The sequence below is a fragment of the Melospiza melodia genome, chromosome 9, assembly GCF_035770615.1.
Source record: "Melospiza melodia melodia isolate bMelMel2 chromosome 9, bMelMel2.pri, whole genome shotgun sequence".
In the NCBI taxonomy this organism is placed as follows: Eukaryota; Metazoa; Chordata; class Aves; order Passeriformes; family Passerellidae; genus Melospiza; species Melospiza melodia.
Window position 1 is genome coordinate 36,326,748 of NC_086202.1, and position 139,854 is coordinate 36,466,601.

The window sequence follows — 139,854 nt, forward strand, 5'->3', positions numbered from 1 at the left end:
GGAAGAAGCTGACACTGCCCAGACAGAATCCTGTGTTTGAATGGAATTTATGCATCGTGTATGAGGTGTACGGATATACCGTTGTTTTTAAGAGTTAATCCTCTGTTAAATAGGTCCCTTTTTGGGTGTATTTTGCCCAGAAAGAGGTACCTGGCCTGTCTGTAACTCTTTGTTTTTATTGTCTCATATCGTCCTAATCCAAATTATCCAAATTTTTATTACTCTATATTGCTATTTTTATAACCATTTTATTACTATTAAACTTTTAAAATCAAGTGATTGGTGTTTTTCACACTCACTCACCCTCCGCCACCCCTGCAAATTTGCCAGAAAACCCAACCTGTTGAACAAAGAAATTTGGGCAGAAAGTCAGGAAACAAACTGGATGGAATACAAGGAGCTTCTTCCCTTGAGCACAGAGCTCCAGGACTAATCCATCAGCACCCCAGGGCAAACCAGGCAGTTGGGGTGGATTGCCTTCCCCTGGCACAATCACATCCTGTTGCAGGACCTGGGTGACCTTGGCAAGGCCACAGCCTCTGTGATCTCAGCCCTGTCTGCTGCAGACCATGGGGCAAACTCCTGGGAAGCAGAAAAGATCTGTGACATGGGTACATCACCTGCCAGAGCCCTTGTATGTGGCTTCAAGAGCAAACACAGAGTGCAAACAGAATTATTCTGTCCCAACCCTGACTTTCCTATTCTCAAATTTTTGGAGGATGCAGCCTCCTTTTTACCCCAATTTTCCAGCTGCATTTCCCTTCTCTCTTTCCCCCTTGGCTGAGGCACTTGAGAGGTTCAGACTCCCAAAATGCCTGATACCAAAGATTCCCCTCTAATGTACAACCCTCCCTTTTAATTTCAATTCTTATGGAATTTAGGGAGTTTTCTTCCCCATTGTTTCTTTCATCTTTCAATGTCTATTTTCATTGATCAGCAAACCTAAAGTTTATTTGTAAAAGCAAATCTCTTTTTTCATTCATCAATCAGTGGAACCCTTCCCATTGTTTCTTTTATCTCTCAGTGCTGGTTTTATCTACCAGCAGACCCACAGCTTGTTTGTAAAGGCAAATCTGCCATTCCTCTCAGGATCCATGGCAAAGCACTCCTGGATACCTTGGACTCAGGTCTGCATCATCATCCTCCTCTGGGAAACTTGAGAAGCAATCATGAAAATGGTGAATCATTTATTTGTCACTTGTCTCTCTGAATTCAGTCAGTATGAGGAAAATCAAAACAAAATGAGCTCAGTTCTGAATTATTGTTGTTCTGATCTAAAAGCAGGATCACATTCCATGGTTACATGTGAGTTACATGGATTTAAGAGCTCCCCAGATACCAGACAATTCATGAGACATCCCATTAAAATGAGTATCCCAGCTAGCAAAGGGAATGGGGACTGAGGATGGTTAAGCAGTTTATCCAAAGCCACTTGTAAACTGCAGCAAAACTCAGATTTGTCACAGAATCACAGAATCTCTGGGTTGGGTTGGCAGAGACCTCCAAGATCAGCCCCAACACCTCAGCCAAACCCAGGCACCCAGTGCCAGGTCCAGGCTTTGTTAAACACATCCCTGGGCAGGCCATTCCAGAACTCCATCACCCTTTCTGTAAAAATCTTTTCCTAACACCCAATCAAGAGCTCCCTTCAGTGAAACACTGCTCACTCCTGTATGCCCTGATATTCCTGAAAGCAGGAATTTCAGAAAGCACCTCCCCTCCCACTTTGGGATTTGTGTTCAACATATTAGAAGTGGTGATGCCATTTTACTGCTGGTTTTTTCACCTTATTTTCCATGCAGGTACTCTGCCTGAGACAAAAGACCTTAGCCTGACACACAGTGTGAGCAGAGCAAAGCCCCAGTTTCTGCCAGCCTCCAATTTATTTTGGTCATTGCTCTGAGAGCCCCACTGGTTTTGATAAAACACTGCTACAAGAGGGAATCTCGCACACAATTAATTAATGATTCATTTCTGTTTATTGGGTCCTTTTGTCAACTTAAACCTGTCACACCGGCCATAAATCCCCTCCAGTGCTAAGCAAGCTCTTTAATTAAATCTATTTTGCCATGAGAGCAATGCTTCAGATTGCAGATGATGAAAGAGTTTGGCTCACCCTGGTTTAAAACACCCTTTGGGTCTCAGATTCTCTGGGCACCCTGTGCCAGGGCCTCCCCATGCCCACAGGAAAGAATTTATTCCCAATATCCCATCTAAAAGCAAATTTTGAGATGGGAAACAGAACATTGCTCCCAAGCAAAGCAGCTTTCAGGTCAGGCATGTTTTGTTAAAAAGTTATTGACAAAATAAGAAGTTCAGTAGTGATATGAGACCTCCCTCCAAATATGCAGAGTCCTGTACATGTGTGGGGTTAGCTGCCACCAAAAGCAGCACAGCTGTAAAAGAGACAAAAAGGAGAGGGGCAAAAGAGCAAAAATCTGTTCCCAGTACACAGGTTTGCCCCTTGCACAGGGTGCAAACTGCTCTGAGCAAACACCTTGCCCAACACCCCTCAGTTAATCATTAAACACAAACCTAAAGGGTCCCATTTCAGATGGGGCAATTAAAGCTGTGCAGAAGGGGAACGCAAACAAATCTACAGAGGGAAAAATTTTTAAAAATTAAAAAAAAAGAAGAATAGAAGTACTTGCTTCCCTCTAATGTGCCTGCTGGAAAAACAAATCATCTCTGCAGAACCCACAGTTCCTTGCAGTAGAAAACAAAATGTGCACAAGAGTATATACAAGGGATGTATATCATGTTGCACTAAAAAAAAAAATAAATAAATAAATGTGGAATTAGTTGCTTCAGAGGTGAAGAAAGCCATGAGGGAATAGCAGGGGGCTGAATTGCTGTCTGCCACGTACACCAGCACAATAAAAACTGGTCAGGACTGGAAAACTGCCCATCATGTGAGTGGGCTGAACAGACGATGAGCTGCAGGACATGGGCACAAATCCATCTGGCCTGGAGAGGGAAAATGCCAGGGAGCAGCACTCAGCATCCATGAACACACAATTCCCTTGGCAAGGGCAGAAAATGCCTTAAAAGTGCTGGGAAATGTTGTGTGGGGCATTGCTCCTTCTTCTGCTCCATTTGCAGGGCTCTCAGCCAATATAACCTGGCCTAACCTGGACAGGCAGCCAGGGAGTAGCTATATAATTAGAGTAATAAAATTTGGACAAATGAGATTAGGACAATACCAGACAATAAAAACAAAGAGTTACAGACAGTCCAGGTGCCTTTTCTGGGCAAAATAAGCCCGAAAAAGGAGCCACGTTAACAGAGGATTAACCCTTAAAAGCAACAGCCTGTTGCATATTCCTACACCTCATCCATGATGCATAAATTCCATTCAAACACAAGATTCTGTCTGGGCAGTGTCAGCTTCTTCCTCTAAATCCTGACCGAGTCTCCACAGCTGAGCGAGGTGGGAAGAAGTTCGTTTCTTCTTATAATGGAGCAATAAATTCTCTTTCTCTGAAAGATTTGGGTGTCCTGCGGCTGCTGTCTGGTGCAAGTACCTCATTCCTTTCTTGAAAAAAACATGCCCCATACATAGCTGCTATTTCAACATTGTGTAATATGCTAAAGCTACATTAGAGAATGAATACAGCGTAACTTTCAAACAAAACACACATAATACGCATATACATATACACATATATGCATATACATATATATACACATATATGTATACACATATATGTATACACATACATATACATATATGTGTATATATATAATATATGTATATGCATATATATAATATGTGTATATATATGTATTAATATATGTGTGGGTGTATATATAATATGTATTTTATATATACGTATATATATATATATGTGTGTGGGTGTATATATATATGTATATATAGATGTGTATATATATATAAAATATGTATCATTCATTTGAATGTGTGCGAAAAGCCCATCACAAAGTACCCATTTTTCACATTAAGGGAGCGGCCCGCAGAGAGGGAGGGCTGCTCGTCTCGGGGCCCAAACCCGTGGCGGCTTTGGCGTGCGGGGCTCCCCGAGCCCGTGTCCGGCCGTGCCCGGTGACCGGGGCCGGGAAGGCTCGGCCGGCCGGGGGCGGGCCCGGTGGCCTCGCCACGCCTCCGCCGCCCGCAGGAGCCGCACGGGGTCCGGCCCGGCGGGAGCGTCCATCGCCGGGCGGGCACGGAGCAGCATCGCCATCACCATCGCCACCAGCACATCACCCAGGACCATGGTGAGTGGCGGCGGGGCCGCTCCGGAGGCAGCCGCAGGGTGCGAGGGGCGGCAGGAGGAAGGGGAAGGAGCGGGCGCTGTGGTTAATCAGTAACGCGCAGCTCCGCCGGCTCCTGCCGCTGCTTTTCCAGAGGCAGCGCTCGCTCTCCAGGCTCCCCGAGGGGGAGGGAAAGGATCCGCCAGGAATAGCCCCCTCCCCGCATTCTGTAGGGCAAGGGCGACCCCCGCGTGTGCTCCATCTGCGCGGCCCCGTTGGAAATCGGATTTTCCACCGCAGCCAAAGACCCTCGTGGAATAGAGCATTCCAGGGCTGCCCCCCGTGCCTTTGCCTAGGTGGAAATTCTGCTTTTCATTAGGGAAAAATGGTTCTCTGGGAGGGTGGGCAGGCCATGGCACAGGGTGCCCAGAGTAGCTGTGGCTGCTCCTGGAAGCCTGGAAGTGCCCAAGGCCAGGTTGGACAGGGCTTGGTGCCACCTGGGATAGGGGAAGGTGTCCCTGCCCATGAACCGGATGATCTTTAAGGTCCCTTCCCACCCAAACCATTCCATGGTCCTTTAAAAGGGAAGATTTTAGAGCAAAGAGGGTTCAGATTCTCCCAATTGCCCTTGCTGGTTCCTTTCCCTCTGTTGCACAATGCATCTACTTGGTTTCCTGCTGGCAAAAAAACCACAAAAATTAAAATCCCAACTTTTTGGCGGTTGAGAGCCAGCAGAAGAAAACAAAGCTATTTCATTCCCCTAATGAGAAGAGTGTGTTTTTAGGGAGTGAGGGCACATGAAAGCATTAACACGCCATCCTGACAAAACCAGCAGGCTGGCCCATGTCCTGGAGTGGAGAAGGATGGATTGGAGCAGGAGGGCACGGGGTGCTCCAGGCAGAGGGTTTGCCCTCGGACACAGCCAGAAGAGTTGGCTCCGTGTGCCAAACCTCAGCCTGGCCATGCCTCCCGCTGGTGCTGGGAGGAGCTGGGCTGGAAAAAGCCCCGGGGCCACCCTCCCACAGAGCCACGACAGAGAAAAAGAACAATTACACCGCGTCCTTTTGCTGCTGTGCCCGGGGAAGGCTGGTTTGGAACCGTGCATCCCTCTGCTCCAAGCTACAACTCCGGCTTTACCTTTCCTCCTTTTAGCACCGATACGGAGCAGGTTTCAGCCCCTGGTCCTAAATGCTGGTGCAGGAATCTCCTGCCCTGCTCCCTTCAGAGCCATCCTCTGTCTGTCCCCACCTCACCCAGTTGCTAAGCTACCTGTGCCCGGCTTATCTCCCCATCAGCAGGGAAGGGCAACGGTTCCGCGTTTATTGAGCTCGGTCCTGTTTGCTCACTGCCTGCCCTGCCAGCACAGCGTTGACATTTGGGGGTGGGGACGGGGGTGACAGAGCCAGGGCCGCCAGGGGGTCATCCAAAATGTGCAGAGGCAAGGAACACCCTCCCCAAAAATCCTGCAGAGCTGCAATGCCAGGGGATGGGAAGCATCCCACCGCCAGTGACACTGGCACTCTCCATTCCATGCAGGCATACACAGACAGGCACCATAGGAATGGGGTGTCGTCATTCCAGTCTTCCCCAAAACATGCAAGAGCCACCCACAAAAACATCAGTTTCACAGCTGGTCCTTTGGGTTTGTGCAGCGTGTGAACAGGGAAAGCACAGGAGAGGATGATTTGCCTCAGTTGCCATTTCTGAGCATTGATGCCCAGGCAAAGCATCTCAAGGGGCTGCTGATCAAATACCCACCAAAAAACTGAGTCAGGTTCGTCAAAATTCATATCCAACTTGCCACACTTGGCTCTACAGCACACAAAGGAAAATAAATTACGAGGATCTCTTTATCATCACCAGCTGGAAAGATCAACTCACCCAAACCAGGGCTCAAGGAGTGTTTGGACAATGCTTTCAGGCACGTGGTGAGATTCTTGGGGCTGTGCTGTGCAGGGCCAGGAGCTGGAGTTTGATGATCCTTGTGGGTCCCTTCCAACTCAGAACAATCTTTGATTCTGTGAAAGAATTTCAATTGCCAGAACGTTCAGAGAGCAGTGCCCCTTTGCACTCACTCCTGCCTTCCCCTCTGAGCCAGAGCAGAGCTGGCTCAGGCAGCCCCCATCCCCAAGAGCTTCATTTCAGCTTCATCTCTGCCCATAAACGCTCTCAAAGCCAACAACTGCTGCCTCCTCACTACCACCCGAGGCACAGCTCAACCACAATCCCTCCCTCTGCCCTTTGTTCCTCACAGGCTGAAACAGCCTCTTAAAATCCATTGTAACATAAAGGAAAGCGGGGAAAAGGAGCTGAACTGCAGCTTAGTGTGACTCATCTCTGATCCACAGCACTTCTTTCTCCTCAAAAGCAGGTTCCCAATGAAAGAGAGAGCGAGGGAGAGAGAGAGAAAGGGAGAGAGAAAGGGAGGGAGAGAGAAAGGGAGAGAGAAAGGGAGACCCTCCTACTTCAGGAACCCTAAAGCAACTCTCAGATCTAGAAATGATCACAAGATCATCTGCTTTTTAAGTTGTTTGTTGTTTTTCTTTTTTCCCTAGGGGATTATATGTATTTTGGGGTTTAACTTCACACAGGTATCATTTTTTAGCACCTCAGGCACCGTGGGAGGTGTTGCAGGTGAGAAGACAGAGGGGACCAGCTGGACTCTGTTGGTACATAGAGGATGTACTCCAGGCAGGGAGCAGAGGACATGGACGTTCCAACCCTCCCACCCACTCCACAGCTGCAACCCCACAACCCATGGGATGCCTCACTGCTCTCAACATGTGCTTCATCCCACTGCTGCCACGCTGACCTGCTCCTCTTCCCTCTCCAGGCAGGCAAAGCCCACAGGCTGAGCACGGAGGAGAGGGAGCAGCTGCTGCCCAACCTGAGAGCCGTGGGGTGGAACGAGGTGGAAGGCAGAGATGCCATCTTCAAAGAGTTCCACTTCAAGGACTTCAACCGGGTACGAGCACCAGGGACACGGAGCTCTGCACACTGAGAGGCCCCTCTGCAAAGCTCAGCCAAAGAAAGCTCTCTAGGTCTCTCCTGAAATTGAATGGCTTGAGCAAAATACCCTTCCCAGGACACCAAAGGGACCAACCCCGCACAGAGTTTGTCTGGGAAACACTCCTCAGGAAGAGGAAAACACATAGAAAACCCCCAGAGTAGCCCAGGCCTTGCATTTGGTTGGGTTATGTAGACACAGGCAGTGTAAAATTATTAGTAATGGGGTGAAAACCAATATGTTGCAGGGTAAATGGTTGAGAGTTAACTTTCCTTCTTACCCTGCAGGCCTTTGGCTTCATGACCAGAGTGGCTCTACAGGCAGAAAAACTGGATCACCATCCCGAGTGGTTCAATGTGTACAACAAGGTGAGGAACACGATGGTGGGGACAGAGCAGAGCCCTTCAGGGAGCAGCTCCCTTTTCTGAGGGACAAAACAGGAGCAGCAAGTGCTGTGCTCATCTCTCTTCCCTTGGATGCTCTTCCCACATCACAGCCAGCCTTCAGCTACCACAGATCCTTTCCTGCTCCTTTTATCCCGTCCAGCTGAGCAGTAGCTGCCAAAGGCTGGCACCAGCACTGCTTATTAAAATCTGTATCAAGTAGCAGCCACAGGAAAAGCTTCTGGGGAAAAGAGTGAGTTGGAAATGGGCACAGGTGGCTGCTGTGACCAAGGCAGGGGTGGCAGTGACAGCTTGTGGCCAGCATGAGCTGTAGGAAGGAGGAAAACCAGGCAAAGTGCCAGAGCGCCTCTGCCAGCCCAGGGACTTTGCTAACAAGTGTGGAGCTCCTGCCTCATCAGATGCAGCACTGGGGAGAGCAGCTCTGCTGTTGCTGCCAACAACTCTGGGCCTGTCTGTCTGTCTGCCCTAGGTTCACATCACCCTGAGCACCCACGACTGCGGGGGTTTGTCGGAGCGGGACATCAACCTGGCCAGCTTCATCGAGCAGGTGGCAGCTTCCCTCTCCTGACCAGGGATCCCACTGACCAGCCAAAACCCCACTGTGCCACTGTGCCCTGCACCCAGAGCCTTTTCCCACTTCCAAGCCAGATCCTGGATCCAGAGAGCCTGACACCCTGCCAGCCCGCCCAGTGCAGCTCGGATGGATGGAGGCACTGCTCAGGGTGCATGTATCCATCTCTGATCTTGCAGGTTCCATCCTCAAACCCTTCCTTAGCCATGTGATCCCACAGCCCCAGCTGCTGAGCCTCTTACCAGCAGTCAGTCACATCACAGAGTCACGGGATGGTTTGGGTGGGAAGGGACCTTAAAGATCACCCAGTCCCACTCCCTGCCATGGGCAGGGACACCTTCCACCATGCCAGGCTGCCCCAAGCTCCATCCAGCCTGGCCTTGGACACTGCCAGGGATCCAGGGGCAGCCACAGCTTCTCTGGGCACCTGCCCACTCTCACAGGGAAGAATTTCTTCCAAATATCCCATCTAAACCTATTCTGTGTGAATCCATTTCCCCTTGTCCTGTTACTGCCTGCTCTTGTAGAAAATCCTTCTCTGTGTTTCTTGTCAGTTCCTTCAGGCACTGGAAGGCTGCAGTGAGGTCACCCCAAAGCTTCTCTTGTCTGGGCTGAACAATCCCAGTTCTCTCAGCCTTTCCTCACAGCAGAGGTGCTCCATCCCCTCTGATCATCCTGGACTCGCTCCAACAGGTCCATGTCCTTCCAGAGTCAAGTTACACCAGTAAATCTGTCCAGAGCCTGCCCCTGTTGTTGCTCCTTACCTCCTAGAATGTGCTTAAACCCATTTTGTGACCCCTTTGGCTTCTCTGTAGCCGAGCAGCAAGGTGCTGTGCAGTTTGTCATTGCTGTAACCCCTCTCCAGCAGTATTACACCAGGCACGTGGTCTCACCCCGACTGGAGCCAGCCTTTCCTGGGATACCAACTCAAAGTGTTTACAATAAACATCTCGTTTAACCTGGTGGCTCTTTGCAAAGAGGCTTCACTGACCAAATGACACCAACAGGTTTCCCTGGCTGCTCTCAAGGCGGTGATGCTGCCACAAAAAACCTTCACACAGAAAGGCCTTCACCTCAGAGTGACTGGGCTCTGAAAGACAGAGAGGATCAAAGCCAGGGCAGGTAAAAACAGCTTGTGTAAAATCACAGCCAAGGCACAAACACAGGGAAAGGACAGCCAAAAGGCACAAGAGCAGCATGGCACCAGGGCAAGGGCTGCTTAGGGTGGAATACTACCCAAAAATGGGGTTGTGGTGCAGGATCTTCACTGATACAATGATCTCATGTGAAACCAACAGCATTTGATTTCAGCACCACAGTCTGGGGAAAAGCACTACAAACACCCAGTTCAAGTCTCTTTTTTCTTCTCTTTTTTAAACCCTTTTAAATTCTACAAAGTATTAATAGAAAATCCATAGCTCTTAACTTCCAGCATCCTTGAACATCACACACAAGATGCAGACAAGGACAGCACCTTCCTTTTGACAGAAGGACAGAGCAGCCCTCAGGCAGTTAGTGAGATTCATAAATCATCCTCCCTGCCACAGACCAGGCTGTGCATGAGCAAATTCCAGGAACAACAGGTCCACATTCATTCAAACAAGCACTGAAGCAGAAAAATAAGACCTCAGTGAGCCTAGATAGCTAAATGCACCATTTTAATACAAACCAGGCCCATTTTCACCATCTCTCCAGCCATTTCAGCCTCCAGTTCGACCAGGGGCAAATCAGAGCAAAGCAGAAAACGGCCATCAGATCAACTCATCCCATTTGTCCATTAAAAAGTCCTTGTGGATTTATTGGGCAAGGTGTTATTGTGTTGTACGCAACCCTTCCGCTCCCCTCTCCCCCAAGTCATCAGAAAAGTGCAGATGAAATCCATGGCATGAAGACACACATCTCTTCTTGGTCCATCCCATTGGATATTCTTCATTCTAGTACCTAAGAACAGGTGAATCCCTTGGGAGTGCTTTGTACAAGCCACAAATTGAGTGTCCTGCTTGGAAAACCAGGAAATCCCGCAGGAATTAACACTGGCAAGGATCCCTCCAGGTCTAAAAGTACCGTCCAGTTTCAGATCATAATCCAGTTCATCAAATTCTTCTCCTTTTTTGTCTTTAAAACAATCACACAGCCTGTAAATCTGTTTTTCCAGGACCATTTGGCATGATAAAGTAGATGCAGATTACATGTTAGGTGACAAGGATGAATAAAAACTACACACCAGGGAATTACAGTGGCCTATTCCCGACCACAGGATTACACTTACAGTACAGGACAAATACACATGGAACAATTAAACCCACAAATATTATTAATAAGCAAAGCCCAGAATAGAGTACATTGACTTACAAATAACATCTTCAAATACATCCAAAAGTGTGAAATGGAGCACTGATCTGTTAGATCCACCTACTTCCTGGGAGGAAAATGCAACCAGGGAAGGAAGAGAAGGGAGTTTTGCTCTCCTTCAGCCCACCCCAATCCACCCCTTCTTTCTTTTAAAGCAGAAACAAAAAGAGTACCTCCCTTTTTTGTTTTGTTTTGTTTTGTTTCATTAAATCTCGGTTCCAAAGAGAACCATCACAGCAGCCAGACACTGAAGACTGTCTCCAAACTCAGAGATACAGTAATGGTCACATTGGCAAGACCTCGAGAGAATAAATAGGTCCAGTACAAACTACCAGAGCTGATATCACCATCAAGAGACTCTCAGGCAATTCAATGATTTCAAAAGGGCTCAGAGACTTGCATGAAGTCATCAAGCTCAGGGCAGATGGCCAACATGCTTGTGTCTCCTAGCACAGGGAATAAAGCTGTTGGAAAGCCAGGATCCTTCCCACAGTGGCTGGGCTGGTTTGTGCAGGAGCTGGTCAGTGACCTTCTCATTCCTTACAATTCCTGTGCTTCAGGCTAACAGGCTGGAGTAGAGAGATGCCTTCAGGTGCCCTGCACAGGACTGTACAGACACGGCATGAAGTCTTCACCCACGTGTGGGATTCTGCCTGGGAAACTCTGCTCCATGCAAAAAGCTGAGAGGAAACATGGGAAAGCCCTGCAGGAGTAACTCCAAGGCTACTTGAGAGATTCTGGCTTGTCCTTGAGGCCACAAGGCTGCGCTAGGAAAACTCTCTCACGCTAAAAACAGCGGGGAAAAATAGGAAGGCTGAGCCATGCCCAAGGCTGGAACAGCTCTGACTTGCTGCATCCTTTCCCCTGCTTCTCCCAGCATCTCTGTAATACTGTGAAGGGACTGGCTCATTACAACTACTACCTAGCAGGCAAGGGTGCTTCTTCCTCTGAGGCCAGCCTGCCTTTGAGGTTTGTTTTCAGAATTAGTACCATAAAGAAACGACCAGAACGAAGGTCATGGTCAAACAGCTGAACCCTACAACCCTCCCTGGCCTGCCACAAAAAAAAAGCCAGAGAAGCATCAAGGCACAATGGTGAATGCCCTTTTGAGAATGTGCCTTAAAAGAATCAGTGCAAAGAGCTGAGATTACTGCTATTATAAAAGTCACCTTTTTGATACTAAAAGACCGTGGTTAAAAAACCATCTGCACACGACGTCCCTGGCTGTGACAGGGGCCAGGGCCCTGCCACAGCATCCTGAGGGGACAGTGTAAAACCTTCAGGTTCTGAACAGTGAAATGAGCTTCGCACCTCCCTCCAGATTTGTGCAAGGGAAAACAGCACTCCTGGGTGGTCAATGCATGTCTTCTACGAGAGGCAGGGGAGCAGAACAGCCACGATGTACCCGGGGGTTTCAGTACCTTCCAGTTCCTCTCCCTGCACCACCTGCTTGGTTTCTACTTCTGCTGTTGTTCAAGAGATTCCAGGAAAGGAGTTTGTGTTGTTTTTTTCTCCCCCTCGGCAGATATTGATTGCAGTCTCACTCAGATTTCAAAGGGAGGCCATGACTACCTTCCCTCTGCCAATTTATCAGCTCTGCATTACACAGGTATAAGGCTCCCAGCATGGTCTGTTAAATGCAGAAGCTTACAGCAATACTCAAGAGAAAACAAAATTTCCAATTTACTGTCTGCCATTAGCTTCCAGGAAGACTGGAGCCGTGGAACACAACGTGAGAACTCAAATTTAACACTTGGCTGGACACTGGCTGAATACTAGGTCTGAGGAGGAGAAATAACACGGAATGAAGTGACACGCAGAATACCTAAGGAATTCGGAGCTGTGGAATGGACATTCAATTCACCATCAACAGCCATGATGAAAACAGGCAGGGGGGAGGGAGGAAAAGCCCTAAAACTGAAATTGGGCATGAAAACAATGCAGATTTCAGAAGAGACTAAGACAGGGAAGGAATTCTTCCAGATCAAGCTACCCTCAGACCTGTAATTGTAGGAACAAAGGAACTGCAATCTCTTTCCCTAGGAAACCTTTGGAACTACCCCAGTGCTGGCTGGCAAGGCACAGATTGTTGCACTACAGTCAGTGGTGGCTGGGAGAGCCGTTCATGTGCTTCTCAGTGCTCAAAACATCCGTGCTGTAGAGGCCATCCAGGTAGGCCTGGGAAATCTCTGCCACCAGGCTCCTGTCTGGGACGGACTGCGCCATTCCATAGATGGCTCCCTGAGCAGAGAAGAGAGGCTGTTACACAGGAGAAACACCAAACACCCCCTCCTCACCGTGTGCTGGCTCCTCACCATGCCCGTGGTCTTGGCGTTGAGGTCCTTCATGATGTCCTGGATGCTGTCCCTGACATCCTTCAGGAACTGCTCGGCCACGCCGGGCTTGGTGTGCAGCTGCGTGATGCAGAGATGGATGCTGGCAGGCAGGCAGAGGGCAGACATTAACCACCTCCAGCACACACCAGCTCCGTGCTTCCCGAGCCCTTCTGTGGCCACTGAGAGCTGTGCATCTCCTTGAAACAGCACTCCCACTAAGGGCAATCCCTGCAAAATGCTTGCTAGAACCAGCTCCTTCTGCCTTCCTTCCTTCCTGACTTCACAATTAGGTTAAAGTTTCTCACCTCATTCCAGGTATCTCTGCTGAGAAAAACACAGCTGCCTGCAAGCATGGGGACCCCGCCATCACCTTCCCTCTCCCTCCTCTGCAGCTTCTAAGCCATCACCAGAAGGAAGCACCCACCTCTGAGCTACCACCTCAGGCTCCCTGGACTTCACTTCCCATGGCCACTCACAATTCTTTTCAGTGCAGTGCAGTTGCATCTGGGAGCACTGGCCCCTTCTACCCACAAAAGTCCAATTTCCTACTTAAGGAAAGTCTCTGACAAAGATTAATTTTACATTGAAAGTGATCAGCCATTCACTGTTGTTTTGATTTCCTTCATCTTCAGCAGGCAGAAGGAAGACAGTAAAAATCAATAAATCAATCTACAAGCCCTCAGTTAACTAAACATGAGATAGAGTCTTGGTTATTTACATTTTTCTGCTTGTATTAGATAGAGCTAAGAGAAAGTCCTCTGCCAGGCTCATTAAATTTACTATTATTTTATCTTCAATGCTGTATAATGGCAATTATGAAAGTGATTCCTGCTCTGTGGAGGAAAATTCTACATACAATTTATCAGCTATGGACAACAGTATTCAGCAAATCACGAGAGCTACGTGGCCTGAAGTTGAGCATCTTGCTAAATACATCACTCCCTGGTCTCCACACTCACCTTGGTGGGAACTGTAGGACATTCAAGTTCCATCCTTTTGCAGCTAAAAAATTAGATAATCGATAGATGTCGAAAGTGTCCGAGCCAATGGACAGGACAGACACCTCTGGCTTCCCAAAAATGAAGATGCTGTCAATTTTTCTCAACCTTGAAAAGAAGGAGGAGAAATGACTGACCAATGTTACAGGGTTCAGACATTCCAGAGCCTTAAAGGAAAAGCTACAAGAGGGAGCAGATGGCAGCACATTCCCACCCAAAAATCATGCACCCAGCCTGGGCCATTGGGGCTTGCCAAAGCACCTGGGTTATTACATACCCCCTAAGGTCAAGTAAACCTAGGAAGAAATGGAAAAGAGGGAAGACAGAAAAGCAAGGGAAGAGAGAAAATCATCTTCTCTCACATAGCCACCCAAGCACCCCAACAAGGAAGAGTATAACCCTTCTTTTGTCCTCCCTACAGATTCCCCCTCAGCCATGGCTCAGGCAGAAGGGATTCTCAAAGCCAAGCTGAATGAAGGTGCCTGCACCCCTCAGCTATCTGGGCACAAACAGATGTTCTAGAACTGCCCAGCAGGTACCAGGGAAAAACAAACCAAAAGCAGTTTGTGAGGAGGGGTCCAGCAGCACCCAAACCCTTACTCTGACTCCAGGAAACGAGCTGTTTTAATGATCCTCTTGGTAGCCTCAACGTAGCCCGACTCTCCGATGTGCAGCAGGGTTGCCCAGCATGCAGCTATGATCCCACCAGGCCTGGAGCCTGCCACCGAGGGGGAGGCATAAATTCCTCCCTGCCAGTCAGGGGCTATGAAGAACTGGTACTTCCTGTACTCCTTGTCACTGTAGAGCACCACCGAGGAGCCCTTGGGAGCGTAGCCATACTGCAAGGGGCACAGAAAGGGTTAGAAAGCAGCAAGAGGGCACAGGAGTGCACCCAGGTCCTCACCAAGATCCCTTTTGTTGATGTGCTGGTGAGCAGAAGGCTCTGCAGAGGGCTTGGGACAGGCTGGATCCAAGGGCTGAGGTTCAGCAAGGCAAAGTGCAAGGTCCTGCCCTTGGGTCACAGCAAGCCCCTGCAGCTCCAGGCTGGAAAGCTGGAAAGGGCCTTGGGGTGCTGGTGACAGTGGCTGGACATGAGCCACCACGTGCCCATGTGGCAATGGCACCTGGCCTGGATCAGGAATAGCCTAACCAGCAGGATCAGGACAGTGACTGTCCCTCTGCTGGGGACCCTTGAGGGCTGTGTCCCGTTCTGATCCTCCAGCCAGAGAGCCCTGGAGGGGCTGGAGTATGTCCGGGTAAGGGAATGGAGCTGGAGCCCCAGGAGGGGCTGAGGGAGCTAGGCAGGGGCTCAGCCTGCAGAAAAGGAGGCTCAGGGGGGACCTTGGGGCTCTGCACAGCTCCTGACAGGAGGGGACAGCCAGGGGGGTCAGGCTCTGCTGAGAGAAAACAAGGGGCAGGACAAGAGGAAATAGCTTCAAGTTGCGCTAGGGGAGGTTAAGGTTGGAAATCAGGAGAAGTTTCTTTGTGGAAGGGGAAAAATGGGCTGTCAGGGTTGAAGGGGCTGCCCAGGAAGGTGGTGGAGTCTCCATGCCTGGAGGTGTTCATGGAATGGCTGGATGTGGCACTCAGTGCTCTGCTCTGGTTGATGAGGTGGGGACTTTGCCACACTGCACAAAGCACATGAACAGAGCAGCCCCCACCCCTGCACCTCAGTGCTCCTCCACACAGCAGGGAGGAAATGCCTGAAGGCCAGGATGGAAACATGATTCACAGCCCAAACATGAAGCCCCTTCTCCTCACCTTGTGGGTGTCAGCAGAAATGCTGGTCACACCTTCCACACGGAAGTCAAAGGGACGCTTGAGGGGGAACCCTGCCTTGTCCATGAAAGCAATAAGGAATCCACCCAGGCAGGCATCCACATGGAAGGGAATTTTGTACTTCACTGCAAGCTGTGGGTGAACAAGAGATCAAAATGATGTGGCTGGAGCACCCAAACTCCAGCCACCAAAACGCATTTGGCATTTCACAGTCAAATGGTCACTGAACCCTTTGAGAACATCACACCACTCTCAAGCAGTGGAGGACAGGAGATGTGGAAGGGCTGGCTGGCTGTGGGAAGCCTTTTCCTGCCTTCCACACACAGGAAAAACAATGTGGCATTTTGGTAGTTTGCTGTGTTTGCCAAAGGACTGTGACAACATTGTCTGAAAGGAGTATCTACAGTAAAATAAAAGGGTGTGAGCCAAATGAACAGAAGGTCAGAGGCCCCGGCTGGTCACATACAAAATAAATAACTGGAGTACAGAGAGGAAAGCAATAAATCAAGAGGTGTGTTCAGAAAATAAGATCCCAGGCCTTTGACTCTTTCTCCCTCCACACCAATTTTGCTACAACCAGCAAAGCCTTTTCACCAAGTGAGCCATTTAGGTGTTCTTTCCTTTCAGGTAGCAAAGCATGAGCACTTCTGGTTGGTCTCACAGTCACACATTGCCCCTCAGTCCCAAACTGAATCCCACATACCCTGCTGCTGCTCAACAGCTCAATTTGAGGACAGTAATGCAATGCCCTTCCAGGCAGTGGGATCCCCCCAAATTCACTGCTCAGCATCCTGCAACCCCTCCACTCCTCCTGTGCTGGTTTTACTGCTGCAACACACAGGTTCCTGCAGGCAGGGGTATCCTACCTCTGCCACCTCTTCAATGGGGTCCATAATTCCATGTGGGAACTGGGGAGCAGAGCAGACCAGCATGGCTGTGTTCCTCGAGATGGCTCTCCTCATTGCCTGAAGATTTAAAGAGAGAAGATGCTCACATTCCATTTACCAAGTGCCATCCTGCCAAAAAAGATAAAGAGTGAGAACATGCAGAGTTCAAGGCACACAAGAGTACAGAGAGGAAAGCAACAAGCTACAACCACTCATCCGCTGGGAAACACCATAATATTTTTGTTCACCCTCCTCTGAAATCTGGGGCTATTTAAGAAATACATAAATTATGTGAGTCTAAATGAATCCCACAGGAAAAAGGGTTATCCAGTTATTTCAAATACAACTTCACCTGCAATGACACTTCCTCATGCTGTTTTTCATTGTTTCCACAAACATTCCTCCTTCTTTATCCACTGACTCACTACCTGGACAGGCAGATTTCTTGCCTAGTTGCTGTGCAATGTTAATTTCCTCACAGAGAGAGACTGAAGTGATACCTGAACATCCACTTCCATAGCCTTGGTCAGTGGTATTTGGATCAGCTTCATCCCAAAGTAGTGTGCTGCCTTATCAAAGGCGGCGTGGGCACTCACAGGCACCAGCCTGGAAAAGGAACAGATCAAATGAATGCAACATTTGCTGTCTTCCATCTCCAGTGGCAGTGGCTGAACAGCCTCAGTTAACCCTGTTTTCTGAGGCCTCACATCATTATCAGAGCCTTAAGTGCTAGAGAGGGAAGAAGAGAACCCAGCAGTGTTTTATTTTCTTTAGCATTTTCCCCTTAAAGCAATTAACCAGAGAAATATTTCCCATGCACCATCTAGAAAAGCGACAGCACATTAGAGACAGCAAATCCTCTATTAGCAGTGTAATGATTAGCACAATTCCTCATTTGAGCTCCAACTCCAGCCTCAGAGTTTTCAGGCTAAGCCTTCTTTGATGTGAATAAATCAAACCCCTTGAATACTTCAAAGGGCCTGACAATCTGTGCTCAAGAGCAGAGCTGATCCAAGCAGCTGTCTGGAGAAGCAGACAGGTATTGCCAAAATACAAAATACAGCTGCCCCTGCAACATCTGTGCCCCCCAGGCTGCTTGATTTAGAACTTCCTATGCTTTTGAACTCTTCCTTCCTTCCACACAGAGATGGACAAGGAAGAGGTGGCAATGAGCTATGAAATGAAGGATTACTGAGGTCCAGCAGCATCTCAGCTCAAGGGGACAGTAAATCCCACCAGCTCCCCCAAAGGAAAAAGCTGTGGTGGCACAACTCACATTTCTGGCTGCTTGATGCCTCTCTCATAAGCCAGGTCTCTGTACGCCTTGCAAGCCATCAGGATGCTCTCAGTGCCCCCAGATGTCATCTGTAACCAGAAAAGAAGCAAACAGGAAAAATAACAATGGGTGTTGCATGAGGGAAAAGCAAAACGGGGATGCAGGAATTCTTGACTCTGCTTCAAAGTGCACAGGACAACTCAGGGTTTAAAGGGCAGCAGAAGGCACTGAACAGCACGAGGCAGCTTTCTGACACTCAGCTTGAAAATGCACATTTAAATGCTGAATCCTCTATTTAAATGGGATGGGGGAACGGGAAAACAAACAAAAAGTATAGAATTCCAGAGCCCAGCAGGAGGGGACACTGTACAGTCACCTCACCAAACTGCTGGTACTTAAGCTCTTGATTACCTGGGGATGTTTATCTGCATTACAGATTAATTGTGCCACGTACACAGAAACAAGGTTGACTCTGTGTTAAGTCAGCTGCAGTCCAGCAGGGTTTATTAGGTCTGGAGCAGTGCCACGCTGAGGCACAGCCAGCTCAGGGCTGGCACAACTCCTCAGCTACAAAACCTTCCCAGAACCTGGAACGCTGCAGCACTTGGAACTCTCCCACCTCTCATCTCTGCTGAGACCAGCCCAGGTCTGCTCAACACCAGAGCTCCTAAGGCCTCAGGGACACAGGAACTTTACACCAGGAGGAATTTGTGCATTCCCCTCCCCAGCCAGCCCAGTCAGTACCCACACCACCCACTGAGGCTGCTGTCCCAGCCCTCTCCACCCTGACCACATCAGGTGGAGGAGAGGAAGGCACACACAGGTTTACTGTTGCATACTTGAACTCAAGAGCTGCTGCAAATACACAAATTGAACCCTTCACAGGAAGGAATTCCTCAAGTGGAAGGTCTCTTGTAGGTCTGGCATGCAGGGGACACTGGGTACAACCTTCCCCAGTAAAATTTTAACCTGGGAAAATGTGAGGTTGGCTTTTTAGGCAGCCTGAAGGCTGACTTACTGGGTGAGCCAAAAACTGAGGATATTGAGTACCTGGGACAGTTATACAGAGCTTCACATAAATGAGGAATCAAAACCTACTTATACTGCTTATGGGGGACTAATTTTGCTCCTCAGACCTGCTGAGCCAACTGCAACTTCCCCTTTTAAACCTCTTCCCCCTCAAAAACAAACACAAAAAGGAGCCAGTCACATTTGTGTGCCTTATGACATTTGGGTTTTCCCTGCTGACATGGCTGCAAACCCTGAAAACGCCAAGTGACTGTGTGACAATGACTAAAGACGAAGTATAGAGATAAGGAACAAAGTTCACAGCCTGCCAAGATTTGTTCCTAACACAGTCCAAGCCAGCAGCAGCTGCTGCCACAGGCAGTGTAGAAGCAACTGTCACACCACAGACAATTCCTGCATTTTGGGGGAAGTTTAAAAGCAACAGCTGTCAGAGATAAAACCTTACAGAGCTTCTCACTGGGTAAAGACATCTCTGCATTAATTGTGGAGCAAATGGATGGCAGGAGGAACAATGTTTTAAAGGTTTTATGGGCTGTGCCACTCACTTCTCAATGCCCTTTATGAATAAAGATCTGTCAGGTTGTGATTACCTTTGGGGAAAAAAAAACCCAGCTGGTGATAGACTGCCTTCCTACTGGGTGGGAGAAGAGGAATGGGATTATTGCATACTTGCACCTATCCTTGCAACACTGCTTAGGATAATGATTGTGAAAACTTTGCTAGGAAGGACGTGGGGATCTTGGGATTCATGTTACTGAACACCAGCTCCTTGTTGGGCAGCATTCCCTGTGCTCACCTAGATAATCTGCTCTTTAAAAAGCAGCCTCTGTACAGTCTTATTCCCATTTCAATCCCAACACCAGAACACCAACGTCTTGCCTTCGTATGTAACAAGCCTTTCCCCAAAGTCTGGCTCTATCGTGGGAATGCTGACCCACACACAGTTTTTGGCAGGTCAGAGCCAGCACTTGTCAGCAGCCAGTCACATGCAGGGTAAGGAAAAGCATTCAGGATGGATCTTCTCCCAGGCACCCAGACTGGCAGATGACCACACAGAAAGCGTGTTCAGACAGCTGAAAATCCACCCAAAAAAGCTGAATTTCAGCCAGCTCAGCTTCCTAAATTGGCCCAAGTCAGCACACTGCGAGTCTGCAGCACAGAGAAGTGCCCAAGTCTGGAACAGCACCTTCAGCCCAGCACAGCTCCAACACCAAAATCCACATGGATGATACCTGTGCATGGAGGCTGCTCCTTTACAGGAGGCTTTGTCAGCTCAGCCACTGACAGCAAACTCGTTGTGCTGCAGCCAGAGCCTGAATCAGTGTCACAGGATCAGTTCCCCAGTGCCTGCGGTGATTCAGCACCCGCCCAGGGCTCACACACACACACACACACATTCGTCTCTCCCCTCAATGGAACACACAGGCTTTTCCCTGCCGTGGGAAAAGGGGCTGGAAACAAGCATTGTTTAGGCAGCTCTGCAGCCCTGCACTATCTTCAAAGGCCAGGCAAAGTGTGGGGGAAAAAGGAAGGTAAACAGACATCTTGTGTTCTTGATTTATTTGTTGTTTTGTGAATGGGAGGGGAGAGGAGAGAGCGCAAGGAATAAATATCCCTCCTGCTCTCCAAACTCAGGGTATCATTTCCATTGCTCCCTCCCTCCAAATCCCAGTGCTCTGGAACCTCAACATTACAACAGCAATAGGAGATATGGCCCCTAGTGCAATATTCCTTTGGCCATGTGACTGTCAAACTGTCAGACATTAAAGAACCATTTTGGTTCATGGTCTCTGAAGTTTTGCTGCCATTTTCACCTAAAAACATGTCCATTCAGACCCTGGAGACAAAGCTAACCAGAAGTTTCACCAAGCTGAACCACCCCATGAATAAAAAAAAAAAAAAAAAAAAGCAAGCAACAATTTATTTCTGGGGTAACAGAGTAAAAAAATCACACCACAATCCACTGCATGATCATAATGTTGTGGCAGCCTCCCATAAAACCCCTGGAAACCTGCAGGTTGTAAATTCCACAACTTGTGTCTCTCAAGGTGACCTGCTCATCACTACAGATAAAATCTGACAGATCTGCACAGTTTAAGCCCCCCTCAAGACATGTTACTCACATCTCCCTACTTCAAATGTGCAGCCAAAGTTTGTAAGCCACAGAATTTGGGGAGAAGAGACAAAATGGGTTTCTACAGGAAACTTATGCTTGCATCTGGTGATTTTGCCTTCTCTCTCCTGTCCTCAGCTGTAGAATAAGTGGAAGAAGAATTCCCAGAGAAATCCACATCAAATACTCACGTCTCACACGCACACAGAATTTTTCCCTACACTTCAAAGCTGCCCTTTCTTTTTAAAGTTCAAAAAGCCACTTTAAAACAAAAATACTGCAGCTAGCATAAAAGTGCTAATTTCTCCCCAAATTACAGGGGAAATCCACACAGCTAACACTGCAAAACAAAGCACCTTGTGAACATGAACACATCAGACAAGAACAAACTCCCCTGTTCCTCTTCTGTGTGCTGAGCCTAATTAGTCCTTCCAAATCACTGCAGGAATGTGATTAGAATCTTCCAGGCACCCCAACTCACTGATCCCTGTCTCTTTGCTCTTGCATAACACAATTAAAGTAAGAACAATAGTAGTAATTAGTGAGAAATAGGAAACATCCGTCCACTGCTGAAAATGATTACTTTTAAAACTGCTTACACACTTGAAGCATCCCCCAGAGCAATTTAAGGCAAAGGCATGTCTGAACCTTTAGCATTAAAACCTCTCTGCTTTACAGTCTCACCAGTTCTAGAAGTATAACTGCAGCACTGAGCCACCAGCTACAGCAGGGCCTTTCCAAGACAGAAAGCAAGACATCAGTTTGAAAAAAAATCCTCTTTTTAATTGAGTTTGCAACTGTCCAAGCCTCCAGAAATTTTTCTGAAATGTTAATTCAGTTCTGGGGAGAAGAGAAGAGGGTAAGAGAAGTCTTTGAGCCCAACTACTTAAAGAGCATGTGACCCACAGGTGATTGTTTCACTGGTTTCTGCTGTGAGTTGTTTTCACTCTTTGGCCAATCAGGGCCAAGCTGTGCTGGGACCCTGGAGAGAGTCACGAGTTTTCATTATTACCTTTTAGCATTCTGTCTGTATCCTTTCTGTATTCTTTAGTGTAGTTTAGTATAGTACTCTTTAATATAACAGAGTATCTTAAAATAATGAATTAGCCTTCTGAAACATGGAGTCAGATTCATCATTCCTTCCTGCCATGGGGCACCCTGCAAATACAAAATTCTGGATCCTTCACAGTCAGGAAGAGCAGTGGGAGGAAGACAAGAAGTCCACTGGAAACACTCACTCAGACATGGTAATTACAGGAGTGCAATTCATCTTCTGCTTCTGGCTGTTAAGCTTTCCAGCCCTCCCCTTCTCCCTGCCACTGGGACTGTGTTTCAGCAGCCAGGACAGAACCCCACAGCAGGCTGTGCCCTTCCTTTGCTGTGTGGCACCATCCTCAGGAGGGAGAGGAGGACAGAAGGAAAAGCAGGATCACACAGAGTACATTCACGCAGGTCTCACTTGGGCTATGCAGTTTTTCACCTGTTCTGACCCTCTCTTAGGCAATCCCACTTTTCCATTGCAGCGGGAGAGCACCCAAGGCCAAGGCTGACACCTTCACATTGTGTTTTACATAACAACACCCCAAGGTTCCCCATGCAGGCTTCAGCAAGCTGAGCTCCCCAAGCACCCACCAGGGGCACAGAGCTCTCTGCCTGCTGTGCCAGCTGATGTCCCCACTGCTCACAGAAACCAGCCCCAACAGCTTCATCCCAGCCCCTGCCCCACTCAAGGATAATCTCAGCTCTGCAAGCCAGGAGGCAGCTGAGGTGAGGTGAAATGGTTTTTGTAAGCAAAGAGGCACGCTCCTTCTCTAAAGCTTGTGAAAAATAGTATTTTATGATTGGCTTTTTGCAAATAGTCAAATGAATATTATATGTATTGTGTTAGAAAGTTATGCTGTATTAATTTTCTTAACTAGTGTGTTAAATATAGTTTTAGGTTATAACATACTGTTAAAGTAGAAACTATGTACGTGGGATATTTTTTTAAGAAAGGAATGAGGTAGCAGCCACAGGACACCTGAATCTCTCAGAGAAAGAGAATTTATTGCTCCATCATTGAGTTCTTCCTGCCTCACTCAGCCCAGGACACTCAGTCAGGATTCAGAGGAAGAAGCTGGCACTGCCCAGACAGAATCCTGTGTTTGAATGGAATTTATGCATCACAGATGAGGTGTAGGAATATGCAACAGGCTAAGGGTTTTTTAAAAACCCTTGTTTTTAAGGGTTAATCCTCTGTTAACGCTGAGTCCTTTTTTGGGCTTATTTTGCCCTGGACTGTCTGTAATGCTTTGTTCTTATTTTCTTGTATTGTCCAAAATCCTAATCGTCCAAATTTTGATTACTCTAATAATATTACTATTTTTATAACCGTTTTATTACTATTCATCTTCCAAAATTTTTAAAACAAGTGACTGGCATTTTTCCCAAGCTGAAGGTGGTATGAGGAGCACAGTCCTGAGAGGACAAGTCAGGTCAGAGGGTGTCACCTCCTCCTCCTCCTCCTCTCAAACGCAATCACATCTTGCACTCCCACACAGCTGAGCTCACCTTCAGTCCCCCTGGGAGTCTGATCCCAGCTACACCTTCTACAAAGCCACTCCAGGACTCAGCTGCTCACCAAAAGCAGGTCCCCAGCTGCCAGGGAGAGCCCACTCAAGGCCAGCTCAGCTCCTAAGCTCTTGTGTCAACACTGCCCTCCACCAGCTTAAGAACACACATTGGGACTCTTGCTGGGAATTTTATCAAGACTGTACAACTGGTTAGCACAGGAAGGCCACATGGAAATGCAGCTTTCCAGCTGGCCAGCTGACAATCCATGCCATGCCTGCCTGTTGGTGGGCAGCCAGGCAGCCAGCTGGCCTTGCCCTCGAGCTCAGCAATCTGGCAGGCTCACACATCTCAGTTCAGAGAGTGAAACTGAGGGGAGCTCTCAGAGTGACACCTGTCTGCTCACAGCTCCCCGCTGACACCCAGCCAGGCTTCTCCTTTCCAACTGCCACCAAGCCCGTGGCACTTCAGAGTGGGGGAAAAAATGCTAAAGTAAATGGTCATGTTCAGAAAACTGTTCCTCTGAGTGAAACTGTCTCTCTCAAGAAGAGGAATTAAGCAACCTCCACACAGCTGGCATGGAATACACCAGAATGAGCTCACCCGGAGAGCACAAGGTGCATTTGCACTTAAAGTCAAAAATACCCAAAATGTTCAGGAGGCAAAGACATTTCACTTACAGCACCACACGATTTGGGGCCCCCGTGGAAGAGTGTGCAGGCAATCCTCACTACTTCTGCTTCCATCTTCCTCAGACCAGGGAATATATCTGGATGGAGAGGATTACTCCAGGCAAACTCTTCATACACCTTCAGAAAACAGAGAGAGAAAGTCAGACTTGCAGATGAGGCTTTAATAACTCCCCATGTGCACTCTAGAAGGAAATGAGCTGCATTTTACCCCAAGAATATTACAAGACTTAACTGCTCGTGCAAGTAAATGCCAAAAGCTGGGAAGCTGAGGAGTAAAATAAAGAAAAAAATAAATGTTTTTCTAAGGCATTCAGACCTCTGCAGTGGATTCTACAGTACAGCAATATCTATTCTTGTAAGCAATATCTAGATATTGTAAGATCTAATAATTTTGCTGTTTTTAAATAACACAAGATACATCCTGCAATTGCTTTACACGAATCAGGAAAAAAAAAGGTGACTTAGCAGAACTTGTTCTCAAATTTGCTGTTAAGAGGGGGTTCTGAAGCAGGCAGTAAAGCACAAATGCCCACCCACAGCACAAGGAAAGTGGCTGTGGAAACCAGTATTTCTGCTCATTCCACAACTGTGGACTCAGAGGGTACAAGGCTGGAACAGGCCAGCCCCAACCTCCTGCAGTCCAGATCAAAAAGCAACTGCAGGGATGTTAAATGAAATACAGCAAAACAAACCATGAATAATCAGCACAAACAAAGGGAATGTTTCCACAAAGTGATCCAAGCCGAGACCCCTCCAGAAAGGCTGCTCTGAGCTTTGTTCCTCCAAAAGTGGCACAGAAAATGTCAACATGAGGAAGAAAACAGCAACAGGAGCCACCCAACAGAGCCTGCAACAAAAACTGTTCCCAGGAACAAGACGGCCAGACTTCCCTTTCTAGCAAAAAAACTCTGGAAGGAGATGAACTTGAAAAAACAAACCTTTAGGCTGTTCAGGTTATTTTGCAGCCTTCTCAAAGAGGGGAGTTCCTGAGCAGGCAAACAGACCTCACAGAAACACCACTGAAGCATGCCAGGGCTCCATTGTCCAAGTGCTCCACTGCACTTGGACGCTGTGATTCAGTGCTCCACTGCTCAAAAAGCATTTCCCAAAACTTCTTTTGCTCAAACCAAGAGTTCAGTTTTGCTCAAAACAGTGAAAGCTCAAAACAGTGAAAGCTGTTCCAGTACCAGTCTCCAGTTCACCTGTAATTGCTAATTATTTTCTCACTCAACACCTCATCTGATTAGATCCCAGTTATCTCTACAAGGTAAGATAACTTGCAGAGTTATCTTTCACAGGGACAGTTACCTGGCCAGAGTCACACTGCCCAAACTGCCACTAATTCCCCTTCCCAGAATTAAGTTTTAGATCCTCCCTATTTACTGTGGGATGCTGGAACAGCTCTGAGAGGTTTCTGGTCACCCTGAAAACGCAAAGTTGGCCTGCTTGCACCTTACCTTGACCAGCAGGTGGGTCAGTTTCTCTTCACCACTGTACACAGTCCCAGAGACTTTCCCGTCCTGCCAGCGCACATCTCCTGCAAGGGAGGGAAGGGCACACTGCTCACAAACTCAGCCATGCCCAGCCAGGGTGGAAAAGCACATGGAAAACCCCCTCAGGTCCACAGAGGAGGACTCAGCTTTTGAGGTTTCCCTGAGTTTTGTGGCCCAGGGACGGCTGTGTGTACAGCTGAGCCCCTGGCACTGTGTGAAGTTAGCAAACAGCAAGAAAATGATGACTAAAGAGTCAGCACATAACCAACGTGTAGCTGGAGCAAGCAGTTATATTAATAAATAATCCACTTAATCCCCAGCAGCCTCCCCAAACTGCTGTTCAACCAACTGGACACTAAATTAAAGCCACTTTCAAAGAGCACCCACCACCACAGTAAGCTGAGAAGAGATGGAAAAGCCAAGTTTGTACTGCTCAAATCCACAGTGCTGGCACCTCAATTAAATTTCAATTAAGTTTCCAGGCAACTTCCAAAGGGGTGGGGGGGTGAAAATGGGAGGGAGCTACTTTAGGGAAAAAAAAATAACCCAGTGAAGGAAGGAAACAAAAATTTAAGAGAAAACACAGACAGAAACAATATTAGCAATACACAGCAGCAGAAAAGAAGGAAGTTGTTCCAGGATACTGGAGCATGAAATTGTGTGTCTCTGAATTTGCAGCAGAAAATTCAAGGCATTTCTCAAATCTGGGACAGGAGCAGGGCAGTTGTATCTTCTGCCCTGGACAGGAAGTCACCCAGATTTGCTCATTGGGAGTAAGAAGCACACAAATCAGGGGGAACATGTTTACATGAGAGAGGCAGCTCAGATGAAGTGCCAGACACGGCTTGTGTGGACTCAAGCCAGGAGAACACCATCATCACTCTGCCTTAAAAGGCTTCTGCAAGGCACAAACCATTGTCTCTCTTAACTGAGGTCACAGTCTTGGAAATTCCCTAACAATCCTGCTTGGAAACTGCTTTTTTTGATTTTGAGTATCTTCTGGGCCTTCACATTTCTGTTAAAAGTCAAACATCAAGGCAGCTGCTCAGAAATGCAATCCAAAAAGAAAACCTCCTCCATAATTCTCCTCTCCCCATCAGGCTAGAATTTTTGTAGAAGGAACAGAATTTCAATGTAAAGCATTAGAACTCATAAATCTCAGTCACATCCAGAAGAAAAACAGACAAGAACTTGCAAGGGGACAAAATCTTTAAGCTGAAACCATGAGCAGGAGTCCCGAGGACTCGTTTAGGAGAGGAAGTGTCATGTGTGGTGCCTGCTGCAGTACAGACTCACCTTTTGAGCTGTACTCTTTCATCTTCTGCAGCACTTCAGGCTGGCTCATTCCCTGTTCCGGCAGTGCTTGGATATATTCCCTTTCATCTTTCAGGAAGGATAAACTGGAAGTGACATCATTCAAGGCCTCATCAATCTTCTTTTGAATCTAAAAAGAAAGAAAAAGCCTATCAAACTATGGCACTGGTCAAATTCTAAATAACTGTTGAGTGTGTGCAGGACAGGAGCTGCTGCCTGTATCTGTGGTGCTGATGGAGCAGACAGGAACTGCTCCATCCCCTTTCCTTAGTGCTTGAGTGTAGATTTTCAATGTTTTTCTTTTTTCTGATTTAAGCTGATTTATTTTAGGTTGATTTATGCTTGTCGGTTTTCTGTTTCTCCTGCTGGCTGATTTATGTACGGTTTGTGTCCGGAGATAGCTCAGGGATGCCACTTGCTCGGTTTCTCGGCTGTTTCAAAGACCTGGAATTCTCAGAGTGGCCTTGGACAGCCCCGCGCTTCAAAGGACGAGGAGAGACTTCTGATCTTGTTTCGGTCTCAGTGTTTATTAATTGTTTATCTAAAAGATTTTCTTTCAGCCCAACAGAGGTCTGCACAGCATGTCAGCCATGGGCACACTCCGCAGCCCCCGGGGCGGTCACTTATCTTTATACCCAAAGTTACGTGTACAATATTTATGATTTTTCTCCAATACCTTCTACTCTTATTAACCAGTGCACTTCTAGTAAAGACCAATCCCAAAGTGCCACCATCACCACAGAAGATGGAGGCCAAGAAGAAGAAGAAGAAGGACAGGACACGCCCCAATTCCTCCATCTTACTTCTCTAGACCCCCCTGTACAGAAATCCTAAACCCTGTGTTCTACACCTTAATTAACTTATCCCTTCACCATTCACCCCAGTAAAATCCTCCCAGTCCTCATACAGGTGTCATCTCCTGTGTAGGATCAACGTCCTGCCACCAGACACTTCTGGCAACATTCCAGGACTCCCGAGCCCCCCAAGGGTGGTCTCGGTCTCTGCACCACAGTCCTGAGGTGCTGAGATCCCACACTTGAGAAAATAAAACTCAAGGAAAAAACCTGCATTTTTTATCCAGCAAACCTTTTCAAGTCACAGTTTTTAATTTGTAGAAGTCTTCAGGAGCATTGGTTTGGACTTTGCCTCCTCTACCCCCACACACACAGCTTAGAAACTCACAAAAATGGAGACATAATAAAGAAATCTCAATAAAGAGAGATTTTCTTTCTTCCCACCCACACCCTGCACTCAGGAAACCCCAGAGTTCTTCTCTCAACACATTCCAAAGTAAGGATTCTTCTTCCAGGCAACACAGGTGTTGGGGTATTGACTTTTGGACATTGGAATGCCTCAAAGTCAAGGCCCCTTGTGAGCACCTGATAAGTTATCAGGGAGCAGGAAGAGGACACAGATAGGAGACAGCAGGAGTGCTCTGGCACAGGGGAGCAGGGCCAGCCCTGGGGAGGGAAGCCTGGACACAACAGGGACTGTATAAAGCGTCCTTTCTAACAGGCAGGCAAGAAACAAGCAGAGAATTTGCTTGACCAAGGACTACTCAGGTTAGGAGGTGAAAGCTGGGGCACTTAACAGGCCAGGGAGGGGATTCAGTCCCTTCCAGGGGGATGTGGGAGAAACTGGAGAACTCCTTCTGTCCCACATCAAAAGGGAAAAAATCCTCTGTGTCACAGTCATATTTTCTGAAAAATCTCTTAGCCCAGGATTTTTTCCTGGGAAGCAAAGAAGCCTCAGAGAAAAAGGAACACAAATTCTTATTTCATTTGCTTCTCTTGTGTTGTGCTCACATGTGGGATGTGTTTGGAGATTGTTTATCCAACAGCTGATTATTTCACTGGTTTCATGTGAATTCTTTTGTCTCTTTGGCCAATCGATGCCAAGCTGTGTGAGACTTTGGAAAGAGTCACAAGTTTTCATTATTATCTTTTCAGCCTTCTGTCTGTATCCTTTCTGTATTCTTTAGTATAGTTTAGTTTAGTATTCTTTACTATAACATAGTATCATAAAATAATAAATTAGCCTAAGAACATGGAGTCAGATTCACCATTCCTCCCTTCACCCACAAATACAATTCCTCTGTGCTCCTCCTTGGATAAAGCTGCCTGGAAGAGATGTGACCCCTGGAATCAGGGTGCAAACACACAGCACAGCAATAAGCAGGAAGTACAATCAATGTGATGCCGTGGTTTACGAGGTGAAATAAACCCAGCTGTGCATTTCTTCAGCCCCAGTCCTCGGCCTGATAAAACATGCTGACAGTTGTGGTTTCAGGTTTTTTATGAGGGGAAAAAAAAGAAAGAAAACAACAAACACAATTTAAAAATCCCCAAACCCTATTAAAAAAAAAAGTCAACAAATTTTAAAAAACCCTCCCAAAAAACCCTCAAAAAAAAGCCTCAAAAAAATAAAAGCCTCTCAAAAAAAAGCACCATCAAAAAAACACACACCCTCAAAAACACCCTCAAAAAAAAAAAAACCTCAAAAAAAACCCTCAAAAAAAAAACCCTCAAAAAAAAAAACCCTCAAAAAAAAAACCCTCAAAAAAAAAACCCTCAAAAAAAACCCTCAAAAAAAACCCTCAAAAAAACCCTCAAAAAAACCCTCAAAAAAACCCTCAAAAAAACCCTCAAAAAAACCCTCAAAAAAACCCTCAAAAAAACCCTCAAAAAAACCCTCAAAAAAACCCTCAAAAAAACCCTCAAAAAAACCCTCAAAAAAACCCTCAAAAAAACCCTCAAAAAAACCTCATAAAAAACCTCATAAAAAAGACCCTCAAAAAAACTCAAAAAAAACTCTCAAAAAAAACCTCAAAAACAACTCAAAAAAAAACTCAAAAAAAACCCTCAAAAAAAAAAAAAAAACCCTCAGAAAAAAAACTCCAAAAACCCTCAAAAAAAAAAAAAAAAACTCAAAAAACTCAAAAAAAAAAAACTCAAAAAAAATCAAAAAATAAAAAAAAAAAAAACTCAAAAAAAAACCCTGGGAAAAAAAAAAACCAAACCCACCACAAAAACCAAAGAGCAGCTCCCAAACACTAGAGCTCCTGGGACATTTTAATGATCACACAAAGTGCTGATATCCTTCTGCTAACTTTTGCTAATAGTTACCTGAGCCTTGAACAAATCCTAGCCAGCTGCTTGAGTAAAATAAAAACACATTGCACAACAGTGTGGAATTGCTGTCAGTGTGACAACTGCTGTCTCACACTCCACACTGCTTCAGAAGAATAACTCCAGTTCAATCCTGAACCTTCTTCCAAAATTAAAATAATTTTCTTAAAATCTAAAATGTTACTGGCGAATTCACTCATTATTGAGTTTATGTTAATATAAATAGCTCAAAACTTAAAAAGAGGTGGAACCCCCTTATTATGGGAGCGATGCTATGACATAAAAGGTGGGACAGAAATTACATCTGTCATTAAACCAGAGGCAGCAGAAGACATTCCAGATGTGTGTCCTGGCTCATTAGGATCACAGAGACATGACAACAAAGATGCACTGAACTGTATATTCTCCAAAAGAGCTGAAAAAAGACCTGGAATAGTCCTGTAATACTTGTTCAAATACTTACTATAGCCCCAACAAACGGCATTTTCCTCAGCAGTTTAAAGAACTGTTTTTTAGTTCGGGACGTCAAACCTGGAAGACAAAAAGCAGAAAGGAACTTAAGGAACAAAAAAACAAAATAGAAATTTCTGATGCAGCTTACGATCCAGGCTCAGCATTCCTGATCCAAGCTGAAATAACACAGGGTGAGACAGATGAGTGGATCCAAGGGCAAGGTTTTCATGGATGGACCATGCCATGGAAACATCTGGACTGCAGGAATCAGTTACTTGTTTCTTACTTACATGGGAATTCACACCCACATGTGGATTTTACAGGAAAAAGAGGGAATTGCTAAAGGTAAGGAATTATTAACATTTCCTGACTCTAAAAAGCAGAATAGTTACTTAAAAACAAAAGCACTGAGCAGTGTGAAACAGGCTCCCAGACCCAAGAGGGAACAGGGGCATGTGTGAGAATGGATTTGCCCTGTTGGATGCACTGGGAGGTGACTCAGGGAAAGGGGATGGACAGAGGGAAGAGCAGAAATTCCACAGAGATTCAAATGAGAGAAGCCACTGATGACAAGCATGGAAAACTCCTCGGGCAGTTCCAAAGGCAGGAATGAAATCAGGATGAAACAGATGCTTTACAGCCACCAAAAATGCCTTCCCAGTCCTGCCCGCACACCAGCAGTTACAGGACAAACCAAAAAATAACCAAATAAAGCTTAAAAATCAACCATTTGAAGACTGAACTTTTATCTACACTTCATATACATTTCACTTCATATATACAATTTGGAAAGCTACCAAGGATACTAACTGGCACATTCTGTAATAAATACTTGTTAGTGCCCTGATAATTAAATTTCTGTTGCACATCTCAGTGTGCACACTGTTCCATCAATAATTCTCATAGCAAGAAAAGACTGCAAACTCCTGAAAAATTCTGACAATCTAATCAAGATCTCCTAAGAGCCAGTCCATACTTAAACAAAATACATTGGGCAACAGTACAAATACTAGCTAGGAAGATAACTGTCCTGAACAGAAGTTTCACAGCAATTTGTTCTTTACAGACATTCAGAAAGGGCTGCTTCAGAAACAGACACAGAAGGACAGGTTAAAAGCTTGACTGTTTTTAACAAGCTGCCACCAGAGTGCAACCCCAAGGCCTGTGGGAACTGAAATGCACCTCTGAAGGCATCACACCACCAGAGGAAACTGCAGTTCTGCAGAACTCAGCTCCACCGAAGAGCTGCCACCACCATAAACCGCTCAAAACAGGAAGATACTCCGGAAACACATCTTTAAAAAAAATTACTAATTTCTTCACACTGTCACACGCAGCTACATCTGGAACATTTTGGGGATGAAATGTGCCCCCAGCATGGAATCAAGGCCACAGCTCCTCGCCCAGCAGGAAGGGAAACAAGCAGGAGTTATCCAGGCACTCTGCAGCAGTGACTGAGCTCGAAGGAACCCAGCTCTCCATAAATCCCCCCAGGGCTTGGGCAAGAAGAGTGTGCTGTGACAAGCACGTGGTTTAGGCAAAGGAAAAAGGGAGGGAAGGGAAAGGGAAGGACGCAGAAGCACATTCCATGCACCCTCTGACAGAACAGGGGAGCTTCATTTACCAGGCAGGCCTTGACCTTAATTCAGAAGAATTTGGTAAATATTAGGTGACAGCAGAAAGTCTTGTAAAAAATGCCAATCACTTGGGTTTTTAAATTTTAAAAGTTTAATGGTAATAAAATGGTTATAAAAATAGTAATATAATTAGGGTAATAATAATTTGGACAATTTGGATTAGGACAGTATGAGACAATAGAAACAAAGAGTTACAGATGTCTGGGTACCTTTTCTGGGCAAAAATAAGTCCATAAAAGGCCCCACGTTAACAGAGGATTAACCCTTAACAGCAACAGCCTATTGCATATTCCTACACCTCATCCATGGTGCATAAATTCCATTCAAGCACAGGATTCTGTCTGGGCAGTGACAGCTTCTTCCTCTGAATCCTGACTGAGTCTTCAGGGCTGAGCGAAGTGGGAAGAAGTTCATTTCTCCTGATAATGGAGCAATAAATTCTTTTTCTCTGAAAGATCCAGGTGTCCTGTGGCTGCTATCTGGTGCGAGTCCTCTCTTTAAAAAAACTATCTCGCATAGCATAGTTTCTATTTTAACAGTATGTTATAACCTAAAACTATATTTAACACACTACTTAAGAAAATTAACACACCATAACTTTCTAACACAACACATATAATATTCATTTGAATATTTGTGAAAAGCCAATCATAAAATACAGATTTTTCACAGTCTGTTTTACCAGGTTTGGCCTTGTTCCACCCTCCTTCCTTCCACTGCCCAGGAACAGCCCAGGGCCACCTCCCCTCCCTCAGAGGTAAGGAAATGTCCCATACTTACTCTCAGGCTGGCAGAGGAAGCCATGCAGCCACACACTTGCAAGCGTGGAAGAAAAAGTCAGCCCAATGAGCTGCCAGGGCTCCAGCCCCTCACAGCGAGCGTTCACAAAGCCTGTCACCTTCTCCCAATACATCTGCAGGATTTCCTTGTAGGGAGTAATGGCATCCTGTGCACAGTTAAGGAAAACACAAATGTAAACAAGTAGGGCATCAAAAATCCAACTGCTGATTAAAAAGAGGCTGTCTGCTATGCAGATCCCATGCTTTCCTCAATTCCTACAAAAATTCGTTTGAGTTCTAAAGATACATTTCAACTAAACTGGGCATCTTCTCCTTTTTCTTCAAGTAAGGAAATATTTCTGTTTGCCTTTCAAAGAAATCAAATTATTCCAGCCATTTTTTGGAGCGGTAGATGATCTGACCTTTCTAAATCAGTGCTATAGATCCTAGATACACTGCTTAGTTCCTTCTAGAAATAATTTTAAGCAAGTGTGCTTCTGGCTGTTTATTTCTGAAAACTGAAACTTTGTCAGTGAGGGTTTCATTTTTTTGGAAGTTGTATTTTGGATCACTGTTTGCAGTACAAATTTAGAGAACAGATGTATAGTGTCAAGCAGTCTGCCCATGTGAGATTTGAGGTGACGATGAAGAAGAAGAGGCGAGTGTCCCACTCTGTGAGGAATCAGAGGATTTTGGTATATGAGCTGCCCAAGGCCATTTGTGAGCTGTGGACCTCACTGAAGGACCTGTGACATAAAAAGCAGAGGTAGGAGATAGTTTTTATTCCCTTCCACTCAAGAGTCACAGATAAAAGCACACACACCTTCAGAGACATCAGACACTGAGAGAGAAGCACCAGGAGCAGATGAGTAATGCAAGGCTCCCTGCACAGTCCCGAGAACCACCACCAGATCCCACCGCTGCCCAAGAGAAGGAACTGTGATAATTGTTTTCCAAGGAATTCTCAGGCGGTGAGTGAAGGCACCACCAAAACAGGTCCATTAAGTACCTCGGGCTGGATTTTCAATGAAGATGGAAGCACTCAGCAAGTCCTTAATTTAAAGATGTAATTAGCATGTTACACACCGAGGGGGAAGGGAGAGGAAAACACTGCTGCTGCCAAAATAACCCCCAGAAAACGGTGACGCAAGCACAATTACAGCGTCACAGCAGGAATTACTGTCGGGACACAGCCCAGGCTCCTAATCAATAGCTCCAAACCAGATGCTCTTCAACAGGGTCACAAAAACTGGATGTGCACGGGAGAGAAAGGACATTTCCCCCTGAACAGGGTCCTCCATCCAACCCTCTGGGAAAGGGTTTCTAGAGATAAAAAGAATGAGCAAGGACTGAGCCCTGTTCCAAATCCCTCTTCCCTTTTGACCAGCCCTGTTTAACTGGGGAGATTTCCAGCACTTGAGAGCTTCACCCTCTAAACAACAAGGAAAGTATGTTCAAAAGATTTGTAACTAAACATGGGAAGGAATTAATCCTTGGCTCCTGTGCTGTTGGATTTCGGGGGGAATAGAGCAGTTTTTCCAACAAGCACTAAATTAAAAAGTTCCCTTCTCAGGTCTCACTTCTGGGTCAAGCCAACAACTGAAGCATCATTTCATTAACTTTTATTTAGGGGGTAATGTGTCATTCCAATACAACTGGAGAGGCTACCAACAGTATTTTTAAAAAGCCAAGGTTTTTTCCAATAACCAAAGGAGGAAGGCAGGTTTCCTTACGAAAAAGCAACACTAATTAACACTCACTACATTGGAAAAGCAGTAAAATGCATATAACATGGCAGAGTTTGAAAGCATTTAAGCAACCTAAACCTATTTTTAATTAATAAATAAATTTAAATAAAATTAGTAATTAATTATTAATAAGTAAAAATAAACAGACAAATAAATTTTAAAACAGAATTAACAGCGTTTACCCTTAACAGAGGAGGGTTTCATCCATGTCCCAGCACAGGCTGAAGGGACAGGGACAGAATTGGGCAAAAGCAGGCAGCACTGAGCTCTGAGAAGGCAAATTAGCACCTATTCACTCAGCAAAGGGCAATTTAAAAATACATCAGAGCCGCTTCAGCCTCCAAAACAAGGCAGCCACACAAACCGCTGCAATTAGGCAATGTCCCAGCTAATGAATGCCCCGTCCTCCAAGCCACTCACCACAAAGCCGATTTAACCCCAGAATTCCACAGAAGCCACCTTTTCCAGCTAACCGGAGGTGCCACTTAAGTTCCAGTTTGCACAATCTTCGCTGGCAGGGCCCTGGAAATGAGCGTTTAACCAGCAGCAATGACTTTGGTTCTTTGCCTGCCTGGGATGAAATTCCAAGATATCGTTCTGGTCTGGAGCTGCACTTAAAGAATGGAAATGGAGCCACTAATGGGGTGTGCCTCAATAGCTGTTCTCAGCTCATGGCAGGAAAATGCTGCAGCATCAAATATAAAGCGGGCCGTGCCCTCTTTATTTTATTTTTTCCCCTGAAGATGGAGGACACTGTAAGCCCCGAGTCAAAATGGAACACGACCTTCTTGACAGAAGTCACTCCAGCCAATGGCCAAGCCAAAATAAATAAGTCTGGCAAGAGATTGACCTCACCCTCGGGGAAAGCTCGGGACACAAGATCCCAGCTGTCTGTCCACACATTTTGTTGTCACTGAAACCCCTGAGAAATTATATACAGGAACTCAATGGTAAATCCAAATTTTGAACAAATGAGAGATTTTCACTATGTTCATAAGACATTGAAGAATTCTTCCCTTTTCTTGCTTTAAAAAAAATCCCAATCTGAAATCAATCCACAAGCGTTACAGTTTGACCAGATAAAGTTCTCTGTGTTTCCCACTTTCCACTCACTTCATACTTAAATGAGTTCGAAGGATGAGGTTGATCTATTTAGGAGGATAACAAAAACTGGGATTTAAAAACCCAGTGAAAATTGGCATGGAAGATGAGTTAGCAGTGAATTACAATTTCTCAGCTCCCTGGCTCAGTTTTTCTCAAATGCTCCTTTCCCTGAAAGTATCCAGCACAACATGAGAGACCTTTACGTCCTGAATAATTCACTTAATCCCACAGAGGGCATTGAGAAGGTTGCACTCAAATGTCTTTATTACACCCAGGAACGCGCTGGGTTAAAAGGGAGCTTATAGAAAAGTGACTTTTTGGAGGAGCAGAACAGCAGCACAGGAGTGTGTGGCTCCTCACTGACAGAGGGGTGGATGCCAGGAATCCTTCCTTCCCTGTGGCTGCCCCTGGATCCCTGGAGGTGCTGCTCAGAGCAAATAAACTCTTCCTGCTTCCCCAGCCGGGCTACAGACAACAGGCCGACCCCATTTCAAACCTGTCTACAGGACAGGATTTCATGGAAGACAATAAACTGCTTATTTGTGAAGGCATCAAAAAAGAAAGGTTTCCCTTCCCATTAGAAGAGAGTGGATAAGCTGCTTTTATTTCTGAAAGAGAACCTTCCCCACATAAAAGCTTCCCAAGCCACAGGATTATTTCAAAGCAGTTTAAAAACCTGACTTATGAGCACACTAAAGTGCAGGGAGAAAAAAAAAACATCCTCCACTGGAGGATTTGATTTTATTCTTAGAGCAGCAAGACAGACCCAGGTATCAGATAAAATACTAATTGCTATCATTAGGACTTGCAGTGCTCATTTGTACTGATATTAATGCACTCAGCTACCTAAGCAGTTTACATATTGAATTTTTAGCTGCACAGATTAGGAATACATCCTTAGTACTTTACTTCTAAAAGTCATTAGCTAGCTGAGCTGGTTCCAGGGACAGCACTTATGCCACTACAAAAGAGCACAAATTAACTGCAGTAATGCTCTTCTGTCTCAGATGATGGAAAAGGGAGGGGGGAGGAATGCCAGAGCTAATGAGAGCACATTTTGCAATTCTGCCAGAACAGCATTTCCTCAGCTGCGAGTTGTAGGACACAAAAAAAGCTTAAAAGAAAACAAAACAAAAATGAGAAACAGAATGGCAATAAACTGGAGAACCTCAGCCTTTCATTACAAGGGCCTTCTGTGGAAATTGAAATACTGTCTGAGCTTACCTGTGGGAAAAACAGGAAGAAAGATTTTACCAGCTGCACCTTCCTCCCTCCAAAAGAACCTTTAAAGTGGGTTTAAAATGGGGCCACAGAATAAAAGCAGCTTTTAAATGCAACACCATGAGGCTGACTGTCCAGGGAGGAAGTGCCAAGATCAAAGAATCACAGAAAGGACTGGGCCAGAAAAAAACCTTAAAGCTCATCTTGTGCCAAACCCCTGCCATGAGCAGGGACTCCTTCCAGTATCCCAGGTGGCTCCAAGACCCACCCAAACTGGCCTGGGACAGTTCCAGAGATCCAGGGGCAGCCACAGCTTCTCTGGGCACCCTGTGTCTCCACCCTCTCAGGGAAGAATTTCCTCCTAATATCCAATCTAAACCTGCTCTCTGTCAGTTTATACCACACCCTCAGCTTTCACCTGAATCCACACATATTCCCAAATTGGGGACCCTGTGACCACTTCCCCACACAGCCTAACCCGAGCATCTGTGTCTGCCACCAGCTTCCCTCATGTCCCCAGAGCTGCGAGGCAGGAGGTGGCTGTCGCACAGTGACCCAGGCCAAGGGAGAACGCTCCAAGGGCCCGAGCGCGTCAGCTCCGATTGCGGGAGCAGGCGGAACACCGGAACATGGGTGCTGCCACTGTCATTGAGGCCTCTGCCCCAACACAACGAGTTCTCCCCAGGAGAAGTTTCCTGACTGAAAACAAACCACACCATGCCAGCAAGCACACAGCAGCCTCATTTATTCAGCTCCTAAGTGGAAGGAAGACTCCAATTAGCCCTGCCTTCGCTGACACCTCATTGCCTGCACGTGTGCTGGCCACAAATCTGACTGGAGTAACCAGCCTGGACTGGGAGCCACCAAATCCTGCTGGAGAGGCAGCCATGGGATTGAGCAATGGCACAGAGCCACCGTGCTGCCCCATTCCTGCTGGAGAGTCTGTAATGGGATTGAGCAATGGCACAGAGCCACCGTGCTGTCCCATTCCTGCTGGAGAGTCTGCAATGGGATTGAGCAATGGCACAGAGCCACCGTGCTGTCCCATTCCTGCTGGAGAGGCAGCCATGGCATTGAGCAATGGCAGCCCAGCCTCAGAGCCACCATGCTGCCCCATTCCTGCTGGAGAGGCAGCCGTGGCATTGAGCAATGGCACAGAGCCACCGTGCTGCCCCATTCCTGCTGGAGAGGCAGCCGTGGCATTGAGCAATGGCAGCCCAGCCTCAGAGCCACCATGCTGCCCCATTCCTGCTGGAGAGGCAGCCATGGGATTGAGCAATGGCAGCGCAGCCTCCTCAGAGAGCGCTGGGTGCTGCCTGTGCCTGCGGTGTTTTGGTTCGCACCCCGGCAATGACTCTGCTCCTGCTCCCTCCCTGCCAGCCCCAGCCTGACAAATACCTTTGCATAAGCAGCAGGCAGGGAATGTTTGTTAGTCAGCTCCTAATTGCAGCTCGAGGTTTGGGCCGGGTGCTGCCCAGCAGGACCAGAGGATGCGGGCAGACAGAGCGACATGGGATGCGTGATCGCTCAGAAATCAAAAATCATGAACTTTGGGGTGTATGGGTTGAAGTGAAATTAAAAACACATTCAGGCCACACTCCTCTTACCACAGCTCCCCAGTTCCACCAGTTTCATCTGCATTGCATTTGTTTCCACCACTGCCATACTGAAACTTTTTCTTTTTCTAGAATGAGAGCAGCTGGGGGGAGGTTTGCCACGTATGGCATCTGCAAAATGAATGTATACATACTGTACCACCAGCCCTGAGAGCCCAAGGGGAGTGGCCACACAATGGCTAATTATAGCTTCAGCACAAAAACAAACAAGGCAGCAAGTCACAGTAAGTACAGCAGCATTCTAGCTTCCATTGCAGACATGGAATGTAAAACTACCAAAACAAAACGGGGAAAAAACTGATTGGTGGCTCAGGAAAAAAGTACAATTTTACAGGAGCCCAAAAGACTCCAAAAATCAAATTCAAATTTCATTTAATCCAAAACACACACAAGGTCTCACATTCCCATTGCTCCCTTAGGCAAACGAATGTATAGAAGGTTCTACAAACACTCCGGGCAGCACAGACCCCACAGGAGACAGGATCCACCCAATGGTGAGCTCACCATGGATCTCTGTGGGTCACCAGCTCCAGGAATGTGCAAGAAAACATCCTCTGCTGCCACCCACAATAATCAGGGCAAAAGAAGTGCCCAGCTCCCTGCATGTGGGGCTCATCTGGACACATTTCATTCCTGCACACCTCAGATCCCAGAGAATAAAATGGGCATTTCTTGGCAATATCAGCGAGCACCTGAGTGCCACCGAGAGGTACCCCCAGCACTGAGCCCTGGCAGGAGCAGTGTGGAAGCAGAGCCCAGCGTGGCAATTGTTCTGGGAGCAGGCATCCATGGACAAAGGCAGCAGCAGGGAGCCCTGGCACGGCTCCCCAGCAGGGTTATGCAAGCCTGGGACACACAAAGCCCCCAGTATCAGCACAATCTGAATGCTGCCACTCTGCAGGAAGGGCCCTGCTCCTGGGCAGGTCCAACCATGGGGCAGAATCCTCAAAAATTATCTTATCAACACCCGCACACAGAGCCCTTCGACCCCTGCAATATCCATCACATGTCCTTCCTGATACGGCAGGGATAAATCCTGATGAGCAAGGAGAGGCACAGGAGACAGAACACAATGACCCTGAGGGACTTCCACACGCAGATTCCTAGAAAATATATATTTTCCTAACACAGAAAGCTGTATCACAGTCACCACAGCAAATAGACCAGGACACCTGCAGCTGGTAGAGGAGAAGATGGAGACAACTTTTTATCGCCAAAGTCGCGTATTTGGAAAAAAGAGACGAGCAGAACCCCAAGATCCTTACTCGGAAGTGGGGTGCTCCACTCTGAGCCACAGCCAGGCTGCGATTGCTGCCACGCCACACACAATAAACGCTGGGATTGGGGTTATCTCCACAGCACCCAGCACTGCTGCAGGAAGTGAATGAGGCAGCACCCCAGCAAACCCTCCCCTGCTCATTCAGATACAACTTCTCGGGGTAGGAAGAGTGTGGGAAACTCTGAGCAGGCTGGACACGAGCAGAACACGGACAAAGAAAGATTTTACCCTGTCTAGGTAAGACAGAAAGAGGCTGGACACGAGCAGAACACGGAAAAAGAAAGATTTTACCCGTGTAGGTAATAAAATTTCCAGTGCTTCACCCAGCCTCTTGCTAAGGTCACAGGAAGATGCCAGGGTGAAACCACAGTGCAGGGAAAATGTTGTGTGTCAGTGTTTCTCCCCCTTCCCCGAGCACAAAGCCAACTTGCTAAGCATTCCAGCAGCCGGGAATCCCGTGCAATAGCTACTGCCCAATCCAGCGAATACAAGAGCCGACCCGAGCAGGTCTTTCAGGTGCAATAAGCAGCAATTTCCTCCGCAAAGCTTTAGCACAGCAGGGCCCCAGCAGCCCCAGGCCAGTCTGGACAAGCAGCCCAGGATTTACCCGGTGCCAAATTTTGGCAGCTGAAAGCAGCCCCAGCACAAGCTGTGCTGGGCTCTGGGTGCTGTCCCACGGCACTTGGGAATGCCGTAACCATGCGGGACAAAGATAATGCTGCTTCATTTATCACTCAGCAGCTGTGATTTCAATTCCCCTTGCTGACAGGGTGGGGGGGGGGAAAAGCCCCAACCAAACAACCAAGAAATCCAGTGCCCCTTCCAGGTTTGAGGAATTGCAAGATTCACGCCAATGTGGGCTATAGTCCAAGCAATCCCGAAGTTTGCTTCCAGCTAAAAAAATAACAGCCAATTAGCAACCAGCGTCTCTAAAAAAACAACAATCAATCAGCAGACACGATTTCTCTCGGCCAGATCGGCACCTTCAGCAAAATCACGAGGAAAACATCACTGTGCCCCACCCAAGGGAAATTAACCAAGACAGGCGAAAACACCGCTCCTAACCCTCTCTGCCCCGAAACCAGGTAATTGTGGAAAAGCAGTGTGCGGATAAAAGGACATATTTAGGCTCAGGGAAAGGGTACGGGCCTCAGATGGCGGACAAAGTGAGGACCTGACCACAAACGCTGGGCCAGGCATCCCCTGAAGCGCGCCCGGGACCCCTCAGCCCGCACCCAGCCCCGCCGGACGAGGCCCGGGCCTCGCTGCCTCACACAGGCCACGCCGGGACGCCACTCCCCGGCCCGCACCGGCCCCGCAGCCCCCGCTCACCATCGCTGCTGCGGCCGCCAGCTCTGTCGTTCCGTCCGCCCTCCTTTTCTTCTTCCCCGCTCCTCCTCCTCCTCCTCCTCCCGCTCCCCGCGGGGTCCCGGCCCGGCCCGGCCCCGCCCCGCTGGCCACTCCACGCCCCGCTGGCCCCGCCCACAGCGCGGGGAGGCCACGCCCGCATCGCATGACGGTCACGCCCCCGTAATTACAAGCCACGCCCCCTCAGAGCGAGGCGGTGGCGGGAGAGCAGCGCCCTTACGTGGAGACAAGCGGTAAAACCTTAAATTTTTTGTTAAAATGCCAAAGAATTTTTTGTTAAAACACCAAAAAAAACTCAAATTTCTTTGTTAAAAAAAAACAACAAAAGCAACACCCCACAAACAAACGACAACAAACAGTTTGTTAACCTGTCCTGGTTATTAATTATGTGGATATGGAGCTCCTCTGCTTTGGATGCAGCCTGTGAGAGCTCAGGATGTCCACCTGGAGAGGAGAAGTCTCCCGGGAGATGAGACCTTGGAGATGCTGCAAATGCCTGAACAGGCTCCAGGCGAGCTGGAGAGAGATTTGGTACCAGGGGAAATGGTTAGGTGGGATGTTAGGAAGAAATCCTTCCCTGAGAGGGTGGAGATGCCCTGGCACAGTGTGAAATATGTTATTTTATTAGTGGCTTTTAGCAAATATTCAAATGAATATTCTATGTGTTGTGTTAGAAAGTTATGGTGTGTTAATTTTCTTAAGTAGTGTGTTAAATATAGTTTTAGGTTATAACATAATGTTAAAATAGAAACTATGCTATGTGAGATACTGTGTGTGATACCCACATCACACTGAGAGAGCAGCCCAGGACACCCAAATCTTTCAGAGAAAGAGAATTTATTGCTCCATTATCAAGTTCTTCCCACCCTGCTCAGCCCTGAAGACTCAGTCAGGATTCAGAGGAAGAAGCTGACACTGCCCAGACAGAATCCTGGGTTTGAATGGAATTTATGCATCATGGATGAGGTGTATGAATATGCAACAGGCTGTTGCTTTTAAGGGTTTTATCCTCTGTTAATGTGGCTCCTTTTTCAGGCTTATTTTGCCCAGAAAGAGGTACCCAGACTGTAACTCTTTGTCTTTATTGTCTCATATTGTCCTAATCCAAATTGTCCAAATTTTTATTATTAATTTTTATTATATTGCTGTTTTTATAACCATTTCATTACTGCTCAACTTTTAAAATTTTTACACTCCTAAAATTTTCTTATTAACCATTTTATTACTATTCAACTTTTAAAATTTTAACACTTTAACGTTTCCTGCACTCTTTTGAAGCAGACACAGCAGCACCATCTCCTGGCACTTGGAGTTGGCTGTGTTACAGGTGGTGGCTGTTTGTCTGCTGCCACCTCTCACAAGGTGACACCTGCAGACACTGCTTTTATCTCAAGCACACATTATATTAAAACTATACTAAAAGAATAGAAGAAAGGATTTCATCAGAAGGCTGGCTAAGAATAGAAAAGGAAGGAATGATAACAAAGGTTTGTGTGATGGAGAGTCCGAGCCAGCTGACTGTGATTGGCCATTAGTTAGAAACAACCACATGAGACCAATCACAGATGCACCTGTTGCATTCCACAGCAGCAGATAACCATTGTTTGCATTTTGTTCCTGAGGCCTCTCAGCTTCTTAGGAGAAAAAACCCTAAGGAAAGGATTTTTCAGAAAATATCATCTGCCCAAGAGAACCCCAAAGGAGCTGGGCTTTCCCTCTGCAAAAAAACTCTGCAAACTCCAGTGATCCCAGCCTTCAAGAAAAACAGCTTAAAAACCCATATTTATGCATTCTAAGTGATATCCTACCCTCAGGGAGGAAATATGAGAGGAAGTTTTGTTTGTTCCTCCAGCCCTGAAAAGAGTCTCTGCGGGTGCATCACTGCTAATCTGCGCAGATCAGCACCAAGGAAACAGAGATTTTGGTGTGTTTATCATGGCTAAAAGACACAGGTATAAGGGAATATCTTGTTGTGAATACCTTGCTAGAGAGGACAAGCCACACCAGGGAGGGACTGGAGCCATTTGGGTGAGGGGACAGCAGTGGCACGAGAGCAAAGGGGGGCAGGCTGGCCCTGAACACACTTCCATTTTATTTTGGTCAGTCACACAGCCCAGGTAGAAACCAGCTTTCCCACTATTCAGATGATTATTTGAAATATCAGAGTGGCTTGGCCTCTCCTCCCAGGTGTCGGGATTGGTGCTGAGGCTGTGCCAAGGTGGCTGCTGTCCCACAGAAGGGAGCTGCCCTTCCCAGCAGATATTATTATTATTATTATTATTATTATTATTATTATTATTATTATTATTATTATTATTATTATTATTATTGTTGTTGTTGTTGTTGTTGTTATTATTGTCATCATAATCATCATTATTATCATTATCATTATTATTGTTTATATTTGTATTTATATTTATATTTAATTTGTCGAATATTGTATTAATAGTACTATTAATTATATTCATATTCATATTTTAATATCGTATTACGATATTAGTACTATATTAATATATTGTACTATATCAATATATTAATGTTATATTAATAATTATATTAGGATTAAATATTGATTAGTAATTAATATTAATGTCTATATTATTGAATATAATAATATTAATTATATTATATATCATAAGTAGTAATAATATATTATAATATTAATATAATAATTTTTATAGTATAATATATTATTATATTATATTATTATTATATAAATAATATATAGATTATATATAGATATATATTTTAATATTTTATTTATATATCATATTATTTTATGATCTATATTATATTAAAACTATACTAAAAAAATAGAAGAAAGGATTTCATCAGAATAATAATTATTATTACATAATAATAAGTCGCTGGTTTTATTATTATTAATTGTTTGTTTGTTTATTTAATAATAATTATTATTATATAAGAATTATTATTATATAAGAATTATAAGAATAAGAATTCTTACAATATAAGAATTATATGATAATTATTTAATAATATTTATTTAATAATAATTCTAATGATGATGATGATGATGATGATAATTATAGTAACAGCCCCCCCTCTCCCAGCATCCTGCCCTCAGGGTCCCCAGCCATGTCCCCAAACCCTTCCAAACCCTTCTGTGACCCCCAGAGGTGGGATAAACCCCCAGAAGCGGGGAGACCCTCTGGAAAAAAGCGGGAATCCCCCAAAAGCCTCCTCAAACTGGGGATCCCCACCCCGAAAGCAAAGCAGCAGCGTTGTCCCACGTAACATCCCTCGGGAATGGGCTCCAGGGAGGGCAGCAGGTGGGAAAATCCTCGGGTTTGGCCCCGCCAGAGAGGTCTGGAAAAGAATTTTGATTAATTTTTGGACAGGTTCTGGAATTTTGGAAGGATTTTGGGGAGGGTTGGTATCTTCAAGTGAGAGCTGGGGGGCGCCAAGGTGAGATGGAGTCAGAGCTTGGGGCAATGGTGATAGTACGGGGTTAAATTCATTAAAATTTGGGGGATTTTAAGGGATCCACGGGACGGATCGATTGATACATTTCCAGATTTATCTGAAAAGGGATATTTCGTTTCGCAGAGCTCAGGGCCCGGCTTTCCCAGCCCTGTGCGTGGAGCGGCACCACCTCCGAGAGGAGAGCAGCCCTGGGGCCTCACCTCTCCTACCCGCTAATTAGGCGCCGTTCATTTAGCTAATTAATCGCTGTTTGGTTGTCCTTGGTTCTCTGCACAGGCCAGCACGGGCTCGGAGGCCGCGGGTGCCGAAGGGGGGATAACGCCTCCTAAAATCGGGAATATCCGAGGATTGCTCCCAGACAAAAGCTGCCAGGACCGGCGGCTGTGGCTCTCCTTGGATCCCCTTTTCTAAAGTGCCCCCGACACGGGCGACACGACAGGGACACGGCGGGGAGCACAGGGGACATGAGCAGGGACACTGCGGACCGTCAGTCTTACGTTCCGCCCCTCCAGCTGAATCTGGGATCATCCCTGTGCTAAAACACCCCTTAAAACACCACGTTTCTCCCTTTCTCCCTCCCTCTTCCCAATGTTCGCCCCAAAAGTGCAATTCTCCAAGATACTATAAGGTTTTATTCGGTTTTTAGTCGATTTCTTTCCTACATCGCCCGCCTCGGGGGCACTTCCACGGGCTGCGGCTCTGCCCATCCCCGGGGGCTGCTGGCACCGCGGGAATCGGGATTTTTCCCGCATTAACGCCGGTTTTGGGGCGCAACGGAGGCTCAGATCTCGACCGATTCTTTCTGGCAGATCCACTGCAGGGTCGTGTCGCAGCTCTGAGGGCTGATCCCATTTCCCTTGAGCGTTCCGCAGGATCCAGGCGCCTTCCCGAGCTCCAGCTGGAACCTGCGGGTGAGGCAGGAAGGAGCCCGTGTCACCCTCGGGGGTCCCTCGGGAACAATGGGGTGGCCCTGGGCACAATGGGGTGCCCTGCCGACCCCCAGCGCTCACCGCTCCTGGTCGAGGTCGGAGCCGTTCTCCCACGTCCAGCCCGTGCCGGCCACAGGCACCGAGAGGCCGATCCAGAAGTGCCGGGTGGGATTCTGAAGGCTTTCGTTTAGGAACTCCTGACCCGGGAAAGGAGAAGTGATGATGGCGCTGTTGAGGTCACCCCAAAATGGGGACCAAAATCGGAGGATCGGAGCCCCACCCGTGTCCCTCTCACTCTGCCACAGGCACTGGGGTGGGGGCTTGGACACAGAGAGGGGGCTGAGCTCAGGATTTTGGGAAGCCCCTCACCCTTGCATGGGTGCGCTGAACTCGGGATTTTGGCAAGTCCCTCACCCTTCCATGGCTGGGCCGAGTTCAGGATTTTGGGAAGCCCCTCACCCTTGCATGGGTGGCCCAGCCCCTCCGGCAGCACCAGCCCCCTGGGTACAGTCACATCCAGCACCCCCATCATTCCCTTCCTTCACCAGCTCATCCTGATCCCAGGGCATCAGCAGCTCGGAGCCCCGGTCCCTGCAGTCCGCCCGGCTCCTGTTCCAGGGGTTCATGCCGTCGGAAATCCAGTAGCACTTGGCCCCGAGCAGCCTCCAGCCCACGGCGCACAGCCGGCACCCCTCGCTCTCTGCGGGCACACGGGCGGGTCCCGGCGGTTGAGGGCATCTCCGGCCGCTCTTTACCGGGGGGAGGCCCCAAGGAGCCCCCCGGGGGTTGTGTTACCTCGGGGCGGGCACAGGACCCTCCGCATCTCCCTGAGCACGCCGTCCCAGCCCGAACGGGCAGTTCCCAGAGAGGCGTTCCCGTAGCCTGCGGTCCCCTCGGACGGCCACTGCTGTGCCACACACCAGGAGACTGCGAGAGGGGGATGCCGAGCCCGGTCAGGGAAATCGGGGCTGGGCTGGGCTGGGAAGGGGCGCCCGGAGCCCTCTGCCACCCCCAAACTCACGGCAGAGCAGGAGGGACAGCGCCAGGCCGGCCGTCAGGGCCACGAGGAGGCGGCGGGGACAGCAGGGGGATGCTGCGGGGACCCTCTGGGATCCTTGATAGCCAGATCCGGCTGCTGGGGAAGGGATATGGGAAAAAGAGCTCAGGAGCGCCTGTCGCCTCCCCGAACCCCCAGAGACCAAGGCAGGAAGCCCTGGGGCAAAGCAACTCAGCGAGACTCCCCCTGCACAGGGGAACGAGGAGTTGGGTGACCCCAAAAACCCCTCTGCTCCATCTTTTGGGGACAGACAACCACAGCATCAAGAAAAGCCCCCCAGACCCGCCCCCCTCGAGCCGTGCCTCACTTTCCCCACCCTGGGCAGCTCTTGGTGACTCCTGGGTGCCTTCAGCCCACACCCGCCCCCCTCCAGTTCCTCTCCCCCAAAGATCGGGGGGGCCCAGCGGACAGGACCCCCCAGTACCTGCACCCTGCCGGGCCGGGCATCTCCCCGCAGAGCCCCGCTTGTCCCCTCGCTCTAAGATCACGTAGCCGTTCTCGTCCTCCATGCCACGGCAGAGCCCGGGGGACACAGGATGGGGACACGGGGGTGGTGGCACTGGCTTGGGGACGCGGGGGAGGCGACAGGAAGCCAGAGCATCTCTGCCCGCTGCCGCTGGCCCGGTGTGGTGCGAGCTGGCGGCGGGGCCGGAGCTTCCTGCCCCCGCCACAGCACGACAGCGACCGGGGGGACTCACCCGGGGAGGGGACCCAGGGGCTGGGGACAGTGGGAGCTTGTCTCCAGAGAAGGAAAACCGGCATACGGGGCTGCTGCCCACGGGGGAAAGGACAAGGAGCTACTGCGAGAGAAAAAAAACCCCTCAGCCCCCTAATATGGTAAAAAATAAAAGACCAAGATGCTGGTCCTGATCTCTAAGAGATCGGCCTGTAGCCCCCATCCCCCGGGCCACTGCGGAGGTCGCTGCCGGCTGGGCTCAGTTTATCCCTGGGGATGGATGGCAAAAGCTCCAGGCACCGAGCGATGCCCCGGCAGTGCCTGTGCCGCGCCCGCCGGATCCAGCAGCGCTGGAAGCTCTCCCAGTGACACGGGGCAGCGGCCAGGGCTGGTGCAGGACCTTTGTGACACTTTACACCATTCTCTGTGTAATGCCAGCCTTTCTTTCAGCGCCACCGCCACCCCGGCAGTCTCTCGGTGTGGCTCTTTCAGCGACACGGAGACCCTCGCTAGGCGCGGCTCTTCTATCGCACTTCATTCTGTTCTATTTCATTTCCTTCCCTCCCGGTGGGTTCCTCACTCCTGGCCATGGGCCGGCTCTCCCCGCTGCCCTCCGCAGCTCGGACACACTGCCGGCCCAAACCCCGGCTTCCCAACGGGATTCGCCCGCCCGGAGCTTGTCCCGCTCCTTCCCGGCACTAAACGGACTAAATTCCCCCCAGTGAGGAGGGGGAAGTGCCCCCAGTCCCTCCCCAGCGCCTCCAAAAATGGGGGGGTTACAGGGACAAAAGGGGATTAACTTGAGGGCAGCAACGTCTTTTCCATAATTGTCTGCTTGAATTGGGGAGGATCCCCCTTCACCTCCGATTTCCACGGTCTCAGTTGAAGGAAAATACAGCTTCTTCATGATTTTCAGTGTTTCAGTTGACTGGGAATCAGTTTTCCACTGTTTTTGTGTTTAAATGGAAGGAAAATACCTTTATGGTGCTGTTTGAATTGAGGGAAAGAGCCCCACTTTCATCATCTCAAGGTTCAAACTGAGGGGAAACACCACTGTCCCTGGTTTTAAAGGGCTTCCCTCGAGAGGAACCTCTTGATGTGCCACCGTGAGATCCCACTGCAATGCGCAGATCACTTCCAGAATGACACGTGAAGGGCCCCCCTCTTCCAGCCACCCCACCATTCTTTTTAGCAAAAAGCCTTCCCAGGACCCTGAGCTGCATCAGCACCCCTTTAGGAAACAATTAAACTCAGTGTCCTGGTTTAGGACAAATTAGGGGAAATCTCCAAAAGGGAGCCCCCCAAACAAAACAAACCTCCAACCACCCCTCCCCCAACACCGGGTTCGGGAAGGAATTTCTTGGAGGAGCAAAGTGGAAAACAAAACCTATTTATTTACAAGTAACAAAAGAACACTCCCCAACACAAGAAAAGGAAAGAAACAGACTGTGTATGGTGAGGGCGTCAAGCTTCTCTTGCAAGCTCCAGGTGTCCTGGACGTCTCAGGTCAGGTCCGGAGCCGGTCCAGTATTTTCAGGGGAGGGTAAGAAAGAGGGAACAAAAAAAAAGAAAAAAAACAGCGCAAAAAGCAGAAAGCAAGCAAGCAAAGCGGCTAGCCAAGCCAAGCAGCAAAAAGCCAAAAGCCAAAAAGGCCTGGTCAAACACTCCCCCCCTCTCTTCCCCGCCCCGCCGCAGCAAGACGGCCGGGGGGGTGGAAGAGAGAAAAGGCACAGCTGCCAGACACAACACACGATATTGGGATAAAGGCTGTCAACCCACGACACTCAGCAATCAGAAGGTTCATGCACTAATAAAAATACGGTATGGTTAGTGGGCCGAGAGGTTTGGAGACGGATTTCCTCAGCCCTTTCCCTTTTTTTTCTGGGGGTAGCAGTGCTCCCTGTGCCCTCCAGCCTGGCCCTTTAAGTAACTTGAGCCTCCAGGCTGCAAATCCCAGTCTCCAGATAAAAGGATGGAAAAGCTCTTTCCCCCTTCCCCCTTCTGGGTCTTTTCTTTTGAAAGCAACTGTTTTCTATCCTGTGGTGGGAAGAGAGAGATCTCCAAAAGACAGAGCAGCTTTCTGAGCATCCCCCTCCCATATCACGACAAACTGACAACTTCTCCTCCTCTCAATGCTTCTGGCTGCTCTTTTTCTTCCAGCAGAAAGGCAGAGCATCCATTTTGTAAACGAGCTGTGGCTGACAATCCCAGAGACCCCCAGAGCTGTAATTTTTCCTTATTCAGTCCATTGTTGTATTTTTTTGTTAAGGTTTAATAATCCTTCAAAAATCTTGAAATGAGGGTCGTTTCTCACATCTTCCAAGGACAGTCCAGTTCGTGATGATTTCCAGGAGCCCAGGGCGATTTGGATTTCCCATTTGAGCTTGCTGTATAATGTTGTAAATAACAAATATACCTAATGGCTTTCACATTTATGTATTAACTTTTGTTTTGCAAGTTATTATTGATCACAAAAATCCTGATACAGTACAAATTGTAATTGCTGCTTTTGATATAGTATGACCTGTCAGATTATATATGCACGCTATAGCTTTTACAAATAGAGGTGTCATAGACACTATCTTAGACCATAGCATAATAGAGACTGTGAAATGTTGGAATGATTTTCTCATGTAACTAACTCAGAAAATGGTGTAAAATAAATAAGTGATTCCCCACATTTAGGGACTTTCTTATCAAAAAGACAAGATTAGTAAACAGAAACCAGGGCACCGAAAAAAATAATTTATTGACTGTTGTTATCAGGGAGTGAAAATACAAGACAGAACCACGATAAAAAAAAACCAACATATTATTTTATACAACAATAGAGCATGAACACAAATCAAAGGTTAAAATGAAACAAAAGAACATTGTAAACCACAGCAATGTTTGAACATCTATATATTCTTATAAATATCCACATAGCTCTAAAATGTAACCGTACATAAAGAACACAGTTTAAATTAACTGTGTGCTAATAGCCAAGCACCCCAAGGCAGGATTTTAATGCTTAAAAAACTTTTTATAAAAAGTGTAAATACTGAGCCCTATTTCTCACACATAATGAGGGTATTGCACTCACTGCAGGCAGCATCAGTGGAAGGATGGATTGCAGAGACTTTTCCTTTGCAGCCCCAGCCCAGCGTTGGCACTGAGGTGACCCTGAGAGGAAGTGCAAGGCACAGGGTGCAGCTAAGGAAGGACAGCGCTGTGCTGGGCTCAGCGATGAAGCTGAGCTCCCTGGCATTGCCCAATGTGGAGAAGGTCCTTTGCGCAGCTGCTGTTACAGGGGACCTTCGGGCTTGCTGCAGACATATGGCCGCTTCTCGGAGCAGTTCCCAGTCTTCAATCTCTTGTCAGCCAGGTACACACACTCAGAATCACCGTGGACATAATCCCTGCAGGGAGGAGCAGAGGCAGCGCTGGCTGCCAGGGGAAGCCCTTGTGCCCCTGTGCCCCCAGGCCCTGCCCGGCTCCACAGCACTCACGGGAAGCTGTAGCTGCTGTTGTCCAACCACTGCAGGCGCTCGCCCCGTCTGCGCAGCCCGAGCCAGAAATCGCCGTTCCCACAGAGGCGGAAGAGCAACTCCTGCCCAGGAGAGAGGAGTGGGAGCTGCCCCGGCCCCTCGGGGGGACACGTGCCCGGGGCTGCCCCCGCACGCCGGGGCTCCTTCCCTGCAAGGGCCCGGCCCAGGAGCGCCCCCAGGCTGCCCTCAGCCACCCCACACCGCCCGCAGCCCCTCACTCACCAAGGCCTCCTCATCCTTGACAATGGCCAGGGAGGCGTTCAGCTTGGAGCACCGTTCCTGAGCCTGCTCCCACGTGCTGTAATCCCTTGACAAGTTGTAGTAGAACCCCTTGTACCCAACCCAGTCAAAGGGACAGCCCAGAACTGATGGCGGAGTCGCAGGTGTGACTGGAACCTGTGGTGCTGCAGGGGGAAGGGGAGAAGCTCGGAGGATTCCCCTGCGCAGGGAGCAGGGAGCCCGCTCTGCCTCAAGGGGCTGGGCCCAGGCTGCTGCCCCTCCCTTACCTGCCAGCACAGCCACGGCCGCCCCCAAAGCCAGCGCCAGCACCAGGAGCAGCAGAACCAGCACCGCCGTGCCCACGGGATGGCACCTGAACCGTTTGCCTGGAACAGGAAAGAGCTGCTGGCTGCCAGAAGCAGAGCCGGCCCTGCAATCTGCTCAGCCCACGCCCAGGGAGCAGAGCTGTGGCTGCGCTGTCCCCGCTGCCCAGACACAAGCGCAGCCTCCAGGAGCTCTACGGTGCCCCGGTGGCTCTGCAGACGCTGCAGCCCAGCTCCCTGCCTGTGGGAAAAACGACCCCATAATTTTGGCTTTCACGTTTATGTGTTAACCTATGCATGTTATTAGTGATTATAATGACTTAGATATAGTATCAATTATAACTCTTTCTAGCTGGATGCTAATATAATATAAACTATCAGCTTAAGTAAACACTGTATTGATCAAAGACATAGTAGTGCAATCAACAGCTAAGTATCACTTAAGAAAATAATAGTGTGATAAATGTACTGTGTTACAGACCTTAGCAAAACATCAGATGTGAAAAAAGGTTTTGTGTGACTAAAAACAGTGTAAGGCCATCCACTGACCAACCTGACCAAAAGATAAAATAACAGTGACAGAAACCACAGTACCGGAGGACAATCATAGAATACCATGTTAAAATTATGGAGAACATACTAAAATTTTATCAGAGGATGTGAAACATCAGAACTGAGACACAAGAAGAAATAAAATATATTCACCTGACACCCAGGATGTCATGCAGATAAGAGTGTGAAGCAGTCAGACAAAGGAGTTCCCAGAACATAAGAAAATTTGAAAGAAGGTCTGAATAACGCATTAAGCACATGAATACGCATGTACCTCAGCGAGCTAACAGTACAAACAGAACATCATCAGTATAACCCCGTGTGCTCTTTCGCAGTTGACCAGGAGCACCCAGCGCTGGAAATATTGTCCCTTTTTATCCTATTACTATTAAAAACATTATTATTATTATTATTCACCTTTCAAAACCAGTGAATTCTATATACCTTACCTGTGAATGGGGCAACCTGGCACAAGGAATTCACCACAACCCCCAGCGCCCCCCCCTCACCGCAGCCTCCTCCGCCAGCTGCGAGACACTACCGACCGCACACCTGTGCTGGAGCCGCTTCCGAACCCCGCCACCGCCGCCTCGCCGGGCTCCGGGTGCCGCCACTGCTCTGCCATGATACGGACGGGTGACCACTGCCGCTCCGCTCCCGACAGGGTAATAGGGCGGCGGTGGGATGGGGGATTGTAGGGAGCGTCGGTGAGTCAGAGATTTCCGCCTAATCTGACCAATCAGCGGGAGGGAGGGCAGCCAATCGCGGCTCGGAAGCGCTGCGGCCATCCCGTCCCGCCTCAGCCGGGGCGGGTCCCAGCTGGCGCGGCGCCGCCGCTAGCTGCTGCCGCCGGCGGGGCGTTCCTCGCTCCCGGGGCTCCGCTTTGCCCGGCGCGGCTTTTCCCTCGCTGCTGCCGCCGGCGGGGCGTTCCTCGCTCCCGGGGCTCCGCTTTGCCCGGCGCGGCTTTTCCCTCGCTGCTGCCGCCGGCGGGGCGTTCCTCGCTCCCGGGGCTCCGCTTTGCCCGGCGCGGCTTTTCCCTCGCTGCTGCCGCCGGCGGGGCGTTCCTCGCTCCCGGGGCTCCGCTTTGCCCGGCGCGGCTTTTCCCTCGCTGCCGCCGGAGCGTTCCTCGCTCCCGGGGCTCCGCTTTGCCCGGCGCCGCTTGGCCCCGGGCGAACTCACTCCGCCCCCGTGGCTCCCCCGTGCGGCGGGGCGAACCCCCGGCCTCTGCCGGAAGGGCTCGGACTGCCCCTGGCTACTGAAGCCTCACGCACCGTAAAAATATGTTGAGATGCTTTCTTAAAGTTAATCTTGTGTTTTTCGTGGACTCTGATTTCTCTGACAATTGTTACTGGAGAGATTCAAAGTGGTCAATACAGTGCCTCATTATTATTATGTGCAGCATAACACAACCTAATTTCTTTAACAGAAATGCGGATAACATTTACCATATGCTATTACACTAAATACATTCTTGAGAAGCTCCCGGTTTGTTGCACACTGCCAAATTCTACGTTGTTGTATCTTTCAGTACAACTGCACTTTAAAAAGTCCTAGTAAATGTATGGTCCCTTAAAATTTGCAGCTACCATGAGTTTTTCTCAATGTTGAATTACACAGGGTCAATGTATTTGATCACACTTCTCTAATCCCTCCAGTAAATCCATCAGGCCACTATTTCAGCCACACTTGGTTCACATTTTCAGCACCTTACATATTGTAGTACCCAGAACATAAGTTACATATTGTAGTACCCAGAACTTTTAAGGATACTGATTGTTAGTTCAGTTATGTTTTATTTGAATGTGATTTTAGTGTTGCTAAGATTAAGCAAAGTTAGATCTGGAAAATGTTAAGTTATGCTTTATTGCTCTATTGAGTTAATTTTGTTAAGAGTCATTTATGTCAAGGTGGATTTCTGTCAGGTTTGAGTGTTGCTGAGTTTGGACAAGGTCAAATTTAAGTCTTCACTTTAAGCCATTTCATGTTCTATTCTAATTTCTTTAAGATGAGTTTTTATTCAGTATTAAAGATGTTAACTTTAAGTTCTCTTAAGTGTACTCTACTGCTACTGCAATAATTCCATTCCAATTATTTTAAGTCCTATATTAATTTTGTTTAAATATGTTTGTTTACATTGCAAGATGGAGTTATTTCCTTCTAGAGGTAAGACAGATCCAACTGGAACACTGATTAACACCTGCTTTGGATAGAAGAAGATACAGTTTGTTGAGCCCTTGATCCTCTCACAGACTGCACAGGTGTCAGTGCTGCACTGCCTGACAGGATCATTGATTGTGATCTCTTCTGGTTTATCTTCCACAGATAACACAGGAGAGTGGGTGGTTGCTCTGCATTATGGCTGTTATCCATGGTAAGCTGTTCAGTGTTTCATTGCCATGGACAGAGGAATGCTGGAAGAATATCATGTCAAATTCCTGAGACAGTCACTGTTGATATATGGGTTCCATCATGTGAGTTCCCTCATTTTTATAACAGACATTATGCATAAGACACCACTACCTTATTTATAACTGGCTTTTCATAAACTTTGTGTGACTATCCACAAGCCATGGTGTCACTTTGGGATCTCTCTGTTTTGCTCTCCAGCTGCAGATGCATCTCTTTGAACAGGCTGTCTGCAGCCGTTCCCTGCACTGCCTGCTCAGCCTTTAGTCCCTTTTCTTGTTCCAGCAGGGTTGCTGTGCCCTGACCTAGGGCTGTCTCGTGATTTTCCTGTGTTTCCAGAGTTCCAGGATGAGATCTCTGGGCTCTGTCAAAAGCCTCATCTGAGCTGAGGTCCTGTGGTCTTTCCTGACCCTTTTGTGACACATCCTTATGGGACAAGGCTGTGACCTGCTGAGGGCAAGGCTGCTCCTACTCTGTGGCAAACAGACACAGCCCAGTTATTCCCACAGAAGGGGATTTCCCTCAATTTAGTCTCCTAAAAATAGGGGAAATAGAGTTTCCCTTTTCAACTTCCCTCAACTAAAACCATCCTGGGGGCTTTAGGACACCTTTTTCATCTGTGAAGGCCCCTTCAAATGGAGGGTCCCCCTCGATGGAACTCTTACAGTGGCACATCAAGAGGTTCCTCTCAAGGGAAGCCCTTTCAGATCGGGCACAGCCGTGCTTGCTCTCAGTTTGAACCTCAAGATGATGAAAATGGGGCTCTTTCCCTCAATTCAAACAGCACCATAAAGGGTTTCTCCTTCCATTTAAACATGAAAATCATGGAAAGCAGTGACTGCCTGCCAAGGGAGTAACCTAAATAATGAAAAAGGTGTGTTTTCCTTCAATTGAGACCCTTCAAATCACAGGTGAATGGGGATCCTCCCCAGTTCAATACACAATTACAGAAAAGCTTCCCCTCCTCCATTTAAATCCCTTTACTCCTTGTAATGCCCCATTTCTGGGGGCTCTGTGGGGGAATTTGGGGCACTTGTGCCGACTCACTGGTCACCCCTGGGGCTGCTGCCCCTGCACAGTGCTGAGGAGTTCCCTCCCAGCTCCCTGCCAGTATTCCTCTTCCTGGCAAGCCCCGGCAGGGATGGGGAGAGCACCGGGCAGGAGCTGGGAGCACTGTTCCCTCCCAGGGCTCCTGATATCCCTCCCAGTGCTCCTTCCTGCTCACTCCCGCTGCTCCCACTCTCCCTCCCAGTTCCCTCCCAGTGTTCCCAGGATCTCTCCCAGAGAGACTGAATCAGCAGAACTGCGTGTTGTGCTCTTGAAGAGGCAAGACAACTGTCAGGAGAGAAAACCCAACTGGGAAAACTACACACTGTCACACAGGAACCCTGAACGAGGATGGGTTTCTCTTGCTGGCACAAGGAGAGAAGGAGAAATCTGACAGGAATATTCTTCATCATTCTGCCCCGACTTTGTCAAAACCTCCAGCTCCTGCACTTCAGGAAATAACAAGTGGCTTTTGAGAAGCGACTTTGATGTCAGTGAGCAGGTTATTATGGATTAATCTTGCACTGGAAAGCAGTCTTCACACCCTACTGCTCTTTGCATCACCCAAAGAGCTTGGAGGCTGCTGCCCAGGGAGCTCCTGAGTTGTATCTTCGTGAGAGTCTGCCCAAAATATCCTTAATTTTTGCCTCACAATTGTCATGAAGAAAAGACCACCAGAAAGTTAAAAACTGTGGAGCCGGTGGGGAGAGGGAAGTCATGCACTCCTCAGCTCACTGTTTCCACAGGTGTTGTTCGCAGAACACGCCACGCTGAACTTGAAGGGGGCATTCTGCCCTTTCCTGAACAATGGACCTGGACTTTCTCCCCACCTCCTGGTCTGGCTGGTCTGAGCTCTGGGGCGGTCCCTCCTCCAAGACAAGACCCCTCTCGTCTGCCTTCAACCATTGTGACAGACAAGCAGAGATGTGAGCCTTGTCATAAAGGAACCGAGACAAGAGACCCCTGTGCAAGGAAAGCCCCTCGTACCTTCTTCCAAAGACTGGGACTGAACCCTCCAACTAGGGGCAGGTGTGCACTGGGGGGAAGGGGAAAGCTGCCCAGAGTAAGCACAGGTGCGAGCACTGGGCCATGAAAACAACGGTGCCTGCTGCCTGGCTGGGGTTTGTGTACCCCCTGTTCTTTCACCCCCACAAGATCTTGGTTTCGGCTCCCCTTCCCCCCAATAAAAGGCAGTATAACTGAGGTCCTGGTCAGCCTTGCCTTTCGAGATCCCCCTGGACGTGGCCTGGTGAGCTTTCCACGGCTGCACCTCGAAGGAGAAAAGCAGCATCACGTTCCGGTAGCTATACCCAACTCCCATCCTTTCCTACCTCTTTGCCTTATCTTCTCCTTTTTTCCCTGATTCCCTTCACCAAAGCATTTCTGTGGTGGTTATTTCAATAAAACTGCGTTTGTTGATTTGTTATTGCAAATCTCTTGTGCCTTTGTTGGTTATTTTGCACTTTAAAATCACCGTGTCACCCGTTCACTGGGACAGAACGCGACAATCTTCCTTGTCAATCTCACCTGCCACTTGTTCAATCACGAAAACATAAATAAAATGCAGGGAGCATTGGCCCAGGGTCTCAGGACTTGCATATCTCTTCCACACAAAGGGAAAAAAGCCAACTCTGTTTCTCCCAAGCCACAGAGTTAAAAAGTTCATGTTATGTACATATATTTTAAAGGGAAAAGAGGAACAGTAAAATATCAATTACTGTGTCAGTGGTGCTCCAGCCTATTTCTGTTGTCTTCTTTCAATTGTAGCACCTCTAAGAATACTTTCAAAGAAAAACAAACAAACAAACACAAAAACAGAAACAAAAAAAACCAAAACCCAAACAAACAAAAAAACCCCCAAACCAACAAAACAAAAAAACCCCACTGAATTTAAGCTGAAGGAGAAGCAATCTGGCTGCAGGCTTGTAGCACTCCACTGCCTGAGTTCCAGTAAGGGAGCTCATCCCCTCTGCAGTTACAAGCCTGATCCCAAAGTCCTGAGCATCAGCTTTTAGCTTTTTGAACACTGAACTGTAAGAAAAGCTGCTGGGGAGGGCCATGCTCCAGGCACATCTGTGGCATTTCATCTCTCCAGCTCTCTCAGCTCAGCTTGGGTCTTTTCCTCTCCTTGCTGGGCTTGGCTCATGCATTTCTAGAGGGGCTGGCCCTGCACTGATCAGACTGACCATCAGACAAACAGCTTCTGGCACTGTGGCTCTATCCTAAATGGACCATTGCCCAAAGGAATTCCAGTGCCTCCATTTCACTGACTCGAGATGACTTTTAGAGGAACCTGGTTTAATGCACTCCATTTCTAAACAAGGAGTGCACAAGGCTCCTGCACTCCCTGCCAGGGTCACTCTTTAAAACTTGGAGAAAGGCTTTAAAGCAGCACAGAGCTTGTTAAGCACTAACAACTTCATCCAAAATTCAAATCATTAGCATGGGCAGAGCCTGACTTTAAAACCGAACTGAAGAGCAGTTCCATTGCCAATTGACAAGATTAGATAGGTTTCCTTAGCAGTTGCTGAGATGACAAAATAAGGGAGGGGCTGAAGCATGGAGTGGGGGAAAGAAGGGAAAAACCTTCATTTGCACAGTGGAGTTTTAACCATCATGCTCACACCTCAAGGAATTGCAGAAACCATTCCAACCTCAAGGCAGGAAAAGCTTCCTGGATATTTTTCATTTCAGCAAGAGCCTAAGGGAGCCCTCAGCAGCAAGAGATTGGGATAACTGCAAGGCTGGTTTCTGGAGCAGAGGGAGCAGGGTGTGCTCCTCAAAGCCAGACCCAGAGCACACAGAAGGCAGAAAAACAAAGATACAACAAAGCCTTAAGTGGGAAACGGGTTTTCAAGGGTTTTCTAAGGAAAGAACAAGGTCTGGGAAACAGGACATGGAAGGTAAGAGTGGAAGGAAACAGGGAGACAGCTGAGGCGTCTTCAGATTCGAAAAGAGAAAAGAAGGGAGGAGAATGGAGGAGGCAAGAAAAGGCTGGGACTAAATTCTAACGCAGCCGGCCCAGCCGCTGTGGGTCCCTGCCTGTGAACACGGGGGAAGCCGGCACCAGGAACTCGCCAGAAGCCCCCCGGCCCTCACCGCGGCCCCCTCTGCCCGCAACGAGCCCCGAGCTGGGCAGCACCGACCGCGGTCCCACCTGGGCTGGAGCCCCCTCCGAGCTCCGCCATCGCCTCGCCAGGCACCGCCGCAGCTCCGGAAGTAAAGGAACCATTATGCCCGCCCATCCCGGCATAACTCAGAGCCCGGGGCGGTGTGGGAGGGGTTGGGCCGATTTCACCGCCAGCGTGTGGGGAAGCAGCGAGGGGAGGGGCGGGAGCGGGAAAGACAAGGGCCGTGTGCAGCGGGAGCGGGTAAGCGAAGGGCCGTGTGCACCGGGTAAGGGAAGGGCCGTGTGCAGCAGCAGTGTGGGAGGCGAGCGCCCTCAGATAGCGCCCACAGTGTAATAAACGTTCTCCTCCAGGCCCTTCGGTCTGGGTCCCTTTTCCTTAGCGCGGGTTTTTCGGGACAGCAGCACCCCCTCGCCCCCCACGGAGCCTTTCTGGTTCAAGCAGATCAAATGAATCCCAATTCTCATCGATTTCCACCACCTGCTATTCCTCCCCTCTTTTCGTAAATGGACTTCGCAGTTCTTTTCTTTCCTCCCACAGAGCTGGAAAGCAAAATGCCAGCCTGCCCCATGGAAATCCCAGCCGCCTGCCACCGCTGCAGCCTTGTCCCTCTTTTTCTCCCCTTTACTTTGCAGCACTTTTTCCTCCCTCCTCTCCTTGCCAGCTGACAGCAAAGCCATTTCACCCACTGGCACCAGCTGCCTCCTGTCCCTCGCTCCCATTTTGCCCATTCAGAATTCCTGGAGACGCCTGCCCGCGGAGCCGGAGCCGCTATGGGGCCGGGTAATGCTGCAGTGAATGGTGGAAGGGATTCTTGGAGTGACCTGGGCCAGGCCAGGTACTCGGTGCCACCAAAACCGCTCTGTGCCTCTCCTCTTCCCCCCGGCCCGGTCGCCCCATGACGGCCCCTCGCCCGGCCTGCGAGCTGTCGGCTGCTGCTGGCCCGGGGCAGCTGCGGCTCGGAGTCCGCCTGCCGAGGGGCAAGAAGCAGCAGCCCCGGGCTGCTGACTATGTGCCCCGCATTACTGCCTGCCCCGGCGCCTTGGAGCCCGGGGAAAACCGACCGCCGGCACAGTCGCTGTGGGTCCCTGCCTGTGAACGGGGGAAGCCGGCACAAGGAACTCGCCAGAAGCCCCCCGGCCCTCACCGCGGCCCCCTCCGCCCTCAGCGAGCCCCGAGCTGGGGTAGCACCGACCGCGGGTCCCACCTGGGCTGCAGCTGCCTCCGAGCTCCGGGTGCCGGTGCCGCCGCCGCCGCCGCCGCCGCTCCGCTCCGCTCCCGATGCCCCGCCTTAGCTCTCAGAGCACTCGAGCTGGTCCCACTGGCGCCGAGGGCGGTGTTTGAGCGGCGTTTGGCCGATTTGACGAATCGGCGTGCGGGAAAGCAGCGAGGGGCGGTGACGAGAGCCCGAACAGGACAGGAAGCGCGACGTAGGGCCGGGCAGGATGAGTCATGGAAATTACCCGATAGTGGTTTTGTTTTCTTACACAGAAGTGACTCACGGCGCCATATTAGGAGCCAGAGACAGGGGTATATTCAGAAGCAGGAGCCACGCGAGGGGAGCAGGCAGGTCACTCCTGTCCTGCAAAAATCTTGCTAAGGAAAAGGGCCCCATGCTGTTATCGCTGGTCGAGAACGGCAGCTCCGGGAAATCCGCTTCTGGAGCTCTCAAAAGTGAATTACGGCAGGGATTTTTGAAGTGAACCTGGCCAGGTGCCCGGTGCCAGCCCCGAGCCGGGCTCCGGGCGCCGCTGCCGCCGGGGAATAAAACGAACGCTCCGCCGGCCGTCGCTAGCATTCCGGCCAGACCCCGCGGGCATTGGGGCTGGTGCCGCTCTGCGCTCACACTCCCCGGGCGCTCGGGCTGGTGTCGCTCTGCGCTCACGCTCCCCGGGCGCTCGGGCTGGTGCCGCTCTGCGCTCACGCTCCCCGGGCACTCGGGCTGGTGCCGCTCTGCGCTCACGCTCCCCGGGCGCTCGGGCTGGTGCCGCTGTGCGCTCACACTCCGCGGGCACTCGGGCTGGTGCCGCTCTGCGCTCACGCTCCCCGGGCGCTCGGGCTGGTGCCGCTCTGCGCTCACACTCCGCGGGCACTCGGGCTGGTGCCGCTCTGCGCTCACACTCCCCGGGCGCTCGGGCTGGTGCCACTCTGCGCTTACACTCCCCGGGCACTGCAGCTGGTGCCGCTCTGCGCTCACACTCCCCGGGCGCTCGGGCTGGTGCCGCTGTGCGCTCACGCTCCGCGGGCGCTCGGGCTGGTGCCGCTCTGCGCTCACGCTCCCCGGGCACTCGGGCTGGTGCCGCTCTGCGCTCACACTCCGCGGGCGCTCGGGCTGGTGCCGCTCTGCGCTCACACTCCCCGGGCCCTCGGGCTGGTGCCGCTGTGCGCTCACGCTCCCCGGGCGCTCGGGCTGGTGCCGCTGTGCGCTCACACTCCGCGGGCGCTCGGGCTGGTGCCGCTGTGCGCTCACGCTCCGCGGGCACTGCAGCTGGTGCCGCTCTGTGCTCACGCTCCCCGGGCGCTCGGGCTGGTGCCGCTCTGCGCTTACACTCCCCGGGCACTGCAGCTGGTGCCGCTCTGCGCTCACGCTCCCCGGGCACTCGGCCTGGTGCCGCTCTGCGCTCACACTCCGCGGGCGCTCGGGCTGGTGCCGCTGTGCGCTCACACTCCCCGGGCGCTCGGGCTGGTGCCGCTGTGCGCTCACGCTCCGCGGGCACTGCAGCTGGTGCCGCTCTGCGCTCACACTCCGCGGGCGCTCGGGCTGGTGCCGCTCTGCGCTCACGCTCCCCGGGCACTCGGGCTGGTGCCGCTGTGCGCTCACGCTCCCCGGGCACTCGGGCTGGTGCCGCTCTGCGCTCACACTCCGCGGGCACTGCAGCTGGTGCCGCTCTGCGCTCACACTCCCCGGGCGCTCGGGCTGGTGCCGCTGTGCGCTCACGCTCCCCGGGCACTCGGGCTGGTGCCGCTCTGCGCTCACACTCCGCGGGCACTGCAGCTGGTGCCGCTCTGCGCTCACACTCCCCGGGCGCTCGGGCTTAAATTTAAGCTCGGATCAACTTGCAATTTCTGACTCATGAACCTCATATTTAATTTTTTGTATTGATTATAAATTTCTTGAGCACTCTGGTAATCATGGTTACTTAACTTTGTTACCTTTCTTGGTTTCTTCAGGTTAGAATTTTTTGAGATCTTTAGGTTGGTCTGCACGGTCAATACTACTATTTTAATAAAACAGGGAAATAAGCACGGCAAAAAGAGCAATCCTGCAAGTATACACACAGTGAGGAAACCTATTTTTTCCCATACATCTTTTTTGAAAATCTGTAGGCTATCCCACCAACTGGAATCAAGTGTAGGAGTTTGTTCTTGGTTATTTACACATGCCAGTTTTTTTATTTCATTTGAAATGTTTCTAATAATTGCATTCTTTATCTCTAATACTGCCTGGAGCCTGATGATTCTGTTTAACATAGATATTGGGGTCTGAACTTGGCCTTTACAACTTTGGATTGTCTCAATTTCTAATGCACTTTGCTTCTTCTGTTTGGTTTCTCCTAAATCATTGTATATAGGAACTCCTAAACTTGATCCAGTTACTTTGGGTAATAAGAAGAAAGCTATTTTATTTTTTATATAAAAATATAATATTTTATTATATTTTTTATTATTTTTATTATTTTATTATTCTAGCTGTGCAGCTGCCAGACCAGTCTCCTGACAATTTAGTGTATGCTGTAGTACTGGAGATCAAAACCAGGTGTTTAGAGCTCTCCTGTAATGTGTTATCAGTTTCTGTTGGGCATTCCCTATATTTACACAGTTCCTTCATTTTCCAAAAGGGGTTTATCCCTTTTTCAGTACAGTCATAAAATTCATATACTTCATGGTGGGTACACTTGTCTCTTTTCTCAACAGACTCTAATTTATTTGGATCTCTTGGGATCCACTGGGTAGCTGAATACTTTTAAGCAATGCTAGAGCTCTGATACCAATTATTTTCCCATACAGTTCAGTCTTTTTGACTCTTCCTTCTGAGAGTCAACTTTAAATCTTTTGGTCCTTTTATCACAGTATACTCAGGTGAATTAACTTGTGATGTGGTTGAATCCTGTCCAGTGCCCGGAGGTGAGAGTGGTGGGGACTCTGGCCCAATGCCAGAGGGGAAAAAAAACTGCTATTGAGTCTGGCCCAATGCCAGAGGGAAAAAAAAAAACTGCTATTGAGTCTGGCCCAATGCCAGAGGGAAAATGGGGTGCAATCTGGTCCAATGCCAGAAGGAGAATGGGGTGCAGTCCGGTCCAATGCTAGAATGCCAGAGGGAAAAAAAAACTGATGTTGAGTCTGGTCCAATGCCAGGGGGTGAGAGTGATGTGGGTCCAACCTTTTTCTTTTGGTCTGCACAGTTGAATTAGTAATGAAGAGTACCTGAAAGGGGCTTTCAAATATAGGCATTAATGGTCTGCTATTTTATGATTCTATCAAAACTCAGTTTCTTTGGTTAATGTTATGGGTAACTGGTTAATTTCTCTTTTTCTATAGCTTGCATGTTTCTCTTACCAACTTCTGCATACTCTGTATTTTTGCCAGGTGTTGTATTTCTGTTAGCTAACTTAACTCCCAAAGTGATTTTATACTCCTATTTTTCTGTGTATTTAACTTACTGGTTTTTCTGTTCTATTTTCAAGATCTTATCTATTAATTTCTTGCTTCTGTTTCTTACTTTCACTAACAGCTTAAATACCTTTCTTTTAACTCCTTACTCCTAAGACAATTTTTTTAAAATATTTTTTCTCACACTATTTTTCAACACAATACACCTCTCTCAAAGGAGATGTGGTAAAACTTATAATGCACAATCCACATTACCTGTACTTTAATTCATCTACATTTACTCACCTTTATTTCTCATTCACCTTTACACCCTCAAGACACAAAGTGGATCCTTATTGCTGGTAAATCTCTGTGGCTCCCCTCACCTTGGGGTTGGCCCCCAGGTCTCAGCATCTCTGGGCCTCTTGGAAGGGCCCTGGCTCTGGTTGCCTCTGGTGCACATTCACCTGTGAGGCTGTCTGCAGGAACACTGGTCTGCTTTGCAGGTCACACACACACAGTTTACCAAGGGCACTTCCAGATGTTGCATCGGGTCCCCTAAAGTGCAAAGCCCCTGACCCCCTTAATCATCACCTCTAGGAACCCTCCCCAAGGCCTCTTGTTCCCTGGCTATTGCCGCATCAAGACTGAGCTTTCTACAAACCCTCCTGACGTGTCCTGGCTCTCCACAGTAATAGCAATGTCGTTTTCTCAAAGGGCCTTGAGGTGTCTCCATCCCTCTTGCACCTGACAGTACTGACCTATCCTTGCCTCCTCCTGGTGGTGGACCTGCCCACCCTGCACTTTCTCTAGCTACAGCAACCATGATCTTAGCCTTGGCCCTTACTTCATCTTCCTCCCTCCTTAAATACATCTTCAGTGCTTCTCTTGCTAACTCATTGATGTCCTTTTCTTGCCAATCTTCATTATTTTCCAGTTTTCTCCGTACATCTGGCCAAGATTTGGTAACAAATTGGACTTTTAGTAGCACTTGACCTTCTAGGGTGTCTGGGTCTATTCTGGAGTACAACTGGAAGTTCCGCTTTAGGCGGTTAAGCCAGGCAGCAGGAGCTTCATCTTTCTCCTGTGTACCCTCAAATGCCAACTGGGTATTAGTTCCTTTGGGAACTGACTCTTTGATCCCGCGAATTATCAGTGATCTATATTCCATCATGGCCTTCCTCCCCTCCTCCTGGTTAGGGTTCCAGCTGGGATCCGTTAGTGGCAATTTATGTTCACCTGTTGGTACCTGGGGTCCTGGACTGTTATCTTTCTCCCAAATTCTTATGCTAGCTGCTCTAATCATCCGGACATCTTCTGGGGAAAATAATATGTTTAGAATGGAATTCATCTCCCCCCAAGTGTAGATATTTGGACCTAAGAATTGATCCACTTGGTTGGCTATGCCCACTGGGTCCTCAACTAAATGCCCCAACTCTTTCTTGAACCCTCTCACCTCAAAAGCAGTTAGAGGAGCATTCCCAAAGCCAACACCTCCCACTACTCCTCCCATAGGAACTTCTCTGAGGGGAAAGAGTCTCCTGCCCTGTTTATTTCATTATAGAAATGTAAATTTAAGTTTAGAAATATACAATCAATATATAAAGACATTTATAAAAGCACAACATATAAATGAATATTAATAATAGGAATACACGGAATATATTATGTAAATTACATAGCACATCAATGTCCGCTATAAATATGCATGTAAATATAAATACGAAAACTATAAAATTTATTTAAATATGGTTTTAAAGCAAGGGGGCTTGTTTGGGTCTAGTCGGGTAAGAGGCAGATTTTTGGCCTTTATTTCAGAGCAGTTTTCGGCGGGGGTCGCCCCTGTTCTTTTTTGCCGCCTTCCCTGCCCGCAGCCCCGAGGCGCGGTGCCCCCCCGGCTGGGGCGGGCGGCAGTGCTGCCGCCTTGTGGGCAGAGCGCGGTACTGCAGCTGTGCGCGGACAGGCAGCCGCGAAGCCGCCACCTTGGGAGTGGCGAGTTGCGGATGTCGCGGACTTTTCCTTGACCTTCTCAAAATGGCGGCCAAAAGGGCGGGAAAGTCGCACACCCTGGTAAGTCTGCCCCCCTGTGGCCACAGAGCGGTACCGCACCCCCCGAGCCAGCGCCCTGCCCCTCGCCGCTGAGTGCCGGGGGCGGGGCAAGGACGCGGCTGCCGAGCGAGTGAAGGGCGAGGGGCGGGCGAACGGCGTCGGAACAGGGCGGCAGCCCCGAGCCCACACTCGCCCCGCTCCAGGCGCTGGGAGCGACCGCGGGCCGGACAATCCCGGCGGGGCGGCCCCGGAGCGGCGGGCAGGCGGCGGAGCGGGGCCGTGGCGCTCCCCGCCCTTGCTGCCGCCAGCTTTGGAAGGTCGGGCCGGGCGCCCACCCCGTCCCGCCGCGTCCCGGTCTCTGTAAACTCCTCTCTGGCTTCGCACGTCCGTGCTGGAGAGTGGGAGAAAGGGCCCTGCTGGTTGCCGTGTCCTCAGTGGGCAGAGAGCTCTGACCTTGGCCGCATGGGCTGGTGGTTTTGCAAGTGTTAATCGTTGAAGGCAGCAATAAGTGGATTTAGAGCCTGTTCTTGAGCAGACAAAGGGAAAAAGTGTGACTTTGATGCTGAACTTGTCATTTTTCATTTGACTTGTCTTGAATTATTTAAGAATAGAGAGAACTAGAAAAAGAGAGAAATCGAATTGGTTATTGAGCACTCCTCAAATGCTCACCATGATCCAGTGTAGAGCTGAAGGGAAGGGTGATGGAACAGAGCTCTGTGCTTTAGAAGGAAATAAATTTAAACCTGACCTCCACACAGAGTCTCAGTAATTTCTGTTATTTTAAAATACAAAATACGTTTAGGAAGTGTTGGAAGTTAGTATTTTGGGAAAGAAATGGCAGTTCCACAGAACATTCCATTGAACAGAGGCTCTGGGAACGATTCATGTTGTAACTGCTGTCACTGCAATCAGTTGGTGGTTCAGCCTTGAAATGTGCACTTGCCCTTCTATAAAGCACTGTTTTGTTTGCCTTTCAGTGCTATGAGTCTTGATAAATTGGAGAAGAGCCCAAGAGAAATTCATCATCCTGAGCTACAAAAGGTAGGAAGTCACATTTTTTGGTTTGGTTCTTTTTCTTTATTATTTTCTGGAAATAAAAGTAATTAAGTATCAATACTACTGGTTTGTTTCTTCCAGTAGCAGATGATAATAATTGTAGTAGTAGTAATAATAATAATAATAATAATAATGTAATACTACTTAAACTGTCTTTATCCATTGAACTGGCCATTTCAAATAAAAACTTTTTTTACGTCTCCTGTTTGTTTATTTGGGTTTTTTTTGGAATGGTAGAGTTTCCATGCCAAATTCATTATGATTAATTATGGAAACTATGAGTGCTTATCTAAACATATGCAACATCTGTTTTTCTGGAGCCTGCCTTGTGCTGTCCTGTTCTAACTGGTAGCTTGAATGTTCTGTCACTTGAAAGGACTGTAATCCTAATGAGCACTGAATTGCATATGACTAAGCTAAATACTGATTGTTGTAGAACTTACTTTACAGTTCTATGAAAGCTGACAGTCTTTCTAGACTTCTGGACTTTCTACCTTTTTGGACAGGACTCTTCATCAGGTGTGAGGGGAAGCATGAAAATGGTGTAAGCTTACCTGCAGCAAGGGAATAGGGAATTTAGATACTATAAATACAGGCATTAGTCTCATCACCATAAAATCTGCATTTGTTCTGTTCTGTATAAATTTGTATGATTCTTACCCCTGGGTAGCTATGAGGTAACTTTATTTTGGATGATGAAGACTTACTCTTAAGGTGATTCTTAGCTAACTACAAATATGTTCAGTACTTCTAAAACTAACAAGGTGCTATTTTTTGACCAGTGTTTGTTTCTTTTATCTATGTAGATCTGCTTAAACTTTTCTTTTTCATATATTCATGTCACATATTCATGTGGTATGATTTTACAGAACATGACAGTGGTAAAGTATGACAAGCTGTAAGGTAAAGCATGGAAGGATTGGAAGAGTTGCAGTTTCTCTTCCCTGAGATGCTGTGCAGTCAGAAAGAAACATTTTCTCTTTTAGAATATGGTTAATAGAAGATCCTTCAGTGATGTGTTCCCAGAGTCCCCAAAATCAACACGGAAGCAAGAGGAAGCTCGACAAGCAGAGTTTGTTCGGCTTGGTCAGTTAGGATCACTGTAGAAGGTATGCAGCTGTGTTTACAAAGTCTGTGTCACTCCTTTTGGTAAACTTTGATTACCTTGCAGTTATGGTGGGATTTAATGCAGTTTTCTGTGGCCAGAAATAGTTTTGTAGTATTGCATGATTGTAAGTTACATTAAAATAAAACATGAATAGAAGTATTTATCTGTAACGCCTGAGGTGTACCTGTAGAAATATTTATATGGCACACGAGTTAAATGAAGGTTGTAAAAATCGTACCTTAGGGGGGTGCCTGGTACTGTCCTTAGTGTTTGTTAGGAATTTTGTGTCGCAGACATTTCTCCACAGAAATCCTTTCTTTTGGATTTCTGTGTCTTCGGGAGGCCAGAGGCTCCAGAAGACAAGGTAAACAATTATTATCAGATGCTGTGGAATGCAACAGGAACACCTTGATTGGCTCATTTCCTATGTTTATAATTAAGGGCCAATCACCAGTGCAAGCTAGGGGACTGAGTCCTTGACCACAACTTTGTTGGAGATTCTTTTCTTTCTATTCTTGGCTTAGCCTAGCTGCTCTGCAAACCTCTCTCTATATTCTTTTAGTATAGTCTTAATGTATTATATATAATATCTTAATAAATCAAGCCTTCTGATTCAAGAAACAAGATTCACCGTCTCTCTCTCACCAGCCATACCCACTCAGGTGCGGTAATAATTTTGCAAATCAGAGGTGAGTTTGTATAATTGACAAGAGGATCCTCTATCTGGCTACTTATAATAAAGCAAACTGTGTAGATGGTTAGATTCTGTAGTTTGAGGTGGAGGTTTTTCTCTTTTACAATATTTGACTCTTCTGAGTTGCCTCTTAGAAAGAAAGTAAACAACAACAAAAAAAAACAAACTCAAAAAACCAAAGCCAAACAAACAAGAAACCCCACAAAATTCCCCAAAATAAACAAACAAAACCAAAAAACCAAACCACCTACCCAAGAAACAGCCAAGGTATGTTTTGGCTAAGATACCTAGTAACCATTTGACATTTTTGAGGATACAGAATTTGCCTCTTATTTCATTACTTAAAATGGCATAGGAATTCCAAACTGGAATTACTTTCTAGTCCTAAATTGTCCTTTTAATATAGTCTTTAGTTTGGGTATTGCTGACAAACTCAGTTTAAATGAAAGATCTGTTTGTATGAGGCATTGAAATTGAAAACCACTGTGAAAGGGGATACCGCAGCTAACTTGGTAACCGCAAGCTTTTGTAAAAAGGAGGTGAGTGAAACTGTCAGAGAAGTTATGGAACATTAAACGTTATGTAGTATGGTATATATTTATTCACTTCTGTAATTAGATGCTGCAGCAGAAAAGAGGAAAGGTACAGTGTCAAACTGATTCTGCAGTCACTGTTAGATTAATAAAGGATGAGCCTGGGGGCAGAAGCACTTCTAAAGTTAAAGCAAGTGTGGACATTTTTACACCTGAGAAAATTCAATGAAGGCGACATTTTCCATTTGCAATCATCTTTTATTTTAATTTCAGCACTTTTGAAACAAGATTCAGTTGTGTTTTCATTTCCTTTTGTTTCATTTGGATTTTGTTTGAAGTCATTAGGGAGTGAAATATGCCAGCTGCACTCCTCTGCATGTGTTTTACATACAGAAGGTTCACAAGTGCTTCTAGAATTCCAGAGATTCAACTAATGTATAAACTGGGAGAGGAGGGGCAGGCTCTGGGAGGTAAGTACAGAGAACACGGGATGGAAGAACCATTTGGCAGAAAGGCAGAAACTGTATCATGTGCTAGTCACTGAATATCACAAACTGAACCATAAAATATAAGCAAACTGCCTATGTGTGGTACATATATTTTAAGTATATAGATTTGGGATTTTTAAATGAAAAAAATTATCGCGTGGTGGTTGCGCTGAGTTTCAGCTGCATGTGTTTTAATTCAACATTTCAGGGATGTGTCTTACTAGTCTCCAAACCAGAATTGATGCAGGGAGACCTCTGCCAGAAAATTATTTCAGTTCTGATATTTCAACTTCCAGCAATGTACTGTTTGGAAACGTATCCTCCCAAAAGCATTTACATGTTATTGCCATTGTCCATCGCATTCTGTGTCTGTACGATCTGGATTTTTTAGTGCACGTAACGTGTATCCCATATGTTACTTCATAGCCTTGGGAATCTCAGTCTTTCTGCAGTAATTTTCCTCATGAGGTTTTCTCTGCAGATTCTTGGGGCCAGTCCTTGCTGGTTTCTACAGATGCTGGTGTCTTTTTAACAGATGGTTGGTAAATGATCTAGTGTTTTTGTGTATCTGACTATTTTCTTGAAAATGTGTCTTTATGTATCTGACCATTTTCTTCAGCCAGCCCCTCTCTGCCATCGTCTCCTGAATCTGCAGCAGAGCAGTTCCAGTCCATCCGGGCACGTGTAATCCAGTTCCTGATGATCTGAACACACAGAGAAGCACTCAGCTGCTGTGGGGGGCTCAGGGAAGGCAGAGTGTGCATTGTCATCTTCCTGAACCTACAGACAAATCAAAGTGAGAAGCCACAGCGTGGAAATCAGTCGCATATATGCTAAACAAAACTTGCAGATTTATTTAAGAATTGTTTCTGCTTGTTCTTTGTTGTGCTTCTGTGCTTAGAAAACCTCCCTTTAAAATCAGTTCAGTTCATCAGTTGAACATTTGTTTGCAGACCCTCAGTGAGCAGAATTTGTTGCAGACTCAGTGCACGCTGTGCTGGCCTCTCGGGAGTGTGAGGAGCTCATGTGTGCTACTTTTTGCTTTAGGACGCTCTGAGATATTTATTCCTTTTGGGATACATGATGAGAATTCCCAAGAGAGGTAGTTATAAGGTATGACATCGGGAAAAAGCCTGTGTGGTTGGAATGTTGTTGTTGTCAAAAGTTAATTTTTCCTTATTTCTTAGCCACTAGTTAGCTTTTTGCTTTATTTTTGTGGTATCATTATTTTATTGTTTTAAAAAATGCTTTGAAATAACTTCAGTGGTTGCCCACCAGTACCTTGTTCAGATTTGCCTATTTTCTTGTAGCTGAAATGTTCACATCTTGTTTATCATTCTCTTTAAGAAACTGCTGCCCAGCCAACTAGTAACTGAATATCTATCTGTATGGGACATGAGGAGAGGATTTAGGTAATGTCTTTGTTTCCAGAAAAAAGTTCCAGTGTAGTTTCTAAATAGAGGAGAAGGGGGTGAAGACTCGGGGCTCTGATGCTGTTGGGGCACCCCAAGGTCCCCAGGAGAAGGAGCCCCACTGGGGTGCAGGAGCAGGTGTGTTCTCATGTAATATAGAATAAATTATAAATATAAATATGAAAATCATAAATATAAAAATATTTTTAAATACTTAAATAAAGCAGGTTTTTTAATTTGTCAATAGGCAGTGTTTTGATTATAAAAATTATAAATACAAATAATGTAAAGTTAGAAATCTAAGTATAGGAATATATAATAAATAAATAGAGATATATATATATAAAGTTTAAAAACATAAGAAAAAATTAGTTGTAGCAGTAGATATGATACATAATATAAATAAATACATTTATAGAATTTTATATATATTATATATAATTATTAATACACTGCATCAAAAGAAACTATAAATATAAATGTGAATATAATTATACTAAGTATAAAAATATTTCAATATCGTTTGAAAGAAGGGTTTTTTGTATTTATTTCGTTAGAGATGGGGGTTTTATTTTGAATAAAAGAAGTATTATAGAAATAAAAATTTCAATATAGAAATATACAATCTATAGAGAAAGATGTTTGTAAAAACACGAACGAACGACGCCTCCTTCGGCCGAATGGAACGAGCTCAGCCGAACCAAGGCGAGACCGGCCGAACCTGGCGGCCTCGAGCGAACCGAGGCCAGGCTTGCGAGGCTGCCTGAACGGAGCCGAGCTCAGCCGAACCGAGCCCGCTGCTCTCGTGCGCGCTAATTAGCGCGAGTGCGGTCACAGCCCAATGAGCTCCTGTGCCACCCCGCGCTCCCGATCGTGTCCGTGCGATGGCCGGGCCGCCCGCGGGACGCGGCAGCAGGAGAGCCCCGAGCCGGGCGAGTTTAACGTGAGGCGGCGCCGCTTGCCCGCCGTCAGGGAGCCGAGGCGCGCCGAACGCGCGGAGAGCGACTCCGAGTTCGGCCGAACCGAGCCGAGCACACAGAGCGGCTCCGAGTTCGGCCGAATGAAGCCGAGCCGCGCCGAGCGCACAGAGCAGCTCCGAGTTCGGCCGAAGCGAGCAGAGTACACAGAGCGGCTCTGAGTTCGACCGAATGAAGCCGAGCCGCGCCGAGCGCACAGAGCAGCTCCGAGTTCGGCCGAAGCGAGCCGAGCCGCGCCGAGCGCAGAGAGCGGCTCCGAGTTCGGCCGAAGCGAGCCGAGCCGCGCCGAGCGCAGAGAGCGGCTCCGAGTTCGGCCGAAGCGAGCCGAGCCGCGCCGAGCGCAGAGAGCGGCTCCGAGTTCGGCCGAAGCGAGCCGAGCCGCGCCGAGCGCACTGAGCGGCTCCGAGTTCGGCCGAAGCGAGCCGAGCCGCGCCGAAGAGGCGAGTCCAGCCGAATGCAGCCGACAATAGCCGAGTTTAGCCGAGCAGCTGTGCGCCTTGAGGTGAGCGTGCATCATTGCCGGCTTGGGATTGAGTGAAATGCACTAAGGAAACCAACTTTGGGGAGGGAGGCAGGGAAATCCTCTCTTAACATTTACCAGTTCTTCCGTCAAACTCATCACGGCAGGACAGCGTGAGGACTGAAAGTGTAAGAAGATGTGGAGGGAAAAAGAATCTGACAGGAGCATCAAACGCACAAGTGCACGAATTTTGCTTTTTGCTTGGATGTAAACTCAGAAGTTGTAAGGAATTTGGGAATGAGAAAGGACATTTCAGAAGTAGAAGTTGTTGTTACAGTCCTGGCAAAAGCTTTTGTTCTAGCTAATAAAAGAAGTTAGCTTAAATTAAAAAAAAAAGTGTTGTTTTTTTCTTCACTATTATATTCATTGGTGGTATGTGGTGTGTTGTTTTATTTCTTGGTATTATTAACTCTGTGTAAATTGTTTTTTTGAGTGAAGCTAACTTTCTGGATGGGTTGGTTTCTATTTGAGGTAGGATTAATTTCAATAGGTTTCTTTCATAGACTTCTGATAGGCATTACTGGGATTTTGGTTTTGTTTAATGTATGTGAAATAAACAAAAAGGGCCAGGAGACTTCTTCTCCTGTGTAATGCCTTTATTAAAAAGTGATCAGCTCAGGATTGGGCGGCTCGACGGTCTGCAGCGTCCGTCGTCTCTCCCAAGGCGACTCAGAGGAGGAGGATATGCGCAGCTCTGTCCACTAGGGACAGAGCTGGGGGAAATCCAGTCCTCGTGGGAGCCTTTAGGGCATGATGTCCCCGTCAGATGTTACCTTAGTCCGGGTCTCGCTCCCCTCCCAGTCCTGGCCCGGGGGATCTCGAGGACAGGGTGAGGAACGACGAAGGTTTCCCGCATCTCTGCAGGCCCAGCACTCAGTTCCTCACGTCCAGACATCACTCTAGTCTCTCAACTCTTAGGTGGCTCATTGTTTTTGGGGTTTCTCCATGAGTTTGGAGATGGGGGTCCCACAAAGCATTCTGGTCTTGCGAGTCACTTTGCATAACCCCCCCCCACCTTCTCAGGTGTCTTCCCTATTCTGAGAAAGGTAAAACTTAGCTTCGGGCAAGGTCCCCACCCAGGAGAAGGGCCATTACCTCGCCCCAGCCAGGGCTTTTACTAATACAAAAACAACCATTAACGACAACGACCCGTGATTACAATAACAAAGGCCGCAGCCCAGCAGTAGTGGTAACTTTTTAAAACAAAAAAATATTAACCAAATTTTTGTTCATAACATATGTATAAACATACAGATTTGGTAGGGCCAGCTGGGCTGCTGGAGTTTTGAGTGTGAATTTATTAGATGGCTTTTGTTAAATACAGAATAATTATGTAAGGTAACAGCAAATTACCCAATTTATCCAGTAATGTAAACTTACCACAAAGTTTTATATTTTACCAGTTTTCTGTTCTTCTGCTCCAAGTAGCTGTTGCAAAAAAGAAAGCGCTGTTATTTTTCTGAAGAGTTTTCTTCTATAACAAGCCCTTTACTGCCCTTGAATGTGAGTCAGAGGAGCCAAACAGCTGCAGCTGCTCTGAGGGGTTGTTGGGATTTGCCCCCTCCCTTTTCCTGGGTGGCATGGGAACGAGAGGCGGGCACCATCAGGGGTATATTAACCCCAGCCGTGGCTGAGGGGCTTCATTCCCTCTCTGGGATGTGCCGGGGTAAGAGCTCTCCTCTCATTTCAGCAAAGAGGCTCTTTCAGCTCGTCTCAGCTTGTTTTCAGCAGGTGTTTCTGGGCATCTAAAGCACAGAGGCTGGGAAGATTCTGTGAAGTAAACAGCATGGAATACAAGGAGTATTTAGGTTCGTGATTTTGGCTTTTGTGTTTAGGAGTAGTAAGGTGCTTTTGTAATTTATAGTTTTGCTCTGGTTGTTTTTTGGTTGGATTTCTTTTGGTTGAATTTTTGGGTTTTTTTGTTTTCTTTTTGAGGTTTTTGGTTGATTTTTGTTGGTTTTTTGGATTTTTTGATGGTTTCTGTGGTTTTTATTTGTTTCTGTGGGGAGTTAGGTGTTTTGGGTTTTATTGATTTTGTAGGTTTTTGTTTGTTTCTGGTTTTGTTTCCTTGTTTGTTTTTTGGAATGTTTTCGTTTTTGTTTTTTGTTTTTTTTTTTTTTAATTGAGGAGTACAACTCCCTGAAATTCCAAGCTGTATCAAGCACAATATTTCTCTCAGCAGATTTATCATATCACAAGAGGGATCTGCCCAGTGTCCAAGATGATGTTTGAGATTGAGGCTTCAGGTGAGTTGAGGATTGTGACTGGGAGAGGGAGGGTGATCAGGTATCCAGTTAGGAGTTCTTGGGAGGGGGTTTGCAGGCAGCAGGGTGAGAAAGGGTGATTATTTGTTTATTTGAGGGCCCCCCCACACAAGGCTGTTCAGAAGCCTAGCAGAGGCATTCCCATGTCTTGCAGCACACAAGGTCATCCACTGTACTCACAGCAATGCCATTTAACTTTGCCTTTCTCTAACCCAGGTGCCACTCCTAATAAAGGCCACAGCCTTGGAATCAGGATTAAGCTGGAGCCTGAGGGAGCCAGGCACGCTCAGGAGAGGGCAAGTAGCTGTCTTGCTGGGATTTGGCCCACATAACTCTGAACTCATACATTGGCTTTGGTTTTCTTTATTGTAGCTGACTGTGAGGCTCACAGGCCATCATGGGGCCCTCTGAGGCAGACTCATTTCAGGTGCAGCGTGGATTCACATCACCCATCATGTAAAAGATAAGTCGGGGGCCACGGCTTGGAGATGGGAGAGTAGCAGGTTGGGAGTTCTTGGGGCAGATTTAAAAATTACCAGAGGGAAAAGCAATCTTCTCCAAGGACCTCTTAGGACAGCTAAAGGGAGAGGCTCTACTTTGGATGGCAGCTTTCAGGCGGGCAGTGCAGAACAGCTCCGGTGTGCGTCGTGTTGTCCGGTGTGCCGTGTTCCCTAGTGTGTCTTTGGGGTCCCTTTTGCCCTCTTCCCTCAAGGCCCTCACAACAAGCATGATGTGTCGTGTTTCATGTCCCCCTGTTTGTCCCGTTCTGTGTCACGGGTGCCTGCACACATCGGTGCTGGAGCTGTTCTGCCCTGCTGCATGGCGTGCTTCAGTAGGACAAACCATGGGGGAATTTGTGACGTGGGCTGTACTTGGGCTCTAGATGCTATTCCTAGATTGACATAAGGTGTTTGCAGCTTGTGAGTTACCCTGGTGGTGTTTGACATATGTTCTAACTTTCTTTCAGGTGCAGATGCGTTCCACGTGTGGCAGAGGGTCAGGGTTAGGAGGTGCCGGGCCTTCTTAGGAGCGCGGTGAGTAGCAGAGTGGTGGGATTTTGGCCGATGCGGTGCCAAGGTCAGGCACTGATGTTTGGTTCTCTTTAATCTAGCTATCTGAGAGACGCCAGCCCGGTGCCAGCAGGACCTTCCCAGGTGACGAGGTGGCCTTTCTATGCACCTGAGACGGACTGGCATCCCCAGATGTCTGAGAGATAAGTAGAGGGCTGTGACCCACAGAGGGGATGAAGGCATGGTGCTGGTTTGGGAATAACTGGGAGGGGTTTTTGAGTCCAATTTGGAGGTGGGGGGTGTTCATGAAGTGGCCCCTTAGGCCCCATAAAAGCCACGTCTCACTTTGGATCCCAGTGCTGAGGTGTGCAGGCCAGAGCAGTCGCGGTGTGTCTCGTGTCCTTTGTCTATTGTGCATTATGTGTTGTTTGTGTATGCCATGTCTTTTACCTTAGGGGGGCCTGTCAGAAACCTTGGCATCCTTGTTAGCATCTGTGATCTCTGCATTCCTTGTCCTGGCACCCAGGCCATAGAACTTTTGACTGGGGAGCTCAGACAGGCATCAGACTCTCTTCTCTCTTTGGAAGCATCCAGTCAGGTGTCTTGTCAGGTCTTGTTCTGAGCTGTAGTGACGGCTATGCCCCACCTGGATCCATTAGGGTGGATTAGGACTTGTAAAAATGTGAGGGCAGGCAGAGGATTCTGACCATAGGATTCCTAGGCATCAATCTTTGCTGTTCTTGGAATAAATCCTTCAGTTAGCATCTTCTTCCTTCAGGGTTCTCTGAGCCTCATCAGCTGACCGTCAGTTTGAACTCAGTCATCTCCCTTTGCGTTCTCTCAGTCCTTGCAGCCGTTTTCCTTGCCAAGAGATTTCTGTTCCTGTTGTGTCCCCGTTGTCTGTCCTGTCCCGTCTGTCCTGTGTCACGGGTGTCTGCACACATTTGTGCCGGGGCTGCTCTGCCCTGCCGCATAGCCAGCTGCAATAGTAGAAGTCCTGGAGACTTGGAACGTGTTATGCGGGGTGTAGTTGGACTCTAGGTGGGATTTGTCGATGGACACAGGATATCTGGAGCTCTTCAGTTATCATGCAACAGTTTGACTCTTGTCCTACCTTTTTTCTTCAGATTGAGATGGATTAAATCTGTGCCAGAGGGCCCCATCCCGTTGAGGGGATTGCCCCGAGCAGGTGAGGCCCCGTTTGTCTCTGCAGCAGAAGTGTGTATGGTGACTGTGTTACAGCACTGTTCTTTGTCTTTGTTTTTAGGAAATCAGTCTGGATACCGGCAGCCAAGGTGAGCAGCGGAGACAAGTGGTTGTTATTGCTCAGCTCTCAAGCACAACAATTTTTCAGTAGATTGATCGTGTCGCAAGAGAGATCTGCCCAGTGTCAAGGATGATGTTTGAGATTGAGGCTTCAGGTGATTGAGGATTGTGACTGGGAGAGGGAGGGTGATCAGGTATCCAGTTAGGAGTTCTTGGGAGGGGGTTTGCAGGCAGCAGGGCGAGAAAGGGTGTTTATTTGTTTATTTGAGGGCTCCCCCACACAAGGCTGTTCAGAAGCCTAGCAGAGGCATTCCCATGTCTTGCAGCACACAAGGTCATCCACTGCACTCACAGCAATGCCATTTAACTTTGCCTTTCTCTTACCCAGGTACCACCCCTAATGAAGGCCACAGCCTTGGAATCAGGATGAAGCTGGAGCCTGAGGGAGCCAGGCACGCTCAGGAAAGGGCAAGTAGCTGCCTTGCAGGGATTTGGCCCACATAACTCTGGACTCACACATTGGTTTTGGTTTTCTTTGTTGTAGCTGACCAAGAGGCTCATAGGCGCTCACGAGGCCCTCCGAGGCAGACTCATTTCAGGTGCAACGTGGATCCACGTCACCGATCATCCAAAAGATAAGTCGGGGGCCACGGCCTGGAGATGAGAGAATAGTGGGTTGGTAGTTCTTGGGGCAGATTTACAAATTAGCAAAGGGAAAATCATTCTTCTCCAAGGGCCTCTTAGGACAGCTAAAGGGAGAGGCTCTACTTTGAATGGCAGCTTTCAGGCGGGCAGTGCAGAACAGCTCCGGTGTGTGCCGTGTTCCCTAGTGTGTCTTTGGGGTCCCTTTTGCCCTCTTCCCTCGATGCCCTCACCACAAGCATGATGTGTCGTGTTTCACGTCCCCCTGTTTGTCACGTTCTGTGTCACGGGTGTCTGCGGGTATTTGTGCCGGAGCTGTTCTGCCCTGCTGCATGGCGTGCTTCAGTAGGACAAACCATGGGGAGTTGGAATTTGTGGCGTGCGCTGTACTTGGGCTCTAGATGCTATTACTAGATTGACATAAGGTGTTTGCAGCTTGTGAGTTATCCTGGTGGTGTTTGACATATGTTCTAACATTCTTTCAGGTGCAGATGCATTGCTTCCATGGCAGAGGGTCAGGGTTAGGAGGTGCTGGGCATTCCTAGAAGCATGGTGAATAGCAGAGTGGTGGGGTTTTGGCCGATGCGGTGCCAAGATCAGGCACTGATGTTTGGTTTTTTTTAATACAGCTGTTTGAGAGACACCAGCCCGGTGCCAGCAGGACCTTCCCAGGTGACGAGGTGGCCTTTCTATGCACCTCACAGGGACCGGCATCCTCAGATGTCTAAGAGATAAGTAGAGGGCTGTGACCCACAGAGGGGATGAAGGCATGGTGCTGGTTTGGGAATTACTGGGAGGGGTTTTTGAGTCCAATTTGGAGGTGGGGGTTGTTCTTGAAATGGCCCTTTAGGCCCCATAAAAGCAAAGTTTCCCTTTTGATCATGTTGCTGAGGTTTGCAGCAGGACAGAGCAGTCCCGGTGTGTCTCGTGTCACTTGTCTATTGTGCTTTATGTGTGTTTGAGTATGTCATGTCTTTTACCTTAGGCCTTTGAGGGACCTGTGAGAAACCCTGCCATCATTCTTAGCATCTGTGATCTCTGCATTTCTTGCCCTGGCACTGAGGCCATGGAACTTTTGACTCGGGAGCTCAGACAGGCATCAGACTCTCTTCTCTCTTTGGAAGCATCCAGTCAGGTGTCTTGTCAGGTCTTGTTCTGAGCTGTAGGGACAGCTGTGCCCCACCTGGATCCATTGTGGCAGATTAGGACTTGTAAAAATGTGAGGGGCAGGTAGAGGATTCTGACCATAGGATTCCTAGGCATCAATCTTTGCTGTTCTTGGAATTAATCATTCAGTTAGCATCTTCTTCCTCCAGGGTTCTCTGAGCCCCATCGGCCCACCATCGGTCTCAGCTCGGTCATCTCCTTTTGCATCCTCTCAGTCCTTGCAGCCATTTTCCTTGCCTAGAGATTTCTGTTCCTGTTGTGTCCCCGTTGTCTGTGACGTCCTGTCCTGTGTCACGGGTGTCTGCACAGATTTTTGCCGGAGCTGCTCTACCCTGCTCCATAGCCTGGTGCAATAGGAGAAGTCCTGGGAGTTGGAATTTGTAATGTGGGGTGTAGCTGGACTGTAGATGGGGTTTGTTAATTGACACAAAATGTCTGGAGCTGTTAAGCTATTTTGCAGCCCTTTGACTTTTGTCCTAACTTTCTTTCAGATGCAGAAGTATAAAATCCAGGGTAGAGCCCCCATCCTGGGTGAGAGGATTCCCCGAGCAGGTCAGTCACTGTTTTCCTCTGTAGAGGAAGCATAAATTATGGCTGTTACTGCACTGTTCTTTGTCTCTCTTCTTAGGAAGTCAAGGCAGAGAGCAGCAGTCAAGGCCAGTGGGCAAGGTGAGCATTCAGTAGGGTACAGAAACAGTTTTGTTGCTGCGGTCTCAGTTTCTGTGCAGCTCTAAGCATCTCCTCTTGTTCTTTTTATTTTAGGTGGTCCACTTGCAGTCTTCTCCTGGCCGAGCACACCCATGCCAGGTGGGTGCAAGCTTAAGGTATCAGTGTGGCACACTTTTTGTGTTTTCACAGTATCTCAGCATGCTTTTCTGCTTTGTGTCCTTGCGGATGCTGTTGCTGCCTAGGCATGCCCAGGAACCGAGGAGGGCAGGTGACTCGGGGTTTAGGTAGCTGACTCCTAGGGCAGCGTTATGCAGCAGCATGCTAAGCCTGTCCTTTTCTTTTTGTAGGTATCTTCTGGGCACCCTACTGAGTCACATCAAGTTTTGAGGTGAGCTGGGGCAGTGGTGCAGAGGAGTCCCGGGGATTACTGTTTTTGAGGGCAATAGTCACGTTTTCTGTTGTGTTTCAGGTACCCTGAGGAGGCTCTTAGCCAAAGCTTGGAAAGGGCAGCACACATTGAGAACATCTCGACATCCACGTCCAGCCGAGGATGGATTTTGTCTGCTCCTCCTCCAAAAGCTAAGTGTTGGGGCCCGTGGTTGGGAGAACGGGAAAAGCCTTTACTGTCACAGGGGTCAGTTTCATGTTAGCTTAGTGGAGAGGTCTGTAGTGGACAGGCTCTCTGGAAATAAAGGGAGAGGGTTTCTCCTCAGCCTCACCATAGCCTTTGCTGGGCAGGGCAGTTCCGACCCATCTCCACAGTCTCGTGAACTTTGCGTCATCAGCCTTCCTCGACTCATCGTCATGGCTCTTTCCCCCGAGGAGCTCGCCTTCAGTTCCGGAGCTATAGCCATGTCACTCGGCAGTCCGCTTCCTTCTCTAAGGCTTGCTGAGCCTCTCGAGCATCCTCCTAACTGCTTTGGCCCTAACATCCTTTAATGAGCTACATTTCATCATCACGTGCTGTCGTCATAGGGCTTCCTTGGCCTCAGTGGCCTCTGGCTCATCTTGCGCTAGGACTCTCGGTCCCCTACGGGGAAGTGCCAAGAAGTTGCAACTTGTCTCTGTGTTATGTCATCTGTGTCTGTTATGGTGTCCGTGTCTGTGTTATGTAGTGTGTGTCCATTGTCTTCCACATCATAGGCCTTTGTTACATCTCGATGCGTTATCGCACTCTTCTGTGCCATAAGAGGCCGTGTTCTACTCACATTCCTTTCTGGATATCCCTTATTCTGGCATCTTTACATTTTTATTCTTTGAAACAGGAATGTCTCACAGGGATGAGATGTTCTCATCCATCTTCCTTCTCACTGCCAGCTTTGGTAGGGCCTTTTTTTCCATTTTTTTGGACTTTCTCGAGGGAGCGTCTTACACCCTCCTCACGTGACTGCAGTAGTTCTATAGGCTCCATCTTCTCAAAGGGTGTAGGGCTCAAGAATTCCGCTTCCAGAGAGTTATCTCCAGTCCTGGCTTGTATTGTATGTACCTTTATTGACTTATATTGTATGTACTCACATTGTATGTACCTATGCTGGCTTGTACTGTATGTACTTATATTGTATGTACCTATGTTGGCTTATACTGTGTGTACTTACACTGTATGTAAGTTCGTCGCCCTACATTATGTGTATTTACACTCTGTGTATACTTGCACTGTATGCATCAGCTTATATTGTGTGTACTTACATTGTACCACTTATGATCGGAGCTGCCCTGCCCTGGCACATAGTCACAGTTAGGTACAACAGTTATAACAACTTTTACTGTTCATCTGTCTTTCGTGGGATTTTGGGTAGAAAATTTATCAGTCCAGAGTGGGGACAAGTCCTAGCTTTCAGATAGCCACTAGCTGACCCTTCCTGTTGTCTCACAGGTCGCCGAGGCTGCTGATTTCCCCAGGATCTGCCATTTACCTCAAGGAGTGGTAGCCAGAAGATGTGTCGAAGCACAGACTTCACCGTGTCAGCTAAAGGCCGCAGTGAGTGTGTAAGTGGAAGAGTGTGTGAGAGCACCTGCCTGTGTCTGTCTGTATCTGCTCGTCTCTGTATGTGTGAGCGCATGCTGACTGGATTTAACTTTGTGTATATGACTTTTGCTTTTCAGGTTTTGCAACTCATTGTTAAATTTAGAATAAAAAATCCCCAGCCGCCTTCCCCCCCCCCCCCCCCCCGCTGTTTTTTTTTTTCCTTGGTCCTGGTCGAGTAAAAACGAATACCAAATACCCCAAGATAGGCTAGAAAAGACCCCAAAAAACCCAGTTAAAAACCCCAAGATGGGCAAGAAAAACCCAGAAAACAACCCAGTAAAAACCCCAAGATGGGCAACAAAAAGCCCCCACGAAAACTCAGGAAAAAACCTCAAGATGGGCAAGAAAAAATCAAGAAAACACCCAGAAAAATCACAGAAAAAACCCCCAAGATGGGCAAGTAAAAACCCAGAAAGCACCCACAGAAAACCCAGAAAAAAAACCCAAGATGGGCAAGACAAATCCCCTAAAGAAACCCCAAGATGGACCAGAAAAAAACCAAGGAAAAAAAAAAAAACCAAAAAAAAAACCAGGAAAAAACCCCAAGAAAAGCAAGAAAAAAGCAGAAAAAAACTCAGAAAAAAAAACCCCAAGATAAGCAAGAAAAAACGAGGAAAAACCCCAAGATGGGCGAGAAAAACCTGCCGCAAAAGGTGCCGTAAAGCGCGACTGCCGCAAAAGGTGCCGCAAAGCGCGACTGCCGCAAAAGGTGCCGCAAAGCGCGACTGCCGCAAAAAGGTGCCGCAAAGCGCGACTGCCGCAAAAGCTGCCGCAAAGCGCGACTGTGCGAATTGTTCCGAAGAGCCGAAGAGCCGAGTGTGGCCGAAAACAGCCGAGTTTCACCAAAGAGCCGAGTGCCGTCGAAAATAGCCGAATTTGCACCAAGAGCGGATGATAGCCGACTGGAACCGATAGCCGAGTGTAGCTGACTTGAGCCGCATTTAGACAATGTGCCGAATATGACCGAGTTTAGCCAAACCGTGCCGAGTTCGGCCGAAGAGCCGAACTTAAACGAGTTTAGACCAAGAGCCGAACCAAGCCAAACCAAGCCAAGTTTCATTAAACAGAACCGAACGACGCCGCAGCGCTGTGCCTGCAGTGAACCTGTGCAGACGGCAGGGGGCGCTGTGCCTGCAGCGCGCCGGTGCATACGGCAGGGAGCGCTGTATAAAGTAAATATAAAATATCAACTATCTATAAGATGGAATAAATGCTCCATGTCACGTGCAGCAGTAGCAAATTTCAGGCTCCCAGGAAATAAATAGTTTTCTTTAAATCATTTTCGTTTTGGAGTTTTTTTTTTACTCCCGGGTAGCCTGAAAGTTTCTACTGCTGCTTTTTTATTCTAAAGCTAGAAAGCTAAACCAAGATCAGAAATACAAGAAAGGGGAAGGGAAGGAAGTGGTGAAAAACAGAGTGAAAAAAGTAAAAAGAGTTGGAGGGAAAAAGAGAGGGCATCCGGGAGGAGCGGTGCTGCCTCAGGTCCTTCCCCGCCCTGGGGCGAAGGACCCGTTTGATGCCCGGGAGGGACTGCAGCTGCCGGTGGCGGGGGACGGAGCCGTGGCTGTCAGCCCGAGACTCCAACTCCCGGCAGGCCGTGCTGCCGGCGCGGCGTGTGACGCAACGGCTGACGCGGCACATGAGTGGCTGGCGTGCCAGGCAGCCGCGCGGAGCTGTGCGTGGGCAGCTGCCGGCGCCTCTCCCGCGTGGGGCCAGCGATGCTGGAGGGGCGCAGCCTCCGTCTGGCCGCCCGCCCGGAGCTGAGCAGCGTGGAAGGAGTGTCTGCCCAGTTCCTCGGCCTCACTCAGCGGTGCCGGGGGCGCTGCCGCCCGTTGATGGCAGAGGGCCAGGCAGTGCTTTGCTGCCGCGGGCCGGGAGCTGCGGGAGCCGCCCCCGGGCGAGCGGCGCCGGGCGCTGCCGCGGTCCCGGTGGGGCGGCCGCCCTCGGGCTGGCGGAGGCGCCGGAGGAGCCCCCGAGCTGCAGCCGTCTCCCTCGGGCTGCTGCCGGTGCTGCGGGCGGAGGCGGCTCCGCCGCGTGTTGGGCGCTGCGAGCAGGGAGCGCTGCGATATCGCCGGAATGATGGAGCTGCTGCCTGCGTTAGTGCTCGTGGCTCTTTGTGCCGTGACAGCGGATGGAGCGGCGCTGGGCGGTAAAGCCAGAGATGGCCGGGAGAATGCCCAGCGCAGGCAGCGGGCGGGCTGTGTGCTTCGGATGGCACAGGTGCGAGCTGCAAAGTCACCCCCTCCTTCCGCCCCTGCCTTCCCAAGCCCCAGGGAAAATGCTTTCCAGCATTGTCGAGCTTCTGAAAGATAAAACTTGTGATCTGACACTAGCATCTAGAAAAGATTTCTGTCTAAATTAGCAAATGCCTAAATTGTTCTTGGTTACATCCCATGACCGGTTTTAGGCAGTGACTTTATACTGCTTTTAGGCATTTCTTGTACAATGGTGAGAAAATAGGCAGGTCTGAGAGTGGTTTCACTTTTTTTCTACTTCACGTTCCATAAGATTCTTTTATCCAAGCACTTGTTTTAAAATTCTACCGTAGGCGTTTATGGTTCACTTTTTTTTTCTTTGCAGCACCCATGACTTTTTTTTCCCTCTAAATCGGGAGTAAATATAGCTGAGTAAAATTACCTTTTCTTCCTTCTTTTTTAACTGAATTGTTTTTATTAAAAATGCTATTTGAATATGTAGAAAAAGTGGGGATGTCCTGTAATTTATCATAGCTTTTCTTGTTTACAGGGTACTGAGAAAACACGTCTCCCTTAGAGTCCCACAGAAAGGTTCTCAGTGCGATCTCTATCAAGGTATGTATTTACAAGTACGTGATCCCTTTAGATATTTGCCTGTGAATTACCTTTTCCTGTAATTCAGAGCTTGCGTTCTGTGGGTTTTATGATAAACCTGTGAAACATGTAAAAATGGCTTTGCAAGTCTTAATCGTTGAAGGCAGCAATAAGTGGATTTAGAGCCTGTTCTTGAGCAGACAAAGGGAAAAAGTGTGACTTTGATGCTGAACTTGTCATTTTTCATTTTACTTGTCTTGAATTATTTAAGAATAGAGAGAACTAGAAAAAGAGAGAAATAGAATTGGTTCTTGAGCACTCCTCAAATGCTCACCATGATCCAGTGTAGAGCCGAAGGGAAGGGTGATGGAACAGAGCTCTGTGCTTTAGAAGGAAATAAATTTAAACCTGACCTCCACACAGAGTCTCACTAACTTCTGTGGTTTTAAAATAAAAGATACGTTTAGGAAGTGTTGGAAGTTAGTGTTTTGGGAAAGAAATGGCAGTTCCACAGAACATTCCATTGAACAGAGGCTCTGGGAACGATTCACGTTGTAAGTGCTGTCACTGCAGTCAGTTGGTGGTTCAGCCTTGAAACGTGCACTTGCCCTTCTATAAAGCACTGTTTTGTTGGCCTTTCCGTGCTATGAGTCTTGATAAATGGCAGAAGAGCCCAAGAGAAATTTTTCATCCCTTGATATAAAAGGTAGGAAGTGACTTTTTTTGGTTTGGTTCTTTTTCTTTATTATTTTCTGGAAATAAAAGTAATTAAGTATAGGTACTACTGGTTTGTTTCTTCCAGTAGCAGGTGATAGTAATAGTAGTTGTACTAGTAAAAATAATAATAGAAATAATAATAATAGTAATGTAATACTACTTAAATGGTCGTTATCCATTGGACTGGCCATTTCAAATCAAAACTTCTAAACACAAATCAAACCATCATCCTTGTAGAATCTTTCACAGCAGTGGGCTAAAGATCCTGGTTTTGTTGACAGGATTTATTGGTTCTGGAAGAGCAAGAGGGAAGTACAAGCCTAACTACTTCTAGCTCACAGACCCGTCCAGTGAACCCAGCTTTGTATTTTGATGGGGTTGTGGTGACTTTGAAATCAATTGCTCATTACAGTAAAAAAAATTAATGTTTTTTTGAACGTGACAGCAGAAATAACTTTAGGCACCAACTTAATAATAATAGATCACCAGTTTAAGGTAAAAATTCATGCTATACTATCAAAATTTAAAGGTAAATTATTATGTATTAGGTGATGGTATAAAGTGTATGTTCTAATGTGTAATGCAAAGGTACATACATACCTGAAAGTGGTTAGAGGAAACAAATTTTTATGTCTGCTGTTTGATTGTTTACCATACGATATTTGGCTTTATTTCCCAGGGATCGGTGAATTTTAACTTTGGAGTCCTCTATGCTAAAGATGCTCAGCTTACAGATGATGAAATGTTCAGTAATGGTGAGTTTTTCACCTTCTCTTTAATTGCTATGCTGATCTGAATAAGAGAAAAAACAAAAGCAAGAGAAAAAAAAGGATGGTTTATTATTTTTTACGCTGTTATGTTTGTTTCCTCAGTGTTTGCTGCAGCTCTGCTTACCCAAGCTTTGGGTTCCTTCTGTCCCACTGGGAGTTGCCTACTTTGGTTGCATCTGGTGAAATTCACCCTGAGACCTTACCGAACTAGCTCCAACTACGTGAGAGCCATTTGCAGTTCTCTCCAGACACCTGGAGAATGGGCAACGTTTCTAAGGATCCGGCGAGCGTGCTTCTATCAAAACTCAGTCTGTGAAGTTTCTGGGGAAAACCCTTCTGTGTCCTGAAGGGTTCAAACTCTGGTGAGGATCCAGTTATCAGGTGCTCACCTGGATGGTTCCAGCTCCCAAAGGTAACACTTGTGCTCTTGCCCTGTAGTTTACATCTATTGTATTTTTGTTATTTTGCAAGATTTTTTGTCTTTGCAAAATATTGTGCATTTCACTCTTTGGAACCTCTCAGATGGTTCTTTGGTGCAGCACCACCCCAGGGGACACTTGGCTGCTGTCCTGAAGGGGTTGGTGGCTAGAATTGTAAATCCTGGAGAGTTTATAAGTCTTCTGTCCCCAGGGAGGTATCATGCTTTGTTTACTTTTGTTCTGTTGGTTAGGCGCTGCTTCTCGTTGCAAGTATGAATTTCAAACTGCCCTGTTCTTATTTTAACTGTTTTCCTGGTTCTCTCCGCACGGCAGGGAAAGACTCTCGTATCCTTGTCGTCGGGCTCGGTGCTGTCCAAGAAGATACGGGGACTAAAAAAATAATAAGAAGCAAAATACGACTGCAGGGAAAAGAAGCTGGAGAGAACAGAAGGTGATATTGTTATCCTTACCCTGTATTAGAGACATCCGCTGTGCTTTGATGCTGGCAGCTGCCAGGGGCTTGTTAGCTCTTTGTAGGCAGGTGTAGGTGTTCACTTGTAGTTTTTTTCTCTGGACAAGTCAATTCAAACTTTGCTAAGCTTATATTTGCAGATTACTCTCTAGCACAGTCCAGCATGACATTTTTGAATGTTGTAAAAATACCATGTTACTTGGAAATTGCTAATGAAGAGAAGCTTTAGGGGAAAATAAGATTTCAGGGTTGGAAGTTGTGAGAAGAATTGTGTGGGGATGTTAGACTGAAGTAAAGCACACTTGAAGCTGGACTGGCACGCTGGCAGGTCCCCTGTTAAACAGTAGTGCTGAGATTAGCCTGGGGGTTGCCCGTTGTTTCTGTAGAAATCAATGTTTCCTGGTCTTGAGAGGGAAGCTGCTTTGAAAACCTGGAAGGTGCAGCATGCTGACAATCCCCGTGCTTTGGATTAAAAGTAGATTTCAGAAGGGCCCTAAGCTTTTGTCTTTTCCTAGAAGTCGATGTAATCCTATCGAGGAGTTTTTAATTCTGTGTTGCCATGTCATCCATCAGAGCCCTGTTGTACTAATCTTCATACAAGTACAAAACAACAAATCAGACTCTGTCCCAAGCACTTAGAGGCCAGAACACGATTTCCTCGGGCTGCCGTTTGTGTGCCATCGGTACTCACCACGAATTGAGCCCTGTGGCTCTGACAGAGCCCCTGGATGCTGACGGAAGGGGGCTGGTCACAGACCCTGGAGGTGCCTGTCCCCCAGGGAGGGAGAGGCCGAGGCAGTGTGGCCTGCAGGGAGGGTGTCGTCCCCAGAGAGCAGCCGGCGACTCCATGCCTGCCCGGGGCTGCGGGTGCACCCTCGGGGTGGACGCCTGCCCTCAGGTTTCCCTCTGGGCACCCGGGGAGGGAACCAGGTCCATCCATGTGGCAGCTGCAGGGCCTGCAGGCTCTGGGCCCTGGAGCCGAGTGAGCCTGAGCTGCTGCATGCTTGCTGTGAGCGTTGGGGTGAGGGTGCATCACTGCAGGCCTGGGATGGATTGAAATGCGCTGAGGAAAGCAGAGGGAGGGAGGGAGGGAGGGAAATGCTCTGTTAACATGTGCCAATTCTTCTGTCAGACTCATCACGGCAGGACAGCGTGAAGACTGAAAGTGTAAGAAGATGTGGAGGGAAACAGAGAATCTGACAGGAGCAGCGGACGCACGAGTGCACGAATTTTGCTTTTTTGCTTGGATGTAAACTCAGGAGTTGAAAGGAATTTGGGAGTGAGAAGGGACATTTCAGAAGGAGAAGAAGAAAAAGAAGTTGTTGTTACAGTCCTGGCAAAATCTTTTGTTCTAGCTAATAAAAGAAGTTAGTTTAAAAAACAAAAAGGAAAAAATGTAGTGTTTTTTTTTTTCCTTCACTATGATATTCATTGGTGGTATATGGTGTGTTGTTTTATTTCTTGGTATTATTAACTCTGTGTAAATTGTTTTTTGAGTGAAGCTGACTTTCTGGATGGGTTGTTTTGTATTTGAGGCAGGATTAATTTCAATAGGATTCTTTCCTAGATTTCTGATGGGTATTACTGGGATTTTGGTTTTGTTTACTGTATGTATAAACCTTGAGCTTTGGTAGGGCCAGCTGGGCTGCTGGAGTTTTGGGTGTGAATTTATTAGATGGCTTTTGTTAAATGCAGTTTTTAATTTTTGAAATGTTTTTCAATGTAGTGGTCTTAAGGTGGTTTTTAAGAATTCATTGTATTGTTTTATCTTGTTTGTAGTTGGTGTATGATGAGGGATGTAGTGTGACTTCTTGAAGGCTATGGTTTTGGTGCTCCTATGTTCTGATTTCTTTCTGGTTGGATAGTTTTTTTTATTTTTATTTTTTGGGACAGGGGCATTTATATGGTGGGTTTTTATAGGCAATACGTTTTTTAATTTAGGTAGTGATGTTTTTTAGTATTTTAATGGTTTAGGTTTTTTATTTTCAAGGTTTTTTTTTTTTAATTTTTTCAAAGAACTTTTATAGATTATAGGTTATTATTTGTGCATTAGCAAAAAGGTAGAGCTTTGGGGACTTTTTTTAGTAATGTTTAGGGTCAGTTGTACAGTTTTGAGTCTAGTGAGTTGGTTTGATTTAATTTTTATTGGGTGTTTGTTTTTATTAGCAGTTGTGTCATTTTCAAGGTGTATTTGAATTTTTTGGGGTTTTTGAGATACTGGTTTAGGAGGAAGTTTATGATGAGCATGTGCGGAGGTTTTGGGCTACTTTATAGTGGGATTTAAAATTTGTTTACAGTTAGGTTTATTTGAGTTTTTATTAGGGTTCAGTGTTGTGGGATGTTTGTTCCGTTAGTAATAGAAATAGGTTTTGTTTTGAGGTGCTGCGATGGGATGGGCGTGTGCTGCGTGCCGGCGCTGACAAAGGTACAGTATTGTTGTGGCTCTGGTGCGTCGGGTTAATGAACTGACATGGTTTAATATAGAGATGAAAATAGAAATAAATATAAATTTAAAAATAAATATAAAATTAGAGTGGTAAACATAAATATAGATAACAGATACATACATAGAACTATAATATATGGTATGTAATTGGAACATATTATCGTATAGGTAAATGATAGTCTGTTTTATATATATATATATATACACAAAGATATATAAATATAGATTGTAGATATAAAAATATTTAAATAGAGTTAAAGTAAATTGTGGTTTTTTTTAGGTTATAGGCTGGGGTTTTTAAATAAATGATAGAAATAAAATATAAATTCAGATATACAAATATATATAGAAATACAAATATCTATACATATTTAATTTAAATAAATATAAGTAAAAAAATATATATAATACAGAAAATATATATCTATGATTATATTAGAAGGTATTCTCTCTAATATATATAATATCTATGAATAGAATAAATAAAACTATCCATATAAATATCATTATAATTTTGAAAAATAAATTTACTTCCTAAATTTTAAATCTGGTTCAAATAAAGGGGTGTCCTTGGTTTTTATTTGGTTAGAGGCAGGAGTTTTAGTTTAAATAATATAAGTAATATAGAAATGTGGATCTTAAGATAGAAATATATAATGAATATATAAAGAGAAATTACTAAACTATGCCTATAAATTTAAATATAAATATATGTAAGTAATATGAAGAGTTGTAGTATAGAATATAAATAACATTATATGGCAATATAAATTATAAATGGGAATATAAATATAAAAATATGTAAATATAGTTTAAGAGAAAGGGAATGTTTGGCTTTTATTTAAGTAGAGGCAGGGTTTTTTTTTTTAATATTATAAGTGTTCCAGAAGTAAAAATCTTGACGCAGAAATATTTAATCAATATAAAAAACATGAATAAAAATATATGAAAAATATAAATACCTACTTGCATCGGATGTAATATAGAATATAAATTTATTTATAAATTGACATTGGTAAAGATAAATGCATAAGTAAGCAATAGGCATTAAAATACATTAATTATATATAATATATATTATATATATATTATATATTAATATACAATAATTTATTATATTACATTATATATACATTATATATTATATATATTATATAAATTAATATACATTATAAATATGAATATAAAAATTGAACATGAGGATAAAATCTATGTAAATATTGTTTAAAGCAAAGGTTGGGCTTTTTTATTCTTGTGTTAGAGGCAGGGTTTTTATTTTAAATCGTATGAATGTAGTTATTATTGTTATATATTTCTAAATATTGAGATATACAATCAAGATATAAATATATTATATAACCACAAAATATAAATAAATACAAATAATAGGAAGAGATGTAATGAAAAATACAAATAACAGTATACATAAGTATACATTTTAAATGTAAATGTGAATATGAACCTGAAAAATAGAATTAAAAAAAATATTTAAGTACAGTTTTGAAGAAAGGGGTTCTTTTTGGCTTTAATGTGGATGGAGGCAAAGGTTTTATTTTAAATAATCCAAGTGTTACAGAAGTAAAAATAGTAACAGAAATACATACTTACTATGCAAAACTAATTATAAAAATATACAAATAAATTAAAGTTTTAGGGATATATGCAATATGGAATAGAAATGTATTTATAAAAAGAAATGTATAAATGGACAGTGTACATCAATATACATTGTAAATAGAAATGTGAATATTAATATGAAAAAATATTAAAAAAAAAATTTAATTATTTCTTTAATTTTTTTTTTTTTTTTTTGTGTTGTGTTTTGTTTGGTTTTGTTTTGTCTTTTATCCTATTAGATTAGAGGCAGAAGTTTTTTTCCCCTCTTCCCGGTTGTTTTGGGGCATTTATTTCAGAGCAGTTTTCGGCGGGGGTCGCCCCTGTTCTTTTTTGCCGCCTTTGCCGCCGCAGCCCCGAGGCGCGCTGCGCCCCCGGCTGGGGCGGGCGGCAGTGCTGCCGCCTTGTGGGCAGAGCGCGGTACTGCAGGCGTGCAGCGAGCGGCCGCCAGCTTGGGAGTGGCGCGTGGGCGATGTCGCGGAGTTTTGGTTGACCTTCTCAAGATGGCGGCGAAAAGGGCGGGAAAGTGGAGGACCGGGTGGGTGTTTAACTGCACTGCCTGCACGGAATACCGATGTCATGGCGGCCCCGACGGATTTTTCTGTGGCGTTTCATGTGTACCCGAGACATGCTGTGGGCTCAGCGGCGCCGCGGGCGGGCGTATTTTGGCGGGTTTGTGAGAGGCATCTGGGTAAACGCCTCGCTGTGCCGGGGTCCTCTCACGTCGGCTTTCCCGCCCTGAGGGAGCCGAGCCGGGCCGAATAGTTCCGAAGAGCCGAAGAGCCGAGTGTGGCCGGAAACAGCCGAGTTTCCCCGAAGAGCCCAGTGTGGCCGGAAACAGCCGAGTTTCACCGAAGAGCCCAGTGTGGCCGAAAAGAGTCGAGTTTCACCGAAGAGCCCAGTGTGGCCGCAAACAGCCGACTGCAACCCAAGAGCCCAGTGCGGCCGAAAACAGCCCAGTTTACACCAAGAGCCGACAATAGCCGACTGCAACCGATAGCCGACTGTAGCCGACTTGAGCCGCATTTAGACAATGTGCCGAATACGACCGAGTTTAGCCGAACCGTGCGCAGTTCAGCCGAAGAGCCGAACTGAAACGAGTTTAGACCAAGAGCCGAAGCAAGCCCAATTCAGCCGAGTTTCATTCAACAGAACCGAACGACGCCGCAGCGCTCTGCATGCAGTGCGCCTGTGCAGACGGCAGGGGGCGCTGTGCCTGCAGTGCGGCGGTGCAGACGGCAGGGATCGCTGTGCCTGCAGTGCGCCGGTGCACGCGGCAGGGGGCGCTGTATAAAGTATAAAATATCAACTATCGATAAGAAGGGATAAAAGCTCTCTGTCAAGTGCAGCTGTAGAAAATTTCAGGCTCCCAGGGAATAAATCGTTTTCTTTAAATCATTTTCGTTTTGGAGTTTTTTTTACTCCCAGGTAGCCTGAAAGTTACTACTGCTGCTTTTTTATTCTAAAGCTAGAAAGGAAAACCAAGATTAGAAATGCAGGGAAAGAAAGAAAGTAAGAAAAAGAAAAAAAGAAAATAAGGAAAGGAAATGAAAGGAAGAAAGAAGGAAGGACAGGAAGGAAGGGAGGAAAGAAGGAAGACAGACAAAAAAAAACCCAAAAACCAAGAGGGCAAGGAGAAACCTAGGGAAAAAAATAAAAAGAAAAGAAAAAAGAAACCAACAAAAAACAAAGCCACAGAAAATACCTCGGGATGGGCGAGAAACACCCCCCCTCCCTGAAAAATCCAAGATGGGCAAGAAAAATCCCAGAAATACCACAGAAAAAAAAAAAAAAGAAAAAAAAAACTGAAAAAAAAAAACCAAGGGGGGCAAGGAAAAACCAGAAAAAACACCAAGATGGGCAAGAAGAAACGAAGAAAAAAACCCAAGAAGTGCCAGAAAAAAAAATCAAGAAACAAGGCAAGAAAGAGAGGCAATAAAGGCCACAAAAAATTCAAGAAAAAACCCAAGAAATGCCAGAAAAAGGTACGAAAATGGTTCTGCCAGGTGCGATCAAGGTGAGCCGGTTCAGATTCAGGTCCAGGAGATGAACAAGTGTCAGATTAGTTTGGGGCACTGCTGTGCAATGCAGCCGTGACAGGATTTATGTTTAAATATAGTTTAAATAAATTGGGGATTGTTTGGCTTTTATTGGGGTATAGGCTGGAGATTTCATAAAAAATATAAAACTAGAAATCCAAATATATCATCTATATGTCGATATCAATAAATATTTAATATATATAAATATCAGTAAAAGAAATCTATTGTGTCAAAAGAATATACCTATTATTAAATAAAAAGGTATTCTCTCCAATATATATAATATCTATAAATATAACAAATGAAAATTACAAATATAGATGTGAATTGAATTATGACAAACAAAATTATTTTTAAAATTTTAAATGTGTTTTAAATAAAGGGGTGTCTTTGCTTTTTATTTGGTTAGAGGCAGGGGTTTTATTTTAAATAATATAAGTACTATAGAAATGTAAATCGACATACAGAAATATGTAATAAATATATAGAGATATAAAGATATAATACCAAACTTTGAATAGAAATAGAAATCTATGCAAGTAACATGAAGAGATGCAATATATAATATAATTTTTATTTTACAGTAATATAAATTCTAAATATAAATGCGAATATAAATATGAAAAATATATGATGGGGGCTCGGAGCAGCCCAGGTGTGAGCTGTGAGGATGATGGGGGCTCGGAGCAGCCCAGGTGTGAGTGTGAGGATGATGAGGGGCCGGCTCCTGCCGGGGCGCGGCTGTTTTAGGGGGAGGCTTTGCCTCAGCTCCCTTTTGCATGGAGCTGCTGAGTGGAGGGGTTTATGGGGCGCTCCCGGCGCTGTCTCATGGAAGGACTGCGAGAGCTTCCCACAGGGTCGGGGGCAACACCTGGATCCGCGCTTGGGTACGTGGAGCATCGCTTAAAGGAGGCGCCGAGGGACGAATCTTTGTGCCGGGGAGCAGCAGCCGAACAGGTGAGCCCGTGTGGGTTCGGAGCGGGGAATTTTCTCCTTCCCCTTTGCAATTTCATCTTGCCAGTCCCTCCCCGGTTCCCCAGGAACAAAAATGGAGCTTATGAAGACAAAAGGAATTAAGGAGAAGGAAGCAGCTCCTCTTCTTTTATTGTCTGCGTTTGACCTGAGGGGATCCCTCTTGACTTGTGGTTTGAAGGGTGTTGATTGCAGGAAAAGCTGCCTTTTCCAGGCTGTTAGGGGTATCCCGGGGGTGACAGGGAATCCCTGCGTTCTATTCTAAGGGGAATGGGAAAAGTATTCTTGTGGTATTCTGGGTTTGATTTGAAGGCAGCCACCCCATTTTCACCACCCTCGGGTTTAAATGGAGGGGGCAGCCCTTGTGTCCCTCCTTTTGAAGGGTTTGAATGGAGAAATCGCCCATCGAAATCGCCCTTTCCCATCAGTCGAAGGCTTTCATTTGGGGAGCGCCCCTTCTTTTCTGCTCTCCTAGGGGGTGAAATTGGAGGGGAGAACACATTTCTTTGCCCTTGTTGAAGTGAGGTGCGCCCCGTCTGCGGTTTCGGGGCTGGCTTGCGGGAAGCCGCAGCTCCGGCAGCGTTTGCAGGGCTGCAATGGGGCTGTGCCGCTGCATTGGAGGGCGCTGCCCGTGCCCGCGGCCTGGCCCGGAACGTTCCCGCTCGGGAGCGCTGCTGGCACGGCCCGGGCAGCTGCCGGGGCGCACGGGGGATTCGGCGCGGCCGGGCCGGCCGAGGGCGGCAGTGGCGGAGCCGCGCCGGTGCGAGCCGTGCGGAGCCGAGCGGAGCCGGGCCGGGCCGGCCAAGGGCGGCAGAGGCGGCGCGGGCGCTGCTGCGCCGGCCCGGGCGGTGCCGGCCGCTCCGTCCGCTCCGGGCGCGGGGCTCGGGCGCCGCCGGTAGCCCCGGGCCCGGTGCCGGCCCCGCCGGGCAGGGGCAGCGGGCGGGGCTCCCCGGGACGGCGCCGGCCCCGCGTGCCGAAGCAGCCGCCGCAGGAGCCGCTTTCCTGCCGGGAGCCGCGCTCCGTCCGGGGCCGGCAGCGAGCGCGGGGTTCGGCCGCTCCACGTTCGGCGGTGCCGTGGCTCGGAGGCGCTTTGGAGGCGTTGATGGCATCGCTGGGTTCGGTTTGCAGCGGGTGTCCGCTAAGGGATACGGTGTTCTTCCTGAGTGGGCACGGTTCTCGGTGCCGGTAGGGATGATAATGGTTTGTTTTGGATTGGGTTTTGTAGTCGGATTTTATTTTTTTTTTTTCCGGGTATTATGTTTAGAAGGGCGCGCAATGGTTTTTACGGGTCGTAGCGCGAAGCAGCGGTTCGGATTTTAATTCTGTTGCGGTGGCTTTTATTAGCGTGAGTGTGTAGTGTTTGTTTCGGGGGGCTTGAGGTAGCGTCCTGTCGTTCATAGCAGCGGGTTTTTAATCTTTATAATTGCATGTGTGTTTATCGTCTTCCAGGGCTTTTACTTGTTTGGTTTATTTGATTGTAGTGTATGTTTTATGGTTCCGGGTAATTTGGGGGACATTGTTTATGGTTACGTTTGTCTTTAGTCTTTGTGTTTGTTTCTAGGTGGTATTTTTATTTTGATAGCTTGAGGCACTATGGGTTTATTCAGTTGGGAATAATTTTTTGGTTGCAGATTTAAGTTTATCTGGTTTTTGGTATTATTCTTGTTGTTGGTTTCTTTATTTTCTTCTTGTTGTTGTTGTTGTCTTTTAATGTATTTGAGTATTGTTTATCAGGGTTTTTTTGGGGAACATGAGTATTTATATGGTGGGTTTTTAAAGTATTTATTTATTTGGGTAGTTAATTTCTTAGTTTTTAGTGGTTGAGATGTTTTTCCATTTTGTTAATTAGTTCAGGTTTTAAAGTTATTTTTACAGAGGATTGTTTATTCCTTGAGTTAGTGTAGAGGTAGAATTTTGTTGGGTTTTTTTTAGTAACGTCGTTCAGGGTGAGTGGCACTGGCTTGAGTTTAGTAGATTAGTTTGACTTTTTTTTAGTACTTTTTGTAATTTGCTGTGTGTGTTTCTATAGGATTTTCTTTTATTTTGGTTCCCTTTTTCTGTCCTGATGAGAATTGTTATTGAAAAGAGTGTTCTTTGTTTTTTCGCTGACACTTGTTTGGCTGTTGGAGGTATCTTGATGTTTTTGGAAGATATTGGTGGGAATTTGATGCTGTTTGTTTCGTCATTTCATTTAGGAATTGGATTTTAAATATGCAATTATGACTCTAACTATATTGAAACAAAAGAAATAGATGTGTAGCAATGGGAATGAGCCAATTTTATTTTTATATATTCGGTCAATTTTTAAAATTTAACATGTAACATAAGTCATTATATGTTACAATAAGTTATTCTAATTTTAATAGAGTATTGTGTATGTTTTTAGATATATGAATAGAGAATATAAATGTAAATACAACCCAAACAAAAATACAAATATATAAATGTATTGCAACTATATGCAGACAGATAAAAAATTAATATTAAATTGTAAATGTAAAATAACATAAATTGATACAATATATAATACAAGTGATACTGCATATATTTTATGAAAAATATTATAGGAAATGGATATAAAATAGATATAAATACGGATGTGATATATCTATCTATCTATCTATCTATATCTATCATTTGTTGTATATTATGATAAATACAAATATAAAAAAACATTTAGGTAGTTTAAAATAATGGATGGTTTTGTTTTTTCTTTGCCAAAGCAGGGGTTTTCGTGTAAAAATTACAAATACAAATAATATAAAGGTAGAAATATAAGTATAGAAATATATCATAAACACATTAAAGATTTATATAAAAATTAGAAATATAAGGAAAAATAAGTTGTAGCAGTAGATGTGGTAAATAATTTAAAAAATATTTCCCGTATATTTTTTGAATAAGGTGCATATGATATATAGTTACTAATATAATACATCAATATAAACGATAAATATATATAAAATATCAACTATCTATAAGAAGGAATAAAAGCTCTATGTCACGTGCAGCAGTAGAAAATTTCAGGCTCCCAGGGAATAAATAGTTTTCTTTAAATCATTTTCGTTTTGGAGTTTTTTTTTTTTTACTCTCGGGTAGCCTGAAAGTTTCTACTGCTGCTTTTTTATTCTAAAGGTGGAAAGGTAAACCAAGATTAGAAATACAAGAAAGGGGAAGGGGAGGGAAAGGAAAGGAAAGGGAAAAGGAAAAGGGAAGGGAAGTGGTGAAAAACAGAGTGAAAAAAGTAAAAAGAGTTGGAGGGGAAAAAGAGAGGGCATTGGGGAGGAGCGGTGCTGCCTCAGGTCCTTCCCCGCCCTGGGGCGAAGGACCCGTTTGATGCCCGGGAGGGACTGCAGCTGCCGGTGGCGGGGGACGGAGCGGTGGCTGTCAGCCCGAGACTCCAACTCCCGGCAGGCCGTGCTGCCGGCGCGGCGTGTGACGCAACGGCTGACGCGGCACATGAGTGGCTGGCGTGCCAGGCGGCCGCGCGGGGCTGTGCGCGGGCAGCTGCCGGCGCCTCTCCCGCGCGGGACAGCGACGCTGGCGGGGCGCAGCCTCCGTCTGGCCGCCCGCCCGGAGCTGAGCAGCGCGGAAGGATCGTCCGCCCGGTTCCTCGGCCGCACTCAGCGGTGCCGGGGGCGGGGGCGCTGCCGCCCGCCGATGGCGGAGGGCGAGGCGGTGCTTTGCTGCCGCGGGCCGGGAGCTGCGGGAGCCGCCCCGGGCGAGCGGCGCCGGGCGCTGCCGCGGTCCCGGTGGGGCGGCCGCCCTCGGGCTGGCGGAGGCGCCGGAGGAGCCCCCGAGCTGCAGCCGTCTCCCTCGGGCTGCTGCCGGTGCTGCGGGCGGAGGCGGCTCCGCCGCGTGTTGGGCGCTGCGAGCAGGGAGCGCTGCGGTATCGCCGGCATGACGGGGCTGCTGCCTGCGTTAGTGCCCGTGGCTCTTTGTGCCGTGACAGCGGATGGAGTGGCGCTGGGCGGTAAAGCCAGAGATGGCCGGGAGAATGCCCAGCGCAGGGAGCGGGCGGGCTGTGTGCTTCGGATGGCACAGGTGCGAGCTGCAAAGCCACCCCCCCTTCCGCCCCTGCCCTCCCGAGCCCCAGGGAAAATGCTTTCCAGCATTGTCGAGCTTCTGAAAGACAAAACTTGTGATTTGACACTTGCATCCAGAAAAGGTTTCTGTGTAAATTAGCAAATGCCTAAATTGTTCTTGGTTACATCCCATGACCGGTTTCAGGCAGCGACTTTATAATGCTTTTAGGATTTTCTTGTACAATGGTGAGAAAATAGGCAGGTCTGATAGTGGTTTCACTTTTTTTTCTACTTCACGTTCCATAAGATTCTTTTATGCAAGCACTTGTTTTAAAATTCTACTGTAAGCGTTTATGGTTCACTTTTTTTTTCTTTGCAGCACCCGTGACTTTTTTTTCCCTCTAAATCGGGAGTAAATATAGCTGAGTAAAATTACCTTGATTTTCTTCCTTCTTTTTTAACTGAATTGTTTTTATTAAAAATCCTATTTGAATATGTAGAAAAAGTGGGGATGTCTTGTAATATATCGTAGCTTTTCTTGTTTACAGGATACTCAGAAAATATGTCTCCCTTAGAGTCCCACAGAAACGTTCTCAGTGCGATCTCTATCAAGGTATGTATTTACAAGTAAGTGGTCTCTTTAGATATTTGCCTGTGAATGACCTTTTCCTGTAATTCAGAGCTTGCGTTCTGTGGGTTTTATGATAAAGCTGTAAAACATGTCAAAATGGTTTTGCAAGTCTTAATCGTTGAAGGCAGCAAGAAGTGGATTTAGAGCCTGTTCTTGAGCAGACAAAGGGAAAAAGTGTGGCTTTGATGCTGAACTTGTCATTTTTCATTTGACTTGTCTTGCATTATTTAAGAGTAGAGAGAACTAGAAAAAGAGAGAAATCGAATTGGTTCTTGAGCACTCCTCAAATGCTCACCATGATCCAGTGTAGAGCCGAAGGGAAGGGTGATGGAACAGAGCTCTGAGCTTTAGAAGGAAATAAATTTAAAGCTGACCTCCGCACAGAGTCTCACTAACTTCTGTGGTTTTAAAATACAAGATAAGTTTAGGAAGTGTTGGAAGTTAGTGTTTTGGGAAAGAAATGGCAGTTCCACAGAACATTCCATTGAACAGAGGCTCTGTACAACGATTCACGTTGTAAGTGCTGTCACTGCAATCAGTTGGTGGTTCAGACTTGAAACGTGCACTTGGCCTTCTATAAAGCACTGTTTTGTTTGCCTTTCAGTGCTATGAGTCTTGATCAATTGGAGAAGAGCCCAAGAGAAATTTTTCATCCCTTGATATAAAAGGTAGGAAGTGACTTTTTTTGGTTTGGTTCTTTTTCTTTATTATTTTCTGGAAATAAAAGTAATTAAGTATAGGTACTACTGGTTTGTTTCTTCCAGTAGCAGGTGATAATAATAGTAGTAGTACTAGTAAAAATCATAATAGAAATAATAACAATAGTAATGTAATACTACTTAAACTGTCTTTATGCATTGGACTGGCCATTTCAAATCAAAACTTCTAAACACAAATCAAACCATCATCCTTGTAGAATCTTTCACAGCAGTGGGCTAAAGATCCTGGTTTTGTTGACAGGATTTATTGGTTCTGGAAGAGCAAGAGGGAAGTACAAGCCTAACTACTTCTAGCTCACAGACCCGTCCAGTGAAGCCAGCTTTGTGTTTTGGTGGGCTTGTGATGACTTTGAAATCAATTGCTCATTCCAGTAAAAAAAAATTCATGTTTTTTTGAACGTGACAGCAGAAATAACTTTAGGCACCAACTGAATAATAATAGATCACCAGTTTAAGTTAAAAATGCATGCTATACTATCAAAATTTAAAGGTAAATTATTATGTATTAGGTGATGGTATAAAGTGTATGTTCTAATGTGTAATGCAAAGATACATACGTCCCTGAAAGTCCTTAGAGGAAACAAATTTTTATGTCTGCTGTTTGATTGTTTACCATACGATATTTGGTTTCATTTCCCAGGGATCGGTGAATTTTAACTTTGGAGTCCCCTATGCTAAGGATGCTCAGCTTACAGGTGATGAAATGTTCAGTAATGGTGAGTTTTTCACCTTCTCTTTAATTGCTATGCTGATCTGAATAAGAAAAAAAAAAACAAAAGCAAGAGAAAAAAAAGGATGGTTTATTATTTTTTACGCTGTTATGTTTGTTTCCTCAGTATTTGCTGCAGCTCTGCTTACCCAAGCTTTGGGTTCCTTCTGTCCCACTGGGACTTGCCCAATTTGGTTGCATCTGGTGAAATTCACCCTGAGACCTTACAGAACCAGCTCCAACTACGTGAGAGCCATTTGCAGTTCTCTCCAGACGCCTGGAGAATGGGCGACGTTTCTGAGGATCCGGCGAGCGTGCTTCTGTCAAAACTCAGTCTGTGAAATTCCTGGGGAAAACCCTTCTGTGTCCTGAAGGGTTCAAACTCTGGTGAGGATCCAGTTCTCAGGTGCTCACCTGGATGGTTCCAGCTCCCAAAGGTAACACTTGTACTCTTGCCCTGTAGTTTACATCTATTGTATTTTTGTTATTTTGCAAGATTTTTTGTCTTTGCAAAATATTGTGCATTTCACTCTTTGGAACCTCTCAGATGGTTCTTTGGTGCAGCACCACCCCAGGGGACACTTGGCTGCTGTCCTGAAGGGGTTGGTGGCTAGAATTGTAAATCCTGGAGAGTTTGTGAGTCTTCTGTCCCCAGGGAGGTGTCATGCTTTGTTTACTTTTGTTCTGTTGGTTAGGCGCTGCTTCTCGTTGCAAGTATGAATTTCAAACTGCCCTGTTCTTATTTTAACTGTTTTCCTGGTTCTCTCCGTCCAGCAGGGAAAGACTCTCGTATCCTTGTCGTCGGGCTCGGTGCTGTCCAAGAAGATACGGGGACTAAAAAAATAATAAGAAGCAAAATATGACTGCAGGGAAAAGAAGCTGGAGAGAACAGAAGGTGATATTGTTATCCTTACCCTGTATTAGAGACATCCGCTGTGCTTTGATGCTGGCAGCTGCCAGGGGCTTGTTAGCTCTTTGTAGGCAGGTGTAGGTGTTCACTTGTAGTTTTTTTCTCTGGACAAGTCAATTCAAACTTTGCTAAGCTTATATTTGCAGATTACTCTCTAGCACAGTCCAGCATGACATTTTTGAATGTTGTAAAAATACCATGTTACTTGGAAATTGCTAATGAAGAGAAGCTTTAGGGGAAAATAAGATTTCAGGGTTGGAAGTTGTGAGAAGAATTTTGTGGGGATGTTAGACTGAAGTAAAGCACACTTGCAGCTGGACTGGCACGCTGGCAGGTCCCCTATTAAACAGTAGTGCTGAGATTAGCCTGGGGGTTGCCCATTGTTTCTGTAGAAATCAATGTTTCCTGGTCTTGAGAGGGAAGCTGCTTTGAAAAGCTGGAAGGTGCAGCATGCTGACAATCCCCGTGCTTTGGATTAAAAGTAGATTTCAGAAGGGTCCTAAGCTTTTGTCTTTTCCTAGAAGTCAATGTAATCCTATCGAGGAGTTTTTAATTCTGTCTTGCCATGTCATCCATCAGAGCCCTGTTGTACTAATCATCATACAAGTACAAAACAACAAATCAGACCCTGTCCCAAGCACTTAGTGCCCAGAACACGATTTCCTCGGGCTGCCATTTGTGTGCCATCGGTACTCACCACGGAAGGGAGCTGGGGATTGTTGCAGCTGTTGGGAACAAACCGCTTCTCGTCACACAGAAATGGAATTGGGACGACGCCTCGGCCAGCCCCTCTCTGCCATCGTCTCCTGAATCTGCAGCAGAGCAGTTCCAGTCCATCCCGGCACGTGTAATCCAGTTCCTGATGATCTGAGCACACGGAGCAGCGCTCAGCTGCTGTGGGGGGCTCAGGGAAGGCAGAGTGTGCATTGTCATCTTCCTGAACCTACAGACAAATCAAAGTGAGAAGCCACAGCGTGGAAATCAGTCACATATATGCTAAATAAAACTTGCAGATTTTTTTAAGAATTGTTGTTGCTTGTTCTTTGTTGTGCTTCAGTGCTTAGAAAACCTCCCTTTAAAATCAGTTCAGTTCATCAGTTGAACCTTTGTTTGCAGACCCTCACTGAGCAGAATTCATTGCTGACTCAGTGCACGCTGTGCTGGCCTCCCAGGAGTGTGAGGAGCTCATGTGTGCTACTTTTTGCTTTAGGATGCTCTAAGGTATTTATTCCTTTTGGGATACATGATGAGAATTCCCAAGAGAGGTAGTTATAAAGTATGACATCGGGAAAAAGCCTGTGTAGTTGGAATGTTGTTGCTGTCAAAAGTTAATTTTTTCTTAGCCAGTAGTTTGCTTTTTGCTTTATTTTTGTGGTATCAGTATTTTATTGTTTAAAAAATTGCTTCAAAATAACTTCAGTGGCTGGCCATCAGTACCTTGTTCAGATTTGCCTATTTGCTTGTAGCTAAAATGTTCACGTCTTGTTTATCATTCTATTTAAGAAACTGCTGCCCAGCCAACTAATAACTGAATATCTATCTGTCTGGGACATGGGGAGAGGATTTAGGTAATGTCTTTGTTTCCAGAATAGAGTTGTAGTGTAGTTTCTAAATAGAGGAGAAGGGGGTGAAGACTCGGGGCTCTGATGCCGTTGGGGCACCCCAAGGTCCCCAGGAGAGGGAGCCCCACTGGGGTGCAGGAGCAGGTGTGTTCTCATGTAATATAGAATAAATTATAAATATAAATATGAAAATTATAAATATGAAAATATTTTTTAAATCGTTACATAAAGCAGGCTTTTTTTATTTGTCAATAGGCAGGGTTTTGATTATAAAAATTATAAATACAAATAATATGAAGGTAGAAATGTAAGTATAGGAATATATCATAAATAAATACAGATATATGTATATATAAAAAGTTTAAAAACAAGAAAAAATTAGTTGTAGCAGTAGATATGATACATAAATAATAATTTAAATCCATTTCTAGAATTTTATGTATATTATATGTAATTAATAATACGCTGCATCAAAAGAAACTATAACTATAAATGTGCATATAATTATACTAAGTATAAAAATATTTCAATATCGTTTGAAAGAAGGTGGTTTTTTGTATTTATTTGGCTAGAGATGGGGGTTTTATTTTGAATAAAAGAAGTATTATAGAAATATAAATCTAAATATAGAAATATACAGTCAATATAGAAAGATATTTATAAAAACACGAACGAACGACGCCGCCTTCGGCCGAATGGAACGAGCTCAGCCGAACCAAGGCGAGACCGGCCGAACCTGGCGGCCTCGAGCGAACCGAGGCCAGGCTTGCGAGGCTGCCTGAACGGAGCCGAGCTCAGCCGAACCGAGCCCGCTGCTCTCGTGCGCGCTAATTAGCGCGAGTGCGGTCACAGCCTAATGAGCTCCTGTGCCACCCCGCGCTCCCGATCGTGTCCGTGCGATGGCCGGGCCGCCCGCGGGACGCGGCAGCAGGAGAGCCCCGAGCCGGGCGAGTTTAACGTGAGGCGGCGCCGCTTGCCCGCCCTCAGGGAGCCGAGCGGAGTCGCGTCGAGTGCACTGAGCGGCTCCGAGTTCTGCCGAAGCGAGCCGAGCCGCGCCGAGCGCAGAGAGCGGCTCCGAGTTCGGCCGAAGCGAGCCGAGCCGCGCCGAGCGCAGAGAGCGGCTCCGAGTTCGGCCGAAGCGAGCCGAGCCGCGCCGAGTGCACTGAGCGGCTCCGAGTTCGGCCGAAGCGAGCCGAGCCGCGCCGAAGAGGCGAGTCCAGCCGAATGCAGCCGACAATAGCCGAGTTTAGCCGAGCAGCTGTGAGCCTTGAGGTGAGCGTGCATCATTGCCGGCTTGGGATTGAGTGAAATGCACTAAGGAAACCAACTTTGGGGAGGGAGGCAGGGAAATCCTCTCTTAACGTTTACCAATTCTTCCGTCAAACTCATCACGGCAGGACAGCGTGAAGACTGACAGTGTAAGAAGATGTGGAGGGAAACAGAGAATCTGACAGGAGCATCGAATGCACAAGTGCACAAATTTTGCTTTTTGCTTGGATGTAAATTCAGAAGTTTTAAGGAATTTGGGAAGAAGAAGGGACATTTCAGAAGAAGAAGTTGTTGTTGTTACAGTCCTGGCAAAATCTTTTGTTCTAGCTAATAAAAGAAGTTAGTTTAAAAAACAAAACAAAAAAAAAAGTGGTTTTTTTTCTTCACTGTTATATTCATTGGTGGTATATGGTGTGTTGTTTTATTTCTTGGTGTTATTAACTCTGTGTAAATTGTTTTTTGAGTCAAGCTAACTTTGGATGGGTTGTTTTGTATTTGAGGTAGGATTAATTTCAATAGGTTTCTTTCATAGACTTCTGATAGGTATTACTGGGATTTTGGTTTTGTTTACTGTATGCATAAACATAGAGATTTGGTAGGGCCAGCTGGGCTGCTGGAGTTTTGGGTGTGAATTTATTAGATGGCTTTTGTTAAACACAGAATAATTATATAAGGTAACAGCAAATTACTCAATTACCCAATTTATCCAGCTAAGTAACCTTACCACAGTTTTATATCTTGCCAGTTTTCTGTTCTTCTGCTCCAATAGTTGTTGCAAAAAATAAAGTACTGTTATTTTTCTGAAGAACTTGCTTCTATAACAAGCCCTTTACTCCCCTTGAATCTGAGTCAGAGCTAAACAGCTGCAGCTGCTCTGAGGGCTTGGTGGGATTCGCCCCCTCCCTTTTCCTGGGTGGCATGGGAACGAGAGGCGGGCACCATCAGGGGTTATTAACCCCAGCCGTGGCCGAGGGCCTTCATTCCCTCTCTGGGATGTGCTGGGGTAAGAGCTCTCCTCCCATTTCAGCGAAGAGGCTCTTTCAGCTCGTCTCAGCTTGTTTTCAGCAGGTGTTTCTGGCCATCTAAAGCACAGAGGCTTGGAAGATTCTGTGAAGAAAACAGCATAGAACACAGGGAATATTTAGGTTTGTGATTTTGGGTTTTGTGTCTAGGGGTGGTAAGGTGCCTTTGTAATTTTTGGTTTTGCTCTGTTGGTTTTTTTTTTTTTTTTTTTTTTTTTTTTAATTGAGGAGTGAGACTCCCTGAAATACCAAGCTGTGTCAAGCACAACAAATTTTCAGCAGATTCATGATGTCTTAAGAGGGATCTGCCCAGTGTCCAAGATGATGTTTGAGACTGAGGCTTCTGATGAGTTGAGGATTGTGATGGGGAGAGGGAGGGTGAGCAGGTGTCCAGTTAGGAGTTATTGTGGATGGAGGGAGGTTTGCAGGCAGCAGGGTGAGAAAGGGTGTTTATTTGTTTATTTGAGGGCCCCCCCCCACAAGGCTGTTCAGAAGCCTAGCAGAGGCATTCCCGTGTCTTACAGCACACAAGGTCATCCACTGTACTCACAGCAATGCCATTTAACTTTGCCTTTCTCTTACCCAGGTGCCACCCCTAATGCAGGCCACAGCCTTGGAATCAGGATGAAGCTGGAGCCTGAGGGAGCCAGGCACACTCAGGAAAGGGCAAGTAGCTGCCTTGCAGGGATTTGGCCCACATAACTCTGGACTCACTATTTGGTTTTGGTTTTCTTTATTGTAGCTGACACCTGAGAGACACCAGCCCCAGTGCCAGCAGGACCTTCCCAGCTGACGAGGTGGCCTTTCTATGCACCTGACACAGACTGGCATCCCCAGATGTCTGAGAGATAAGTAGAGGGCTGTGACCCACAGAGGGGATGAAGGCATGGTGCTGGTTTGGGAATTACTGGGAGGGGTTTTTGAGTCCAGTTTGGAGGTGGGGGGTGTTCATGAAGTGGCCCCTTAGGCCCCATAGAAGCCAAGTCTCACTTTTGATCCCAGTGCTGAGGAACGCAGGGCAGAGCAGTCCCGGTGTGTCTCGTGTCCTTTGTCTGATGTGCATTATGTGTTGTTTGTGTATGCGATGTCTTTTACCTTAGAGGGGCCTGTCAGAAACCCTGGCATCCTTGTTAGCATCTGTGATCTCTGCATTCCTTGGCCTGGCACCCAGGCCATAGATGCGATTCTGATACATGTCTGAGCTCCCCGGTCAAAAGTTCTCTCTTTGGAAGCATCCAGTCAGGTGTCTTGTCAGGTCTTGTTCTGAGCTGTACGGACAGCTATGCCCCACCTGGATCCATTTTGGTGGATTAGGACTTGTAAGAATGTGAGGGCAGGCAGAGGATTCTGAGCATAGGATTCCTAGGCATCGATCTTTGCTGTTCTTGGAATAAATCCTTCAGTTAGCATCTTCTTCCTCCAGGGTTCTCTGAGCCTCATCAGCTGACCGTCAGTTTGAACTCAGTCATCTCCCTTTGCATTCTCTCAGTCCTTGCAGCCATTTTCCTTGCCAAGAGATTTCTGTTCCTGTTGTGTCCCCGTTGTCTGTCCTGTCCTGTCTGTCCTGTGTCACGGGTGTCTGCACACATTTGGGACGGGGCTGCTCTGCCCTGCCGCATAGCCTGGTGCGATAGGAGAGGGCCTGGGGACTTGGAATGTGTAATGTGAGGTGTAGTTGGACTCTAGGTGGGATTTGTAGATGGACGCAGGATATCTGGAGCTCCTCAGTTATCCTGCAACAGTTTGACTCTTGTCCTACCTTTTTTTTCAGATTGAGATGGATTACATCTGTGCCAGAGGGCCCCATCCCGGGTGAGGGGATTGCCCCGAGCAGGTGAGGCCCCATTTGTCTCTGCAGCAGAAGTGTGTATGGTGACTGTGTTACAGCACTGTTCTTTGTCTTTCTTTTTAGGAAGTCACTCTGGATACCAGCAGCCAAGGTGAGCAGTGGAGAGAAGTGGTTCTTATTGCTCAGCTCTCAAGAACAACAATTTTTCAGCAGATGCATCATGTCGCAAGAGAGATCTGCCCAGTGTCAAGGATGATGTTTGAGATGGAAGCTTCGGGTGTGTTGAGGGTTGTGACTGGGAGAGGGAGGGTGATCAGGTATCCAGTTAGGAGTTCTTGGGAGGGGGTTTGCAGGCAGCAGGGTGAGAAAGGGTGTTTATTTGTTTATTTGAGGGCCCCCGCACACAAGGCTGTTCAGAAGCCTAGCAGAGGCATTCCTATGTCTTACAGCACACAAGGTCATCCACTGCACTCACAGCAATGCCATTTAACTTTGCCTTTCTCTTACCCAGGTGCCACCCCTAATGAAGGCCACAGCCTTGGAATCAGGATGAAGCTGGAGCCTGAGGGAGCCAGGCACGCTCAGGAAAGGGCAAGTAGCTGCCTTGCTGGGATTTGGCCCACATAACTCTGGACTCACACTTTGGTTTCGGTTTACTTTCTTGTAGCTGACCAAGAGGCTCATAGGCGCTCATGAGGCCCTCGGAGGCAGACTCATTTCAGGTGCAACGTGGATCCACGTCACCGATCATCCAAAAGATAAGTCAGGGGCCACGGCCTGGAGATGAGTGAATAGTGGGTTGGGAGTTCTTGGGGCAGATTTAAAAATGAGCAGAGGGAAAGGCAATCTTGTCCAAGGGCCTCTTAGGACAGCTAAAGGGAGAGGCTCTACTTTTGATGGCAGCTTTCAGGCGGGCAGGGCAGAACAGCTCCGGTGTGCGTCGTGTTGTGCGGTGTGCCGTGTTCCCTAGTGTGTCTTTGGGGTCCCTTTTGCCCTCTTCCCTCGATGCCCTCACCACAAGCATGATGTGTCGTGTTTCACGTCCCCCTGTTGGTCACGTTCTGTGTCACGGGTGTCTGCAGGTATTTGTGCCGGAGCTGTTCTGCCCTGCTGCATGGCGTGCTTCAGTAGGACAAACCATGGGGAGTTGGAATTTGTAATGTGGGCTGTACTTGGGCTCTAGATGGGATTTGTCGATGGACACATGATTTCTGGAGGTCTTAAGTTATCCTGCAACTGTGTGCCTCCTTTCCTAACTTTTTTTTCAGATGCACCTCCTGAGATGACTACCGCAGTTCTGGAGTTTCCATCTTCTCAAAGGGTATAGGGTTTAAGAATTCATCTTGCAGAGAGTTATATTAAGTCCTGGCTTGCATTGTATGTACCTATCTTGACTTTTACATGTGTGTACTTACACAGCATGTAAGTGCGTCGCCTTATATGGTGTATGCTTACACCCTGTGTACACTTGCACTGTTTTCCTCAGCTTATATATTGTGTGTACTTACATTGTGCCATTTATGATCGGCGCTGCCCTGCCCTGGCACGTAGTCACAGTTAGGTAGAACATTTATCAAAATTTTACTGGTCATCTGTGTTCTATGGGATTTTGGGTACAAAATTTATCGGTCCCGAGCGGGGACAAGTCCTGGCTGTCAGATAGCCACTCGTTGACCCTTCCTGTCATCTCACAGGTCCCCGAGCCTGCTGATTTCCCCAGAATCTACCATTTGACGTCAGGGAGCAGCAGCCAGACGATGTGTCACAGCACTTTCTTCTGCGTCTCGAGTAAGGGATGCAGTGAGCATGTAAATGGAAAGAGTGTGTGAGTGTGTGTGAGAGCATGTGACTGTGTCTGTGTCTGCTCGTCTCTGCATGTGTGAGCACATGCTGACTGGATTTAAGCTTGTGTGTGTGACTTGTGCTTTCCAGGTTTTGCAACTCATTGTTAAATTTAGAATAAAAAATCCCCAGCTGGGTTACATTGTATGTTCTGACATGGTATGTACCTATGTTGGCTTAAAACCCAGAAAAAAAGACGAAGATAGGCAAGAAAAAACCCAGGAAAAAACCCCAAGATGGGTGAGAAAAAACCCAGAAAAATAGCCCGATGATGGGCAAGAAGAAACCTAGAGCAAAACCTGAAAATGGGCAAGAAAAAAACCAGAAAAAAACAAGAAAAAATCCCTGAACGTGGGCAAGAAAAAACCCAGAAAAAAACCCAGAAGAAAATTCCAACAAGGGCAGGAAAAGACCCAGAAAACACCCAGAAAAAATCGCAACCAAAGTATAGAAATGTGTTTCAAATATATGCAGATAAATAATTTAACAATTCTTTATATAAAATATAAAATAACCTAAATCAACACAATCTGTAATACTGCATATATCTTATTATAGTGTATTATAGGATATTGATATAAAATAGATTATTTATGTGTATCGTATCTTATTTATATAGTTTGTTATATATTACACCATATTGATATACTGTATGTTTTTTTAAGTGGTTTAAAATAAAGGGGGATTTTGTTTTTTATTTGGCAAAAGCAAGTGTTTTAGTATAAAAATTATAAATACAAATCATATAAAGCTAGAAATCTAAGTGTAGAAATAGACAATCAATAGCTAAAGGTTAATATAAAAATTAAAAATATGTACCATATCTACTGCTACAACTTACAGATAAATTCTTTTTTAACTTATTTTTTCTTATATTATTTGAATAGGATACATATTATATATCATTATTATATTCACATTTATGTTTATATTTAAGCATTATATTAGTCATGCAAGCTATAAATATAAAACCAGTTCAATATAATTTAAAAGAATAGAGCTTTTTTATTTCTTTAGTTAGGATGGGATTTTTATTTTGAACAATAAAAGCATGATAGAAATGTAATTTTAAACATAGAAATATACAATAAATATAGAAAGATATTTATCAAACCAGAAAATATAAGTAAATATAAATAATAGGAATAGACAGAATGTGTTATATAAATTACATGCTACATCAATGTCCACTGTAAAGATGCATGTGAAATTTTATATTTCTATTTTTCTTATTTATATTATGTCAACATGGCTTTAAATCGAGGGGGCTTGTTTGGTTCTGGTCGGGTAAGAGGCAGGTTTTTGGCATTTATTTCAGGCCAGTTTTTGGTGGGGGTCGCCCCTGTTCTTTTTTGCCGCCTTCTCCGCCCGCAGCCCCGAGGCGCGCTACGCCCCTGGCTGGGGCGGGCGGCAGTGCTGCCGCTTTGTGGGCACAGCGCGGTACTGCAGCTCTCAGCCGCCAGGCCGCCATGTTGGGAGTGGCGAGTTGCGGGTGTCACGGAGTTTTTCTTGACCTTCTCAAGACGGCGGCGAAAAGGGCTGGGAAGTCGAGGACCCGGCTCGGTCTAATCGGCTGCCTGCATGGAACACCGACGCCAGGGCGGCCCCGACGGCTTTTTATGTGGCATTTCTAGTGTCTAAGACACGGACTATGTGGTCAGCAGCGCTGCGGGCGTCCGTATTTATGCGGGTTGCTGACAGGCACCTGCCTAATCGCCTATCTCTTCCGAGGGTCCTATTTCACTCGCCAGCTTGGGAAGGGCACGTTGTGAATGTCGCGGACTTTCTTTGACCTTCTCAAGATGGCGGCGAAATGGGCGGGGAAATCGCACACCCCTGTAAATCTGCCCCCCTGTGGCCACAGAGCGGGATCGCATCCCCCCGAGCCAGCGCCCTGCCCCTCGCCGCTGAGTGCCGGGGGCGGGGCAAGGACGCCGCTGCCGAGCGAAGGAAGGGCGAGGGGCGGGAGCTTGCGGTGGTCGGGCCAGGGTCTGTAAATGGCGGGGACGGGGGAAGGACATTCGGGAGTGCAAAGGGACGCGATGGCCGAGAAGAATGGCCGCGGCGGGGGGGGCCCGGCGGGACCGGTTTCGGCGGGCGGCGGAGGTGCGGTCGTAGCGCTCCGGGGCAGCGGACGGGGGCGGGCTCTGGGAGCGACCGCGGGCCGGACAATCCCGGCGGGGCGGCCCCGGGCAGGCGGCGGAGCGGGGCCGTGGCGCTCCCCGCCCTCGCTGCCGACAGCTTTGGAAGGTCGGGCCGGGCGCCCGTCCCGTCCCGCCGCGTCCCGGTCTCTGTAAACTCCTCTCTGGCTTTGCAGGTCTGTGCTGGACAGTGGGAGAAAGGTCCGTGCTGGTTGCTGTGTCCTCGGTGAGCAGAGAGCTCTGACCTTGGCCGCATGGGCTGCTGAGTGCTGGAACAATGGGGATGCGCTTTTATTTATTTAGTGACCTTTACAGATTTATTCCCCTGTTTCAGGTGAGCGTGCATCATTGCTGGTTTGGGATTGAGTGAAATGCGCTGAGGAACCCAGTTCTGGGGAGGGAGGGAGGGAGGGAAATCCTCTCTTAACATTTACCAAAATCTTTTGTCAACTCATCACGGCAGGACAGCGTGAAGACTGAAAGTGTAAGAAGATGTGGAGGGAAACAGAGAATCTGACAGGAGCATCGAACGTCCAAGTGAACGAATTTTACTTGGATTTAAACTCCGAAGTTGTAAGGAATTTGGGAATGAGAAGGGACCTTTCAGAAGAAGAAGGAGTTGTTGTTACAGTCCTGGCAAAAGCTTTTGTTCTAGCTAATAAAAGATGTTAGTGAAGAAAAAAAAACACTTTTTTTTCTTTTTGTTTTTTAAACTATTATATTAATTGGTGGTATATGGTGTGTTGTTTTATTTCTTGGTGTTATTAACTCTGTGTAGATTGTTTTTTGAGTGAAGTTGACTTTGGATGGGTTGGTTTGTATTTGAGGTAGGAGTAATTTCAATAGGTTTCTTTCATAGACTTCTGATAGGTATTACTGGGATTTTGGTTTTGTTTACTGTATGTATAAACCTAGAGCTTTGGTAGGGCCAGCTGGGCTGCTGGAGTTTTGGGTGTGAATTTATTAGAGGGCTTTTGTTAAATGCAGTTTTTAATTTTTGAAATGTTTTTCGATGTAGTGGTCTTAAGGTGGTTTTTAAGAACTCGTTGTATTGTTTCATGTTGTTTGTAGTTGGTGTATGATAAGGGATGTGGTGTGACTTTTTGGACGCTATGGTTTTGGTGTTCCTAAGTTCTGATTTCTTTCTGCTTTGATAGTTTTTTTTATTTATATTTTTTGGGACAGGGGCATTTATATGGTGGGGTTTTATAGGCAATATTTTTTTAATTTAGTTTGTGATATTTTTTAGTATTTTAATAATTTAGATTTTTTATTTTCATGGTTTTAAATTTTTTTTAATTTTGTCAAATAGCTTTTATAGATTATATGTTATTATTTGTGCATAAAGGTAGAGGTTTTTTTTTAGTAATGTTTAGGGTCAGTTGTACAGTTTTGAGTCTAGTGAGTTGCTTTGCTTGAATTTTTACTGGGTGTTTGTTTTTATTAGCAGCTGTGTCATTTTCAAGGTGTATTTGGGTGTTTGAGATATTGGTTTAGGAGGCAGTTTATGATGAGAAAGTGCGGAGGTTTAGGGCTACTTTCAAATCCCACTATCAGTTATTTACAGTTTGGTTTATTTCAGTTTTTATTGGGGTTCAATGTTGTGGGATGTTTGTTCTGTTAGTAATAGAAATAGGTTTTCTTTTGCTGTGCTGCGATGGGATGAGCTTGTGCTGCGTACTGCTGCTGACAAAGGTACAGTATTTTTATGGCTCTGATGTGACAGGTTAATGAATTTATATGGTCTAATATATAGATGAAAATAGAAATAAATATAAATTTAAAAATAAATATAACATTACAGTGGTAAACAAATCTAGCAATCAAATAGATAAATATGTAAAACTAATTGATATATACTATGTTATATAATATATGGTATATAATTGTAATCTATTATATATATAAACAAAGATATATATATATAGAATGTAAATATAAAAATGTTAAAATAAATTGGAGATTTTTTGGGGTTTTTTTAGGTTATAGGCTGTTTTTTTTTTATAAATAATATAAATAGAAATAATATAAAAGTAGAAATCCAGATATCGGTATATAAATTACATATTTATATATCTATAAACATTTAATATGAATAAATATAAGTAAAAGAAATACATATTATAAAAATAATAGATCTATTATTTTTTTATTAAAAGGTGTTCTCTCTAATCTATCACATCTATAAGTATAATAAATTAAATTTGTAGATGTGAATAGAATTTTAACTATTGTTTAAATAAAGGGGTGTCTTTGGTTTTTATTTGGTTATAGGCAGGAGTTTCATTTTAAATAATATAAGTATTATAAAAATGTGAATCTTTATATTCATAGTTCAGCAATTTGAAATATATAATAATTATATAAAGAGAATCTTAACTAAAATATAAATATAAGTAAGTAAAATGCAGATTTGTAATATAGAATATAAATAACATTATATGGCAATATAAATTAGAAATGGGAATAAAAATATAAAAATATGTAAATATATTTTAAAGGAAAGGGAATTTTTTGGCTTTCATTTCAGTAGAGGCAGGGGTTTTATTTTAAATAACAAGTGTTACAGGAGTAAAAATCTTGACACAGGAATATATAATCAATATATCAAAATATGTATAAAATATATAAATAAGTGCTTGGAGTAGATGTAATATAGAATATAAATTTATTTATAAATTGACATTGATAAAGATAAATGTATAAGTAAGCAATATACATTAGTATACATTGTAACTACAAATGTGAATATAAATATGAAAACATAAGGATATATATATTTAAATATCTTTTAAAAGAAAGGGTTGGGGGTTTTTTTGGTTCTTACTGGGTTAGAGGCAGGGTTTTTATTATAAATAATATGAATATGGATATTACTGTTATAAATATACATAGAAATATCAAATATATCTCAATATTGGGAAATATATATCTTGATTATATAAGTAAATATAAATATCAGGAAGAGATGTAATGGAGAATACAAATAAGAGTATACATTAGTATACATTTTAAATGTACAAGTGAATATGAACCTGACAAAAAGATTATTAAAAAAAAATCCTGTCTCAAATTAAAGCCAAAAAGAACACCTTCTTTTAAACTGTATTTCAATATTTTTCAAAATTCAAAGTGTTACAGAAGTAAAAATCCTAACACAAATAAATAATAAATATATGAAGATATTAATAAAAATATATAAATAAATATAAGGAATACTAACAGATGTAAAATAGAAAATAAATTTATAAAGTAATCGGACATTAAAAATGAAAAGTTAAACATTATACACACCAATATACATTGTGAATATAAATTTGGATATAAATATAATAAACATAATTTTTAAAAAAATTAAATACACGTAAATTTAAGGGGTTCTTTTTGGCTTTTATATGGGTAGAGGCAGAGTAATTTTTTTAAAGAAAGTAAGTATATATTTTTGTTAGCATTTTTACTTTTGTAACACTTACAACGTAAAAATATGTATAAAAATAAATCAATACATTTAGGTATTAGGGATAGATGTAATATAGAATATAAATTTATTTATAAATAAAATGTATAAATAGACAGTATACATCAATATACATTGTAAATAAAAAGGTGAGTATTATTATGAAAAATATTCGTAAAAATATTTAAATATTTCTTAAAAGAACTTACTCGGTTTTGGTTTTTGTTTTCTTTTTTATCCTATGAGGTTAGAGGCAGGAGGGTTTTTTTTCTTCTTCCTAGTTGTTTTGCGGCATTTATTTCAGAGGAGTTTTTGGCATGGGTCGGCCCTGTTCTTTTTTGCCGCGTTCCCTGCCTTCGCCTTGTTTGAGAGTCCCAATCACCTCCAGCAATATGCCACCAGGAACTTGGGCTGCTGACTTTTGCTTACCTGGGGAAAGGGTCAGCAGTAGTGTTCAGGAGCCTGGGGAAAGGTGTGGCCAGCTGTCTGCTGAAATTTCACCTTGCACAGGATGCCTCCCAGACCTAAGCTGCCACCACCGCAAAGTCAGGCTGGTTTGAGGGTCCCAAATGGCTCCAGAAATCTTCCATCAGGAATCTGGGCTGCTGAGTTTTCTTCTACTGGGGAAGGGCTGGCAGTGGTGCTAAGGAGGCCATGAAGCGGCTGGCTGCCTGCTCAAATTCTGTATTGCGAAATGTGCCTCCCACACCCCAGCTGGCACAAGCGGCAACTCCAGGTGCTTTTGCCTCGGCACCTCTCTCCAGCCATCTGCCATCAGGAATCTGACAAGCTGAGTTACACTTTGCTGTGTAATGGGCAGCATTGGTGTCCAGGGCCCATACTGACCTGCTTTGTGCTGAATTTCTACATTGCACAGGATGCCTCCGAGATCCAAACTGGCACCTCAGCTGAGTCGAGCTTCTTTGAGAGTCCCAAGCGCCACCAGCAATGTGCAACAAGGAACCCGGGGGGCTGAGTTTTGCTTACCTGGGGAAAGTGTCAGCATTAGTGTTCAGAAGCCTGGCGACTGGAGGGGCCGGCTTTCTGCTGGAATTTAACATTGCGCAGGATGCCTCTCAGACCTAAGCTGCCACCACCTCAAAGTCAGGCTGGTTTGAGGATGCGAAATGGCTTCACCAATCTGCCATCAGGAACCTGAACTCGTGAGTTACACTTCCCTGTGTAAAGGGCGGCTTTGGTTTTCAGGGCCCAGGGGCCCTTAGTGGCCAACTGCCTTCTGAAATTCCGCATTGCGCAGGATGCCTCCCAGACCCAAGTTGCCACCTCAGCCGAGTCGAGCTTGTTTGAGAGTCCCAAGCGCCTCCACCAATCTGCAATAAGGAACCTGGGGGGCTGTGTTTTGCTTACCTGGGCAAAGGGTCAGCATGTGTCTTCAGGAGCCTGGAACAGGAGTGGCCGGCTGCCTGCTAAAATTTCACATTGCGCAGGATGCCTCCCAGACCCAAGCTGCCACCTAAGCGGAGTCGAGCTCGTTTGAGAGTTCCAAGCGCCTTGAGCAATCTGCCACCAGGAACCTGGGGGCTGAGTTTTGGTTACCTGGGCAAAGGGTCAGCATGTGTCTTCAGGAGCCTGGGGACAGGTGTGGCCGGCTGTCTGTTGAAATTTCACATTGCGCAGGATGCTTCCCAGACCCAAGCTGCCACCACCGAAAAGGCAGGCTGGTTTGAGGGTCCCAAATGGCTCCAGCAATCAGACATCAGGAACCTGAGCTGGTGAGTTACACTTCCCTGTCTAAAGGGCGGCTTTGGTTTTCAGGGCCCAGGGGCCCTTAGTGGCCGGCTGCCTTCTAAAATTCCGCGTTGCGCAGGATGCCTCCCAGACCCAAGCTGCCACCTCACCTGAGTTGAACTTGTTTGAGAGTCCCAAGCGCCTCCACCAATCTGAAATAAGGAACCTGGGGGGCTGTGTTTTGCTTACCTGGGCAAAGGGTCAGCATGTGTCTTCGGGAGGCTGGGGACAGGAGTGGCCAGCTGTCTGCTGAAATTTCACATTGCGCAGGATGCCTTCTTAACCCAAGCTGCCACCACCGCAAAGTTAGGCTGGTTTGAGGGTCCCAAATGGCTCCAGCAATCTGCCATCAGGAGCCTGAGCTGGTGTGTTACACTTCCCTGTGTAAAGGGCAGCATTGGTGTACAGGGCCAGGGGCCAGTAGTGACCGGCCGCCTTCTGAAATTCTGCGTTGCGCAGGATGCCTCCCAGACCCAAGCTGCCACCTCACCTGAGTCAAACTTGTTTGAGAGTCCGAAGCTCCTCCAGCAATATGCCACCAGGAACTTGGGCGGCTGACTTTTGCTTACCTGGGGAAAGGGTCAGCTGTAGTGTTCAGGAGCCTGGGGATGGGAGCAGCCGGCTGTCTGCTGAAATTGCACATTGTGCAGGATGCCTCCCAGACCCAAGCTGCCACCACCGTAAAGTCAGGCTGGTTTGAGGGTCCCAAATGGCTCCAGCAATCTTCCATCAGGAACCTGGGATGTTGTGTTTTCTTCTTCTGGGAAAGGGCTGCCAGTGGTTTTCCGGAGGTCTTGCCTGGAGTGGCTGTCTGCCTGCTGAAATTCCGCATTGCGCAGGATGCCTCCCAGACCCAAGCTCCCCCCACCACAGAGTCAGGCTGCTTTGAGGGTCCCAAATGGCCCCAGCAATCTGCCATCAAGAACCTGAGCTGGTGAGTTACACTTCCCTGTCTAAAGGGCGGCTTTGGTTTTCAGGGCCCAGGGGCCCTTAGTGACCGGCTGTCTTCTGAAATTCCACGTTGCGCAGGATGCCTTCTGAGACCCAAGCTGCCACCTCAGCCGAGTCGAGCTCGTTTGAGAGTCCCAAGCGCCTCCACCAATCTGTAACAAGGAACCCGGGGGGCTGAGTTTTGCTTACCTGTGGAAAGGGTCAGCATTAGTGTTCAGGAGCCTGGGGACAGGAGTGGCTGGCTGTCTGCTGAAATCTAACATTGCACTGGATGCCTGCTGGACCCAAGCTGCCACCACCGCAGAGCCAGGCTGGTTTGAAGGTTTCAACTGGCCCCAGAAATCTGCCATCAAGAACCTGAGCTGGTGAGTTACACTTCCCTGTGTCCAGGGCAGCATTGTTTTTCAGGGCCCAGGGGCCCTTATTGGCCGACTGCCTTCTGAAATTCCGCATTGCGCAGGATGCCTCCCAGACCCAAGTTGCCACCTCAGCCGAGTCGAGCTCGTTTGAGAGTTCCAAGCGCCTTGAGCAATCTGCCACCAGGAACCGGGGGGCTGAGTTTTGGTTACCTGGGCAAAGGGTCAGCATGTGTCTTCAGGAGCCTGGGGACAGGTGTGGCCGGCTGTCTGTTGAAATTTCACATTGCGCAGGATGCCTCCCAGACCCAAGCTGCCACCACCGAAAAGGCAGGCTGGTTTGAGGGTCCCAAATGGCTCCAGCAATCTGACACCAGGAACTGGAGCTGGTGAGTTACACTTCCCTGTGTAAAGGGCAGTATTGGTATACAGGGCCCAGGGGCCCTTAGTGACCTGCTGTCTGCTGAATTTCTGCGTTACGCAGGATGTCACCCAGACCCAAGCTGGCACCTCAGTTTTGTCAAGCTCGTTTGAGAGTCTCAAGCGCCTTGAGCAATCTGCCACCAGGAACTTGGGCTGCTGAGTTTTGCTTACACGGGGAAAGGATTCGCCCTAATGATCAGGGGCCTCTGGCCCGGAGTGGCCATCCATCTGAGTGCTGAAGTTCTCCATTGCACACGATGCCTCCCAGACCCAAGCTGCCACCACCGAAAAGTCAGGCTGGTTAGAGGGTCCCAAATGGATCCAGCAGTCTTCCATCAGGAACCTGGGCGTCTGAGTTTTCTTCTTCTTGGAAAGGGTTGCCATTGGTGTTAAGGAGTCCTCAGCTGAAGCGGCTGGCTGTCTGCTCAAATTCTGCATTGCCAAATGTGCCTCCCAGACTCAAGCTGGCCCCAGTGGTAACTGCAGGTGCTTTTGCCTTGGCACCTATCTCCTGCCATCTGCCATCAGGAACCTGGAAGCTGAGTTACACTTCCTTGTGCAATGGGCGGCATTTGTGTCCAGTGCCCAGGGGCCCGTAGCGGCCGGCTGTCTGCTGAATTTCCGCATTGCGCAGGATGCCTCCCAGACCGAAGCTGCCACCTCAGCCGAGTCGAGTTTGTTTGAGAGTCCCAAACGCCTCCACCAATCTGCAACAAGGAACCTGGGGGGCTGAGTTTTGCTTAGCTGGGGCAAGGGTCATCATTACTTTTAAAGAGGCTGTGGGCTGGAGCGGCTGTCTGTGTGCCTTCTGAAATACCGCATTGCACAGGATGCCTCCCAAATGTAAGCTGCCACCTCAGCCAAGTCGAGCTCATTTGAGAGTCCCTAGCACCACCAGCAATCTGCAACAAGGAACCTGGGCGTCTGAGTTTTGCTTACCTGGGGGAAAGGGTCAGCATTAGTGTTCAGGAGCCTGGGGATGGGAGTGGGTGGCTTCCTGCTGAAATTTAACATGGTGCAGGATGCCTCCCAGACCCAAGCTGCCACCACCGCAAAGTCAGGCTGGTTTAAGGATCCCCAATGGCCCCAGCAATCTGCCATCAGGAATGTGAGCTGGTGAGTTACACTTCCCTGTGTAAAGGGCGGCATTGGTTTTTAGGGCCCAGGGGCCCTTAGTGACCGGCTCTCTGCTGAACTTCTGCATTGTCCAGGAAGCCTCCCAGTCCCAAGCTGCCACCTCACCTGAGTCGAGCTTGTTTGAGAGTCCCAAGCTCCGTCACCAATCTGCAACAAGGAACCTGGGGGGTGAGTTTTGCTTACCTGGGCAAAGGGTCAGCAGTAGTGTTTAGGAGCCTGTGGACCGGTGTGGCCAGCTGTCTGCTGAAATTTCACATTGCGCAGGATGCCTCCCAGACCCAAGCTGCACTCACCGCAAAGTCAGGGTGGTTTGAGGGTCCCCAATGGCTCCAGCAATCTGACATCAGGAACCTGAGTTGGTGAGTTACACTTCCCTTTCTAAAGGGCGGCTTTGGTTTTCAGGGCCCAGGGGCCCTTAGTGACCGGCTGCCTTCTGTAATTCTGCGTTGCGCAGGATGCCTCCCAGACCCCAGCTTCCACCTCACCTGAGTCGAACTTGTTTGAGAGTCCGAAGCTCCTCCAGCAATATGCCACCAGGAACTTGGGCGGCTGACTTTTGCTTACCTGGGGAAAGGGTCAGCAGTAGTGTTCAGAAGCCTGGGGATGGGAGCAGCCGGCTGTCTGCTGAAATTCTGCATTGTGCAGGATGCCTCCCAGACCCAAGCTGCCACCACCGTAAAGTCAGGCTGGTTTGAGGGTCCCAAATGGCTCCAGCAATCTTCCATCAGGAACCTGGGATGTTGTGTTTTCTTCTTCTGGGAAAGGGCTGCCAGTGGTTTTCCGGAGGTCTTGCCTGGAGTGGCTGTCTGCCTGCTGAAATTCCGCATTGCGCAGGATGCCTCCCAGACCCAAGCTCCCCCCACCACAGAGTCAGGCTGCTTTGAGGGTCCCAAATGGCCCCAGCAATCTGCCATCAGGAACCTCAGCTGGTGAGTTACACTTCCCTGTCTAAAGGGCGGCTTTGGTTTTCAGGGCCCAGGGGCCCTTAGTGACCGGCTGTCTTCTGAAATTCCACGTTGCGCAGGATGCCTTCTGAGACCCAAGCTGCCACCTCAGCCGAGTCGAGCTCGTTTGAGAGTCCCAAGCGCCTCCACCAATCTGCAACAAGGAACCCGGGGGGCTGAGTTTTGCTTACCTGTGGAAAGGGTCACCATTAGTGTTCAGGAGCCTGGGGACAGGAGTGGCCGGCTGTCTGCTGAAATCTAACATTGCACTGGATGCCTGCTGGACCCAAGCTGCCACCACCGCAGAGCCAGGCTGGTTTGAAGGTTTCAACTGGCCCCAGAAATCTGCCATCAAGAACCTGAGCTGGTGAGTTACACTTCCCTTTGTCCAGGGCAGCATTGTTTTTCAGGGCCCAGGGGCCCTTAGTGGCTGACTGCCTTCTGAAATTCCGCATTGCGCAGGATGCCTCCCAGACCCAAGTTGCCACCTCAGCCGAGTCGAGCTCGTTTGAGAGTCCCAAGCGCCACCACCAATATGCAATAAGGAACCTGGGGGGCTGTGTTTTGGTTACCTGGGCAAAGGGTCAGCATGTGTCTTCAGGAGCCTGGGGACAGGTGTGGCCGGCTGTCTGCTAAAATTTCACATTGCGCAGGATGCCTCCCAGACCCAAGCTGCCACCACCGAAAAGGCAGGCTGGTTTGAGGGTCCCAAATGGCTCCAGCAATCTGACATCAGGAACTGGAGCTGGTGAGTTACACTTCCCTGTGTAAAGGGCAGCATTGGTATACAGGGCCCAGGGGCCCTTAGTGGCCCGGTTGCCTTCTGAAATTCTGCATTGCGCAGGATGCCTCCCAGACCCAAGCTGCCACATCACCTGAGTTGAACTTGTTTGAGAGTCCCATGCACCTCCACCAATCTGAAATAAGGAACCTGGGGGGCTGTGTTTTGCTTACCTGGGCAAAGGGTCAGCATGTGTCTTCGGGAGGCTGGGGACAGGAGTGGCCAGCTGTCTGCTGAAATTTCACATTGCGCAGGATGCCTTCTTAACCCAAGCTGCCACCACCGCAAAGTCCGGCTGGTTTGAGGGTTCCAAATGGCTCCATCAATCTGACATCAGGAACCTGAGCTGGTGAGTTACACTTCCCTGTGTAAAGGGCAGCATTGTTGTACAGGGCCAGGGGCCCGTAGTGACCGGCTGTCTTCTGAAATTCTGCGTTGCGCAGGATGCCTCCCAGACCCAAGCTGCCACCTCACCTGAGTCGAACTTGTTTGAGAGTCCCAAGCTCCTCCAGCAATATGCCACCAGGAACTTGGGCGGCTGACTTTTGCTTACCTGGGGAAAGGTTCAGCTGTAGTGTTCAGGAGCCTGGGGATGGGAGCAGCCGGCTGTCTGCTGAAATTGCACATTGTGCAGGATGCCTCCCAGACTCCAGCACCCACCACCGTAAAGTCAGGCTGGTTTGAGGGTCCCAAATGGCTCCAGCAATCTTCCATCAGGAACCTGGGATGTTGAGTTTTATTCTTCTGGGAAAGGGCTGCCAGTGGTGTTCTGGAGGTCTTGCCTGGAGTGGCTGTCTGCCTGCTGAAATTCCGCATTGCGCAGGATGCCTCCCAGACCCAAGCTCCCCCCACCACAGAGTCAGGCTGCTTCGAGGGTCCCAAATGGCCCCAGCAATCTGCCATCAGGAACCTCAGCTGGTGAGTTACACTTCCCTGTCTAAAGGGCGGCTTTGGTTTTCAGGGCCCAGGGGCCCTTAGTGACCAGCTGCCTTCTGAAATTCCGCGTTGCGCAGGATGCCTCTGAGACCCAAGCTGCCACCTCAGCCGAGTCGAGCTCGTTTGAGAGTCCCAAGCGCCTCCACCAATCTGCAACAAGGAACCCGGGGGGCTGAGTTTTGCTTACCTGTGGAAAGGGTCAGCATTAGTGTTCAGGAGCCTGGGGACAGGAGTGGCCGGCTGTCTGCTGAAATCTAACATTGCACTGGATGCCTGCTGGACCCAAGCTGCCACCACCGCAGAGCCAGGCTGGTTTGAAGCTTTCAACTGGCCCCAGAAATCTGCCATCAAGAACCTGAGCTGGTGAGTTACACTTCCCTTTGTCCAGGGCAGCATTGTTTTTCAGGGCCCAGGGGCCCTTAGTGGCCAACTGCCTTCTGAAGTTCCGCATTGCGTAGGATGCCTCCCAGACCCAAGTTGCCACCTCAGCCGAGTCGAGCTCGTTTGAGAGTCCCAAGCGCCTCCACCAATCTGCAATAAGGAACCGGGGGGCTGTGTTTTGGTTACCTGGGCAAAGGGTCAGCATGTGTCTTCAGGAGCCTGGGGACAGGAGTGGCCGGCTGCCTGCTAAAATTTCACATTGCGCAGGATGCCTTCTCAACCCAAGCTGCCACCTAAGCGGAGTTGAGCTCGTTTGAGAGTTCCAAGCGCCTTGAGCAATCTGCCACCAGGAACCTGGGGCCTGAGTTTTGGTTACCTGGGCAAAGGGTCAGCATGTGTCTTCAGGAGCCTGGGGACAGGTGTGGCCGGCTGTCTGTTGAAATTTCACATTGCTCAGGATGCCTCCCAGACCCAAGCTGCCACCACCGAAAAGGCAGGCTGGTTTGAGGGTCCGACATGGCTCCACCAATCTGACATCAGGAACTGGAGCTGGTGAGTTACACTTCCCTGTGTAAAGGGCAGCATTGGTATACAGGGCCCAGGGGCCCTTAGTGGCCCGGTTGCCTTCTGAAATTCTTCATTGCGCAGGATGCCTCCCAGACCCAGGCTGCCACCTCACCTGAGTCGAACTATTTTGAGAGTCGCAAGCTCCTCCAGCAATATGCCACCAGGAACTTGGGATGCTGGCTTTTGCTTTCCTGGGGAAAGGGTCAGCAGTAGTGTTCTGGAGCCTGGGGACCGGAGCAGCTGGCTGTCTGCTGAAATTCCGCATTGTGCAGGATGCCTCCCAGATCCAAGCTGTCACCATCGCAGAGTCAGGCTGCTTTGAGGGTCCCAAATGGCTCCAGCAATCTGCCATCAGGAACCTGAGCTGGTGAGTTACACTTCCCTGTTATAAGGGCGGCTTTGGTTTTCAGGGCCCAGGGGCCCTTAGTGGCCGGCTACCTTCTGAAATTCTGCATTGCGCAGGATGCCTCCCAGACCCAAGCTGCCACCTCACCTGAGTTGAACTTGTTTGAGAGTCGCAAGCTCCTCCAGCAATATGCCACCAGGAACTTGGGCGGCTGACTTTTGGTTACCTGGGCAAAGGGTCAGCAGTAGTGTTCAGGAGCCTGGGGATGGGAGCAGCCGGCTGTCTGAAATAAGGAACCAATCTGAAATAAGGAACCAATCTGAAATAAGGAACCAATCTGAAATAAGGAACCTGGGGGGCTGTGTTTTGCTTACCTGGGCAAAGGGTCAGCATGTGTCTTCGGGAGGCTGGGGACCGGTGTGGCCAGCTGTCTGCTGAAATTTCACATTGCGCAGGATGCCTTCTCAACCCAAGCTGCCACCACCGCAAAGTCCGGCTGGTTTGAGGGTCCCAAATGGCTCCAGCAATCTGACATCAGGAACCTGAGATGGTGAGTTACACTTCCCTGTGTAAAGGGCAGCATTGTTGTACAGGGCCAGGGGCCCGTAGTGACCGGCTGTCTTCTGAAATTCTGCGTTGCGCAGGATGCCTCCCAGACCCAAGCTGCCACCTCACCTGAGTCGAACTTGCTTGAGTGTCCCAAGCTCCTCCAGGAATATGCCACCAGGAACTTGGGCGGCTGACTTTTGCTTACCTGGGGAAAGGGTCAGCAGTAGTGTTCAGGAGCCTGGGGATGGGAGCAGCCGGCTGTCTGCTGAAATTCCGCATTGTGCAGGATGCCTCCCAGACCCAAGCTGCCACCACCGCAAAGTCAGGCTGGTTTGAGGGTCCCAAATGGCTCCAACAATCTTCCATCAGGAACTGAGATGTTGAGTTTTATTCTTCTGGGAAAGGGCTGCCAGTGGTGTTCTGGAGGTCTTGCCTGGAGTGGCTGTCTGCCTGCTGAAATTCTGCATTGCGCAGGATGCCTCCCAGACCCAAGCTCCCCCCACCACAGAGTCAGGCTGCTTCGAGGGTCCCAAATGGCCCCAGCAATCTGCCATCAGGAACCTGAGCTGGTGAGTTACACTTCTCTGTCTAAAGGGCGGCTTTGGTTTTCAGGGCCCAGGGGCCCTTAGTGACCGGCTGTCTTGTGAAATTCCGCGTTGCGCAGGATGCCTCCGAGACCCAAGCTGCCACTTCAGCCGAGTCGAGCTCATTTGAGAGTACCAAGCCTCTCCACCAATCTGTAACAAGGAACCCGGGGGGCTGAGTTTTGCTTACCCGTGGAAAGGGTCAGCATTTGTGTTCAGGAGCCTGGGGACAGGAGTGGCTGGCTGTCTGCTGAAATCTAACATTGCACTGGATGCCTGCTGGACCCAAGCTGCCACGACCGCAGAGCCAGGCTGGTTGGAAGGTCTCAACTGGCCCCAGCAATCTGCCATCAAGAACCTGAGCTGGTGAGTTACACTTCCCTGTGTCCAGGGCAGCATTGTTTTTCAGGCCCAGAGGCCCTTAGTGACCTGCTGTCTGCTGAATTTCTGCGTTACGCAGGATGTCACCCAGACCCAAGCTGGCACCTCAGCTTTGTCAAGCTCATTTGAGAGTCTCAAGCGCCTTGAGCAACCTGCCACCAGGAACTTGGGCTGCTGAGTTTTGCTTACATGGGGAAAGGGTTCGCCCGAATGATCAGGGGCCTGTGGCCTGGAGTGGCCATCCATCTGCCTGCTGAAGTACTCCATTGCACAGGATGCCTCCCAGACCCAAGCTGCCACCACCAAAAAGTCAGGCTGGTTTGAGGGTCCCAAATGGATCCAGCAGTCTTCCATCAGGAACCTGGGCGTCTGAGTTTTCTTCTTCTTGGAAAGGGCTGGCATTGGTGTTAAGGAGTCATCAGCTGAAGCGGCTGGCTGTCTGCTCAAATTCTGCATTGCCAAATGTGCCTCCCAGACTCAAGCTGGCCCCAGTGGTAACTGCAGGTGCTTTTGCCTCGGCACCTGTCTCCTGCCATCTGCCATCAGGAACCTGGAAGCTGAGTTACACTTCCTTGTGCAATGGGCGGCATTTGTGTCCAGTGCCCAGGGGCCCGTAGCGGCCGGCCGTCTGCTGAAATTCCGCATTGCGCAGAATGCCTCCCAGACCGAAGCTGCCACCTCAGCCGAGTCGAGTTTGTTTGAGAGTCCCAAACGCCTCCACCAATCTGCAACAAGGAACCTGGGGGGCTGAGTTTTGCTTAGCTGGGGCAAGGGTCATCATTACTTTTAAAGAGGCTGTGGGCTGGAGCGGCTGTCTGTGTGCCTCCTGAAATACCGCATTGCACAGGATGCCTCCCAGATGTAAGCTGCGACCTCAGCCAAGTCGAGCTCATTTGAGAGTCCCTAGCACCACCAGCAATCTGCAACAAGGAACCTGGGCGTCTGAGTTTTGCTTACCTGGGGGAAAGGGTCAGCATTAGTGTTCAGGAGCCTGGGGACGGGAGTGGGCGGCTGCCTGGGGAAATTTAACATGGTGCAGGATGCCTCCCAGACCCAAGCTGCCACCACCGCAAAGTCAGGCTGGTTTAAGGATCCCCAATGGCCCCAGCAATCTGCCATCATGAACCTGAGCTGGTGAGTTACACTTCCCTGTGTAAAGGGCGGCATTGGTTTTTAGGGCCCAGGGGCCCTTAGTGACCGGCTCTCTGCTGAACTTCTGCATTGTCCAGGAAGCCTCCCAGTCCCAAGTTGCCACCTCACCTGAGTCGAGCTTGTTTGAGAGTCCCAAGCTCCGTCACCAATCTGCAACAAGGAACCTGGGGGGTGAGTTTTGCTGACCTGGGGAAAGGGTCAGCAGTAGTGTTAAGGAGCCTGGGGACCGGTGTGGCCAGCTGTCTGCTGAAATTTCACATTGTGCAGGATTCCTCCCGGATCCAAGCTGCCATCACCGCAAAGTCAGGCTGGTTTGACGGTCCCAAATGGCTCCACCAATCTGACATCATGAACCTGAGCTGGCGAGTTACACTTCCCTGTGTAAAGGGTGGCTTGGGTTTTCAGGGCCCAGGGGTCCTTAGTGGCCGACTGCCTTCTGAAATTCTGCATTGCGCAGGATGCCTCCCAGACCCAAGCTGCCACCTAAGCGGAGTCGAGCTTGTTTGAGAGTCCCAAGCTCCTTCACCAATCTGCAACAAGGAACTTGGGCGGCTGACTTTTGCTTACCTGGGGAAAGGGTCAGCCGTAGTGTTCAGGAGCCTGGGGATGGGAGCATTGCACAGGATGCCTCCCAGACGTAAGCTGCCACCTCAGCCAAGTCGAGCTCATTGGAGAGTCCCTAGCACCACCAGCAATCTGAAACAAGGAATCTGGGCGTCTGAGTTTTGCTTACCTGGGGGAAAGGGTCAGCATTAGTGTTCAGGAGCCTGGGGACTGGAGAGGGTGGCTGCCTGCTGAAATTTACCATGGTGCAGGATGCCTCCCAGACCCAAGCTGCCACCACCGCAAAGTCAGGTTTGTTTAAGGATCCCAAATGGCCCCAGCAATCTGCCATCAGGAACGTGTGCTGGTGAGTTACATTTCCTTTGTAAAATGCGGCATTGGTTTTCAGGGTCCCGGGGCCCTTAGTGACCGGCTGTCTGCTGAAATTCTGCATTGTCCAGGAAGCCTCCCAGTCCCAACCTGCCACCTCACCTGAGTCGAGCTTGTTTGAGAGTCCCAAGCTCCGTCACCAATCTGCAACAAGGAACCTGGGGCGTGAGTTTTGCTGACCTGGGGAAAGCGTCAGCAGTAGTGTTAAGGAGCCTGTGGACCGGTGTGGCCAGCTGTCTGCTGAAATTTCACATTGTGCAGGATGCCTCCCAGACCCAAGCTGCCACCACTGCAAAGTCAGGCTGGTTTGAGGGTCCCAAATGGCTCCACCAATCTGACATCAGGACCCTGAGCTGGTGAGTTACACTTCCCTGTGTAAAGGGCGGCTTTGGTTTTCAGGGCCCAGGGGCCCTTAGTGGCCGACTGCCTTCTGAAATTCCGCATTGCGCAGGATGCCTCCCAGACCCAAGCTGCCACCTAAGTGGAGTCGAGCTCGTTTGAGAGTCCCAAGCGCCTCCACCAATCTGAAATAAGGAACCTGGGGGTTGAGTTTTGCTCACCTGGGCAAAGGGTCAGCATGTGTCTTCAGGAGGCTGGGGACAGGAGTGGCTGGATGTCTGCTGAAATTTCACATTGCACAGGATGCCTCCCAGACCCAAGCTGCCACCAGCTAAAAGTCAGGCTGGTTTGAGGGTCCCAAATGGCTCCAGAAATCTGACATCAGGAACCTGAGCTGGTGAGTTACACTTCCCTGTGTAAAGGGCAGCATTGGTATACAGGGCCCAGGGGCCCTTAGTGGCCGGTTGCATTCTGAAATTCTGCAATCCGCAGGATGCCTCCCAGACCCAAGTTGCCACCTCACCTCAGTTGAACTTGTTTGAGACTCCCAAGCTCCTACAGCAATATGCCATCAGGAACCTGGGCTGCTGAGTTTTCTTCTTCTGGGAAAGGGCTGGCAGTGGTGTTCCTGAGGTCTTGCCTGGAGCGGCTGTCTGCCTGCTGAAATTCCGCATTGCGCAGGATGCCTGCCGGACCAAGGTGCCTCCACCGCAGAGTCAGGCTGCTTTGAGGGTCCCAAATGGCCCCAGAAATCTGCCATCAAGAACCTGAGCTGGTGAGTTACACTTCCCTGTGTAAAGGGCAGCATCTTTTTTCAGGTCCCAGGGGCCCTTAGTGCCCTGCTGTCTGCTTAATTTCTGCATTACGCAGGATGCCACCCTGACCCAAGCTGCCACCGCTGCAGAGTGAGGAGGCTTTGAGGCTCCCAAATGGCTTCAGCAATCTCCCATCAGGAACTTGGGGTGCTGAGTTTTCTTCTTCTGGGACAGGGCTGGCATTTGTGTTCAGGAGGCCCTGACTGGATTGGCTGGCTGCCTGCTGATATTTCTGCTTTGCCAAACGTGCCTCCCAGACCCAAGCCAGCACCAGTTCCAACTCCAGCTGCTTTGTCCTCGGCACCTGTCTCCTGCCATCTGCCATCAGGAACCCGGGTGGCTGGGTTACATTTCCCCGCGTAATGGGCGGCATTTTTGTCCAGTGCCCAGGGGCCCTTAGCGGCCGGCCGCCCGGTGAAATTCCGCATCGCGCAGGATGCCTCCCTCACCCCAGCTGCCACCACCGCAAAGTCAAGCTGGTTTGAGAGTCTCAAGTGGCTCCAGCAATCTTCCTTAAGGAACCTGAGCTGCTGAGTTACACTTCTCTGTTTAATGGGCAGCATTGGTGTCCCGGGCCCTTAGTGGCCCGTAGTGGCCTGCTGTGTCCTGAAATTCCGCATTGGTCTGGATGCGTCCCAGCCCCAAGCTGCCACCTGTGCCTAGTTGATCTTTTTGAGAGTCCCAAGCGCCTCCAACAATATGCCACCAGGAACTTGGGTCGCTGAGTTTTCCTTATCTGGGAAAAGGGACAGGACTAATTTTAAGGATCCCGTGGCCCGGAGCGGCCGGCTGTCTGCCTGCTGAAGTTCTGCCTTGCTCAGGATGTCTCCCCGACCGAAGCTGCCACCTCAGCCGCGTCGAGCTCGTTTGAGTGTCCCAAGTGCCTCCACTAATCTGCAACAAGGAACCTGGGGGGCTGAGTTTTGCTTGCCTGGGAAAAGGGACAGCACTAGTGTTTAGGCGCCTCTGGTCCAGAGGGGCTGGCTGTCTGCCATCTGAAATTCTGCATCGCACAGTATGCCTCCCCGACCCTAGCTGCCTGCACCGCAAAGTCAGGCTGGTTTGAAGGTTCAGAATGTCCCCAGCAATCTTCCGTGAAGAACCCGAGCTGGTGAGTTACACTTACCTGGGGTAACGGGCGGCATTTGTGTCCAGGGCGCAGGGGCCCTTTGTGGACGGCTGTCTGGTGAAATTCTGTATCGCACAGGATCCCTCCCGGACCCAAGCTGCCACCGCCGCCAAGTCAGGCTGGTTTGAGGGTCCCAAATAGCTCCAGCAATATTCCATCAGGAACCTGGGCTGCTGAGTTTTCTTTTTCTGGGACAGGGCTGGCGTTGTTCAGGAGGCCTTGCCTCGAGCGGCTGACTGCCTGCTGAAATTCTGAATTGCCAAATGTGCCTCCCAGACCCAAGCCGGCACCAGTTCCAAGTCCAGCTCCTTTTCCCTCGGCACGTGTCTCCTGCCATCTGCCATCAGGAACCCGGGTGGTTGAGTAACGCTTCCCTGAGAAATGGGCTGGCGTTCCTGTTCAGGGGCCGGGGGCCCTTAGTGGACGGCTAGCTCCTGAAATTCCGCATTGCGCAGGATGCCTCCCAGATCCAAGTTGTCACAGGTGCCGAGTCGAGACGATTTGAGACTCCGAAGCGCCTCCAGCAATTTGAAATCAGGAACCCGGGTTGCTCGGTTTTCTTTACCTGGGAAAAGGGTCAGCATTAGTGTTCAGGGGCGTTTGGCCCGGAGTGGCCGGCTGTTTGCCTTCTGAACTTCTGCATTTCCCAATCTGCCTCCCAGACCCAGTTGGCCCCTGTCCCAATACCAGCTCCTTTGGCCTCGGCACGTGTCTCCTATCTCCCATCAGGAACCTGGCAGCTGAGTCACGCTTACCTGAGAAAAGGGCTGGCGTTCACATTCAGGGCCCAGGGGCCCTTCGTGGCCATCAGCCGGCTAAAATTCTGCATTGCGCAGGATGGCTCCCAGACCCAAGCTGCCACCACCGTACAGTCAGTCTCGGTTGAGGGTCCCAAATGGCTCCAGCAATATTCCATCAGGAACCTGGGATGCTGAGTTTTCTTCTTCTGGGAAAGGGCCGGCAGTGGTGTTCAGGAGGCCTTGCCCGGAGTTGCTGGCTGCCTGCTAAAATTTCTGTATTGCCAAATATGCCTCTTAGAGCCAAGGTGGCACGAGTTCCAACTCCAGCTGCTTTTTCCTCAGCACGCGTCTCCTGCCGTCTGCCATCAGGAACCTTGGCCGGTGAGTTACACTTCCCTGTGTAAAGGGCTGCCTATTGCGTTCAGGTCCTAGGGGCCGTCCGCCTACCGACCTTTTGCCTTGCGCAGGTGCCCCCTAGACCTCAGGTGGAATCAGTTCCAACTCTAGCTGGTTTCACAGCGCTAAGTGGCTTCTGTAATCTGCCATCTCGAACGTGATCCGGTGAGTGTGGATCGATAGGGGAAAAGGCCGGTGTCCGTGTTGAGGGGCCAGTTGTCCGGAGAGGCCCATCGCCCGCTGAACTTCCGCATTGCAGAGGATGCCTCCCGGACTCTAGCTGCCACCACTGCAAAGTCAGGCTACTTTGACAGCGCCCAGCGTCTCCCGGAATCTGCCATCGGGACCCTGCGCCGTTGAGCGTCGTTTCCCAGGGCAACAGGTCAGCATTTTTTTTCAGGCGCCTCAGGCCCAGCGTGTTCCGCTGCCTGTTGAAATTCCCTATTGCACAGGATGCTTCCAGGTCGTAAGCTGGCACAACTTGCAGGTCAGGCTGGTTTGAGGGTCTTAAGGCGCTCCCGCAATCTGCCATCAGGAACGTAGTCTGTTGCATTTTCTTTCCAGGGAAAAGACCTAGCTTTGGTGTTTGGGTGCCCGCGGCCTGGAGCGGCCGTTTGGCTCCTAAAATTCTGCATTGCGTCAGATGCCTTGCAGACCCAAGCCGGCAGCAGTGAACACTCAGGCTGTGAACACTCATAGCAAGCGCCTCCTGCAAAGGGACACCAGGAACCCGGAACGGTTAGTTTTGTTTACCTAGGAAACGGGGTGGCATTTTTGGTCAGGACTCAGCCGCCACGAGTGCCCAGCCAGCTCCTCATATTTTGCATGGCACAGGATGCCTCTCAAGCCCACACAGGCACCTCTGCAAAATCAGGCCGCGTAGTCAGTCCCAAGCGCCTCCTCTGAACCAACCCGGGCAGGTGAGTTTCGTTTGCCAGGGGAAAGGGCCGGTGTTCGCGTTCACGGGCCTGTAGCCTGGAGCGGTGCGGTGTCTCCTGAAATTCTATTTTGTGAAGTATGCCTTCCAGATTCCAGGTGGCACCAGGAACACCTCAAGGTACTTTGGTAGTGCCAAGTGCCTCTTGCAAATTGCCATCTTGACCCTGAGTTAGTTAGCTGTCATTGCTAGGGAAAAGGGCCAGCACCGGCGTTCAGAGGTCTACGGACCAGAGCGGCCGGCCGCTTGCTGAAAAACGTGCCTCGCGCCAGACGTCTCACAGACACAAGCCGTCACCACCGGAAAGTCAGGTCAGTTTGTGAGTCTTAAGTGCCTCCTGCAAACCTTCCCCAGCTGTCCCTCGTTGTTAAGGGTTTTGATTGACAGAAAAAATTCTGTTTTTTCATTGCTTGAGGAATTTAAATTGAGGAGAACCATTTGTTTCACAATATTTTTGGAGAACGAATTATAGGGTAGAATCAGTTTATTTGTCATGTTATCAGTTTCAGTGGACCTAACTGCCCCGCTGTCTAATTTTTATGGGTTCACTTGAAGGAAGCTGTGTCTTTTTCAGCATTTTTAGGATTTAGGTATTCATTTCTGGCCACTTTTTTTCCGTGCCTTCGGAGCCAGTATCTTAGAGAAGAGCGAGCCCGGCGTGTACTTAACACATAAGCCACCCAGGAGGTTTTTTTTCTCATTTTTATTTTTAATGCAGTTAGGCCTAATTAGGAGTCCCAATGGGAGTTAGACTATTTATGTCATTATCCTTCTTCTCCACCCTACTCAGTCCTACATGATGTTCTACTTAGCAATTACCAAAGACTAATTATGTAAGGTAGCAGCTTATCACCCAATGCATCTATCTATGTAGCCTTAAGAAAAAGTTTAATATCTTACCAGTTTTCTGTTCTTCTGCTGCAAGTAGTCGCTGTGAAAATGGAAAGGACTGTTTTTTCAACGAAGAGCTTTCTTCTTTAACAAGCCCTTTGCTCCTCTTGAATCTGAGTCAGAGGAGCCAAACTGCTGCAGCTCTTCTGAGGGCTTTTATACCCGGTGGGATTAGTCCCCTCCCTTTTCCAGGGCATCATGGGAACAAGAGGCGGGCACTATCAGGGGTATATTAACCCCAGCCTTGGCTGGGGGCCTTCATTCCCTCCCTGGGAACTGCTGAGGTAAGAGCTCTCTTCTCATTTCAGTGAAGAGTCTCTTTTAGCTTATCTCAGCTCATTTTCAGCAGGTGTTTCTGGGCATCTAAAGTAACAGAGGCTTGGGAAATACAGTGAAGAAAACGCCATGGAATACAGGGAGTATTTAGATTTGTGGTTTTGAGTTTTGTGTTTAGGGGGGGTAAAGTATGTTTGTAGTTTCTGGTTTTGTTCTTGTGTTTGTTTTTTTTTTTTTTTTTTTTCTTCCATTGTTGTTAGTAGGAGGGCAGCTTTCACAGATTCCAGGGTGTGTCAACTCCAGTACATTTTTCAGCAGATTAATCATGTCATAAGAGGGATCGTCCCTGTGTCCAAGAAGATGCGTGAGATTGGGGCGTCAGGGGATTTGAGAATTGAGAGTAGGTGAAGTGAGGGTGAGTAGGTATCCAGTTGGCAGTTCTTGGGGGGGGGGGGTTTGTAGGCAGCAGGGTGTGAAAGGGTGTTTATTTGAGGGCTCCCCCACCCAAGGTTTTCAGAAGCATCGCAGGGGCATTTTCATGTCTTTCTCACACAAGGTCATCCACTGCAGTCACAGGAATGCCATTTGACATTCCCTTTGTTTAACCCAGTTGCCATTCTGAATAAAGGCCGCAGCCTTGGAGTCAGGATGAAGCTGGAGCCTGAGGGAGCCAGGCCCACTCAGGAGAGGGCAAGTAGCTGCCTTGCTGGGATTTGGCCCACATAACTCTGGACTCACACTTTGGTTTCGGTTTTCTTTATCGTAGCTGACCGAGAGGCACGCAGGTCATTACGAGGCCCTCGGAGGCAGACTTATTTCAGGTGCAACATGGATTCCCATCACCCATCATTGAAAAGATAAGTCGGGGGCCACGGCCTGGAGATGGGAGAGTAGCCCATTTGGAGTCCTTGGGCCAGATTTAAAAATTAGCAGAGGAGAAAGCAATCTTGTCCAAGGGCCTCTTAGGACAGCTAAAGGGAGAGGCTCTACTTTTGATGGCAGCTTTCCGGTGGGCAGCGCAGAACAGCTCCGGTCTGCGTCATGTTGTCCACTGTGCCGTGTTCCCTAGTGTGTCTTTGGCATGCCTTTTGCCTTCTCCCCTTAGAGGCCCTCAAAACAAGCATGATGTCTCGTGTTTCTCGTTCCCCTGTTTGTCACGTTCTGTGTCACGGGTGGCTGCACATATTTGTGCTGGAGCTGTTCTGCCCTGCCGTGTAGCCTGCTGCAATAGGACAAGCCCTGGGGAGTTGGAATTTGTAATGTGGGCTGTACTTGGGCTCTAGATGCTCTTCCTAGATTGACATAAGGTGTTTGCAGCTTGTGAGTTACCCTGGTGGTGTTTGACATATGTTCTAACTTTCTTTCAGGTGCAGCTGCATTCCAGGTGTGGCAGAGGGTCAGGGTTAGCAGGTGCTGGGCCTTCTTAGGAGCGCGGTGAGTAGCAGAGTGGTGGGGTTTTGGCCGATGCGGTGCCAAGGTCAGGCTCTGATGTTTGGTTGTCTTTAATCTAGCTGTCTGAGAGACACCAGCCCCGGTGCCAGCAGGACCTTCCCAGCTGACGAGGTGGCCTTTCTATGCACCTGAGACGGACTGGCATCCCCAGATGTCTGAGAGATAAGTAGAGGGCTGTGACCCACAGAGGGGATGAAGGCATGGTGCTGGTTTGGGAATTACTGGGAGGGGTTTTTGAGTCCAGTTTGGAGGTGGGGGGTGTTCATGAAGTGGCCCCTTAGGCCCCATAAAAGCCACGTCTCACTTTTGATCCCAGTGCTGAGGAGCGCAGGGCAGAGCAGTCCCGGTGTGTCTCGTGTCACTTGTCTGTTGTGCATTATGTGTTGTTTGTGTATGCCATGTCTTTTACCTTAGGGGGGCCTGTCAGGAACCCTGGCATCCTTGTTAGCATCTGTGATCTCTGCATTCCCTGGCCTGGCAGCCTGGCCATAGAACTTTTGACTGGGGAGCTCAGACAGGCATCAGACTCTCTTCTCTCTTTGGAAGCATCCAGTCAGGTGTCTTGTCAGGTCTTGTTCTGAGCTGTCCGGACAGCTGTGCCCCACCTGGATCCATTTTGGTGGATTAGGACTTGTAAGAATGTGAGGGCAGGCAGAGGATTCCGAGCATAGGATTCTTAGGCATCGATCTTTGCTGTTCTTGGAATAAATCCTTCAGTTAGCATCTTCTTCCTGCAGGGTTCTCTGAGCCTCATCAGCTGACCGTCAGTTTGAACTCAGTCATCTCCTTTTGCATTCTCTCAGTCCTTGCAGCCATTTTCCTTGCCAAGAGATTTCTGTTCCTGTTGTGTCCCCGTTGTCTGTCCTGTCCTGTCCTGCCTGTCCTGTGTCATGGGTGTCAGCACACATATGTGCCGCAGCTGCTCTGCCCTGCCGCACAGCCTGGTGCGATAGGAGAGGGCCCGGGGACTTGGAATGTGTAATGTGGGGTGTAGTTGGACTCTAGGTGGGATTTGTAGATGGACACAGGATATCTGGAGCTCCTCAGTTATCCTGCAACAGTTTGACTCTTGTCCTACCTTTTTTTTTCAGATTGAGATGGATTAAATCTGTACCAGAGGGCCCCATCCTGTTGAGGGGGTTGCCCTGAGCAGGTGAGGCCCCATTTGTCTCTGCAGCAGAAGTGTGTATGGTGACTGTGTTACAGCACTGTTCTTTGTCTTTGTTTTTAGGAAATAAATCTGGATACCAGCAGCCTAGGTGAGCAGCGGAGAGAAGTGTTTCTTATTGCTCAGCTCTCAAGAACAACAATATTTCAGCGGATCGATCATGTCGCAAGAGAGATCTGCCCAGTGTCAAGGATGATGTTTGAGATTGAGGCTTCAGGTGAGTTGAGGATTGTGACTGGGAGAGGGCGGGTGATCAGGTATCGAGGTAGGAGTTCTTGGGAGGGGGTTTGCAGGCAGCAGGGTGAGAAAGGGTGTTTATTTGAGGGCCCCCCCACACAAGGCTGTTCAGAAGCCTAGCAGAGGCATTCCCATGTCTCGCAGCACACAAGGTCATCCACTGCACTCACAGCAATGCCTTTTAACTTTGCCTTTCTCTTACCCAGGTGCCACCCCTAATGAAGGCCACAGCCTTGGAATCAGGATGAAGCTGGAGCCTGAGGGAGCCAGGCACACTCAGGAATGGGCAAGTTGCTGACTGGCTGGGGTATGTCTCCCATAATTCTGGACTCACACTTTGGTTTTGGTTTTCTTTCTTGTAGCTGACCAAGAGGCTAACAGGCTATCACGGGCCCTCTGAGGTAGACTCATTTCAGGACCAACGTGGATTGCCATCACTCATCATCCAAAGGATAAGTTGGGGGCCTTGGCCTGGAGATGGGAGTGTAGGAGATTGGGAGTTTTTGGGCCAGATTTAACAAATAGCGGAGGCAGAAGCAATCATGTCCAAGGGCATGTTAGGATAAGTGAAGGGAGAGACTCTACTTTTGATGGCAGCTTTTAGGCGGGCAGTGCAGAACAGCTCCGGTGTGTCTGGTGTTGTCATCTGTGCCTGTTACCTGGTGTGTCTTTGGCGTCCCTTTTGCCCTCTTCCCTCGAGGCCCTCACCGCAAGCATGCTGTGTCGTGTTTCACGTCCCCCTGTTGGTCATGTTCCGTGTCACGGGCGTCTTCACATATTTGTGCCGGAGCTGTTCTGCCCTGCTGGATGGCGTGCTTCAGCAGGACAAACCATGGGGAGTTGGAATTTGTAATGTGGGCTGTACTTGGGCTCTAGATGCTCTTCCTAGATTGACATAAGGTGTTTGCAGCTTGTGAGTTACCCTGGTGGTGTTTGACATATGTTCTAACTTTCTTTCAGGTGCAGCTGCATTCCAGGTGTGGCAGAGGGTCAGGGTTAGGGGGTGCCGGGCCTTCTTAGGAGCGCGGTGAGTAGCAGAGTGGTGGGGTTTTGGCCGATGCGGTGCCAAGGTCAGGCTCTGATGTTTGGTTGTCTTTAATCTAGCTGTCTGAGAGACACCAGCCCGGTGCCAGCAGGACCTTCCCAGCTGACGAGGTGGCCTTTCTCTGCACCTGAGACAGACTGGCATCCCCAGATGTCTGAGAGATAAGTAGAGGGCTGTGACCCACAGAGGGGATGAAGGCATGGTGCTGGTTTGGGAATTACTGGGAGGGGTTTTTGAGTCCGATTTGGAGGTGGGGGGTGTTCATGAAGTGGCCCCTTAGGCCCCATAAAAGCCACATCTCACTTTTGGTCCCAGTGCTGAGGAGTGCAGGGCAGAGCAGTCCCGGTGTGTCTTGTGTCATTTGTCTGTTGTGCATTATGTGTTGTTTGTGTATGCCATGTCTTTTACCTTAGGGGGGCCTGTCAGAAAACCTGGCATCCTTGTTAGCATCTGTGATCTCTGCATTCCCTGGCCTGGCACCCAGGTCATAGATGCGATTCTGCTACCTGTCTGAGCTCCCCGGTCAAAAGTTCTCTCTTTGGAAGCATCCAGTCAGGTGTCTTGTCAGGTCTTGTTCTGAGCTGTCCGGACAGCTATGCCCCAGCTGGATCCATTATGGTGGATTAGGACTTGTAAGAATGTGAGGGCAGGCAGAGGATTCCGACCATACGATTCTTAGGCATCCGGTTTTGCTGTTCTTGGAATAAATCCTTCAGTTACCTTCTTCCTCCAGGGTTCTCTGAGCTTCATCAGCTCACCATCAGTTTCAACTCGGTCATGTCCTTTTGCCTTCTATCAGTCCTTGCGACCATTTTCTTTGCCGGTAGATTTCTGTCTGTGTGTTGTGTGCTTTGTTTGTCATGTCCTGTCTGTCCTGCGTCACGGGTGTCAGCACACGTATGTGCCGGAGCTGCTCTGCCCTGTTGCCTAGCCTGGTGTAATTGGAGTAATCCTGTGGACTTGGAATTTGTAATGTTGGGTGTACTTCTACTCTAGATGATATTCCTAGGTTGATAGAAGGTTTTTGCAGATTTTGAGTTATCCTCCTGGTATTTGACCTATGTTCTTACTTTCTTTCAGGTGCAGGTGCATTGCATCCATGGCTGCGCATCCCATCCTGGGTGAGGGGGTTCCTGAAATCAGGTCAGTCAACAGTTGTCTGTGCAGGGTGTGTGGTAAGTGTGACCCTGTTACAGGTCTGTTCTTTGTCTTTTTTTTTAGGATGCAAAGCTGGATCTCAGCAGTCAAGTTCAAGAAGGCAAGGTGAGCAGTGACCAGTAGCCTTCCTTGTTGCTGAGGTCTCACTTCCCGGGGCCAGTCTAAGTCTCCATTCTTGTTTTTGTGCCTTAGTCAAGCTGCTCTGAGCACGTCAAGCTGCCATCCCCCACCAGCTGAAGGACCGGGTTCGCTGACTTTGTCAGCCCTGTCTTCTGGGTAGGTGTCCGGATCCACTGAGGCATTCCGGTAAGTCGGGCAAGTAGGGATGAGGAGCGTGGGTCCATGCAGTTTTGAGCAATCCCACATCATCTCCTGTCCTCTTCATGCAGGTGTACTCTGTGACGGTGGCATCGGTGTCTCAGCATGGTGATGTGTGTGACTCCAGGCGATCGGCCATTGGTAGGACAACAGTGAGTAGCAGACTTGTGGCTTTTGGCCCATGCGGTGCCAAGATCAGGCACTGATGTTTGGTTTTCTTTAATCTAGCTGTCTGAGAGACACCAGCCCGGTGGCAGCAGGAACTCCGCAGCTGCTGAGGCCGCCTTCCTTCGCACCCGATACAGAGCAGTATCGCCAGATATCTGTGAGATAACTAGAGGGCTATGAACCACAGAGGGGATGAAAGTGGGGTGCTAGGTCAGACTCCCAGGGTGGGGGGTTTGAATTGGCTCTGGAGATGAGGGTAGCCAACATGTGGCCCCTTAGGCCTCACAAAAGCAAAGCCTCAGTTTTGGTTACGGTGCTGAGGTGGGCAGCAGGGCAGAGCAGTCCCGGTGTGTCTCGTGTCCCTTGTCTTTTGTGTGTTGTCTGTCTGGATATGTCATGTCTCTTTATCTTAGCACTATGAGGGGCCTCTCAGTAACCTTTCCTAGCATCCGTGATCTCAGCGTTCTTTGCCCTGGCAGCCGTGCCACGGAACTCTTCACCCGGGAGCCCTGACAGGCATCAGAATTGCATCTCTTTTTAGCAGCAGCCTGTCAGAGGTCTTTTCAGGTCTTGTTCTCAGCTGTATGGACACTTGCACCCTGCAAGGTTCCGTTATGGCTGAGTAGCACTTGTGAGCATGTGAGCTGAGTTAGAGCATTGTGACTCTAGGGCTCCTGGGCATTCATCTTTGCAGTTCTTGGACTGAATCATTAAGTTTAGCATTTTCTTTTGCCAGGCATCTCTGAGGCTCATCAGCTCACCATCAGTCTAACCTTGGTCATCTCATTTTTCATCTTATCAGTCCTTGCAGTCATTTTACTTGCCTACAGGTTTCTGTGTGTGTTTTGTCCTCGTTGTTTGTCTCGTCCCGTCCCGTGTCACGGGTGTCTGCACACATTTGTGCCGGAGCTGCTCCGCCCTGCCCCGTAGCCGGGTGCAATCGGAGGCGTCTCGGGGGCTTGTAATTTGTAATGTGGCGTCTAGTTGGCCTCTAGATGGGATTTGTAAATGGACGTGACATGTGTGGAGCCTCTAAGTTATCCTGCAGCCCTTTGACTTTTCTCCTAACTGTCTTTCAGATGCAGAAGGATCAAATCCAGGGCAGAGCCCCGCATCTAGGGTGAGGGGATTCCCCCAAGCAGGTCAGTCACTGTTTTCCTCTGTAGAGGAAGCATAAATTCTGGCTGTCACAGCTCTTTTGCCTTTCCTTTTAGGAAGTCAAGGCAGAGAGCCGCAGTCCAGGCCAGCGGGCAAGGTGAGCATTGCGTAGCGTACACACGCAGTTTTATTGCTGAGGTCTCAGTTTCTGGTGCAGCTCTAACTGTCTCCTCTTGTTTTTTTTCTTTTATTCTTTTAGGTGGTCCACTTGTGATCTATCCCGGCCGAGGATGCTCATGCGAGGCGGGTGCAAGCCTAAGGTATTGGTGTGGCATACTTGTCACGGTAGGGAGGTTGTGTTTTCCCAGTATCTCAGCATGCTTTTTTGCTTTGTTTCCTTGCCGGTGCTGTCGCTGCCCTAAGCATGACCAAGGAACAGAAGAGGGCACGTGAGTCGGTGTTTAGGCAGGGTGAGTCATAGGGGAGCGTTACGCAGCAGCACACTAAGCATGTACATTTTCTTTTTGCAGGTGTCTTCTGGGATGCCTCCTGAGTCAAATCAAGTTTTGAGGTGAGCTGGGGCCGCGGTGCGGAGGAGTTCAGGGATTACTGTTTTTGAGGGCAATAGTCACATTTTTTGTTGTATCTTAGGTACCCTCAGCAGGCTCGTAGCCACAGCTGGGAAGCGGCAGCACCGAATCACACACATCGAGAACATCTCAACGCGCACGTCCGACCGAGGATGGATTTTGTCCGCTCGTCTTCCAAAAGCTAAGTGTTGGGGCGGCGGTCGGGAGAAGGGGAAAAGCCTTTACTATCACAGGGGGCAGTTTCACGTCAGGTTAGCTGAGAGGTCTGTAGTGGGATGGGCTCTTTGCAATTACAGAGCGAGGGTTTGTCCTCAGCCTCACGAGAGCCTTTGCCGGGCAGGGCAGTTCCGACCCATCTCCACGTTCTCGTGGATTTTGCGTCGTCAGCTTTCCTCGACTAGGCATAGTCACGGCCGTTTCCCACGAGGGGCTCGCCTTCGGGTCCGGAGCCATCGCCACGGTCATCCGGCAGTCCGCTTCCTTCCGTCGGCTGGCCGAGCGTCTGGAGGGTCTTCCTAACTGCTTTGACACTAACTTCTTTTTGCGAGCTACATTTCATCATCACGTGCCATCATCACAGGTCTTCCTTTCCTGTGGCTCATCTTGCGTTTGCAATATCAGATCCCTAAGGGGAAAGTTCCCGCTTGCCTTTGCGTTAGGTCATCTGCGTCTGTGTTGTGTGTGTCCCTTGTCTTTCACGCCTAAGGCCTTTCTTACGTCTCGACGCTTTGTCGGCACTAATGTGTGCTATATTGCCTATATTCTACTCATGTGCCTTTCTGGATCTTCCTTATTCTGCCCTCTTTATCTTTTTACTCTGAGCCAGGTAGGATTAGAGAAGATGTTCTCATCCGTCTTCCTTCTCACTGCCAGGTTCGGTAGTGCCTTTTTTCCCAATGACATTTTCTTTGACTTCTAGAGCAGTGTCTTATACCCTCCTGACGTGACTGCAGTAGTTCTATGGGTTCCATCTTCTGAAAGGGTATAGGTCTCAGGAATTCATCTTCCAGAGTGATCTTAAGTCCTGTTTTATATTGTATCTATCTACCTATATTGTATGTACCTGTGTTGGCATATATTGTATGTAATTATATTGTATGTACCTCTCTTGGCTTATACTGTATGTACTTGTGTCAGCTTTTACTGTATGCACTTAGGTTGCGTGTACCTGTGTTGGCTTATACTGTATGTACTCATGTTGCATGTACCTGTGTTGGCTTATACTGTATGTACTTATATTGTATGTACCTGTGTTGGCTTATATTGCATGTACTTGTGTCAGCTTTTACTGTATGCACTTAGGTTGCATGTACCTGTGTTGGCTTATCCTGTATGTACTTGTGTTGCATGTACCTCTGTTGGCTTATCTAGCATGTACCTGTGTTGGCTTATACTGTATGTACTTATCTTGCTTGTACCTGTCTTGGATTATATTGTGTGTACCTGTGTTGGCTTATACTGTATGTACTTATAATGTAT

General features: G+C 47.7%; 4 protein-coding genes and 5 long non-coding RNA genes across 14 annotated transcripts; 6 read left to right on the plus strand and 3 right to left on the minus strand.

Annotated features, from left to right (window-relative positions):
* Positions 1–4,138: 4,138 nt before the first annotated feature.
* Positions 4,139–9,157, plus strand: PCBD1 (pterin-4 alpha-carbinolamine dehydratase 1). The gene is made up of 4 exons (XM_063164255.1): positions 4,139–4,236; positions 7,046–7,177; positions 7,507–7,587; positions 8,093–9,157. Exons 1-4 carry the CDS (start codon positions 4,234–4,236, stop codon positions 8,189–8,191), a joined length of 315 nt encoding a protein of 104 aa, XP_063020325.1. The 5' UTR covers positions 4,139–4,233; the 3' UTR covers positions 8,192–9,157.
* Positions 9,158–9,835: 678 nt separating this feature from the next.
* Positions 9,836–41,405, minus strand: SGPL1 (sphingosine-1-phosphate lyase 1). The gene is made up of 14 exons (XM_063164253.1): positions 41,311–41,405; positions 33,012–33,177; positions 30,605–30,672; positions 26,996–27,143; positions 25,664–25,743; positions 24,195–24,323; positions 17,823–17,911; positions 17,047–17,152; positions 16,526–16,624; positions 15,642–15,791; positions 14,481–14,719; positions 13,842–13,988; positions 12,862–12,982; positions 9,836–12,787 (listed from the first exon to the last, which is right to left on the minus strand). The coding sequence occupies exons 1-14, from the start codon at positions 41,311–41,313 to the stop codon at positions 12,647–12,649; spliced, it is 1,686 nt and encodes a 561-aa protein (XP_063020323.1). The 5' UTR covers positions 41,314–41,405; the 3' UTR covers positions 9,836–12,646.
* Positions 41,406–45,402: 3,997 nt separating this feature from the next.
* LOC134422263 (killer cell lectin-like receptor subfamily B member 1B allele C) lies at positions 45,403–47,423 on the minus strand. Its single transcript, XM_063164256.1, has 6 exons — positions 47,204–47,423; positions 46,744–46,857; positions 46,518–46,649; positions 46,268–46,422; positions 45,804–45,919; positions 45,403–45,698 (listed from the first exon to the last, which is right to left on the minus strand). Exons 1-6 carry the CDS (start codon positions 47,286–47,288, stop codon positions 45,575–45,577), a joined length of 726 nt encoding a protein of 241 aa, XP_063020326.1. The 5' UTR covers positions 47,289–47,423; the 3' UTR covers positions 45,403–45,574.
* Positions 47,424–50,179: 2,756 nt separating this feature from the next.
* Positions 50,180–60,114, minus strand: LOC134422291 (C-type lectin domain family 2 member H-like). The gene is made up of 6 exons (XM_063164281.1): positions 60,007–60,114; positions 59,868–59,955; positions 51,492–51,590; positions 51,208–51,389; positions 50,947–51,047; positions 50,180–50,856 (listed from the first exon to the last, which is right to left on the minus strand). The coding sequence occupies exons 1-6, from the start codon at positions 60,112–60,114 to the stop codon at positions 50,742–50,744; spliced, it is 693 nt and encodes a 230-aa protein (XP_063020351.1). The 3' UTR covers positions 50,180–50,741.
* Positions 60,115–60,188: 74 nt separating this feature from the next.
* LOC134421697 (uncharacterized) lies at positions 60,189–71,360 on the plus strand. Of its 2 annotated transcripts, XR_010028665.1 has the most exons (7): positions 60,189–60,334; positions 66,277–66,340; positions 67,342–67,464; positions 69,029–69,160; positions 69,798–70,291; positions 70,526–70,590; positions 71,223–71,360. It is a non-coding gene; the product is annotated as an uncharacterized LOC134421697 (long non-coding RNA). The 2 variants fall into 2 exon arrangements; XR_010028666.1 differs by lacking the exon at positions 69,029–69,160 and having other exon boundaries at positions 71,223–71,357.
* Positions 71,361–73,817: 2,457 nt separating this feature from the next.
* On the plus strand, positions 73,818–74,647 carry LOC134421698 (uncharacterized). The gene is made up of 3 exons (XR_010028667.1): positions 73,818–73,895; positions 74,270–74,333; positions 74,568–74,647. It is a non-coding gene; the product is annotated as an uncharacterized LOC134421698 (long non-coding RNA).
* A 1,415-nt stretch (positions 74,648–76,062) lies between these two features.
* LOC134421699 (uncharacterized) lies at positions 76,063–77,098 on the plus strand. Its single transcript, XR_010028668.1, has 3 exons — positions 76,063–76,550; positions 76,629–76,656; positions 77,016–77,098. It is a non-coding gene; the product is annotated as an uncharacterized LOC134421699 (long non-coding RNA).
* A 1,964-nt stretch (positions 77,099–79,062) lies between these two features.
* On the plus strand, positions 79,063–101,392 carry LOC134422264 (uncharacterized). Of its 5 annotated transcripts, XR_010028763.1 has the most exons (10): positions 79,063–79,105; positions 79,199–79,243; positions 79,453–79,493; positions 79,575–81,091; positions 83,877–83,941; positions 98,633–98,696; positions 99,388–99,463; positions 99,584–99,893; positions 100,234–100,351; positions 100,946–101,392. It is a non-coding gene; the product is annotated as an uncharacterized LOC134422264 (long non-coding RNA). The 5 variants fall into 5 exon arrangements; XR_010028761.1 differs by lacking the exons at positions 79,063–79,105; positions 79,199–79,243; positions 79,453–79,493; positions 79,575–81,091; positions 83,877–83,941 and adding exons at positions 94,423–94,557; positions 97,946–98,010; XR_010028762.1 differs by lacking the exons at positions 79,063–79,105; positions 79,199–79,243; positions 79,453–79,493; positions 79,575–81,091; positions 83,877–83,941 and adding exons at positions 97,286–97,416; positions 97,946–98,010.
* An 8,381-nt stretch (positions 101,393–109,773) lies between these two features.
* Positions 109,774–110,677, plus strand: LOC134421700 (uncharacterized). The gene is made up of 3 exons (XR_010028669.1): positions 109,774–109,839; positions 110,168–110,325; positions 110,455–110,677. It is a non-coding gene; the product is annotated as an uncharacterized LOC134421700 (long non-coding RNA).
* The last annotated feature ends 29,177 nt before the right edge of the window (positions 110,678–139,854 follow it).

Bases quoted from the DNA above. Each gene is read 5' to 3' on its own strand.
- LOC134422291 (XM_063164281.1), bottom strand. From the start codon at position 60,114: ATGACTCATCCTGCCCGGCCCTACGTCGCGCTTCCTGTCCTGTTCGGG. The intron at 51,048-51,207 runs GTGAGTGAGGGG...TCTCCTGGGCAG, and splicing joins TCAAGGATGAGGAGGCCTTG to GAGTTGCTCTTCCGCCTCTG. The intron at 50,857-50,946 runs GTGAGTGCTGTG...TCCTCCCTGCAG, and splicing joins AACAGCAGCTACAGCTTCCC to GGATTATGTCCACGGTGATT.
- SGPL1 (XM_063164253.1), bottom strand. The intron at 30,673-33,011 runs GTAAGTATGGGA...TTTGTCTTCCAG, and splicing joins CTTCCTCTGCCAGCCTGAGA to GTTTGACGTCCCGAACTAAA. The intron at 13,989-14,480 runs GTAAGGGTTTGG...CTTCTTTTCAAG, and splicing joins GCTCGTTTCCTGGAGTCAGA to GTTGAGAAAAATTGACAGCA.
- LOC134422263 (XM_063164256.1), bottom strand. From the start codon at position 47,288: ATGGAGGACGAGAACGGCTACGTGATCTTAGAGCGAGGGGACAAGCGG. The intron at 46,858-47,203 runs GTACTGGGGGGT...TCCCTTCCCCAG, and splicing joins CCCGGCCCGGCAGGGTGCAG to CAGCCGGATCTGGCTATCAA. The intron at 45,920-46,267 runs GTGAAGGAAGGG...TTCCCGGGTCAG, and splicing joins CCTGGGATCAGGATGAGCTG to GAGTTCCTAAACGAAAGCCT.
- PCBD1 (XM_063164255.1), top strand. The intron at 7,178-7,506 runs GTACGAGCACCA...CTTACCCTGCAG, and splicing joins ACTTCAAGGACTTCAACCGG to GCCTTTGGCTTCATGACCAG. The intron at 7,588-8,092 runs GTGAGGAACACG...TGTCTGCCCTAG, and splicing joins GGTTCAATGTGTACAACAAG to GTTCACATCACCCTGAGCAC.